This window comes from Bos javanicus, chromosome 29, assembly GCF_032452875.1.
Source record: "Bos javanicus breed banteng chromosome 29, ARS-OSU_banteng_1.0, whole genome shotgun sequence".
NCBI classification, from domain to species: Eukaryota; Metazoa; Chordata; class Mammalia; order Artiodactyla; family Bovidae; genus Bos; species Bos javanicus.
Window position 1 is genome coordinate 23118412 of NC_083896.1, and position 144179 is coordinate 23262590.

The following is a 144179-nucleotide window of genomic DNA, read 5'->3' on the forward strand; positions in this document are numbered from 1 at the left end:
CTTCTTTTCCAATTTGGATTCATTTTATTTCTTTTTGTACTCTGATTGCTGTGGCCAAAACTTCCAAAACTGTGTTTTATAGTAGTGGTGAAAGTGGGCACCCTTGTCTTGTTCCTGACTTTAGGGGAAATGCTTTCAATTTTTCACCATTGAGGATGTTTGCTGTGGGTTTGTCATATATAGCTTTTACTATGTTGAGGTATGTTCCTTCTATTCCTGCTTTCTGGAGAGTTTTTATCATAAATGGATGTTGAGTTTTGTCAAAGGCTTTCTCTGCATCTATTGAGATAATCATATGGTTTTTATTTTTCAATTTTTTAATGTGGTGTATTACATTGATTGATTTGTGGATATTGAAGAATCCATGCATCCCTGGGATAAAGCCCTCTTGGTCATGGTGTATGATCTTTTTAATGTGTTGTTGGATTCTGATTGCTAGAATTTTGTTAAGGATTTTTACATCTATATTCATCAGTGATATTGGCCTGTAGATTCTTTTTTCGTGGCATCTTTGTCAGGTTTTGGTATTAGGGTGATGGTGGCCTCATAGAATGAGTTTGGAAGTTTACCTTCCTCTGCAATTTTCTGAAAAAGTTTGAGCAGGATAGGTGTTAGCTCTTCTCTAAATTTTTGGTGTGAAGCTGTGAAGCCGTCTGGACCTGGGCTTTTGTTTGCTGGAAGATTTTTGATTACAGTTTCAATTTCCGTGCTTGTGATGGGTCTGTTAAGATTTTCTATTTCTTCCTGGTCCAGTTTTGGAAAGTTGTACTTTTCTAAGAATTTGTCCATCTCTTCCACGTTGTCCATTTTATTGGCATATAATTGCTGATAGTAGTCTCTTATGATCCTTTGTATTTCTGTGTTGTCTGTTGTGATCTCTCCATTTTCATTTCTAATTTTATTGATTTGATTTTTCTCCCTTTGTGTCTTGATGAGTCTGGCTAATGGTTTGTCAATTTTATTTATATTTTCAAGAACCAGCTTTTGGCTTTGTTGATTTTTGCTATGGTCTCTTTTGTTTCTTTTGAATTTATTTCTGCCATAATTTTTAAGATTTCTTTCCTTCTACTAACCCTGGGGTTCTTCATTTCTTCCTTTTCTAGTTGCTTTAGGTGTAGAGTTAGGCTATTTATTTGACTTTTTTCTTGTTTCTTGAGGTATGCCTGTATTGCTATGAACTTTCCCCCTAGCATTGCTTTTATAGTATCTCACAGGTTTTGGGTTGTTGTGTTTTCATTTTCATTAGTTTCTGTACATATTTTGATTTCTTTTTTGATTTCTTCTGTGATTTGTTGGTTATTCAGCAGCATGTTGTTCAGCCTCCATATGTTGGAATTTTTAATAGTTTTTCTCCTGTAATTGAGATTTAATCTTAATTGTGGTCAGAAAAGATGCTTGGAATGATTTCAATTTTTTTTTTTTTTTTAATTTACCAAGGCTAGATTTATGCCGAGGATGTGATCTACCCTGGGGAAGGTTATGAGTGCACTTGAGAAAAAGGTGAAATTCATTGTTTTGGGGTTAAATGTCCTATAGATATCAATTAGGTCTAACTGGTCTATTGTATCATTTAAAGTTTGTGTTTCCTTGTTAATTTTCCATTTAGTTGATCAATCAATAGGTGTGAGTGGGACATTAAAGTCTCCTACTATTATTGTGTTATTGTTAATTTCCCCTTGCATACTTGTTAGCATTTGTCTTACATATTGTGGTGCTCCTATGTTGGGTGCATATATATTTATAATTGTTATATCTTCTTGGATTGATCCTTTGATCATTATGTAGTGTCCTTCTTTGTCTCTTTTCACAGCCTTTGTTTTGAAGTCTATTTTATCTGATATGATTATTGCTACTCCTGCTTTCTTTTGGTCTCTATTTGTCTGGAATATCTTTTTCCAGCCCTTCACTTTCAGTCTGTATGTGTCCCCTGTTTTGAGGTGGGTCTCTTGTAGACAACATATATAGGGGTCATGTTTTTGTATCCATTCAGCCTGTCTTTGTCTTTTGGTTGGGAAATTCAACGCATTTACGTTTAAGGTAATTATTGATAAGTATGATCCCATTGCCATTTACTTTATTGTTTTGGGTTTGAGTTTATACACCCTTTTTGTGTTTCCTGTCTTGGGTGGTACTTGGTTTCAGTGTAGGTCTGGAGGCGTTTGATGAGCTCCTGTTGATTAATGTTCCCTGGAGTCAGGAGTTCTCTGGTGTCCTCAGGATTTGGACTTAAGCCTCCTGCTTCTGGTTTTCAGTCTTATTTTTACCATAGTCTCAAGACTTTTCCATCTACACAGCACCATTGATAAAACATCTAGGTTAAAGATGAAAAGTTTCTCCACAGTGAGGGATACCCAGAGAGGTTCACAGAGTTACATGAAGAAAAGAAGACGGAGGAGGGAATTAGAGGTGACCCGAATGAGATGAGGTGGAATCAAAAGAGGAGAGAGCAGGCTAGCCAGTAATCACTTCCTTATGTGCACTCCACATTCTGGACCGCTCATAGATGTTCACAGAGTTATACAGAGAAGAGAAGAAGGAGGAAGGAGACAGAGGTGGCCACGAGGAAAAGGGGGGAATCAAAAGGAACGAGACAGATCCAGCCAGTAATCAGTTCCCTAAGTGTTCTCCACTATCTGGAACACACAAAGAGATTCAGAGTTGGGTAGAGAAGAGAAGGGGGAGGGAGGAGATAGAGGCGACCTGGTGGAGAAAAAAGAGAGTCCAAAGGGGGAGAGAGTAGTCAAGCCAGTAATCTCGCTCCCAAGTAAAAATGGGTACTGAAGATTGGGTTCTTAAAGGTACAAAATTGATAGCAAATACCAAAAAGCAAAGATTAAAAATCTAGAGTAGAGGTTGGATTTTCAAAAATACAATATTAAAGAAAAGAAAAAAAAAAGAAAAACAAAGTCACAAAAATTATAAATATATATATGAAGTTTGCTTTAAAAAATGGGGTCTCTTTTTTTTTTTTTTTTGCAAAGTAATAGTAGGTTATAAAAATGAAAAAGGAGTAATAGAGGACTGAAAAATTTTTAAAAATTAAAAAAAAGAATGATAGTAAAAAGAGTAAAACTATATCTAGGGCTTTCTCTGGTGGTGTTGTGGGCAGTGTGGGGTCAGTTCATTTTCGGCTAGTTCCTTGGTCTGGCTTATATTTCTCAAGATCTATAGGCCCCTTCCTATGTAGTCGGTACTAACTACAGGGTTTTAATCTATTGCATCTCTCACATCCAAGCCGGTTCCCTCTGTTTTAGCTTCTTCTGTTTGCTGGTCTCTTCAGTGTCTGATTTCCAACCTGACACAAGGGGGCGGTGGTGGATACGTTTTTAGGCTCACTTGTTCAGTCGTGCTGTGGGGAGGGAGGGAAGCTGCAAACAAATAACACTGGCGTGTGCTTGCAGTGTCTCAGCCACACTGGGCCTGCCCCCCGCTCATGGTGCGTGTGCCCTCCCTGCCCACACTGCTCAGGCTCTAGGTTGCTCCGCCAGGAACCCTCTGAGGCCAGCCCTGGGCTGCATGCACCTCCCAGGTCTAAGGCGCTCAGGTTCAGGCACTCAGGTAGTCCTCAGAGGCGCAGACTCGGTTGGGGCTGCATTTTGTCCCCTTCCCAGGTCCGAGCAGCTCACGTGATCAGGTGTTTGGCGAGCATGGTCGCTGCGACTTATCGCCTCCCGCGTCCCTACCTCTGGGTTTTCTGGCTATATAACCGGCGCACCTTCTCAGGCGGATGTTGACTGTCCAGACCCCCAAGAAGTCTTGGTTAGCAAAGAAGCCTGCTTGCAGTTTGGTAGATAATGTCTCTCTGGGGCTGCAATTGCCCCCTTCTGGCTCTGGCTGCCTGTCACCGGAGGGGGATGTTCTACAGCAGGCTAGCTCTGTTTAGTCCTTTGTTCTGTGAGCGGGCCTGGTGGTGTCTTAGGTTAGGGCTTCTCGTGGGGTAGCTATCCTGCAGTCTGGTTTTCTAGCCCAAGTTAGTTCCCTCAGATTTCCCTCGGGGCACTCAGGCCCGGTCCTTACTCTAAGCAATGCAGCCCATGCCTCCCTGCTCAGCCCCCGTTTGCTAATGGGGGATGCAGGCATCTGCGCTGCTTCTCTGCTGGGGGAATTACTGTTGGGCACGTAATCTGTGTGTTTTAATTATTTATTTATTTTTCCTCCCAGTTATGTTGCCCTCTGTGGTTCCAAGGCTTGCCACAGACTCGGCATTGAGAGTGTTTCCTGGTATTTGGAAACTTCTCTCATTTTAAGACTCCCTTCTCTCATTTTAAGAGAAGGCAATGGCAACCCACTCCAGTACTCTTGCCTGGAAAATCCCATGGATGGAGGAGCCTGGTAGGCTGCAGTCCATGGGGTCAGTAGGAGTCGGACATGATTGAGCGACTTCACTTTCACTTTTCACTTTCATGCATTGGAGAAGGAAATGGCAACCCACTCCAGTGTTCTTGCCTGGAGAATCCCAGGGATGGGTGAGCCTGGTGGGCTGCCATCTATGGGGTCACACAGAGTCGGACACGACTGAAGCAACTTAGCAGTCTCATTTTACGACTCCCTTCCTGGGATGGAGCTCTGTCCCTACTTCTTTTGTCTCTATTTTTGTCTTTTATATTTTTCCTACCTCCTTTCAAGGACACTGGGCTGCTTTTCTGGGTGCCTGATGTCCTCTGCCGGCATTCAGAAGTTGTTTTGTGGAATTTACTCAGCGTTTAAATGTTCTTTTGATGAATTTGTGGGGGAGAAAGTGGTTTTCCCGTCCTATTGCTCTGCCATCTTAGGACCGCCACCCCCCCCATACACAAATTTAGTTTTTACTATGGGTTAGATTGGAGAAGGCAACGGCACCCCACTCCAGTACTCTTGCCTGGAAAATCCCATGGATGGAGGAGCCTGGTAGGCTGCAGTCCATGGGGTCGCTAAGGGCACGGCTGAGCGACTTTACTTTCACTTTTCACTTTCATGCATTGGAGAAGGAAATGGCAACCCACTCCAATATTCTTGCCTGCAGAATCCCAGGGACAGAGGAGCCTAGTGGGCTGCCGTCTATGGGGTTGCACAGAGTCGGGCACGACTGATGTGACTTAGCAGTAGCAGTATGGGTTAGATGCTGAGGATTCAATGGTAAGCAGGAATACCATGGACCCTGCCCTTGATCATGATACATAGCTAACTAGTGGAGAAATAGTCTATGATGGATCAGTCATGTGTGTAAGTGTTAGTCACTCAGTCATATCCAACTCTTTGCAATGCCATGGATTGTAGCTTGGCAGGCTCCCCTGTCCATGGAATTCTCCAGGCAAGAATACTGGAGTGGGTTGCCATTTTCTTCTCCAGGAGATCTTCCAGGCGCAGGGACTGAATCCAGGTCTCCTGCATTGTGGGCAGATTCTTTACCATCTGAGCCACCAGGAAAGCCATCAGTCATGATATATAGTCAACTAGTGGGCAAATCTAGGGGAGTAAATTGCCCCAGATCACAAAGTCGGTTTGTATTCAAGTGAATGCTAGAATCTGGGGCTTTTGAATTCCTGAAGTAGTTGGCAGTAGCTATGATACAAGAGCTCTTATGTATCTATGCAAACCACAAAATCTTTTTGTCTTTTCATCTGAATAAATGTGTGGCCTTGGCCATCCTTCCCCAAAGCTCACTCAGCTACCTACAGAACTTCAGGTTCATGGAGTACAGTCATTAAAGTCTTGGCTAAAGAAGATTCAGCAACTAACCATGCAAGCATAGCTTTCTGAAAACTGTCCCAGAATTTAGCTTGATTGCCCCCTACTCCAATTATCTACCATCAGTTATTCCAACTGCTGATTCTTTTTAATATTCATTTCTTCCAAAGGGCCTGTTCCCTGAAAGGTGCTCTCAGTCTGCTGAAATGCAGTTGATTCTAATAAAAGCTTAAGGTCACTGAATCCCCATCTATAAAACTTGCCAGATCAAGTGTTGGCAGATGTTTGGAAATGAGGTGTCAGGCAGCTGACTTTTATTTTCTTGAGTGTGAATGTGTGTCTGTGTATATTCTTGTAGGGAAAACAGGGTGGGTAAGAACATACTCTTCGTAGATTATTAGAATTAGAACATTTGCTGAATTTCTCTGTTTTACTTATATGAAGAGTATTTCTTTGCATGAAGAATATCATATAGAGTTTAAGGAACATCTGGTTAGTTGCAGAAACAGGACAATAGGTAGATATTCTCATTCTGATCCCAGTGTTTATCCCGTGTTTCCTACTGGTTATCAAAGTAAAATTTCACATTGCCTCAGATAGATAAGCCAATGGTGAGAGCCAAACTGAGCACAAGAGACTGAAATGTCATCAAAGAGATGCTTTGGTGTTAAGTGCCCCTCAGATGCTCTTGGTGAGTAGCAGCTGTCTTTGCTTAAACACAGGTCTAGTTCTTTACTGGAAGATTTGTTAAGTTAAAATGTAAATGAATGACTGCCTTTTAATTTTTATTCAAGCAGAAAAGCTCTCAATGAGAATAGTCCATGCATATAACTCAGTTACAGTTCCCAGTCCTTACTAGGTGATCTATGAATATTAGATGCATGAGTAAGCCAATAAATAGTGCTTTCCAGGTAGCACAATGGTAAAAAACCCACCTGCCAATGCAGGAGGCACAGGTTCAATTTCTGGGTCAGAAAGATCTGCTGGAGAAGGAAATAGCAACCCACTCAAGTATTCTTGCCTGGAAAATTCCATGGGCAGAGAATCCTGCCAGTCCATGGGATGCAGAGTCAGATACAGCTGAGTGACTGAGCACGCAGCTAGGCCGAGTAGATAGGTAGTAATGAGGAGGCACAATGATATGTAAAGAGCAAAGGACTAATTTGGGATATCAGGCCATTTACTTAACCTCTTTGAGGCTCAGTTCCTTTATTAAGAAAATTCAGATAGCAATACCCATCACCCAGGACCATTCTGGGAAATAAAATAAAATAATATTTTGAAGTCTTCACTCTCACATTAAATGCTATAAAATATGCTTTAAAGCTACTCATCTCTTGCTGTAATGCCTTTGGCTTTCAGGAGAAGTAGAATGTTATTTTACATAACGGTTCTAGAAAGTGGATATGTGGACTGACTGCATGTAAGTCACCAAAAAAACTTAGAAAATACAGATTCTCAGATTTTACTCTAAACCTAGAGTTAGAAGCTCTGAAAAGGGGCCTGAAAATATCACTTTCTGTTTATAGCATACTAGAGCACTCTAATATGCAGCTCCATTTAGGAACTGTGATGTGTGTGTGTGACTGTGTGTGTGTGTGAAGCTTCTTTAACTAATAATACCCAGGTTTTTCTTCTGGAGACTCTGTAATTATTATTATTATTGCTTTTTTTTCCCCCTGCATACACTTTGTCCTATGAATAATCCAGTGTCATTGTACATATTATAGGTTTTTGATAAATATTCTCAGCCAAGTAATAAGCATGATTAGGTAAATAATATATTTGGCCAAAAACAAATTGATATTTGCTCTTCTATTTCTAAGAAAATTTAGGAGGTGCATATACACATCTCTCTGGGAGACTCTTATATGTACATAATTTAAGGTGACTGTGCTACAGGCAGATATAAGTAGATTTATGGTTTGTCTTTGGAAGTGAAAAATTTAGCTATTTTCCCACCTTATAAATGACTTCTGTAATTGCTCAAAAAACAACAGTGCCTACCATTTGTTGGTCAATTACCAGAAAATTACATATGCCTACTTGATTAGAAAATAGATTGTTCTTTTCTTCTCATCAGATCAGATCTGTCACTCAGTCATGTCCGACTCTTTGCGACCCCATGAATCACAGCACGCCAGGCCTCCCTGTCCATCACCAACTCCCAGAGTTCACCCAGACTCACATCCATCGAGTCAGTGATGCCATCCAGCCATCTCATCCTCTGTCGTCCCCTTCTCCTCTTGCCCCCAATCCCTCCCAGCATCAGAGTCTTTTCCAATGAGTCAACTCTTTGCATGAGATGGCCAAAATACTGGAGTTTCAGCCTCATCATCATTCCTTCCAAAGAAATCCCAGGGCTGATCTCCTTCAGAATGGACTGGTTGGATCTCCTTGCACTCCAAGGGACTCTCAAGAGTCTTCTCCAACACCACAGTTCAAAAGCATCAATTCTTTGGTTCTCAGCCTTCTTCACAGTCCAATTCTCACATGCATACATGACCACAGGAAAAACCATAGCCTTGACTAGATGAACCTTTGTTGGCAAAGTAATGTCTCTGCTTTTGAATGTGCTATCTAGGTTGGTCATAACTTTTCTTCCAAGGAGTAAGCGTCTTTTAATTTCATGGCTGCAGTCACCATCTGCAGTGATTTTGGAACCCAGAAAAATAAAGTCTGACACTGTTTCCACTGTTTCCCCGTCTATTTCTCATGAAGTGGTGGGACTGGATGCCATGATCTTCGTTTTCTGAATGTTGAGCTTTAAGCCAACTTTTTCACTCTCCACTTTCACTTTCATCAAGAGGCTTTTGAGTTCCTCTTCACTTTCTGCCATAAGGGTGGTGTCATCTGCATATCTGAGGTTATTGATATTTCTCCTGGCAATCTTGATTCCAGCTTGTGTTTCTTCCAGTCCAGCGTTTCTCATGATGTACTCTGCATATAAGTTAAATAAACAGGGTGACAATATACAGCCTTGACATACTCCTTTTCCTATTTGGAACCAGTCTGTTGTTCCATGTCCAGTTCTAACTGTTGCTTCCTGACCTGCATACAGATTTCTCAAGAGGCAGGTCAGGTGGTCTGGTATTCCCATCTCTTTCAGAATTTTCCACAGTTTATTGTGATCCACACAGTCAAAGGCTTTGGCATAGTCAGTAAAGCAGAAATAGATGTTTTTCTGGAACTCTCTTGCTTTTTCCATGATCCAGCGGATGTTGGCAATTTGATCTCTGGTTCCTCTGCCTTTTCTAAAACCAGCTTGAACATCAGGAAGTTCATGGTTCACATATTGCTGAAGCCTGGCTTGGAGAATTTTGAGCATTACTTTACTAGCGTGTGAGATGAATGCAGTTGTGTGGTAGTTTGAGCATTCTTTGGCATTGCCTTTCTTTGGGATTGGAATGAAAACTGACTTTTTCCAGTCCTGTGGCCACTGCTGAGTTTTCCAAATTTGCTGGCATATTGAGTGCAGCACTTTCACAGAATCATCTTTCAGGATTTGAAATGGCTCAACTGGAATTATATCACCTCCACTAGCTTTGCTCATAGTGATGCTTTCTAAGGCCCACTTGACTTCACATTCCAGGATGTCTGGCTCTAGGTGAGTGATCACACCATCGTGATTATCTGGGTTGTGAAGATCTTTTTTGTACAGTTCTTCTGTGTATTCTTGCCATCTCTTCTTAATATCTTCTGCTTCTATTAGGTCCATACCATTTCTGTCCTTAATCGAGCCCATCTTTGCATGAAATGTTCCTTTGGTATCTCTGATTTTTTTGAAGAGATCTCTAGTCTTTCCTATTCTCTTTCTTCTCATAGGGCTTGATATTCATGTTTTTGTTTTAATTATGTCATAATTTCCAATACATACATGCCAGATTGACACCAGATGAAATTCCTAGCCATAATAAACACATATTTTTTGCCAGTTAACTTAAAACATCATTTTTCATTCGGGCATAGTTAGACCTTTTAATTAAAGGGATTATAAGGTTACCAAAGGTCTAGTTCATGACGTGACACTGTTTCTGTAGCTTTGACCTAAGCATTTGGCATCTTTGAAGATGAAGTTTCTCATGAAATGAAATGAGAGATAATAGTAGATGATTTTTAGGTTTCTTCCAGTTTTGACCTGATAGGATTGTATTGGTATGAGTTCCTTTAACACTGAAGGTGAAAGGAATCTAGAATAAAAGGAGCCTATAAAATGAAGCCATACATGTCTCTACAATAGAGTAAATGTTTTTTAAAAAGAGATTAAGCCTTACAGGTTTATTAAATTGAGAAAGAAAAAAAAAACAACTATAAATCTCGCTGAAAAGATGTCTGTGATTTATTGCCATCCAGAGGCTCAATTATAGGCTACTCTTGGAGAGTTATTAACTACAAAGCATCCCAACAATAATGGGTAATTGCCATAGAAAACCCAGCCTGGCATAGCTTGAATGTGTCTGGTTCCCATTCATAAGCCATAATTTTAAAAAGATACATCATTGAAAGGATAAACATAAAATATGAACTCTATAGTCCAATGAAATGACTCTCTCATCAAAATTGTAATTGTGTCTTAAATCTACACAAAATGTCACAGAGGGAGCCAGAAGTGTATCCAGCCAAGAGAAGATTCTGCTTTGACTTTCATTTTTCTTCAATTTCCCACCTGATTCTTTCTTCCCTCCAGGGAAATATGGACTGTGATAAGGAGCATAATGACCAGCATAATGTGGTGGCCTAGTCATATCCCTTTAATCCAATTAGAAATCCATTCAGAGCCCCTGCTCGAGCTATCTATGGCAACCACTTTTCCTCAGTCAATTTATGCTCAAATCCATCAACACCATTTAATGTGCCCTGCTGTTCAGGGTCATTCAGCATCTTCTCTGTTAGTCTCCTAAGCACTGTGCACTCAACACATCAGCATAGCCTCCATCACCTCTTGATAAGCTTTCCCCATCGCATTTTCTATCTCTTCTTATTCTTTGTCCGTTTTCCTTCCCTTCTTTCCCTCTTTTAATTATAGAAAAAGGAAGTGCTTATTAGTTTTGAAATAAAAAGAAGGAAATAGGTGATCTCTACATACACAGGCTAATATTATTTTTAAAAATTGGACAGAAAATGCATGAATATATGTTCTTTATTTTCCAAAATGTTACCTTTTATTCCTTTATCTTTCCATCTGATTTCAAGGCTTTGCAGAGAGCTTGTGAATCCCTGCAGCCCAGTTAACTTGGCAGGAAATACAGCTTTCTCAGCATTAGGAAGCACTGATATGGTGTGTACAAGAGATTATCTTTGATGGAGAATTGAAAGATAAGAAGGGTACTGACTACTAATTGGCTCTTTGACTCTGGGCAAGGTACTTCTCTCTGAGTCTCACATGAATAATGAGAAAATTAGTCTAGATGAGTTATTTTTGAGTGGGCATCTCAAGGCAGGAATTAAAGGTCAAAGAAGGGACAGGTGGTTTGGGCTTTGCAAGGCTTATTATGGTTTCGTTTGAAAAAAAATTAAGACAGAAATTTTAAAGGTTCTTTCTAATTCTGTAATCTAAAATTTGAGAAGGGAGAACCAAAATAATAATAACCACAAATAACATTTGTTAATATTGCTTCTTAGTTTATAAAGCATTTGAATTTATGATTTAGAAATAAGTAAAGACCACCTAAATGAGACAACGTAAAGTTATTTATTCAGAGCTCCCTGCAGCCAGGAAGTCAGCCTCCATCATCTATGTTTGGCAGAGATTCCAATTCAGGTAGAAGAGTACGAAAGCTTTATAATAGGAAAAAGAAAAGGCTTTAAGTCAGCCCTGAAGGAGGCTGCTGCTCTGGGAAGCTGTAGGTAGACTATTAGAAGTAGGGCATCCTATGTGGTTGGTTAGGACTCATGAAAAGTGAAAGTTGCTCAGTCGTGTCCGACTCTTTGTGACCCCATGGCCTATACAGTCCATGGAATTCTCCAGGCCAGAATACTGGAGTGGGTAGCCTTTCCCTTCTCTAGGGGATCTTCCAAACCCAGGGATTGAACCCAGGTCTCCTGCATTGCAGGAGGATCCTTTACCAGCTGAGCCACAAGGGAAGCCCAAGAATATTGGAGTGGGTAGCCTATCCCTTCTCCAGGAGATCCTCCCAACCCAGGAATCGAACTGGGGTCTCCTGCATTGCAGGCGGATTCTTTACCAACTGAGCAATGAGGAAGCTCATATTTGTCTTAAATTGATCCTAAGTTGGAAGGGGGGGCAAAATTTTAGGAAACAATCATTTCCCAGTTATGTGGGCCTGATTTCTACAAAGATTGCTGTCTGGCTTCTTAAACTAGTTGTTAGCGATTGTGGTTTGACTTCTTGAACTAGTTACTGTGAATAGTATGCTGGCTTCCTGGGTTGATTGCTGCAGGTTTTGGGTCAGAGTTCTTTTTTTAATGTAGTCTGGTTATTTATATGTTTAGTCTGTCAGTGATTGCACTTGAGCTCTAAAACAGCAGTGTAAAGGGAGATGACTGGCTTTTATTTTTCTTTCCTCTCTTAATACTCTCCATTTGAGAGCTAGTTTTCAATTCAATGTCTGTCTGTGTCAAGCCACTATCTACCTGAAAAATCCTCTACCTCTGCTGGAATTTATAAAATTGTTTTCCTAATAAATAAAATATTAGGATGATTAAAAATATCTCCGTCTCACACTTCCAACTTAGGTTGGAGGGAGACTTCTAACCAATGTTATCTGGTAGGCTGGCTTCTGCCACCAATAGCAGCTCTCACAGGATCTGTACAGCTCTGCTTTTGGCTACTAGGATGCTCCAAACTATGCTGCCTCAGTGATACTCAGTGAGTCTTTTGAAGCCAGCTGCTATGGTCGCCTATGGTGCCGACTCTTTACCGGGCAGGTGCCAAATCTGCTAGAGCTGCTCTAGGAGAGTCACCCTGCCTTTCCCTCCAGCACCAGGCTCTGGCTCTCCCCTTAACTTTTATTTGTCAGGCCATACAATGACCCATGTTTTCTGTGTCTTCTTCTGGTTTAAGTGGAACAACCCAAAGGGCACCATACCATCAAGCAAGCAAGCAAACAAACCCCCAAACCTAATTTTGATATCTCATTTTTCTTCAAGGCAGGTATGCAAACAAACCCTATCAGTGACCCCAGGTTGCATGATTTCTTGTCCAGTTGCACATGAAGATATTTAAAGACAAAGTCTCAAGAAAAGTAAAGTGATTTTTAGAATTTGGGGCTCCAGGCTTTGGCTTGAATAGGTGCACACCATTACACCTCATTTCATTTTGAAATACGGTACCTTGATTGAAAGTATCAGTTACATTTATTAGGTAGATGGCAGGTCCAATTTATCTTCAGGCAAAAGAGAAAATCTCAGTTTGTACTTCTTTCTCGGGATTATCTAGGCCATCTTGTTTTGGGTTGAGCTAACTGAGCTTGCAAAATTTCTTGGATTAAATTTATGTTGAGTAGTACCATTAGAGATTTTTTTAAAAGACTGGTGACTTTTATCCTTTCATTATCTTTGAATTTGACTTGCAGACCTTCCTCTCCTGAGGGAACATCAGGGAAAGCCAGAGTCTTTCAGAATTTGTGAAAGAACCTCAAAAATGTTGGCAAACTTCTTCTCTGAATCTAATCTGTCAGGCAAACCTGTTTTTTACTGATAAATCGAGTCGTAAGGCAGGTTGTGTGCTCTAGTCTGACAGTATAGCTTTTTGGCAATGTATTTCCTGTGAATGCATATCATGAACCTCCAGCAAGTGTTTAATGATGTGAGCCTACTTCTTTGATGAAATACCTTGTATTCTTGCCCCTTGGTGTTTAGGGTTGCTCAGTGTAATGTCTACTTCCATGACTCCAAGCACATCTAACAAATATTTTCAAGTACCTTCTTGTACCAGCCTGTTCATTAAGGGCACTAACTCTATCTTTGAAGAGAAAATAATTCATGCCTCTTTTTTTCCTGCCAGGAAAAATGTTCTTTACCTAACATTCTCCTTTTATCCTTCAAAACTGGCTCAGATTAGCTGGGCCTCATTCATGTCCCAAGATAAATTTTGACATGACTCTTGACTTGGAGCTTGCACCAAGGTCTTTTCACTATGTGAGTTAACTGTGTATGTTAAATTTCTTCCCTATGTAACATAGCATAATCACCATCATTTTCAATTTCCACAGCTCTAATTGAGGGACTGGCTTCTTTTGGGACAAAACATGGGGGAGTTCATGCCTAAAGATCCTGTTGAAAATAATGGAGATTGTTTTTGCCAAGCAATTAAGAAACATATAGTTAGTTCCATGATCCTAATACGACATGCAAAAATGGAAGACCAGCCAAAAATTTAACTGAGTGAAAGACACAGCCAAGGAGAGCCCTCCTAGGATTACACTCACCCCTGGGGATCTGAAATAGCATGCACATACACTTGGCTGTATCACTCAGGACAATCAGAGCAGGATGAAGGCAGATTTGAAGGGATGCCCTGAGCAACACACAGAACCATCAGCAAAGAGAGAAAACATTTCTAGCTCAAGGGACTTAAACACAATATATGAACAAAACATGGCTGAACAGTGTGATACTCTGAACCTGGGGCAATGCTTAGAAACACAGTTTTTTAAAAAAGTCACCCTCAGGAATTCCCTGGTGGTCCATTGGTTAGGACTTCATGCTTTCACTGCTAAAGGCCTGGGTTCAGTCCCTAGTCTGGGACCTAAAACCCCACAAGCCATGTAGTGTGGCCAAAAAAAAAAAAAAAAAAAAAGCAACACAGGAGATGATAGAATTAGAATATTCCTTACAAATAGTCACCTTCAGCACTGGTGGTTGGAAGACTGTATATGTCCAAGGCTGAGCCCTCTGAGAAGTGACTAGAGAGGAAACTTCTAAGCTTTTAGTTGCTGGTTGAATGTGATGTAAATTTGTAAACTTTCTGAATTATAAAATGATCTCCAAGATACACACATATCCAGAGGTCATAAGTAAGAATTTAACTGACCGATTGGACTTTAGCACAACTTTATACCAATAGGTGCTTATGCAAAGCCAGTGGTGAACCTCAGGAATTTAGGCTAACAGACATAAAGAAGAAAAACAGTTCTGGGCAGAAATATCACAGGTCTCATACTGCAGGTGAAATGGGCTTCACAAAATTCATTCAACCAAATTGCTAAATAAATGAACAAATAAAGAACAACAAGTGCAGAGGAAAGTGAAAATGGCTCAGTCATGCCTGGCTCTTTGTGACCCCACGGACTATCCAGTCCATGGAATTCTCAGGCCAGAATACTGGAGTGGGTAGCCTTTTCCTTTTCCAGGGGATCTTCCCAACCCAGGGATAGAACCCAGGTTTCCCGCATTGTAGGCAGATTCTTTTTTTTATTTTGTTTTGCTTTTTTAAATTTAATTTTATTTTTTAACTTTACAATATTGTATTGGTTTTGCCATATACCAAAATGAATCCGCCACAGGTATACATGTGTTCCCCATCCTGAACCCCCCTCCCTCCTCCCTCCCCATACCATCCCTCTGGGTCGTCCCAGTGCACCAGCCCCTGAGCTATCAGGGGAGCCCTTGCAGAGGCTAGGGGAGTCTGAATATAACACAAGTGCCTCGCACGTTGCCTGGCATATGTTGGCCACTGATTTTGAGTCAGATTGTCTGAGACCTAACATTGCTCTTTCACTGACTTGCTGTGTGTTCTGTGCAAGTTGCTTCACTTCTCTGTGCCTCAGTCTCCTGTATTTCAGTGATAATAATAGCACCTATTTCAGATGATTTTTGTGAAGATTAAAGGAATCGTGCATGTAAAGAGCTGGCACAGAGTCTGTACTCAGTCAGTATTAACCCTGGCCTTGATTGCCTTGTTTGCCCCTGTTCCTCTTGTAATATGTCATCGTTGCTGAGATTTCCCTAATAGATTGCTAACCCTTTTGGATTGAGTGTTGGTGGTTTAAAAGTGTCAATAGTCCTGGGAAGGTTTGTCTACTAAGTCATGGGCTCACTGTAGAAAATATATCCATCATTTTATCAATGTCATAGATCAAAAAGGAAGAAAGCAATGCCAAGGTAGAAAGATGGGAGCCAAGGAGGTTGGTGGACACCAAAAATAATTACACTGACTTGTAATTTCACTTAAGGGAAAGTCCTCTATGGTCATCCTAGCAGGATATAACAAAATTATACAGGTCACTGGCATTCAGTTCCAAAGGTCAAGTCTCTTATTTCTTTGACACTCTATGTCCTTTTGTTTGTTGTTAGGTAAGCTAATCCTGTGGTTATTTTTGATTGTGAAGAGAAATATATACTATACTAACAGACATCTCTAGTAGGCTGCAAGATTACTTAGTTCAGCATTTCTTGAGAGCCAAACATTAGATCAGCTTCACCATGCATGATTCCATTGGCTGGTATTAAATTCCCAAATCTCCCAAGAGCTTTCCTGACCACAGAACAGGCCTTGCTAACAAATAAACTTAAACACTCTATTACAAAAGGAAAAATGCAGAGAAAAAGGAAGGTTACTTATTTCCCTTAAGCTCAGCTTAGGTAAGAAGAAATACAATTTTTCTTCACTAGAATTTGGTTTCCTTGGTTTTAACCAGAAACATGATAATAAACATAAATCACCTCAGAGCAAATTAAAAAACATCCCATTCACAAAGGTTAACAGTTGCATTACAATTTTAATAAGGTTCATAAAAATGGCTTGATGTGCTTATATGTGTATTCTTTTTGAAAACAAATTAGCCACTATTTTAGTCTCCTAATTGGAGCTTTATATTTCCATAGAAGCCTTATTTCTTTTCTTATTCTCACATTTTATTAAAGAAACAGGAATTTTTCCTTTTTTAATTCTTTTCGTTTAGTAAGAACTATTCTAAAATTTTAAACACTTGCAAAACAAAATTAACAGAATGAGAGGCCTACAAATACATCTCCAAAGCATAACAACTTTTCTGGATTTTGTCACACCTGCTTCACCTGTCTCCCTCTATTCTTCTTTTATTTTTTCTTGAAGCATTTAAAAACAAATCTCAGATATTGTGTTATTTCAACCTACAGACTTCAGCATGTATCTCTAAAACCTATGAACATTTTCTTACATAACCATAGTATTGTTATCGCACATAACAAAATTCTTGCTCATTTCTTGTGCTATCTAATACCAGGCCTATAATCAAAATTGTCCTTTTTTTTTCTTTTCTTTCACTGGTGGGTGGTTTAAATTAGGATCCAGCTCAGGTCCACCATTGCATGCTTCTTGTGAATCTGAGCCTGTTTAATGCTAGAATAGTATGTCTGGGTTTCATTTTCATACTACTGATTTGTTTTATAAACAAACAAAGCCTTTGTCGGTTGATCTGAAGAAATTTCCACCTTATAGATGTGACTCTTTTTCTTCTGTCTGTACCATTCCCTGCAAACTGGAAGTAACCTCTGGAGACTGACATTCCATTAGAATCAGGTCAAGCATTTTGCTACAAATACTGCATAGATGGCACTGTATGTCTTATATCCATCACATCAAGCAACACAAAATACTTGGTTATCTCCCTTCTTATGATACTGATTTTCCAGGGCTTTCAAGTTGTGACAGCCTCATCCTTCCATCATTCTTTTCCTCATCAGTATTTCATGTAATGGTCCCTGACCCTAATAATCATTGACAGAATCAATAATTGCACAGGAGGTTGCAAACAATTTTTATACAGACTTTTTTAAATATAAAATAGGGTGACTTATATAACCTGAAATACAATTCCTAGAGGAAAAACATTTCATTGTTAAATTTTTAGAGAAAGGATTTTGGTATCTGTTACTTCTACTGTGACCAGTTAATTGGGAAAGGCGTGGTACTCTTTCTCTCCCCACATCTCTATTTCCTTCTCTCATATATCATCATGAATTTACAAATTTTATATAAGAAATGAGTTTGAGTCAATTTCAGCTATTCTTTCCACTGCTTAAATTGAATCTCTTTGCATCTTTGACCAGAAGAAGTCCCTTTATGTTGGGTGCTGTATCCTTTGACATGCCCAGTAAGTCTGATAATCTCCTTTCTTTCTGAAGCAAAAGATATCCCAGATTTAGCAAGTACCTATTATTTCTCAAATCTGCAGCTAGCCCTTACCTCTGGAAGTTTCCACTCTACAACTTTGGCACTAGACTATCTCAGTGTTCCTAAACTTTATTTACTTTTAAACCTTTCCTACTACAAGAGCTAGTAAATATTTATTTGGGAGGAAACAATAACGAATTTATTCTAATGAGTCTATTTCAAATTTACTGCTATTTCTATAGCACATAATTAACTGTTTTCTAGAGCATAAACCCAGCATTCTGACCTGGAGAATTCCATGGACTGTATAGTCCATAGGGTTGCAAAGAGTCAGACACAATATTAGTGACTTTCACTTTCACTTTAGAGCCTAAACCATGCTTTCAACCTTCCTTAGCATGTTAATTTCCCTCCATCATCAAAGCTGACTTCAACTTTGTTTCATTTATACAGGGTAGTACTCTCATCCAAACCACTGTACTAATTCATAGATAGATAATAATACTTCATTTCTTATGCTAAATCTATGCCTGAAAATTGTTCAGTCACTAAGTTATGACTCTTTGCCATCCCATGGACTGTAGCCCACCAGACTCCTCTGTCCATGGAATTTTCCAGGCAAGAATACTGGAGAGGGTTGCCATTTCCTTCTCCAGGGAATCCTCCTGACCCAAGGAGTGAACCCAGGAGACATGGAAATCCTCATATTTGCTATTTCTCACTAATTCATGATGATGCTATGCTATTTTACATAACCTTGCCCACTGATATTGCAAACTTTTAATATTATAGTGAAAGTGTTAGTTGTTCAGTTATGTCTGACTCTTTGCAACCTGAAGGAGTGTATCCTTCCAGGCTCCTCTGTCCATGGAATTCTCCAGGCAAGAATCCTGGAGTGGGTAGCCCTTACCTTCTTCAGGGTATCTTCCCAACCCAGGGATCAAACCTGGGTCTCCTGCATTTCAGGCAGATTCTTTATTATCCGAGCTACCAGGGAAGGCCTCTTTTAAGATTGGGGCCCATTAAGTATCTGAATTTTTAATCATAGAGCAACAAGAAAATCAAGGAGGATTTCAATATAGACCTTCCCATTTGGTGAAGATGTTTAGGGAATAAACATTTTTAGTTGAATAATAAACATGGCCATCATCAGGGTACCATAGATATTATTTATTCACTTAATGGCACTAATTAAATGTCTTGAGCTGGGTTCTGGGTATTCAGAGATAAAAAGCATATTTATTTTATAGCTTAATTTAAATGATGGAAACTAACAAGTTAATAAGCAAATTCAATATAATATAATTATTTTGTAGGAGATTTGCAGTTTCCTTGGGAGCACTGAGGGGCTCTAGTTTAGAAAAGAGGATCATAGACATCTTCCTAGAAGGAACAATACTTGAGCCAAATCTTAAAGAGTAAATAGGAATTAGCAAAACACAGGGTGTTGCTGAGGGAAAATTTTTGCAAGAACAGGAAACACATGTGGTAACAACACTGAGTGGGGGAACACGATGGACTTGCAGAATGAGTTGTTCTCTGCAGTGTGGATATAGGAGGCAAGCAGGTATGTAGCGCCTGAGACTAGAGAGGTAAGCAGAGACAAGACCAGAGAGGTGGGCAGAGACAAGGCCAGAGAGGTAGGCAGAGACGAGCACTTGTGCCAACTTTAGGATTTTTTTTTGTTTTTTTTAACCTTTTTAAGTAGACTACAGTTCAGTTCAGTTCAGTTCAGTCACTCAGTCGTGTCCGACTCTTTGCAACCCCATGAATTGCAGCACGCCAGGCCTCCCTGTCCATCACCAACTCCCAGAGTTCACTCAGACTCATGTCCATCGGGTCAGTGATGCCATCCAGCCATCTCATCCTCTGTCGTCCCCTTCTCCTCCTGCCCCCAATCCCTCCCAGCATCAGAGTCTTTTCCAGTGAGTCAACTCTTTGCATGAGGTGGCCAAAGTACTGGAGTTTCAGCTTTAGTATCATTCCTTCCAAAGAAATCCTAGGGCCGATCTCCTTCAGAATGGACTGGTTGGATCTCCTTGCAGTCCAAAGGACTCTCAAGAGTCTTCTCCAGCACCACAGTTCAAAAGCATCAATTCTTCAGTGCTCAGCCTTCTTCACAGTCCAATTCTCACATCCATACATGACTGCAGGAAAAACCATAGCCTTGACTAGACGGACCTTTGTTGGCAAAGTAATGTCTCTGCTTTTGAATATGCTATTTAGGTTGGTTATAACTTTCCTTCCAAGGAGTAAGCATCTTTTAATTTCACTCCCAAAATAGGAAACATAATGACCTTATTAAAGATCGTTTTTTGTAGTGAAATATTCTGACTATTGAATCTAATATTCATTCATTCTTTTACTTAAATAATTGTTCAGCATCCACTGTGTCTTGAGTGCTATCGGAGGCACTGAGGGTTCAGTGCTTACAATAACAGACATGATCCCTCATGGATCTCAGGCCATGAGATGTGTACTTCGATCTTTTACTCTAACACCTCTAGTCTTGCCTTCCCCTGCATCATTGGACTGTATTACTCCAGTTGACTTACAGACCTTATATCTATCTTAAAAAATACAAAAAACAAAAGGCAATTCTCCCTTTATAATGCATCTATTTCTACCCTGAATTACCCTGCTCCTCTTCACCTTTTCACTTCAAGGTTTTTTAGTTCCTACCATTTCACTGGAACAGCTTTTACTTCGTCCTTCTAAGCGCATGATGAATTCCTCTTTTTTCCTCCTATTCCACGTGAGCAATATCTGACACTCTCTTGTGCAAGCACTTCCTTGCCTAGCTCTTAAATTCAAGCCCTTCTGGTTTCCTTTCTATACGTCATAGATTTCTCCTTGTCAGGCTTCTTAGCTGGCTTCCCACGCTTGACCCAGACTCTAAAAGTTGAAGTTTCATATAGTCTGTAATCCCCTGCCTTTCTTGATTTATACCTTTTTAAAAATTGATTTCATCTAGGCTCATAGCCTAAATACTTTGTTGTTCAGTTGCTAGATCCTGTCCAACTCTTTGCAACGCCATGGACTGCAGCACGCCAGGCCTCCCTGTCTTTACCAATCTCTAAGAGTTTGCCCAAGTTCCTGTCCATTGAATCAGTGATGCTGTCCAACTATCTCATCCTCTGCCACCCTCTTCTCCTTTTGCCTTCTGAATAACTCCTTGATTTATATCTCCAGTTCCATTTTCTCCATCTGGAGACTGTAGGTCTCCAGATTCCCATCTTCAAATGCTTTCTCAATATCCTCATTTGAATATCTAATAGACATGCTGGGTTTAATCAATTCAGTTCAGTCACTCGGTCATGTCCACCTCTTTGTGACCCCATGGACTGCAGCATGCCAGGCTTCCTTGTGCATCACCAACTCCTGAAGCTTGTTCAGACTCATGTCCATTGAGTTGATGTTGCCATCCAACCATCTCATCCTCTGTCATTCCCTTTTCCTCCTATCTTCAATCTTTCCCAGCATCAGGGTATTTTCTAATGAGTCAGTTCTTTGCATCAGGTGACCAAAGTATTGGAGTTTCAGCTTCAGCATCATTCCTTCCAAAGAACACCCAGGGCTGATCTCCTTTAGAATGGACAGGTTGGATCTCCTTGCAGTCCAAGGGACTCTCAAGAGTCTTCTCCAACACCACAGTTCAAAAACATCAATTCTTCGGTGCTCAGCTTTCTTTATGGTCCAGCTCTCACATTCATACATGACTACTGGAAAAACCATAGCTTTGACTAGGTGGACCTTTGTCAGCAAAAAAATGTCTCTGCTTTTTAATATGCTGTCTAGGTTGGTCATAGCTTTTCTTCCAAGGAGCAAGTGTCTTTTAATTTCATGGATGCAGTCACCATCTGCAGTAATTTTGGAGCCCCCCAAAATAAAGTCTCTCACTATTTCCATTGTTTCCCCATCTATTTGCCATTAACTGATGGGACTGGATGCCATGATCTTAGTTTTCTGAATGCTGAGTTTTAAGCCAACTTTTCCCACTCTCCTCTTTCACTTTCATCAAGAGGCTCTTTAGTTCTTCACTTTCTGCCATAAGAGTGGTGTCATCTGCATATCTGAGGTTATTGGTACTTCTCCCAGCAATCTTGATTCTAGCTTGTGCTTCATCCAGCCGGGCATTTCTCATGATGTACTCTGCATAGAAGTTAAATAAGCAGGATGACAATATACAATGTTGATGTACTCCTTTTCCTATTTGGAACCAGTCTGTTGTTCCATGTCCAGTTCTAACTATTGCTTTTTGACCTGCATACATGTTTCTCAGGAGGCAGGTCAGGTGGTCTGTTATTCCCATCTCTTGAATAATTTTTCACAGTTTGCTGTGATCAACATAGTCAAAAGCTTTGGCATAGACAGTAAAGCAGAAGTAGATGTTTTTTCTGGAGCTCTCTTGCTTTTTATCATTATCCAATGGATGTTGGCAATTTGATCTCTGGTTCCTCTGCCTTTTCTGCTGGGCTTAATATTTACATCTAAAATAGAACTGTGGTCTTTCACATCTCGCTTTCCCTCAGACCTACTTCTTCCTCAGTTTATCACTTCAATAAATAGTACCACAGTTTACCCAACTGGTCTGGCCAATAGTTTAGAACTTATCCTTGATGTGCCTTTTTCTATTTGCCACTCTCCACATTCAGCTAATAGCAAGTCCTACTGTCTTCTCTTCCAAAATATATTTAAAGTATATGTACTTTAAATATTTAAAGTGTACAAAGTATATACACTTTATCTGAAGCTGTCCTAATGATCATTATTAATTATAGAGTGATTACAATAGCCTTCTATCCAGTTCCCTACTTCCAACTTTCTCCCCATAGCCCATTCTCTGGGAGACCAACCATTGTTCTTAAATGCAGATCTTGAAAAATTCCACAGATTTTCCCCCTGCCCTACTAGCATCACTTCTTTGTAATTATAATGAAATCTAGGCAGTATGATGAGGAAGCAGAAAAGAAGGGTTCATCCCCTCGTTTTTAAGTAAACCTTTCTATAGTGGCACCTGGCACTCCTCAGATCTTGCTGGTTGCAGCTTGGTCATCTAGTGACACCTAGCTGTGAGAGAGTACAAAAAAAAATGCTACTTTTTCTTGGTGGCCTTGTATCCACTAAAAACTGGAGCTCTTTTGCTCAGTGGGGAGTAGTGATAACTAGGGTGAGGAACCAGTACTCTGCCTCACTGCTCAGGTGATTCCTCCTCAGGGGTTTTACTGCACACTGTATTTATTTGCCCTTGTTACTATCTTATTGGGGCTCCCTGGTGGCGCAGAGGTTAAAGCATCTGCTGCAATGTGGGAGACCTGGGTTTGATCCCTGGGTCAGGTAGATCCGCTGGAGAAGGAAATGGCAACCCACTCCAGTATTCTTGCCTGGAGACTCCCATGGACGGAGGAGCTTGGTGGGCTACAGTCCACGGGTCGCACAGTCGGACACGACTGAGAGACTTCACTTTCACTTTCACTATCATATTACCTTGTTGTGTTGTCATCATAACACATCACTACCTGAATTTGTCATACAAATCAATCTATGTCTGTGTATATATTTCATAATCCAACCATCCATATATTTATCTCTTTGAAATACGTTTGTATGTTTATTGCCTTTTTTCCCCCATTAGATTGAAAGAGTTGGAATCCAGGGATATTATGTCTATCATGTCACCATATTCCCAGCACCTAGAAAAATGCATTGATAGGCATTCAGTGCACTTATGCTAAAAAAAAAAAAAAAGCTTCCTCTGGGAAGTAAAAGATGAAAATAAAAGGAAAAGTATCTGTTGGGAACAAGCATACATGTGTACACGGCTGGATGATTTCAGCAGGGATATTAGAGCTTTTAGGGCTTCCCTGGTGACTCAGATGGTAAAAAATATGCCTGAAATGCAAGAGACCTGGGTTCGATCCCTGGCTCAGGAAAATCCCATAGATAAGGGGATGGCTACCCACTCCAGTATTCTTGCCTGGAGGATTCCATGGTTAGAGGATCCTGGTGGGATGCAGTCCATGGCATTGCAGAGTCAGAAACGACTGAAAGACTAACACACTATTAGATTTTTGGAGAACGGTAATGTTTAAAATGGCTGGGAAGAATGTGAGAAAGATAATTTGGGAGGCTGACGTTAACGATACGTTTGAGAGTAGTGATTATGCATTTTATAACTCAAAATCTATTTTCTTACATGATTTTACCAGCAATGCTTGATTACTGGGATTCTGGAATGAGAAATGATCAGTAGAGTTTATCTAGTGTTCAGACTTTACAATATTGGTAAAAGTATTATTAAAATAATGGGTAATTTTAACTTTTTGGTCATTGTATAAAAGAGAATGAAAGTGGTCATGATGAGTGTTGTGGATGAAATCATATAAGGGAAAAAATGAATTAGAATCATAACAATACTGAGCATTTATAGTTTTTTTGATATAAAGTGGTAGTAGTTGTGTTTATTTTAGTTTAAGGAATCTCATTTTATTTTTATAAGTATATAAGTAAAAATGACTCTTTGACTCTTATAAAGCAGATGTTACTGTCCTAGCTTACAAATGAAGATATGACAGCTAAAAGTTTAATGGATTTCCCAAATATGTTAAGGAAACTAGAGGAAAAAGGAAAATGGGATTGATTCCAAATCTCCTTATTTATTTATTGCTTCCTTTTAGAGGACGAGAAGACATTATGATATACTGCACTTCATTAATTAACATGGTTTTAATTAATCTGATATGTAAAATACTTATCAATTAATCTAATTTAAAACAAAATTAAAACTCATGTATTAACATAAATGTTTTAATAAAAATTGTTGTCTCCAAAAGAAAAAGTGAAAATAGGGACATTTTAAATATTTAAAATGTTTTAAGTATTTGTAAATCTCTAGATTCATAGAAGATAACTGGATTCTAGTAACCTCTTCTGTATTCATTGTGTTGTGCTCGAACCCATGAAGTAAGCTTTCGGAGCATTTCACTGTACACATAAGAAGAACATAGTTTGGATTTTGTATCCCCCTGACGGGGTCTCATGCGAAGAGTTGACTCATTGGAAAAGACTCTGATGCTGGGAGGGATTGGGGGCAGAAGGAGAAGGGGACGACAGAGGATGTGACGGCTGGATGGCATCACTGACTCGATGGACGTGAGTCTCAGTGAACTCCGGGAGTTGGTAATGGACAGGGAGGCCTGGTGTGCTGCGATTCATGGGGTTGCAAAGAGTTGGACACGACTGAGCGACTGATCTGATCTGATCTGATCTGACGGGGTCTCAGGAACCTCTAAGTGGTCTCCAGACTCTACTGTGGCTTCCTTTCCTTCAGGAAGTTTTCTTTCCCGCAGAAAGAATTCGATTATCTTCAATGTTGTTCCCACTTCCTGAACCTCAAATTAGTCCTCATTTTATTAATTGTATAATAAGTTGTTGACAAATCCATGTCCTCTACTTAGCTGTAAACTTATTTGTGTTCTACTCCCACCAGGTCCTAATACAATGATTTATACCAATTAAAATACCCAGTTTTTAAAAAGTAGCATGTTTTGAGCTATGTTGTTAATATTGGGAAAATATTAGTTTCATGATATTTGGGGCTTTCTGGTAGCTCAGCCGGTAAAGAATCTGCCTGCAGTGTAGAAGACCTGGGTTCGATCCCTGGGTCAGGAAGATCCCCTGGAGAAAGAAATAGCAACCCACTCCAGTATCCTTGTCTGGAGAATCCCATGAACAGAGAACCCAGGTGGGCTGCACTCTATGTGGTCTCAAAAAGTTAGGCACAACTGAGCAATTAGCCTTCATATTTATATTAACTCAAAGGAGGAAATGCATAGATACTTATTTTTGTCAGGAAATATGTTACTATGGCTTTAACTCAAGCCATTACTAATGAAAATCTAACTTTGGGTGAAGTAGTGTTCTGAATTTCACATGAATGCAAAAATAAATTTATGAAAGGAATAACATTTCATTTGGAAGATGAGAGGTGCATTTTAGTGTGATATGAATATCAACTTTAGGCAGCAAGATGTGGCAGAAAAGGCATGAGATTTAAAGTACACAGATTAGAATCCTGTTTCATCCTTCTCTGAAAATTATTCTATTATCCATAATATAGGAATGATAATGACTTCTTCAGAGCATTGTTGGGGTTGGGAACACTCTGGAATTAAAGGCTTCTCCCCAAAAATATCTGATAATATTTTACTGATGTTAGCAGTCATATGCCTACCTTTAAGGGGAAGGAGAGATAAAGTCATAAAAGGAGAAGAATGAGAAGTATTAATGAGCAACCCTTATGTATACCATAGTGTCTTAAAAGTTAGAGACAGATTAAAAAGATAATAATTAATAACAGACAATCTAACAACACTTTTCAAAACATATTGTCCAGAATTCTAGATTGAGAAGGACAGTGGTAGGTATTCTTGAAATAAGAGATCCCTTAGTGAAATGAATTTTGCAAGTATTGGGGCATTTAAGGTTCAAGGTTTTTCTGTAGGATTTTATGTAACTCCAGCATGCTAAAATGCATCAGGGATTTACAAAGTGGAAGATAGGAACTGTAGTATGTAGCATTTTTAAATCTTACTGATCCTAATATCCTTTTTTATTTGTTTGTTGACTTTCTAAGGATCATTGTTTGAGATCCTTATGTTTGTGCACGTAATCTCACATTTTGAGAAGTGATGACTAAGATTAACTGAAGTCTGATGATAAAGGGAATGTTTTGAGCCTGGATGAAAGCACAAGGATTCTAATTTCTTATGGTGATTGACTATAAAGGCAGAATAAGTAGAAGCCTCAATTTTGGGATGTTCAATCCTTGAGAACAGAGTCCTGGTGAGTAGAAGTCCTGGTGAGTTAGAAGTAAAGTCACTTATTAGAAAGATGACCAATGAGATACTTGCTAAGAAGCAACTACATTGATTGTAGATTGCCATGTAGAATGTAGTAATATTTCAGCTGGACTCGAGCTCATGGGTTAATCCAGAGCCATGGTATGATTGTGGCCGGTAGGGTGGTCTATTTTTCTCTTGATGCAATGATGGTTTTCTTTTTTATTACACTGTTAGTGGCCTTGGTAAAGATTTTACTCTTAAGTTCTGTGTCTCAAGACTGATACCATAACTGTGTGAACGAAAATAAGAAAGTCATGACTCAGGAGTGGTGTCTCTCTATGGACCTGGACTTGGTAGGAAGGGGATCAGTGTGGTACCCCCCCCCCCACAAGTTGTTAGCTTTCTGATTAGCATGGAGAGGATTGCAGACATCTTCTATTCAGGATTTCTAAACAAAGAACCCTAATTAGTTTAAAGCCTGAGCCTACTTGGGTCAATGGATGAATGACAAACCAAAGTCTTGGCCCATAGTATAGATATGTCTGAATCTGAAAATAAGAAGCCATATGGAATCAGATCAAATTTTATTTATACTTGAATTATATCTATAATTTTTAAACATAGTGTTGGAAAGTATATACTTTAAATATATGTTACAAGTAAAGATCATAGTGAAAAGTGAAAGTGAAGTCGTTCAGTCGTGTCCGTCTCTTTGCGACCCCATGGACTGTAGCCTACCAGGCTCCTCTGTCCATGGGATTTTCCAGGCAATAGTACTGGAGTGGATTGCCATTTCCTTCTCCAGGCGATCTTCCTGACCCAGGGATCGAACCCAGGTCTCCCACATTGTGGACAGATACTTTACCGTCTGAGCCACCAGGGACTGTTTGCATTTTATTAGTGTTAGTCAGGCAGTCGTGTCCGACTCTTTGTGACCCCATGGACTGTAGCCGCCAGGCTCCTCTGTCCATGAGATTCTCCAGGCAGGAATACTGGGGTGGGCTGCCATTTCCTCCTCCAGGGGACATTTTAATAACTTATTCCCAAATTATTTGGATTCACTGCTTATAAAGTCTATGTTTTTAAAATCAGAAGTTCCATATTTATTTAAATAACTTAGAAAAATAACGTCTGATTAATATGTTGTGTGAGTATATTCTGAATGATTCTTCCCCCAGAATTGATTAATATTTATTTTGACCATCTAGTTTGATATTATTCAGAGCAACATGGTCTATTTCTTTTTTTTTCTATTTCTTTTAATATTAGTTTTCTCATTCAAAATCCTGGGCACATAGTATCTTAAAATCAATTCCTGAAATTGTGATAAGCTTTTCTCTGATCAACTTTCAGTCAGATTAAAAGCACTTGCTGTAGAACTCAAAACATGATTTCATATGCTATTTTGTTAGAAATTAGATAAGTTTTTCAACTTTACATTTCAGAGTCACTTATTAGATTTTATTTTGTTGTTGTACTATGATCAAATCATATTTATCAACATTGCTTTATTTATACCAAATTTTAAAATTAGGAATGCTCAGTATTTCTGAGTGTTCAGTATTCTCTTTTGGGAACCCGACAGAGATATTTGTTTACTCTTTTATAAGACTTCTCTTAACTAGGAATTTGAGTTACATATTTTATTTGAGTCCACAGATGTGAAAAATAAGTAAATCTAAGCGACATCCACAAATTTATGAGGCATGGATATTTAAAACCATTTAGGGTTTTCAGACTTCAAAATTTGAATTTCCGTAACTGATTACCACAATAATTTCTGAATGTTTGTATCTCACAATACATCACAATATGTATATCATGAAATTTCAATATGATATTAAGTCTGCAACACTGACCAATTTATATAAGCTGCAAATATTATCTGGGCATGATCTTCCATAGTAGTTTTACTGATATGTCTCTGTTTTCATAGTTTATTTCAGGCTTTCTATTAATAGCTACAGAGACACTTTTAATTCTTAACTAGTGCAAGGCTCAGCTCCTCTTCATTTTCTCATGTCCTCAGCTTTTAATAACTTCAGATAAGCCCACTCCCTGGTTTCTAATTAAGTTTACTCAGCCTACCCATTTTTCCATAAAGATAGCTATGCCCAATATACAATCTAAAAAATATCTTATGCTATCATTGGGTATTCTGATATTCTTAACAAAGACAGGAAAATCACTTGAATATACAAACTCCTCTAGACTAAATCAAGATGAAAGCTATGTTTCCATAGTAAGTTCATTTCAAGAATTAATATAACTATTTAGATTATTTGGCACCAGTTCCTTCCAAAATAAGATTTAAGCTTGAAGTAACTTCATTGAAATTTGTTTTATAGCTGTTCTTTTTCCATAATTAGTAGAATAAATGCATTCATATTATTTTTCATATTATATATATGATCACAAATCTAAAAGCATATGAAGTTTTGGCCAACCCTATGCAGGGATAAAAATAATTGGATTTTCTAGATATCTCATAGTACTCTACTTTTTGTTCTTAACTCATATCATTCAGACAAAAGTATTTAATTAGTTGAAATTACATAGCTTTGAGCTAAGATGACAAATGGATCTCATTAGACATAATTTAGGAAATATTTTTTGCACTGTGTAAAAAGGTAGTTAAAACAAGGAGTAAGGTGGTAGTTTTGCACTAAAAAGGTTGAGAATCTAGTGAAGATCACTGATAAGGTCTGACCCTGACTAAAATAAAATGTTCTCAAAGACAATTTCCCTTCCTTTGCTTACGATCATTGGTGGCATTAGTGGTAAAGAATCCACCTGCCAATGCAGGAGACACAAGAGACTTGGGTTTGATCCTTGGGTTGGGAAGATCCCATGCAGGAGGCAATGGCAACCCACTCCAGTATTGTTGCCTAGAAAACTCCATGGAGAGGGGAGCCTGATGTCCATGGGGTACCAAATAATCAGACATGACTGAGTGCACACACACACGTTGATCAAATTTGTCTTCTATTTATCTTCATGTCAAAAAAGAAGGTGCCATGAATGGGCTCATGAGCTTCTCCACCTGTACAGTAAATCCCTCCCTCTCAGTGTCTTATTATCTATAAGTACTGTTTTGGCTTGGTTTTTAATAAAATCACATTTAGTTATTTTTAAAATTTACATATAGTAAAAGTCACTTTTTGGATGTACAGTTCTATGAGATTTGGCAAATGCATAGTTGTATAATCACCATCACAATGAAGAAAGAGAACAATTTCATCACCTCTAAACCCTGCCCTCCACAAACCAAATAAAATCCATTATAGTAGACAAAACTTTACCTCTCCCTTAACTCCTGGCAACCATTGATCTGTTCTATATTCCTACATGACTGCCTTTTCCAGAATGTCATATGCATGTAATTATATACTATGCAGCCTTTTGAGCCTGGCTTCTTTCACTTAGCATGTGGTATTTGGGGTTTATCTGTATTGTTGCATTAGTCAGCAGTTTATTCTATTTTATTTCTGAATAGTGTGTCATGAATGGATAAGCAGTATCTTTATCCATTCCCCAGTAGAAAGACATTTGGGTTGTTTTTTGTTTTTGATGGTTAAAAATAGAGCTGCTAAAAATATTTGTGTACAGGTTTTGTATGAACATAGGTTTTCATTTCACTTAAGTAAAAACCCAGAAATGTCCTTATATTTTTAAAAGTTTTAGCTTACCTGCCATGTATTCAGGGAAAAAAAAAAACCTTTTTCTATTATCCTTTCTGAGAAAGGCAACATGTTAATTTTCCCTTTTTTGTTTCCTTAATAATGTTTATCACAATTTATTGATATAATGCTGTAGATTTAGTTGTTTTATGATTAAGTTTTTTCTATGTCTCTCAGTAGAATATAAATAATAATAAGCACCATGAGGGTAAGGGCAATGCTTGTCTCAGACATTAACCTGTTAGCACCTAGCTGGAATAGTGAGTTTGTATCAGCGAATGAATATAATAAAGGAGAGAACAAAGGAAGGAAGGAAGGGAGGAAGGGAGGAAAAACAGAAAAGGAAGATAAAGAAGCAAATTTGTCTGCATAACGCTGCCACTTGGGAGGTTTGTGAGCTGTCAGTCAACAGGCTGGTTGCATATCTCCTTGTTTACCTAACAGGTCTCCATTTAAAAACTCCAGCCTCTTTGTCATCTCTATTTCATGTTATCTATTAATCAATTTTTCAGCATATTCCTACAAGTTACGTCAAGTATTCCATCTTAGCTTTTTTTAGCTTCTGTACTTTTATTAACGATGAACCAAATAATCATTTTCAATAAAATGTTCTGTTCAAATGCCATGTTTTCTATGAACCTAATCAATCTTGACCTAACCTATCATAATATTTTATTTGAACCTTTGTTATAAGAAAGCACTTTCTGGTCAATGACCAGAAACCTTTCTGGTCAATGTTTTAGAGTCCTTCAGGTATATATCTTAAATTTGCTGTACTCTAGGCTTCCACAGATATATAGCTAGTTCTTTTTTATTTAATCCTTTAAAGTATATGATGTCATGCCTTAAACGTAACATGGATTCAATAACTGTGTTTTAATTATCCATCCATGTACTAACAAATCAATAAACATTAAATAGTGTTCTTGCCTAGAGAATCCCAGGGACGGCGGAGCCTGGTGGGCTGCCATCTATGGGGTCGCACAGAGTCAGACACGACCGAAGCGACTTAACAGCAGCAGCAGCAGCTCTAATTTTCACTAATATTTTTAGAACTTGGGTTTTAACAAGGTCTTTTATTTTTTAAGGTAGGAAACTAATCATATGATGATTTTATAAGTGCTACTTCATACCTGATAACATATAATGTTACAGCAGGCAATTCCAATCCTTATTTGCAGAGCATTGTATATACAGGTATTTAGCATCTACTCCACACAGACATTAAACATTAGGAAAATAAATTGCTTTGTTACTCTTTACTTTTTTTTTTCTCCTTCTGAGTACCAGTACTATAACAATTCTGTCAAAACAAGATGTTGAATTATGGCACCTTTGCATTGGGAGGTTATTAACGTAGACAAAACTGTTGACACATTGTAGCTAAAATACAGCAGAACGAAAAGTTTAATCAGCTATAAAATGCCAATGAATTAAATTTAAATATGATGAGCCATCACAGGAAAATGACTATTGATGTAATTCTGAAAATAAGGTCTTGGGTAGGTAATTTTGCTGAATAAGGAAACGTGGGCTTATAGCACTCTGTCCTAAAGGATAGAGACTGGCTATAAAACGAAGAGTTTGATGTTCATCTCTGTAATAGAAATAATTTGGTACCATGCCATGAATGGTGAGCTTGCAAAATGCACAGCGTGAACTAACATAATGTTCCCTTGCCAGGAGTAAGTTCATAGCCAGAACTCAAGGCTTGATAAAAAATATGAGACGTTCATATATCCATGGAGTGCAATCATTATAATTTTTTACTTTCTTTGTCAATTTATCATTATACCAATAATGTGAGCTCAACACTTTTTCTTGCCTATGGTTTTTGCACTGTTTTTTTCCTCCTTCTGAATCATTATTTCCTTTGACTGTTGCAATATGTATCCTTCTCATCATTCAGGTCTCAGTTCAAATGTCACCTTCCCAGGAAGGGATTTCATGGATGCTATATCTTATTTATTCCACATGCTTTAGTTTTACTAGGACACATTACGTTAGTTGTCTTATTCATTACTTTTGTCAATTTCTGGAATTGTTATTCTTCTGATTATGTGGTTGCTCTGTTTCTCTCCTACTAAAATGTAAACTCAATACTTATAGGATGCTTGTTTGTCTTATTCTCTGCTATGATTACAGTACTGAAATGATGCCTGGTGTAGAATATTTATCACATCAATATTGTAGAATAAATGGATGATCCTTATTTGGTACACCATTTTTTTCCTAGAATCAGAGTCAGTCTTCTGCTTATTAAGAGAGATCGATAATGCATCAGCCATTTTCCTACTGAGAAAATGATGTGAAAATATTCACTATTAAGTTCACTCCCAGTGTTAACTGTAAACACCTGCTATAGTTCTCAATTTTAGAAGGAAAGGGAACACATAAAGAGAAAAGCAAAAGGAAATGAATTAACATTTGTTTATTACTGACGGTCTTGTTGTTCAGTTGCTAAGTGATGCCCGGCTCTCTGCATCATACACTGCAGCAAGCCAGGCTTCCCTGTCCTTCCTGTCACCCAGAGTTGCTCAAACTCACGTCCATTGAGTCGGTGAGGCCATCCAACCATCTCCTCCTCCGTTGCCCCCTTTTCCTCCGCCTTCAATCTCTCTTAACATCAGGATCTTTTCCAATGGATCGACTCTTTGCATCAGGTGGCCTAAGTATTGGAACTTTAGCTTCAGCATCAGTCCTTCCAATGAATATTCAGGGCTGATTTCCTTTAGGATTGATTGTTTTGATCTCTTACACTCCAAGGGAATTTCAAGAGTCTTCTTCAACATTACAGTTTGAAAAGATCAATTCTTCAGCGCTCAACCTTCTTTACAGTCCAACTCTCACATCTTACCTAGAGGGTATGCTACTGCTGCTGCTAAGTCTCTTCAGTCATGTGCGACCCCATAGACGGCAGACCACCAGGCTCCTCTGTCCCTGGGATTCTCCAGGCAAGAATACTGGAGTGGGTTGCCATTTCCTTCTCCAATGCATGCATGCATGCTAAGTCTCTTCAGTCATGTCCGACTCTCTGCGACACCACAGATGGCAGCCCACCAGGCTCCTCTGTCCACAGGATTCTCTAGGCAAGAACACTGGAGTTGGTTGCCATTTCCTTCTCCACCTAGAGGGTCTATCATGCGCTAGATAAAATATTAGATGCTTTAGACATATTATACTCTACACATCATCATCGTAACAAAATTATTGAACGTATACTCTGTGCCCACCACAAGTCTAAAATCTTTCATCTTATTCCATTTGTCTAATTAAATCTTCACCATTAAACTTTGATGTTGGTACTATTATTATTTTCATTTTATACTGATGGAAATGGCTTCTTTGCAGGTATTAGTCTCTCATTTAAGATTGAAAAGCCAAGGTTAAAATAAATTTTTCAAGACTACAAATCTAAGCAAACAATAGAATTTGAACTTAGATGTTTTATAGTCTGTGCTTTGCTCTTCTGCTAACAAAGTCATGCACATGTGTATATACATGGACTTCCCTGGTGGCTCAGATGGTAAAAAATCTGCCTGTAATGTGGGAGACCTGGGTTCAATCCCTGGGCCTGGAAGATGTCCTGAAGAAGGGAATGGCAACCCACTGCAGTATTCTTGTCTGGAGAATTCCATGGACAGAGGAGCCTGGTGGACTACAGTCCCTGGGGTTGCAAAGAGTTGGACATGACTGAGTCACTAACATTTTCACTTTTATGTGTGTGTGTAGACATACATTTATTTTTGTGAGGTCTCTTCTAGTCAAGGAGTATTATTCATCCTTCAGAGATGAGTGATGAAAGATTATTTAATCAACAAATTTTTTTTTGTGCCTGTCCATATACTAAAATTGAATTTGTTTTCTAAGAGTATACAAACAGCATAATGGACAAGATAAGCCACAAAGAGTTTACTTTAAGTGGTACAGTGTAATAGAGAAGATTAACTTGATTATGGTATTTATCGTTTGGTATGTATGTCAACTTAGGGAGAAATTGTATGATGCAGACCATAGTCAGTAGGGGAGGCTTCATAGATAGGTGGATCTTGAGTTAGGACTTGAAGGATGGGCAAGAACAAGAAGAACGGAGAGTATTTCAGAGGGAGAACAGTGGTAACAAAGGTTGAGGGAAAAGGAACAAGAAGCCGAGCATGCACTGTGATGGTATAAAGGAGAGGAGAGGTTAACTGGATTGAAATTGATCATGTGAGTCAAGACTGGTAAGTGGCTGTTTACACAGTTAGGTGGGACCAGGTTACACTATTAAATAGGAATTCCCTTTTCTTACTCTCCTTTTCTGTTGACATCTTCTTCGCATGGGTGATGAAGGCAGTGTGTGAAAAGAGACTGATGGGGAATCTGACTCATGCTCTTATTAGCAGAGCAGATTGGCCATGGGTGTCTTGAGGGTATATTTACTAGGAGTAGTTTGACAGAAGTGAGAAGTGCACATTAGAGCTAAGAACAAGCTGTGTATCTGCAGTGGGGACAGGGCAAATTGCCAATTCCATTCATTGTGCTTCTGATTTTTTTTTTTTTTAATGGTTAATTGCTTATATATGGTTTTCAGCTTTACTTATGAACCTAAAGATTTTTATGTGGACAATGCACTTTTATGGACTAAACAGACTTAAAAGTCGTACCCTCTAAAATTAATTCTGGCAAGAAAAGTCAGTGTGTCATGTAAGCTGTTTGGGAGGCATTCTATCAACAAGAAAATTTGCTGTTGCCATAGCTTTAGCAGTACAAAGATAAATTGATGTTTACAAGAAAATTATCTTGATAAACAGAAATTCTGAGTCTTTGCCAAGTGTGCTTTATTTTGTTCAGAATTTTAAAAGGCAATTATTCTATAATTGATTCAACCAGTATTCGATAATTAAATCTTAGAGGAAGTACTACATGTCCCAAGCTTTCTCTGTTATATATTTCATTTAATCTTAATATGCTTGTAATTTTACTAAAAATTTTTTACTAAAAAATCTGAGGTTTAGCCCTTTGCTCAAGGTTACAAAGTGAGTGAAAAAAAACTGGAATTTAAGCTGTGTTCTCCGACTCCATGTCTCATGCTCTTCCTCTCCATAATATTTTTATTTTCCAAAGTTAAATGGAATTCTCCTACCTTGTTAGGTAATGATAGGCTTTCCCTTCATCTCTTCCTTACTCCATTCTTCCCTTCTTCCTACAAGGTAATTAATGAGATATAAATCCCAGGAATTATTTTAGGTACTATAGACACAAAGAAAGTAAAATATTGTTCTATACCAGGAAATTGTTACTAATCTATCAGCATGACTAGATATTTAAATGATAAATGTGATGGAATGTTAACAATGCCATGATTGTGTACATTTGTGGAGCCAAAGCAGTGATTCATTTTGCAGACGGGAGTTATAGCAAAAGTGATAACTAAGCTGAGTCTTAAAAGGTAAGTAGGAATTTTTGATAAAAACTAGAGATAACAGCAAGTGACATCCTCAGCCCAGGGAAAAACATGCATGAAGGTACAGAGGTTTCAGGAAAAGCACAAGCCAAAGTCTCACCTTTGCCAAAGTGTGTGAAGAAGAACAATCTATGCAGACTTTCATAAATCCTTTCTTGGGTAATTAGCTTTTTGGAATATTGCCAAGCAGCAGCAAATTTTCATTTCTCAGCACTCTTGGGAATATCTGAAAAGCAAGATGTATTTTCTTGCCACAAAACAATATTAACATACTTAATTTGCATCAGGCTCCATGTAACAATGCCCATATTAAATGCTAAGTAAGTTGATTGCTTTCAGACAGAACTTTATTCTAAAAATCTTGTTAACCTTATCCATAAACCTAACGCTATCCCCTTTATTGAAGAGTATTCAAGGCTTAGGGGTACATGAGCAATTTTTGCTCTGAAGCATGAACAGCACCAGGAAGTCTCTTTAATTTAGAAGTTCTTCAGTGCATCATAACACTATGTCTCCTTCTGTGTATGGCACACATTTAAAAAATTAATGAGGATAGTTACTTTACAATATTGTGATGGTTCTTGCCATACATCGACATGAATCAGCCACAGGTATACATGTTTCCCCCATGCTGAGCCCCCCTCTCACCTCCCTCCCCACCATATCCCTCTGGGTTGTCCCAAAGCACTGGCTTTGGGTGCCCTGCTTCATGCATCAAACTTGCATTGGCCATCTGTTTTACATATGATAATATACATGTTTCAATGCTATTCTCTCAAATCATCCCACCCTCACCTTCTCCCACAGAGCCCAAAAGTCTGTTCTTTACATCTGTGTCTGTTTTGCTGCCCTGCATGTAGAATCATCATTACCTTCTTCCTAATTTCCGTATATGCGTTAATATACAGTATTTGTATTTCTTTTTCCGATTTACTTCACTCTGTGTAATAGGCTCCAGTTTCATCCACCTTGTTAGAACTGACTCAAATGTGTTCCTTTTTATAGCTGAGTAATATTCCATTGTGTATATGTACCACAACTTCCTGGTCCATTCATCTGCTGATGGACATCTAGGTTGCTTCCATGTCCTAGCTATTGTAAATAGTGCTGTGATGAACACTGAGGTACATGTGTCTCTTTCAGTTCTGGTTTCTTCAGGGTGTATGCCCAGTGGGGTTGCTGGGTTGTATGAAAGTTCTATTTCCAGTTTTTTAAGGAATCTCCACACTGTTCTCTACAGTGGCTGTACCAGTTTGCATTTCCCCCAGAAGTGTAAGAGGGTTCCCTTTTCTCCACACCCTCTCCAGCATTTATTGTTTGCGGATTTTTTGATGATGGCCGTTCTGACTGGTATGAGATGATAACTCATTGTGGTTGTATTTCCATTTCTCTAATAATGAGTGATGCTGAACATCTTTTCATGTGTTTATAAGCCATCTGTATGACTTCTTTGGAGAAATGTCTGTTCAGGTCTTTTGCCCAATTTTTGATTGGATTGTTCATTTTTCTGGTATTGAGGTGCATGAGCTGCTTGTATACTTTGCAGATTAATTCTTTGTCAGTTGTTTCATTTGCTATTGTTTTCTCCCATTCTGAAGGCTGTCTGTTTAATTTGCTTATAGTTTCCTTTGTTGTACAGCACACACTTGTCTCTTCTTTTCCAGCATCTCAAGGAGCCTCAGACCTCCTGGTTTTTATGTTCATTGTCTTGTCAACTGTCTCCTAGGAAAAAGTCCAGATTTAGAAACACAAGAGTCATAATGACCCAACATTATCATGGAAGGAAATCCTTTGCTTCAATCTCTTGATCACCGTTTTCCCCACTGACATTTTCTCCCTAGGCTAGACTGTCACTGGACGGTCCAGGGGTCTTTCTGCTCTTCTTGGTGCTGCACCCTGTGTACAGACACATTACACATGAACCCTGCCAAGCTGGAACAGGTGTGTTCAGCAGGTGTCTTCAGCTGTGTCCTACCTGCTGTCAGAAACAGCCTTTTATAGAACAGCTGCCTGGGCTTCACCACAGTGGGAGGCACAAGCGAAAATGTCTCTGTTGGATTAGTCGCCTCTAACTGCCTCTTTACGTTTGATGCCCATAGTGAACAGATTGATCTAATTGATGCCTTTGAACTGTGGTGTTGGAGAAGACTCTTGAGAGTCCCTTGGACTGCAAGGAGGGCCAACCAGTCCATTCTAAAGGAGATCAGCCCTGGGTGTTCTTTGGAAGGAATGATGCTAAAGCTGAAACTCCAGTACTTTGGCCACCTCATGCGAGGAGTTGACTCATTGGAAAAGACTCTGATGCTGGGAGGCATTGGGGGCAGGAGGAGAAGGGAACGACAGAGGATGAGATGGCTAGATGGCATCACTGACTCGATGGATGTGAGTCTGGGTGAACTCCGGGAGTTTGTGATGGACAGGGAGGCCTGGCGTGCTGTGATTCATGGGGTTGCAAAGAGTTGGACACGACTGTGCGGCTGAACTGACCTGAACTGAAGGTTTTAAAACCATTTCCACTGAACTGCTTTAATTTGGCACCCTATTTGGGGGTGCTTTGTTATGGTGGACTTAGCTCCTTCCTTTTCAAAAATATTTTCACTGACTGAGATGGTTGGGACAAGCTTCTGATGGTCACTGAAACTGCAGGTAACTGCAAGGGTTTTCTACTGAAATGGGCTTATGAGCTATTCTGAGCCTCTCTGCAAGTAACTTGTATGTCTGCTCAACATGCCTGCAAGCAAAGAAGCTATGTCTCCTTGTGCGTGTGTGCTCAGTCATGTCTGACTCTTTGCGATCCCATGGACTGTAGCCCGCTAAGCTCCTCTGTCCATGGGATTCTCTAGGCAAGAATACTGCAGTGGGTTGCCATTCCTCCTCCAGAAGATCTTCCCAACTCAAGGATCAAACCCGTGTCTCCTGCATTGGCAAGCGGATTCTTTACCACTGCATTGGCAGGCAGATTCTTTATCTCTCCTCACTAATTCACAATTCTAACTAAACATCAAAGTGCAGAGAGACAAGAATCTGAAAGAGCAGGGTCTCGGACTATGGAAGTTGAGAGATCTAGATTCAAGTTCTTGTTCCAGTCTCTTACTGTGTGATTTGGGACAGACTGGCATGGGTACATAGCGACAGAAAGACTGGTTTCTGGCTTATTCAACTTGTCATCTTTATTTCATCCCAAGGAAAGATGTTATCTGTCGAAGAGAAGGTGACGATTATCATTTGAGAGCTCTTTCTGTGATCAAGTACTTTAATGGTAATCACTGACATCATATAGCATTTAACTGTGCCCCAGGCTTCGTTCTACTTGGTTAGTAGATGGAACTCATTTGATTCTCATAATGTACACGAGGAAAGCATTATCATTACCCCTATTTTAGAGATGAGAACAGTGAGGCACAGGGAGGTTAAACGATGAAAGATGTATTTGCTGGCATAAGAGACACATGTCTTCATTACCCGGATGTAATATAGCACTGTGCCCTCATCCTGCTCTTCTTCCAGCTCCCCCTCTAGGCAGCTGAAAATGTCTCCTCCCACTGATGGGAGTTGCTCTCAGGGTGGAGAGGCTTATGGACCAGTGGACATTCAAAGGGCAGGAAAGGATACTAAGTCTCACTGGCTTCCCCAAATTCCTCTCTGGACAGAGCCAGGCAGAACCCAATAAGGGTGTATGCTGTATGTAATGAAAATTGCTTAAAATGGGATGTGTTTTTCAAGCCAGGAATCAGTTAATTTCATTTTAAGCCTCAGTATTGTGTGATGAGATACATTTTATGTTCCCATATTAAAGTTCACAGGGATCAAGTATGGAGGATCTTATGTGATGGGACAAGTGTGTATTCTCAGCACACTGTGACGTTTATAAATGAATTTATTAAGGTTCCAATTCTGCTTATTGTACTCTTGAAAGCACCGCCTTCTCTGATCTCTTATGATCTGTTAAAGAAAAATCTTAGCTTTAGACATGAATCCGCAAGTGCTCACTAGTTTTTACAAACGTTTACATACTAAACTAATGATCAGTGAGTGCTACCCATCTATAAAGCCAAATTTTGAGACTATTCAAAGGATTTTTGGTGACTCTGATTTATCAAGGTTAAAAACAAAAGCAAAAACCAAAAACACTAGAGCTTCCCCAAATCTGTCCTGATTTTTTTTTCTAAACCATAAATTAAGTTCTCTAAGCTGAAACATCTCTGTTTCGTGCCAGTCTCAGCCTTTTGATGACAGGTCTCTGTGATTCTTAAAATGATTGCATGGTATTCTCGACAATAGCCATCAGGAAACCTTGAAAAAAGTATTTGTTACTTACAGATCCTGGAAATTACATGGCATGCCTGGGGCCACACAGCAAGGTTGTAAGTGGGAAGGGGGAGAAAGAGAAAGAACCTGGGGTTCTACTCTTATTATGGTCAAGGATGGGGGCCTAGGGTTTCTCAGGCTTAGTCTTTATTGGTGAATTTAAAGCAATGGTACCAAATGGTCAGTTACAGAAACCAATCAAGATCTTTAAAGCAAAGGAGTATGGGGGATGGAAGGGTAGGAACTGCTTCCACAGTGGTGTGGCTGGCAATGTGTTTTTTCGGGATATCAATATTGAAGTGGATCCCTCTTTGAAGCAGATGCCTTGACAATCAAAGCTTAAGTCAGGCACTTGGATTGCAAAAGGAAAAGTCAACTGTCAGGGCTCACACTACATAGCTTTTGATGGATTTGCTGGCTTGTTTTTTACTTGTAATGCCATGTATCACATCTGTGTTGACAGTCTATCACATCACTTTTGTGTTGACAATGGACACATTCCAAAGCATGTAAACATTCAAGGTTATTTCAGAATGGCCTTTGAGTACACTATACTTGGGTTGGAACTATTGATCTATTAAAAAAAAAAAAAAATCCCTTCACCTAGTGGCTGGAGATGATCGTTTTTGTCTAGTGACAACAAAAGACAGTCTATGGCCAATGATAATGTTTACTGGAGTTTCAACTTGGTTTGTAGTATATATAATTTAGCAGGTATTATACAGGAGGGCTCAAGGCAGTAAAATAAAATGTTTACTGTCCATAAATTAAAAGCTGGCATTGGGAGGCCTGGACCACTGATCCATTTGCTTCACAGCCACACTGTCCCCATCTGTGCAGTAGGTTCTGGCTATAGCTAACAGTGGTTGGGTTAAACACTCTCTGAGGTTTGGAGCTTGAGTCAAATTGTTTTCTTATTACTAATACCCTGGCATCTCCCTTTACACTGCCCAGGGGTCACCTCTATCATGTTGTGTGTCTTCCCAGCCACCACAGTGAAAGGGTCTATCTCTGTTTGCCTGATCTTTGTCACTATTTCCAAATTCTTTAGGCTCGTGACATTATATTTCATGTCAGTCTTAACTTGGTTAATCAAAGGGCCATAAATTACATGCCCAAAATCACAGAATTTCATAATAGTTCTACTTCTATAAAACTGCCAGCAGGCCTGAAGACCCTATTGAAATAGTTCTCAGTTACTAATTCCAAGTTATACTGAAAAACTTTGGCCACTATATAAATGTGTGATATATCAGAGCTGATACTTAAAAAAAAATGTTTTCTCTTGGATACTAAAGCAGAAGTGGGTTATTTTCACTGTCAGTAGTTTTATTCGTCTCATTGAGATTATTGAGATAATAATAGATCCTTCAGTTGATACAACTAAATGTTAATTTTATCTGTTTGGCTTGTGTCATAATGTTGTATGGCTACAGGAGAGGGAAAATGAGAAGGCAAGATTGAAAGAGAAGTCAAGATTGTTTTGGATGTTACTACTATGAGGTAATCTTTTGGATTCTTTTCCAGCTTTTATATTTAAGATTTCATCATTCCATATTTCCAGTTTGAGGTAAGGGCCATGAATTAAGTTCAACAGAAGAAACTAACAGTTATTCAATTCAGGTGAACCAAAAGACAAGTTCAGCATGTTCAGACAATGCAAAAAATACATGCAGATACTATGGGTCCAGGAAAGTGCAAGGTGATAAACCCAAAACAAAGTCCTCAAAAGAAACCATAGTAATAAAGAATCAAAGCTATTAAAATAAGGAACAGATTGGAACATAGGCAAACGTTTTTGATCATCAAAATTCAGGAATGAAACAGCTGTGTTTTATGCACAGACTGTCAACAGTCAAACCTTCTTTCTTCCGCTCTTTTTAATTCTATTATAAGATCTCACCTGTCTTGAATCACATTCCCAGAGTCTTGATTCTGTTTTCTAAGCCAGTGGTCCCCAACTATTTTGGCACCAGGGACCAGTTTCATGGAAGACAATTTTTCTGTGGACCAGGGTGGGTTGGTGGTGGTTTCGGGATGATTGAAACACACTACATTTATTGTACACTTTAATTCTGTTATTATTACATCAGTTCCACCTCAGATCATCAGGCATTAGATCCCATTAGATCTGGAGGTTGGGAACTCCTGTTCTAATATGACAGCTGATTGTACTAATTTGGTTCAGATGCCCCTAAGAAGCTCAGCAGTTCTAGGCCATTGCTAATATTATGATAACCTGAGCCTAGAAGAGCCCAGGCTTTGTCACACATGAATGAAATCCAAATAGTCCAGCCCTTGATACACAACGCGTGGTCCCTGAGCAAGCAACATCAGCATTATCTAGTAGTGTGTTAGAAATGTAAACTCCCAGGCCCAACTCCAGACTTGAATAAGAACGCATCTTTAGAGCTCTCCAGATGATTTACATGTGTATTAAAGTTTCAGAAATGCTGCCCTAGGGCCCGAGATCAGCAAATGTTTTTTTTTTTTTTTTTTTTAAACAGAGACACAAACAGGATAAATATGATAAGTTTTGTTTCCCATATGTAATCTGTCACTTTTTTTGTCTTTTTTTTTTTTTTTTAACCAATGCTTTAAAAATGTAAAAGCCGTTTATAGGTTGGGACATTGAAAATCAGATCGTGGCTGTGTTTGAATCTGCATTGCAGGCTGATTCCTTACCGTCTAAGCCACCAAGGAAGCACAGGAATACTGGAGTGGGTGCCTATCCCTTCTCCAGGGGATCGTCCCAACCCAGGAATTAAAACAGGATTTCCTGTATTGAAGGTGGATTCTTTAACAGCTGAGCTACCAGGGAAACCCAGAGTCACTCTAATATGAGACAGATTTACTGATGAAGAATTTAAAGGTCAGGAGTTGAAATTTCTTACCTAGGAAAAAAGAGTAGTAGAGTGAAAACTAGAATCCAGAGTCTGCCTTTATCCTTCCCACTATCATATTCTGCCTCTCTTTAACATTTTACTTTTCTTAGGAATGTTTGCATTATAAATGTGCTGTAAAGAGAACAAACAGCTAATGCTACATTAGCACGTAATGTGCCTGCTAAGTCAATTGCTTCAGTTGTGTCTGACTCTTAGAGACTCTATGGACTGTGACGGCCAGGCTCCTCTGTCCATGGGACTCTCCAGGCAAGAACGCTGGAGTGGGTTGCCATGCCCTTCTCTAGGGGATCTTCCTGACCCAGGGATCAAACTCTCATCTCTTATGTCTTGGGCATTGGCAGGCGGATTCTTTACCACCAGTGCCACTTAAATAGTGCTGCTGTGTGCCAGACCCTGGACTGAGCTTTCAACATATGTGAACTAATTTAATAATCTGCATATCAGTATTATGTGAAGTTACTGTCATTATCCTTCTTTTCATCTGAGGAATCTTGGATTAAAAATGTTGATTAACAGGGACTAATCAAGAAGTTAGAGTAGGAAGACCCTGAGCTTGCCTCCCTCAAAGAACTCATCAAAACTACAACTATGTATATACTGGCCTTCTCTGTAAATAACTTGAAGACTAGCAGAATGGCTCTTCTACAGCCAAGAAAGAGGGAACTTCGTGGAGTTCCAAATAGCCAAAAAAAAATCCTGATTTAAAAAAACTAGCGTTGTCATGCCCCTGGAGTTCAGACTATACTACAAAGCTATTTTAAGCAAAATACTAGGACAAAAACACACATATAGATCAACAGAATAGTATGGAGAGCCCAGAAATTAACACATCCACATATGGTCAATTAATCTATGACAAAGGAGGCAAGAATATACAATGAAGAAAAGTCTGTGTCCTCAAAAAGTGGTGTTGTGAAAGCTGGAAGCTACATATAAAAGAGTAAAACTGGAACATTTCTCATATTATATAAAAAAGTAAACTCAAAATGGATTAAAGACCAAAATGGAAGACCTGAAACAATAAAACTTCTAGAAGAAAACATAGACACCATGCTCATTGTCACTGGTCTTAGCAGTATTTTTGTGGATATGTTTCTTCAGGCAAGGAAAACAAAAACAAAAATAAACACTTGTGACCGAATCAAATTTAAAAGCTTTTGCACAGTTAAGGAAACCACCAACAAAACAAAAAGGCAACCTACTAGATAGAGGAAGATATTTGGGAACAATATGTCTGATAAAGGGTTATATCCAAAATAAAGAACTCATACAACTCAAGAGAAGACTCCAACTAAAATATAAATATACATACACACAGAGGACCTGAGTAGGAATTTTTCCAAAGAAAATACACGTGATACAGACACCTGAAAACATGCTCAACATCAGGCATCATCAGTTCAGTTCAGTCGCTCTTTGCGACCCCATGAATTGCAGCACGCCAGACCTCCATGTCCATCGAGTCAGTGATGCCCTCCAGCCATCTCATCCTCTGTCATCCCCTTCTCCTCCTGCACACAATCCCCCTCCCCCCCCCAGCATCAGAGTCTTTTCCAATGAGCCAACTCTTCGCATGAGGTGGCCAAAGTACTGGAGTTTCAGCTTTAACATCATTCCTTCCAAAGAAATCCCAGGGCTGATCTCCTTCAGAATGGACTGGTTGATCTCCTTGCAGTCCAAAGGACTCTCAAGAGTCTTCTCCAACACCACAGTTCAAAAGCATCAATTCTTCAGCGCTCAGCCTTCTTCACAGTCCAACTCTCACTTTCATACCTGACCACAGGAAAAACCATAGCCTTGACTAGACGGACGTTTGTTGGCAAAGTAATGTCTCTGCTTTTGAATGTGCTATCTAGGTTGGTCATAACTTTCCTTCCAAGGGGTAAACATCTTTTAATTTCATGGCTGCTGTCACCATCTGCAGTGATTTTGGAGCCCCCCCAAAAAAAGTCTGACACTGTTTCCACTGTTTCCCCATCTATTTCCCATGAAGTGATGGGATAGATGCCATGATCTTCGTTTTCTGAATGTTGAGCTTTAAGCCAACTTTTCCACTCTCCACTTTCACCTTCATCAAGAGGCTTTTTAGTTCCTCTTCACTTTCTGCCATAAGGGTGGTGTCATCTGCATATCTGAGGTTATTGATATTTCTCCCGGCAATCTTGATTCCAGCTTTTGCGTCTTCCAGCCCAGCTTTTCTCATGATGTACTCTGCATAGAAGTTAAATAAGCAGGGTGACAATATACAGCCTTGACATACTCCTTTTCCTATTTGGAACCAGTCTGTTGTTCCATGTCCAGTTCTAACTGTTGCTTCCTGACCTGCATACAGGTTTCTCAAGAGACAGGTCAGGTGGTCTGGTATTCCCATCTCTTTCAGAATTGTCCACAGTTTATTGTGATCCACAGAGTCAAAGGCTTTGGCATAGTCAATAAAGCAGCATAGATGTTTTTCTGGAACTCTCTTGCTTTTTCGATGATCCAGCGGATGTTGGCAATTTGGTCTCTGGTTCCTCTGCCTTTTCTAAAACCAGCTTGAACATCTGGAAGTTCACGGTTCACAGGGAAATGAAAATCAGAACCACAATGATATCTACATAGATATTATTATCAAAATGCTTATTATCAACAAAGACAAGAAATAATAAGTACTGGTGAAGATGTGCAGAAAACAGAACCCTCATTCACTATTGATGTGATTGTAAATTGGTGGAGCCACTATAGCAAATCATTTGGGAGCTCTTCTCGCAAAATTAAAAATAGAACTGCTTGCTATACAATCTAGAAATTCCACTTCTTAGATTTGAGGAAAACAAAAACACTAATTTGAAAAGATACATGCACCCCAATGTTCATAGCATTGTTATTTACAATAGCCAAGATATGAAAGCAACCTAAGAGTCTATCAACAGATGAATAGATAAAGAAGTTGTGGTGTGTATATATGCAATGGAATATTACTCAGCCATAAAAAATGAAATCTTGTCATTTTTGACTACATGGGTGGACCTGGAGTGTTTTATGTTTAATGAAGTAAGTCATATAGAGAAAGACAAATACAGTATGATTTCACTGATATGTAGAATCTAAAAGATAAAGCAAAACAACAAATATAACTAAACTGAAAAGACTTACAGACACAGAGAATAAACTAGTGTTTCTCAGAGGGGAGACAGGTGGGTGGAATGGCAGCATAAGATAAAGAGGATTAAGAAGCACAAACTACTGGGTATGAAATAAATAAGTTACAAGGATGCACAGCACAAGGAATATATATAGAGGCAATATTTTGTAATAGTTTGGCAGTATAAACTATACAATTTTTGAATTGCTATGTTTTACATCTGAAACTATTATAATATCATATGTCAACCATACATCAATTTTTAAAAAAGTTAAATAACTTGCCAAGTTTCACAACTAATTAATGTTACAGCAAGGACTGCTGGAATGCATGACTCTCATGTGGATCCAGTACACTGAATTCTCTTTACATTATATACATTCTCTTTGCAGACTATAGCTACCATGCTTCCCAACCTTGGGTCAATATCAAAATCACCTGTGGTACTTCTTAAAAATATGAACACTTGGGCACTACTCTTGTGTATTCTGATTCAGTAAGTCTGTATGGAGACCTAGGCATTGGCATTTTAACTGAATATCATAAGTGCTTCTGAAGCCAAGTGAAGTCTATTTTATCAGCATTTTATTAGCAAGAGACTTTTTGTCATCGAGGGTTGAAAAAGTAGTCAGTGTCTAGATTATAATCTGAAAACACAGAGAAAGCCCCACATGTTTCAGAACATTCAAAGCATCTTTAGATCCAATCCAGCTCTGCTGTGGCTCTGAGACCCTGCATAAATGTACCCCTTTTGGGGTTTGAGAGAAAGGGGCCCTGCTTTCTTGTCATCCACTTATTGAATATAGTCTTGCTATGAACGGTTGTTTGGAATCACAGAGTTACCATCTGCTTCCAGAGGTCTCAGCATGTGCCTTGCTCAGTGTTGGGTCTCACCATTGTCCACCATCTGGATCATGGAGCACTGTATGGAATGACCAGATGCTCCAGTGGTCTCTGAAATGGGTTATTTTCTCCAGATTGGAAACCACAGTGTCCCACATTTTCCATTCCTTTTCCAAAAGCTCACAAGCCTGACTTCGGAAAATAAACAGTTTCATTTTTAGGCAGTGCCTTCATTTTTATGTCTCTAGCAACTTGCCCCATCTGCTGAAATGTTGCAGTCTACTTAGTACTGCCCCAGCACCTTCTGTGGTTCCCTTCTGACCACTGTAAATTGTAAATTGTGTATAAATTGTAAAGCTAAACCTTCTACATCTTACTTTGAAATAATGTTCTTTTTTAAATTTTATTTTTACCTGGAGAATAATTACAATATCATGATGGTGTCAGCCACACATCAGCATGAATCAGCCAGAGGTATATATGTGTCTCCTCCCCCTTACATTTCCCTCCCAGTGTAATCCCCTTCCCACCTTCCCATCTTCCTCTCCTTCCCCAAACCCCCTAGGTTGTCACAGAACAGCAACCCAACCAGGCTCTGGGTTCCCTGTAATAATATTCTTGATTTTGCTTCATTGTCAGTCTTCTCCTAAAGCATCCTTCGCTATCCCAAGGATGTTAAGCTCCATCCTCACTCTCCTCCCTGTGGCTCCTTCATATGGCAGGAACCCAGCAAACCACAGGGCTTTCAACCCCTTCTCACTGTTCCACAGCACAGAGCTGTTGGCTAGAAAATTTGTGGAGCAGTTGGTTAAAAACTCTTAAATCAATCTGGCTTTAAAAAACTGGAGACTGCCTTTGGCAACAACATTCTCAAGCATCCTGCTTGGCTGGTATTTTTAATTAACACAGCTAAATGCTTTGTAGTATTAGTTCAGGCCAGTGGGACAAAATTAACAGAGAGACAAAGGCAGAGATGTTGACAGGGTTGAGAACCAACTTGGGTGAGCTTGGTCTTAATCTTATTGCAAGCTGAAAGTTTCTCTAAACCCTCCAAAACATTGCTCCTTTCAGACCTTGAGACTGAAGTTGCTAGTCTTTAGTAGCCAAGTTCACTGGGTGATCCAACTCTGGGGATTTTGAAAGTGAAAGACTAGAATTAGTTTATGCCAAACACCTCTCAATCAAAAATAGCTATTCAGCATTTAGCACCTACTGGCTTAGTAATTATAAATGATAGTATTTAAAACTGACAAAGTATCATTAACGTATGAACTTTTTTCATTCACCAAACATCCCTGGAGGTAAATAATATTTAGGATAGGGAAACAAACTCAAAAGCTTGAAGCGAACTTTTCAGGGGATAAAGATGTAAGTAAAGAGTAGAGTCAAAATTTAGTTCAGCTTTTCCTATATCAAATTACCTGTAATGACACTATGCATTATATCTGTTTTAGTGAAGATTATAGCTAGTGAGCAAATTGCTAGTTGGGGAGTGCTTGCTAACTTCAAGAAAAGGGACAGCTCAGCATAGCACACATGATCAATCCATCCCATAGAGAATATGCAAGAGACATGTCTTCTGCTGTGGCCTAATTTAAGCTTGCACTATCAGGGACTTTGGAAATTATAGCTCTTTCTGTTCCTTCTTGGTGAGAATTAGCTTGGACTGTCTTGAGAAGGTATATTGGTGTTTTTAAAGCAACAAAATAGAGGGGGGGAAAAAAGGAACAAATAAAGAGTCAGACTTCCAGATTGAGAATAGGGGAGTTCCCTCTTATAGCCAGCAATTGAGTTACAAATGCAATTAAGACTCAGGCTAGCGGACCCATTCCTTACCAGGATGTCTCCTCCTTACAGTTAATATTTATAAAATGTTTTAGTATGAAGATAGGATTAGAAACTAAAATCTTAGCTAGAGTTCAATGACCTAGATCTCTGAGATACTGAGATACTAACACTGATATCAGTGTTTCAGTTTGCTCATCTATAAAATGAGGATATAATCACTGGTTTCAAAGACTTATTTGGAATATTAGTTATGATAATAGCTTCAAAACTTTTGTAGACTGTAAAGTGAAAAGTGAAAGTGAAGTCACTCAGTCGTGTCCGACTCTTTGCGACCCCGTGGACTGTAGCCCACCGGGCTCCTCTGTCCATGGGATTCTCCAGGCAAGAATACTGGAGTAAGTTGCCATTTCCTCGTCCAGGGGACCTTCCTGACCCAGGGAACCAACCCAGGTCTTCCACATTGCAGGCAGATGCTTTAACCTCTGAGCCACCAGGGAAGCCCTGTAAGTAATATGCATTTAATAATGATTGATATTATTTGAGTAATTACTGGGTATCAAGTATATTCTAGGATACTATATATACACACATCCATATATATAAAGTTTTGAATATTAATTCATTTAATCTTCACAAAACCAATGTTGTTAGAGAATATTATTCATCTTAAATATGAAGAAACTAAAGTACAGGAAGTTTATATGCATATAAGAATTATTGTTCATTCAAAAGTATTTAAGTGCATACTTTGAGTTGAGTACTTCTCTCCTTTTATCTTTTTCTCTCTTAAATCCTCCACCCTCTTCCTGTATCTCCTACCTTCTTCCTTTTCCCTCTTCTTAAGATCATAATGAAATAATGCTAAACTCGGTAGCAAAAGGTCTGTGCCCAGTCCTGGGGTTACATGATCTTGAGCAAGTCACTGTGTCTCCTTGTTTCTATTTTCTACCAATCTCATAGGCTGGTTAAAGTGAAGACAAGGATAAAATGAAGAGAAGATACTCTCTAACTTAGCAAGCTTGTATGTAAGTAAGGAAGTGAAAGTGTTATTATTCCTACTACAACTACTAGAACATTTCTGAAATCCTCTCTCTCCTGACACTCTAAGTGTCTATGAATCTTCATCTCATGCAGCATAAAACTGACATAGGACGATGACTCAGGGAACCATCCAGACTCCAAGAAAGCAGGCCAGCAGATAGGAGTGCAACCTCTGTTTAACCAGAAAATGGAAACAGCTAAGCCATGTGGTGAACAGTCTGTTGTATGAATGTTTTTAGTCTGTATCGGGTAAGTGCAGATCTGCCTGAGAGCCTGTTAGGTAGGAGAGAAGACAACCACCAAATATGAAGAGGTGTATAACAGTTATGATAGCAATTTGTCACATTCAAATAACTGAATTAAGTTATGCTCTCTTACCAGGAAAAAAAATTGAGACTGTCTGCTCTGAAAGGGCAGGGAACAAGTCAGTTAAACTTGCCCTGTGAAGCATTCATCTGTGTGGTTGCTGAATAAATGTTTATTGATAATGAGCATGAAACAATTAGGAATTGGGAGCATGGTGATAAGCCTTGAATACATTGGTCAGAGAATTTTTAGTTGAAATTCTAGCCTACTTAACAGATTTGCAGATGACACCACCCTTATGGCAGAAAGTGAAGAAGTAATAAAGAGCCTCTTGATGGAAGTGAAAGAGGAGAGTGAAAAAGTTGGCTTAAAGCTCAACATTCAGAAAATTAAGATCATGGCATCCAGTCCCATCACTTCATGGCAAATAGATGGGGAAACAGTGGAAACAGTGGCTGACTTTATTTTTGGGGGCCCCAAAATCACTGCAGATGGTGACTGCAGCCATGAAATTAAAAGATGCTTACTCCTTGGAAGGAAAGTTATGACCAATCTAGACGGCATATTAAAAAGCAGAGACATTACTTTGTCAACAAAGGTCAGTCTAGTCAATGGTTTTTCCAGTGGTCATGTATGGATGTGAGAATTGGACTATAAAGAAAGCTGAGCACTGAAGAATTGACGCTTTTAAACTGTGGTGTTGGAGAAGACTTCCTGAGAGTCCCTTGGACTGCAAGGAGATCCAACCAGTCCATCCTAAAGGGAATCAGTCCTGGATGTTCATTGGAAGGACTGATGTTGAAGCTGAAACTCCAATACTTTGGCCACCTGATGTGAAGAGCTGACTCATTTGAAAAGACCCTGAGGCTGGAAAAGATTGAGAGCAGGAGAAGAAAGGGACGACAGAGGATGAGATGGTTGGATGGCACCACTGACTCAATGGACATGGGTTTGTGTGGACTCCGGGAGTTGGTGATGGACAGGGAGGCCTGGCATGCAGCGGTTCATGGAGTCGCAGAGTCAGACACGACTAAGTGACTGAACTGAACTGTACTAACAGATTTATGAAAAGCCTTGGTGATTTCCTGGGAGATAGTGAAGGGCAGGGATGCCTGGCATGCTGCAGTCCATGGGGTCGCAAAGAGTTGGACATTACTGAGCAACTGGACAATAACAGCTGGTGGTTTCCTTTTAACTTGGTTGCAGAAACTCTTGACCTTGTGACAGGCGCTGGGCTAGGCTCTGGTGATACAGAATGACTGTTGCTCTCAAGACGTTTGTATTTTGCATAGTAATTGCCCTGGTTGTAATGATACGTAAAGCAGAGAAAACCCCCAACATTGATAGAGTTTGGAAATTCGTTTGTCAATAGAAATTTTCAAGAACAGAATGAGAAGAAAAAACCCAAAGACCCCAATGAGTCCAGCAAATGCTCTAGGCTGGTGATTCAGTGAAAGGATATACAGAGAAGGGTTCTTAGGTAAAGATATTTCTCCAACCTTCTAAGCATCTGAGTCTTATCAGTTGAAAGGATGTAGGAAGTAGCATTATTTCTATTGAATCATGAAGATTCTCCACATGTGTTTGTGTATATGAGGGGGCAGGGGGATTAAGACCTTGTTTCCAAGTTAATATTCATTAAATGCTTTTATACAGAAAGTTAATTAGTAAATCAGAAAGAGTTCAATACATGAATAATTTTGAAAAATGGTATGCCCATGTGTTACAGAGCTCCTTGGAGACTACTATGTCAATGCACCCTGTGAATCTTTAAGAAAGTTGAAAGTCTATTAGAATGCATAGGACCAGGCCTAGCCTGGAGTTGATCAGCGTTAGCATTGGAACCTATGACCAGTGTCCCGATTCCCACTGGAGACATAAAGACTGAAAGAATTCTGCCAGCACTTTAGTGAGTTATTTGTATATGTCCTTACCATCTGGAGGAATGTAATACAATTGTTACTGAGGCCTTAAGCCCTCCAGATTCCCAGACTAGTGCTTCAATCATAATTTTTCCTCTCCTATCATGAATCAGACTTTGACATCCTACACATAACATTCCATTTAGTTGCCATGATGTATTTGGTAGACATCAGCAAGAGACTATTATAGTTTGAATGTGCATATGCACGCATGTGTGCGTGTATATTCTCTTTTCAGAAGACAGATCACCAGCAGAGCCCCCCGCTATTGTGTGAGTGGTAAATGCCACAGCAAATAGTCATTTATTGTATCCCAAATTGTTACTGGCATTAATAACTCTGGAGCTATGGCTGTATTTGTTGTGTCAGCCAGACATATTCCCACTATTAACTTTTGAATAAAAGCAGCAATTTGTCTAATGAAAAATAATGACTTTAAAGACTTTAAAACAAAGAAGTCCAGCTAAATTGATTCCACAGAGAAGCCAACAACAGAAAAGCAGGGCATCCTCTCCAAGTTCCCACATTTCCTGCAGCACTGGTTTTGAATGACTTTATTAGCTCTATCTAAATAGCAGTGTGGGAGACATAAAATTAATATGAATATCTTTTTTTTCCTTCACTCCTCAGTTCTCTGAGGATCTGAACAATGTGTTTGAAATGGTTGCTTGTAGCATTCTACTGGATAAATTAACCTCTTAGTGTGTGATGCACCAACTAACAAATGGATCCCAACTTATGCAAATCCAATGTTAAAGACATTGTGTGTGTGTGTAATAGGAGGGATAGTTCCATTCCTCTGAGTAAATTTTGAGAAATAGAAAACAATTGCATTCTCAGCCCAATAGAAGTGTTTTTTTTTTTTTTTTTTTTGCATATTGCCATTCAAATTCTAAATGTGCAGGCACAAAATGGCATCTCAGCTTAAAAGGCAAACCAGTTTGATTGTATGGATTATAAAGTCATTTATTTACGTACCCATTTGTATACAGTCTTCATCGCTACAACATCTGGGAGGCTGACATTAGTTAAAAAATGCAATTAAATTTGAATACCTCATACTGGAACCTTATTATAAACTTGTTATTTCCCTTTCCTTAATTTCGCCCCATTACTCCTAATTATAGTTTTCTATCACAAACTGTTCTTCAATTATTTCCCCTGCCCCTGGGGAATTTACAACCAAAGATGAAGCCCTTCTTTCTTCCTTCCACCCCTATTTTAGCCTCCTGAACAGTGGCAACGAGGCACAGGCAGCCACACTTTCTATTCTGTGCGTGTAGAACATGTCTATGCAAGGGTCTCCTCAAAGAACAAAAGTCCTGCTCAGATGAATGTAATGTAAGTAAATGCAGGTTCAAAAACAAATGAGGCTGGCAGTTAACTTGGCTTTTAATTTTCACTGGAGGAGTCCAGGTAAAGTTGCTCATTTTCTCTAAGACCCTGTTTCTTTATTTGAAAAACATGCATAAAACTTTGTTCTGTATATTTCACAAAGATTTTGGGGTTTTTGTTAATTTTACACACACACAAAAAATGTTAATTTCACAAAGATTTTGTGTTTTGAGTTAATAAACCTGAAAAAAATGCTTTAAACCATAGTGCATACTGACTCGCTTCAGTCATGGCTGACTCTTTGCAGCCTTATAGACTATAGTCCTCCAGGCTCCTCTGTCCATGGGGATTATTCAGGCAAGAATCCTGGAGTGGGCTCTCATACCTTCCTTCAGGGGATCTCCAGGGATAGAACTTGGGTCTCATATCTCCTGCACTGGCAGGCAGATTCTTTACCACTGGTGCCATCTGTGAAGTCCTAGAATCTTATTCAAATGTTAGAATTAAGTGCTATGTAGGTAGTGTTTACAAAGCTCATTCTCTGTGCTGGGCACCATGTTAATGAATGTATGTATGTTCTTTTATTTTCTCCCCCTCACAACTCTTTAAATCCCCATTTCAGGTGAGCTAAGTGAGGCATAAAGAGGAAAAATAGTCTACCAATAGTAGAAATGCACAAACATACAAGCAAGAAGCAGGGTTGAAATTTAAATATAGGTCTTTATGACTCCATAATTAGACTCACAGTAGCAGAATTGGAAAACAGATTGAAAGAGTCCACTATCTGTATTTAAGAAACAGAGCTATATGGATGCACAAAAGGTGACCAAGTTAAGGATATTATATATAATTGAGCAATGAAAAATGTGGTACTGAACTGAACCTTCAAGAATAGCCTGGGTTTGGAACTATGGAATTGGTATGGTGATGATTAATTTTATGTGTCAACCTGAGCAGCTGTGGTGTCCATATTAATCATTGTTTCTGAGTATGTGTATGAAGGTGTTTTTGGTTGAGCTTAGCATTTGGACTGGTAGACTCAGCAAAGTAAATTGCCCTCCCCAATAGAATAGGCATTATTCAATCCATTGAGGGTCTGATCCTTCAAAAGCACAGGAAAAAAATATTTGACCCCTTTTCCTGTCTCACACTGAGCTGGGATATCTCATTTCATCTCCTCCTGCTGTCCAGCTGAAATTTACATCATACATTCAGCATTCTCAGGCTTTCAGATGGACTCAGACTGAATTCCACCACCAAGTATTCGGGGTCTCCAGCTTGTAAACAGCAAATCATGAGACTTCTCAACGTCCATAATTGCATAAGCCAATTTTTCCTCATGAAAAAAAGACTCTTTCTGTTTATCTCTCTCATGCTCCCCTGTCTCTACAGATATATATATAAATCTATAAGTCTATGAACCTATCTATATATCTATACTAGGTGGGGAATACTTTAGAATACTTTAGATGTGAAGAACTGACTCATTAGAAAAGACCCTGATGCTGGGAAAGATTGAAGGTGAGAGGAGAAGGGGATGGCAGAGGATGAGATGGTTGGATGGCATCACTGACTCAAAGGACATGAGTTTGAGCAAGCTTCAGGAGTTGGCGATGGACAGGGAAGCCTGGCGTGCTGCAGTCCATGGGGTCAGTCGCAAAGAGTTAGACACCACTGAGTGAGTGAACTGATGAACCTATCTAGAAATAGATAGATATAAAAGATCTACCTTCTGTTGTTTCTTTTTCTCTGGAGAAACCTAATATAGGTATAAAGAGAATAAGCCGGTCCTCTACTGTGGGAGAGATCAGAGATCTGGAAATGATTCACTTTTGCTAAAAACCAGGCTGTTCAAAGAAGTTAGTGGGGAGGTAAGGAAGATTGGCCCCTATTACAGAAAGCTTTGAAGACAGGTTAGAAATTCTGGACTTTCTTTAGTAAAATAAAACATGAATCCATTTTAGAACTAATATTCTCAAAATTAGTATAAGTAGAGGAGGTATAAAAGAGGAGTAGAAGGAAGAGGAGGAAGGAAAGGAAGAAGAAAACGGAAAGGAATTAAGGGGGAGGTATGAAGGAAAAGAAGGGGAAGAGGCAGGAGGAGGAGAATAAAAGCAACAGGAAAAAAAAAAACAAAACAAAATAAAACATGGCAAATGTGGGATCTGTTCTGATAGAGAATATAGTTTCTTTATCCTGTCAACTCCCACCCCCTACTCACAACCCCCTCCTCTCTAACACATAGTTGTAGGTAACTTATGCCTAAATACGTAATCCTAAAGCCATGACCTGAATAACTAGCCCTGTGCTCTTATTACTTTGTGCTAAGGATGAAGCCTCAGGGTAGGTTTAGTTTGAGAGAAGTCAAGAGGTGGGCATGTTCATAATGTAATGGCAGCTCCTGAAATTGTGTTTAGAGGAGGTAGATGGTTCTGTATAGTGAAATACTAGGGATTTTAAGTTTTCCTTTTATGAACAAAGAAAACAGAAGTGATGTTTCTGGGCATTGATAGAGGAAAAGACTTGGAGACAGTCTTCCTGAGATAGGATGAGTCAGATCTCAGGAACATGGTGAGAAGCTGTGGCCCACTGAGATAAATGACGGGCAAACTTGAACCTCGCAGAGGTCTGGTGTTCAGCATTAAGCTGTTTTCTGATTGGCTCTGAAATTCTGCTTTGTTTTCCCTCAATCTTCCATTAAACTTTGCATAGACAACTATTTTATAGCTATTGCTGAGAAAATACAGTCCAGGAGAGGGGCAATTTGTTTAGGTTTTGGAGCAACACAGACCAGAGAGAGTTGGAGAAGCTCAGAATCCTGGCAAGGTGGCAGGTCTGTCTGAGTGAGTGTTAGTTGCTCAGTTATGTTCAACTCTTTGGGACACCTCCAGGCTACTCCATCCATGGGATTTTCCAGGCAAGAATACTGGAATGCATTGCCATTTTCTTCTCCAGGGATTTTCATGGTCCAGGGATCGAACCCGGGTCTGCTGCATTGCAGACAGACTCTTTACCATCTGAGCCACCAGGGAAGTCTCTCAGTTTGAGAGAGTGTAAGACCTGAGGTGGAAGCTGGAACAACTCTTGGGGCAGCAAACAAACTGCATCTTCCTTGACTCCAGGAATTCTCAAACATCTGGCAAGGCATTGGACTTCTCACATTTTATGAGATTAGGATCTGGAGTTCTTTCATTTACATGTTAAAGCAAAGGGGTCTCAAAACATTGGAGGATTCAGCAATGCTTGGGCTATGCAAATAACACCTGGGAGCATATAGTCCTCCCTGTTCACTGCTGTATTATTTATTTACTCCTCTAAAAACAGAGGTTTAAATAGCTTCATGTCACGGATGCCCTGACTGTTGACTCTCAGCTATTGATGACAACACTTTTCTTCAAATTATCGCCAGCATCTCACTCTGCCCCAAAGTGTAGGTTAGGCACTGGGTTACTGACTAAAGGCAGGAAGTGTTCTGTTTCTAGTTATTATTGAAAAATGTTTTGACCTAAATCTATTCTAAGTCTTTTTTTCTTTTTCTTATTTTACATGCTATTTGGGAAATTTATATTGGAAATTTATATTTCTCCCTGATGAGGGTAATTCTCTTGCAATAATAATCATGCCATTTTCATGAGCAGGACACCCATTTATAGTCTGGATACATTACAGTGAAATCCTGGCTGAAGTGATTCCTTTCTCTGGTTTGTTTTAGGCAAAAGACCCTGACCAAAAGATGCGACACAGAAGATATTTAGAATAGGTAGAAATGATCTAATTACATAAAAAAATGCAATATCTGCATGTTGATTTACACCTTTTAAATGTCCCATAGCTACTCTTCATCCTTATAAAGGATTTAATTATTTGGTAAGTGCAGGTCTTAAATAGTCACTGAGATTCATAGCAATTAGAAATAATTTATTTTTTGGAGGACCCTTTCATCCTTGCAGTTTTCTGAAGATAAATCATTTGACCTTGTCTTCATAGAGAAGATAAGTCCCAAGAGAAGTATGACCCAGAAGTAGCATGGCCTCAGCAATTGATGGGCCAAGAAGGCTGTTTGAGTTCACCAGTGAGGACCTCAAACCACATACATTCTATACATTCGGGGCTTTCTCAAAGTAGTAACATGTGACTGACACATTTAAAGTAAGAACCTTTATCTCCTAACTTACAAGCGACTAGTGTTTCCACTACAAAATTCTGCCCCTGTAACCAGGCATCTAATGGCTTCAACCAGGATGCTTGAGCAACATGCTTGAGCCTCATTTTTCATAAATTAATGTGCACATCAACCTCCATCCCTCAGACATTTCCTTAAGTGGATGATTTGCCTGTCTTTTGTCTTTGCCATATTAATTTGCCACAGAGTGCTTTTGCGTTTTTAAGTTATCTTCCTCTTCAGTATCTTCAGTCACCCAATGTTGAAGAGGTAAATCTGAATTTCATTCTGCCACTCAGAATTTTCTATAACCTAGCAAACTGCAAATTTAGCTTTGCCTTTCAGTCATAAAAAGGGCAGCTTCCATTATGAAGCACTTAATTAGTACAGGACACTCTACACCTACCACCTCATTTAACCCTGCAAAACAGGCAGTAGTGTTCTTTTTACTCTGATAAAGAACAGCAGTGTTAGAGAAGCTAAGTAGCTGGACCAAAGTTACTCAGTAGGTAGGATTCAAACTCATCCTGTCAGATCAGTCCAAGGGCTTCACTCCTGAGCTGTGTTCCTTCTTGTCAGCAGCCTGTCCCACCCTTTCAGGTTGGTCTGGTTCTATACTTTCCCACCATATACCTGCCTTATCCTCATATTTAAGCATCTGGTTATCATCTACCAGTCACCAAAATGGCCCCTCTTTATTTTCTAACCTGTTCTTTCAAAGCCTATATGAATTCCCTATCCATTATGGTAACCAATTATCATATGTTTAGTGGCTTACCACAGATTTATTATTTTATAGTTCAGGAAGTTAGGAGTTCAAAAATGGGTCTTGCAAGGCTAAAATCAGTGTTGACAAGGCTGCAGCTCTTCTGGAGGATCTGGGGTTAATCAATCCCTTGCCTTTTCTAGCCTCTAGAAGCTGCCTGCTTTCTTGCTTTGTGGCGACTCCAACCCCTGTTTCTATCTTCCTATCTCCTCTGATCGTCACTCTCCTGTCTCCCTCTCTCGTTTATAAGAGCCCTTGTTAATATATTGGGCCCACCCAGATAACCTAGGATAGTCTCCTCATTTTAAGATGTTTTAACATAACTGAAAATTTTATTTTGGCATGTTGTTTTTCAGTCACTAAGTCATGTTCAACTCTTACAATCACATGGACTATAGCGCAACAGGATACTCTGTCCTCCACTTTTGTCTCCTGGAATTGGCTCAGTTTCCTGTGTACTGAGTTGGTGATGCTATCTAACCGTTGCATTTTACCATGTACAGTGACATATTCACAGTTTCCAGGGGTTAAGACATAGACAACTTTGTGGAATCAGATATCAGCTTACTACAAAGACCAGTTCCAGGCCCATCTCCTCTCTCAGGGTTTCTCAAAAGGCTCCAACAGCAGGCTGTTCTATTCTACATCTTATTACTTGTATCTTCGTAGTTTGAAAAATTTCCCTTCCACTCTGTTGTATGATTTTGGACATTGGGTGCCATTTGTTAGGGGTTCAGATTGTCTCAGCTGCAACCTTAGTATCTACTCCAGGGATAGCAAATAGGTTTCATCTCAAATGTCACATCCATGAAGCTGGTAGAAGCAGCTCAAGTTTCTGTGTTGGGATGGACTTTGAGGCTCCTTCTGATTTCAAAGCCAAGAAGGCTGCAATCAATTAGAATGTTTGCCATGAAGGCAGCCAGGGAAACAGCAGCTTGGGGTCCACATGTTGTCACTTTGGATCTTCTCCCTTCTCTCTCCCATCTCCCATCTCCCATCTTCAAAATGAAGAAAGGAAGCTGGAAAAAGACAACTAGCTTTAGCTTTTACATAAAGGGTCTACTATGTATCTGACACTGTTCTGGTATATTATCTAACTTAGCTTTTTTACCCTGATAGTAAATAGATATTAAAAGTAGAAGCAAAGGTTCCAAGAATTTCAGAAACCTGTTCAAATGCCAGGTAGAATAAATAGGGACACAAATAGAGATCTATCTCATTGCAAATCCAATTCTATTCACTATAGTAAACTTAGAATTTAAATTATTTACATGGTCAAATGAAGCTAGAGCTTCATTAAAAGCTGGAATTAAAAAGAATACATTTGAATCAGTTCTAATGAGGTGGATGAAACTGGAACCTATTATACAGAGTGAAGTAAGCCAGAAAGAAAAACACCAATACAGTATACTAACGCATATATATGGAATTTAGAAAGATGGTAACAATAACCCTGTGTACAAGACAGCAAAAGAGACACTGATGTATAGAACAGTCTTATGGACTCTGTTGCAGAGGGAGAGGGTGGGGAGATTTGGGAGAATGGCATTGAAACATGTATAATATCATGTATTAAACGAGTCGCCAGTCCAGGTTCGATGCACGATGCTGGATGCTTGGGGCTAGTGCACTGGGACGACCCAGAAGGAGGGTATGGGGAGGGAGGAGGGAGGAGGGTTCAGGATGGGGAACACAGGTATACCTGTGGCGGATTCATTTCGATATTTGGCAAAACTAATACAATATTGTAAAGTTTAAAAATAAAAAACAAACAAACAAACAAAACGATAGTAACCAAATTTCCCCAAAAAAACATAAGTCACAGAAACACGGGACACATAGCTAGAAGGCCAAGTACTTAAAACTGGAATTCTTACAAGAAATGAGGGTGTGTAGTTACTGCAACCAACTATAGACACACAGGCACAATTTATTTTTTGTTGTTTCACTATGTTAAAAATAATAGGACGTCATTTATTTTTCCCAAGTGAAAAGATGACGACATTGTGGCTTTGGAATCTTCCTTTCTTTTTCATACACCAGGGTATTTGACTTTATTTTCTGTTTACCGTTTTCCCATAAATCAGAATTTTCTGTGTCTTCTTTTCCTGTCTTTATTAATCTGAATTGACCATCATACTCTAGAAACTAGATGTCAGGAACCAGCTATTCCGGACTAAGGAAACATATCCCTTAAGCAGAGAACCCTTTGCTAGGGTGCCTCTCATTGATAAAACTGCCTGCTATAAAGTCAAAGTCAATTTCCAAGCAGTGGATCTCGCCACTGTCTTACTTATAATCCTCCAGTGCTCCCCGCTTCTCTTTGTAAAGGGCACGTTCCTTTTCTTGGCCATCTGGCCTTTCTTGGTTTGCATGCCTTCCTTGGCTTGCATGCACCACTAACCTCATCTCCTACTATTCTCCCCTCACCTCCCTATCCCCCTCACCCTCTTCAGCTCTGCTTTCCAGCTCCTTTGCTGCTTTCTCTTTTTTGTCTGGTTCTCCATTATTTGTTCTACCCTGAATTCTATCCCTGGGGTTGGACTCCCTTCCTGCCATGTTCAATGCAGTTGCTTGATTTTTTTTTTAAACGCAAATCTGACCATGTCATTTTTCTGCTCAAAATACTCTAGGGGCTTATTTTCATCCAGATAAGAGGTTCAGAAACCCAATTGACAGCAGCTATACATCCTGTAGCTGTATATCTGTCTCACCACCCACTCCATCCCGCAGCCAAGATTCCAATAGACAACAGATTTCATTTATGCATTAGAAAATAAGCTTCTTATGTCTCAGCCAACCTAGCATTGTGCTAGAGACACAACTCCTTTTTTGTACGTAATTTGCAGTGTAAGAAACAACAATTACTACACGAGATGAATCAAATATCATTCTTACTTTAGTAATGAGAGAAGTGAGATTCACAGAATCTGGCTTTCCCCATATCACACAGAAATGTTATAAGAACTCAACCAATAATGTTATAATGCCAATAATGTACCATATGTAGCAAAGGATAAACCATATAACATCTTATGATATACCATTTAACATATTAAGATACACATTTTATGGTATACCATATAACATCTCAATAGAATAGTCATCATAAATGCAATATGTAGGACATCAAGTGTCTATTAATAAATGTAATAAACTATCACATAAGAAATCATAATTATATTTTTATTAACCATTAATTAGTGCACTTATTTTATATGAATTAAAAAAACACCAAATTGATCTATTATAAATAAAAATAAGGAGGCAGGGTTGTAAGTCTTTCAAATTCCAACTCTTGCCTCTTTTTCATTTGGTCCTAAGGATGATTAGAATGTCCTAATTTCTATTTTGGTAAGTAGGTTTTCAGCAAGGTTCCCCTGAGGCCGAGCAAGTTCAGACAAACAGAAAAGATGCATCTAGGAAAATGTTAGGCACCAAGGAATTCATCTAAATTCCCTTTTTCACAGCCATTCTTCAGTTTATTCAACTCTTTTGGATACCTAATCTATTTATAAAATGTTATGATTCCAGTCTGTTTATTCTTACTGATACTTTCCAAACCAGAAACAAATGAGATCAGGTATAATTCATTAGGGTATGTGATAAAAGTTCCATTTGGTAGGACTTCCTTAATTCAAATCTGAAGATTCAGACCTTTGCTTTCAGAAGAATATAACTATTGCTATCACACACACAAAAAGGCTACCCGGCGTCGGGGGGGGGGGGTGGTCCAGGAACATAAGGAATTTATTTTTTAAGTTGGCAACTCTTTATAAATGGAAGAAAGCAAGGGTTCTCTGCCTACTGATGCTTTCCTATTAAGGCATCATTTAGAAACTCTAGACTTCATCATGAAAGGAATCCTTGGTGGGCAGGGTCATTAATCAACACCGTTAATATTAAGAATCAATTTGGATACTTTTATTCCCATAAGAACAATCTTCTTTCAAAATATGAGAAAACAATAAAGATATGTATCATCTCATATAACTGGAATACCAGAGGGTGGACTCTGAAATGGTGTTACGAGTGAATCAGTAGAATCACTAAAGATCCTAGTTCTTTCTATGTTTTTATTCTTCTGTCTTTGGGATGTTTTTTCTCTATCTGTATAGATAGATGGCTATATCATTTGTACAATTACATTCAGAGAAGACAACATCCAGGTTAAGGAACAGGATGGCCTCTTTCTGTGACTCCCTCTTGGGAGTGAGGAGATATGCCTTAGACTAACTCCCACTTCAGTGATATTCCTTCATTCTGATTTGGTCACAAATGTGTCCCATGAATATCGTCTCTATAGGCCAATTATTAGCAAGGGTTAATGGGGTGTTGAGAGTGAATTGCAGTGTCCATCAAGTGCTGTATTTCCATTTTTCCCTGAACCAGAATAACACTACTCTATACTCACAGCAAGATGGAGCAGATTAAAGAAGGACCAGTCTTAGCCTAGAACTAAACATAGATAAAATAGGGTATCAGGTTATGGGCATAAAAAACCATGTTTAGACTCACACTAATGTAATATCTTCAAAAGGTTGGTAGAGTCTACATGGTGAAACTGACAAATTCACCTGGTCCATGGACACTGGCTTCCTGAAGAATGTCCCTTCATTTGCAGCCTCATGTAAGGCTGTTTTGATATCCTAGAGTATGTGAAGTTTTTAATCTCTTACTTTCTTTCCAGCGAGGGATTAACTTCTGTCAAATCACTGGATCTATGGAGAATGAGAAGCAGTATGAAAAGTTCCTTTACTTTGATTTTATCAACTGTGTGTGTGTGTGTGTGTGTGTGTGTGTGTGTGAGCCCGACTCATTTAGAGGAAACAGAATATCCTTAGTTCAGCTGTAGAACAAGAAGAAATGTCTTTAATCAAGCTAATACGAACATAAGCTCCTTTTGATTCCAACAGGCAGAGAAATTTAATAATTAGTCTCCCAAACTTACCTACCCACAAACACACAGTGATTTTTGTAACTGAAGCCACACGTACTCTCTACTCAAGCATGGACTGAATTGGAAACTGAGGCTAAGAATGATGGTGATTGTTGTGTACAGATGTGGAGGAAAATACCATCAGGAAAAATAACATCCCAGTTAGGAGGGTTGACACTTCATATAACAAACCAAGTATATGATGCATAATGTTGGCCACATAAATAAATTAAATATTTTCACGATCCATCTGGATGCCCACAGCACATCACTGAATCATATGAAACTAATTCATCTAATGACAAGTACTTTTAACTCCTTAACAACTTACTTAATCATAGCCTGGAATTATCATCTCTATTCGGAATTCAACCTTAGGCTCTTAAAGTTGTATTACTTTGGAGTGAACGTATTCTTTTATCTCAATTTAAATGGATCAAGTTTATATGAAGTAGTCCTTATTTTTGAGAATATTTTTATCCTAAATAAAACTCAAGAGAAATGTAAGAAAATTTAAGGGGAGACTATCCAGCAAATTAGCTAATTTCTTCTTCTGCTGCTGCTGCTGCTGCTGCTGCTGCTGCTGCTGCTAAGTTACTTCAGTCGTGTCCGACTCTGTGCAACCCCATAGACGTCAGCCCACCAGGCTCCCCCCTCCCTGGGATTCTCCAGGCAAGAACACTGGAGTGGGTTTCCATTTCCTTCTCCAATGCATGAAAGTGAAAAGTGAAAGTGAAGTCGCTTAGTCGTGTCCGACTCTGCAACCCCATGGACTGCAGCCTACCAGGCTCCTCTGTCCATGGGATTTTCCAGGCAAGAGTACTGGAGTGGGGTGCCATCACCTTCTCCGTAATCTCTTCTAGAAATATAGAATGTGTTGATTGATATGAATGGGATAGAAATGCACAAAATACTACAGAGTAGGATGTAATAATTTTATTGTTATTAATAATATTTGACTCTCAAGTCTGTCATCAGCACTGGGAAATAAATTCTTCCCTCTTTTTAATCTTCAGAATCTTCTTTCACACCCCTTAATTACTAATCGCATATTTTTCAATTTATCAAAAGTACCTGGTACAGTGGAAGAAAGATAATAAGACAGAAATCTACTCTTGAATTGTTCAGTTTTGTCAAGATGAATGAAATTTTACACCATTTCAGAGTTACATGGGAACAAGAGGGAATTAATAACATGAAAGCCTTGTACACAACAGTGAGGAGAAGCTTGTTGTTTCTGTCTATGTTTCTGGTATTCCAAGGGATATCCTTAAGAAAATCAAGTTTTCCTTCTTATAACAAAACCCGATTTCAGACCCTGGGTCTTTGGCGGAGCTACTTATACAGTTTTATTCATCTAAAAAGAATGAAGCTGACTATATAATCCCTTCAAAGTGTTTCTTTTTCAAAGAGGAAATATGGACAAAATGGGACTTCTCTTACAGGCTATAAGGACTGAGGACTACAATATGAGTATCAAAGAGGAATATGGTGGAAGATTATAGTGTGTCCTGTTTCAGAAAACTAAATCTCAGTGTAAACTTCTGATGAGATATGGTTGATAGTGGAGGGAGGAGATAAGAAACAGCTTGATGAATCTAGTGAGTTTTTACTGCTCTACTGTAACATTGATTTGCAGAAGGCTACACTTTGATTCTAAGAGGCTACTTTGATTTCCACATAGATGTCATAGTCATTTCAAATTGAGCATGCCCCAAATTTAACTCTCAACTTATGCTACCTTCAAAGTGGCTTCTCTCCTAAATTTCACTTGAATAAATGGCACAGTTGCTATAGCCAGAACCCCAGAGTTGCTTTGCTTTATCTGCTTTCCTCATACCTGACTTCCAATTCATTAAAAAGTCTTGTAGTTTTTAATCTTTAAAATATGTTTTGGTGCTGGTGCACTGGGACAACCCAGAGGGAGGGTATGGGGAGGGAGGAGGGTTCAGGATGGGGAACACAGGTATACCTGTGGCGGATTCATTTTGATGTTTGGCAAAACTAATACAATATTGTAAAGTTTAAAAATAAAATAAAATTTTAAAAAAATAAATAAAATATGTTTTGGATCTGATTGCTACTCACCGCTTCCATGGCTAATACATGAAATCAAATCTACCATCTTCTCTCATTTGGATTATTATGATCCCCAAATTGCATCCCTATTACTACACTTATTTCCCAGAGTAAATTCCCCAAATAACATTTAAGATAATTTTTTAAATTGAAATATAGTTGTTGTGTAATATTATGTTAGTTTCAGGTATACATCATAGTGATTAAACATTCAAACACATCATGAAATGATCACCATGATAAGTCTAGTAACCATCTGCCCTCATAAAAAGTTACAGTATTACTGAACACATTCCTATGCTGTAATTACATCCTCATGCTTGGTTTATTTTATAACTGGGAATTTGTGTCTCTTTATTCTCTTCACCTATCTGGCTCATCCCTCACTCCTCTCTTCACTCTGGGAACAACAAATTTGCTTTCCGTATCTATGAGTCTGTTTTCATTTTGTTTTTCTTATGTAATTGATTTAGATTCCATGTGTGTTTTCCTCTGTGTGATTTATTTCACTAAGCGGAATACCCTTTAGATCCATGTTGTTACAAATGGATGTTGATATTGATCAGAACCACAATATAATGGAATGATTTGAAAATTATTCAAAGTTCTTAGAGGATCCTGTATCACCTATTTCTTTCTCATCTCTATAAAGCTGTTCACAACTATCTTCCCTCATTTGTTCTCTTTCAGCAACATCAGTTTTCTTGATATACCCTAAATCCAGAAGCTCATTCCTAGCCCAGAGTCTTCTCTTTGTCTGGAAAATTCTCTGCTTCTTTTTATTTATTCATATCTGTATTTTCTCTTGATAAGAAACTATATGTTCAGTTCAGTTCAGTTCAGTTGCTCAGTCATATCCAACTCTTTGCAACCCCATGAATCGCAGCATGCCAGGCCTCCCTGTCCATCACCATCTCCTGGAGTTCACACAAACTCATGTTTATCGAGTCGGTGATGCCATCCAGCCATCTCATCCTCTGTCGTCCCCTTCTCCTCCTGCCCCCAATCCCTCCCAGCATCAGGGTCTTTTCCAATGAGTCAACTCTTCGCATGAGGTGGCCAAAGTATTGGAGCTTCAGCTTCAGCATCAGTCCTTCCAATGAATATTCAGGACTTATTTCCTTTAAGATTAACTGGTGTAATCTCCTTGCAGTCCAAAGGACTCTCAAGAGTCTTCTCCAGCACCACAGTTCAAAAGCATTAATTCTTTGGTGCTCAGCTTTCTTCACAATCCAACTCTCACATCCATACATGACCGCTGGAAAAACCATAGCCTCTATGTTAAGTAGTCATTTAATACAACAATAATCAATAATGTAAAAAACTTGTACTTCTGGCTAAAATAGTGTAACAGGGCCTATATTTACCCTTGTTCTTGAAAAAACCTAAAAAATGGACAGAATATATGAAAATTAGCTCTTGAGTTACTGGACATCAGGTAGCAGAGGACAATAATCATTGAGATGTAGGAAAAATTGAGGAAAACCCTATGATTTCCATAGATCAATTTCTGGAGATAATTTACAGGTTGCAGGGCAGAGAGGGTGAACATAGGCAAAGTCCATTGTATACAGTGAGCTAAGAAGAGTAAGCTAGGAATCTTTCAAAGCCAAAGTGGCAAAAGTTCATAGGACATAGTGTCAGAGAAGGGAGAATTCCCGAGATCTCTATAGAGTCCTGCTCAAGTAATCAGTTAAGCACTGATCAAGACATGTTTAAAGAAATAACTCACAGTCAGAGAATAAGATTAGAAGGAACAAAATGCCCAGATCTTATAATAAGTTGAGTATAGAGTATGTTTACAACAAACAGAGTTGAAAACTTCATAGTTCATAGAACATTGGACTAGTAGAAAGAGTCTTGCTTAGTATTGGAAACAGTAGCCATGAACTAAACGGTGGTCTGATTCCTCTTAACAGATGCTAAAAGTAAAATTCAGAAACATCAAAAAAATTCCAAGTGACTTAATCACATATCAAAAGAAAGCTTAAGATTTTTGAAATATCAAAATACTCAGCATCCAAACAGATAACATCCACAGTACTTTGCATCCAATAAAAGAAAAAATTACTAAGCACATCAAGAAGAAGGAAATTATGGTTCATAAGAAGAAGTATAAGTAGAAATGGATCTAGAAATGATACAGCTAATAGAATTAGTAGACAATAATATTAAAAGTTAGATAAAGTGAAAAAGTAAGTGTTAGTTGCTCAGTCATTTCTGACTCTTTGAAACCCCATGAACTGTAGCTCATCAAGCGCTTCTACCCTTATGGCAGAAAGTGAGGAGGAACTAAAAAGCCTCTTGATGAAGGTAAAAGAGGAGAGTGAAAAAGTTGGCTTAAAACTCAACATTCAGAAAATAAAGATCATGTCATCTGGTCCCATCACTTCATGGGAAATAGATGGGGAAACAGTGGAAACAGTGTCAGATTTTATTTTTTTGGGCTCCAAAATCACTGCAGATGGTGACTGCAGCCATGAAATTAAAAGACGCTTACTCCTTGGAAGAAAAGTTATGACCAACCTAGATAGCATATTGAAAAGCAGAGACATTACTTTGCCAACAAAGGTCTGTATAGTCAAGGCTGTGGTTTTTCCAGTGGTTATGTATGGATGTGAGAGTTGGATGGTGAAGAAAGCTGAGCACCAAAGAATTGATGCTTTTGAACTGTGGTGTTGGAGAAGACTTTTGAGAGTCCCTTGGACTGCAAGGAGATCCAACAAGTCCATTCTGAAGGAGATCAGCCCTGGGATTTCTTTGGAAGGAATGATGCTAAAGCTGAAACTCCAGTACTTTGGCCACCTTATGTGAAGAGTTGACTCATTGGAAAAGACTCTGATGCTGGGAGGGATTGGGGGCAGGAGGAGAAGGGGACGACAGAGGATGAGATGGCTGAATGGCATCACTGACTCAATGGACGTGAGTCTGAGTGAACTCTGGGAGTTGGTGATGGACAGGGAGGCCTGGCGTGCTGTGATTCATGGGGTTGCAAAGCGTTGGACACGACTGAGCGACTGAACTGAACTGAACTGAACTGAAGCGCTTCTATCCATGGAAATCTCCAAGCAAAATTACTGGAGTGGTAGCCATTCCCTTCTCCAGTGGATCTTCCTGACCAAGGGACTGAACCTGCATTTCAGGCAAATTCTTTACCATCTGAACCACCAGCGAACTACATTACATATGTCCTGAAGCTAGAGAAATGGTTGAACATGACATGTTCAGAAACAAAGAAGAGATAATAATAAAACAAATGAAATTTCTCGAGATGAAAAGTACAATATCTGAGATGAAAAATTATACTGAATTGGATTAGTGGTAGGTTAGATATTGCAGAGGTAAAAAAAATCAGTATATTTGAATACTTAGCAAAGAATACTTCCAAAATAAAACTCACAGAGGATGAAAAATGAGATTTAAAAACAAAAAGTGTATCAGTAAGTTGTGGAACAACTTAAAGCAGTTTAATAAACCTTTAACTAGAGTCTCTGAAGGAGAAATATGGGGGTCAGGGATATTTAAAAAAATATATGTGAAGGCATACTGGTTGGAAAATACCAATTTTGAAAAAAGGTATAAAATTGTAGTTCTAAGAGAGTGAATAAACTCTAAACAATAAAAATGAAACTAGCTATACTAAAATGTATCATAATCATATTTCTTAGAACTGTGCTTAGTTGTGTCTGACTTTGTGACTCTTTGGACTATAGCCTGTCAAGCTTCAATGTCCTTGAGTTTTTTGAGGCAAGGATATTGGCGGGGGTTGTCTTCTGCATTGCAGGTGGATTCTTTAAATGCTGGAGCTAAAGGTGAAGATAAAATCCTGAAAGCAACCATGGAACAAAAAAGAAACATTATGTATAAAGGAAAAAAGGTTAGGAACATGGAAGAATTTTTAACTGGAAACAGTGCAAGTGAGGAGCCAGCTGACCAGCTTATTTAAATCAGGAACTAGACAAGGAAATCTGCTTTCAACACTTCTACTTAGCATACAGTGGGGATTCTAGTGTAATCAAGAAAGAAAGAAAAAAAAAAAAGATTTGACTATGAAGGAAGAAGTAAAACTGTCTTTATTTGTAGGTGACATGATTTCTACAGAGAAAATGTGACTTAATCTGCAAAAGAGTTGTGGTGGTGATGTTGCCAAATACTGTCCGACCCTTTTATGATCCCATGGACTATAGCCCACTAGGCTCCTCTGTCCGTGGGATTTCCCAGGCAAGAATACTGGAGTGGGTTGCCATTTCCTTCTCCAGGGGATCTTCCTGACCCTGGGATGGAACGTGTATCTTCTGCATTGGCAGGTGGGTTCTTTAACACTGAGACACCAGGATAGCCTGTAAAAAAGCTACTAGGAAAATAAATGACTTTTAGCAAGGTTGAAGGACACAAGATGGATATGTAAATATAAAAAAATTATATTAGAGGCTTCCCTGGTGGCTCAGACTGTAAAGAATCTACCTGAAATGAAGGAGACCTGGGTTCGATCCCTGGGTCAGGAAGATCCCATGGAGAAGGGAATGGCAACCCACTCCAGTATTCCTTCCTGGGAAATCCCATGGATAGCAGAATCTGTTGGAATACAGTCCATGGGGAGTCATGGAGAATCATGAAGAGTAGGACATGACTAAGTGACTAACACCTACTAGAAAAGAATATTTAAAGGTAAAATTTTAAAATGTCAAATATATATTTATATATTTGTAACAATTTGGTGCTAATAATTTATAAAACACCAGGAATTGGAAATACTTAGGATAAATCTATCAAAGGATGTATAGGACCTATACATTGAAAAGTGAAAGAACTTGGAGAAAGAAATTAAATTACTTAAATAATACTGGCATACCTCAGAAATAGTTCAGTTCCAGACCAGCAAAATAAACTAACCACATGAATTCTTTGGTTCATGACCCCATGGACTATACAGTCAATGGAATTCTCCAGGCCAGAATTCTGGAGTGGGTAGCCTTTCCCTTCTCCAGGCGATCTTCCCAACCGAGGGATTGACCCCAGGTCTCCCACATTGAGGGCAGATTCTTTACCAGCTGAGCCACAAGGGAAGCCCAAGAATACTGGAGTGGGTAGCCTGTCCCTTCCCTAGTGGATCTTCCTGACCAAGGAATGCAACCAGGTCTCCTACATTGCAGGCGGATTCTTTACCAATTGAGCTATCAGGGAAGTCCAATAATATTTTTAGTGCTAATAATTTATAATAACACCAAGAATTGGAAATACTTAGGAAAAATCTATTAAAGGATGTGTAGGACCTATATACTGAAAAGTGAAAAAACTTCGAGAAAGAAATTAAATTACTTAAAGAATATTGGCATACCTCAGAGATAATTCAGTTCCAGACCACTAAAATAAATTAGCCACATGAATTTTTTGGCTTTCCAATGCATATAAAAGTTATGTGTGCACTCTATTACAGTCTATTAAGTATGCAATAGTGCTGTTTTTAAAAAATTGTATACCTTAATTTTTAAAAAAAAATTATTAAAAATGCTAACCATCATCTGACAATGCAGGGTTGCCACAAATCTTGAATTTGTAAAAATATGATGCTTATGAAGCACAAAAAAGTGAAGTAAATAAAACAGGTTATGCCTGTAGATAAACATTGTTCATTTGCAGGAAGACTACATTTTAATATGCCAAATTCCCTTGATTTATCTATTGAATCAAAGCAATCCAAGTAAAAATGAGCAAGTTCTTCTGTAGAAATTGAAAAGATTATTCTAAAGTTCAAATGGAAATGCAAAAGATATAGAATATACTAAACAACTTTGAAAGAGAAGAACAAACTTAAAGAAATTACCAGATGCTGAAATTTTCAGTAAAGTTGCAGTAATCAAGGTAGTATGTTATTGGCATTAAGATACTTTGATCAATGCAACAGAATAGAATTCAGAAAACAGACTTGTATGGTCAGCTGGGATTTGGCAAAGTTGCAGATTTTATTTTGTGGGAAAAGATAATGTTTCAACAGTACTGAAACATTTGGATACCCATATGCAAAATTATGATATTCCATTTGTTACATCACGTGTAAATTTCAAAGGACTAATCACGATCCTAAAACTATTATTTCTAGAAGAATACAAGGGAGAAAAATTTTTGTGATGGTAGGTTAGGCATTTTTTCTTAGATATAACACTGAAAGCATGATATTATAAAATGTTTAAAATAACAAATTCATAAATTTGACTATAAAAATAATAACTTCTGCTTTTCTATAAACAGTCTTAAGAAAATGAAAATATAAGCCACAAAGGGAAAATATTTGCAAGTCATATATCTGAATACATCTTCAGAATATACAAAAAAATTTCTCAAAGCTCAATAATATAAAAACCCATTTAAATGTATAAAATTCTTAACAGATACTTAATCAAAGAATTTATATGGATAAGCACATAGCAAGATAGCAAACATCATTAAGTATTAAGCAAATATAAGTTAAAACCACAATGAGATTATTGCCATATATTTGTTAGAGTGTGTAAAATTAAAGACTGACCTTACTAAGCATGGGCTAGAGTATAGAGCATGTAGAGTTATGTTGGGGTACTAAATTGCATCATTAATTTCACATTCTAATATTTCATTGCTGGAATATGGAAATACTATTGATTTTTTATGTTGATCTTACATCCTACAGGTTTGCTCTATTCACTAAATAATTCTAGAAATTTTTTTTAAATTCCATAAGATTATCTATATTTATCTGCAATTTTTAAACAGATTTTGAGACTTTATCTAGATATCTGTAAAGAGCCACATGCTTGACTAGTGATATCTGATACAAACGTATAAGTAACAGTAGTAGCAAACATATACCTAGTTTTAGTACCAATTTCCCCAAATTTCCCCTTTATATGAATAAGTAAATTAAGCCTCAGAGAAGTGAAGTGAATTGCCCAAGTGCGGTAGGATTAAAACAAAGCCTGTGTGTTCTTATTCCACTCAAATGCAATTTTTACTATGCTTCCCACTGTTGTCTCATCAAAACTTAGCTGAAATCCCATTTCCTCAGAAATAATTCAAGCCTAGTCTTCCCAAATAGTATTCCTTTCTCCTTTCCTTATGGATAAATGGCCCTGGACCATATCTGTAATCGTGACTCTATCTTGTTATCTTTTTCTCTAATTACTACAAGGCAATCCTCTTAGATGAAAAGATATTTTACAAACTACATTGTCATTTATTTCTAAACTTAAAGTGATACTCCTCATAGAGATATCTAAATGGATTTTAAAATGTAGGTTAAGGTTTTACTCACAGTACCTTTTAATATGTTCATTTCCATGTCCTATCTCCATGTTTTCTATAATTTCTACTCCTTTCCACTAATTGAAATGTGTTAACATGGAAGAAGGTCACTGAATATAAAAGTATTCTTAGATATTTAAGCTTCAAATTCTTTATAAACCAAAGGATTGGGTCTCTAATGTTAGAAAACTCATAATGAAACAGGTTTATAAGATATATTTTTAGGCAGATGACTTCCCCGAAAAGCTAAATGCGAGATTGATCAGACAGCTATCTGTTCCACCCATTTACAAATTTTTCTGCCTTAGATACTCTTTGCAAATATGTGCTATGGTCTAGAATTCTCATGACTTAATGGAGATTATGAAATACAAATAATGTCATTATTATTATAAAACAATAATAAAGTATTTATTTAAAGTTGAATTTAAAGTAAGGAAATCATGCACATTATATGTAAGACTAGTTAAAACTACTTATATCATTGGCCTGCATGATAAATTCTGTTGAAGTTTTATGGGAGAACTTTTCAATATAAACCAAAATTTATGCAATCAAATATTTGAAATCAGCTTTGACTTAGCATTTAAAATATACAGGAGTGCACAGAAGAGATTCTGGCTTATCATGTGAATAAAAAGAATTTCCAAAACTAACTAAAAAGCATATTTTGTTTTTCAAGACCACATATACATGAGGAAATAGAATATCCATACAGACAAATGACAAAATTATACTCCCAGGTAATTTCTGAATAACAGTGAATAGTAGTCTAGTTTCTGTTGCAGGGTCTCTGTGCATTTATTCTTACCAAAACCAGGAGCTCACTTTGTCATTGTGTACACAGTATTCTCAGAGGAAATTTAGCTGAAGTGTGCCAGTGAAAGGACTTGTAAGGCATATAGATCATCACTTTATCAGTGTTGGCCACCTTCTTCCCTCTCCACTAAACTCCCCTTCTGTACTTCTCCCACATAAAACACATGAAAATCAATTTTTCTGTAGCTTTTTTCAGTAGAAAGAAAATGGACTTTGTTAATAAAGAATCTGGGGTCAATTCTTGGGGCTCAAATACTTAAAATCTATGACCCAGGTAAATTACTTAACCTCTCTACTCTCCTTATTTGCAGAGTATGGATGATAATATCTGTTTTGCATATATTGTGAGATTAATAATAGTACAGATAAAAATCTTTAAAACTGATTATAAATATTATATTTATAAAAAACTGATTATTAAATATGATTATAAATAATAATAGGAGCATGTTTTTGTGTACCTAGGAACTAACTGAATGTTTTAAAATATTACCTGAAGAATCAATATTTCATTTTGATTGCTATTTTGCTCTCTTTCTCTAGCCCACAGATGCTACAGTATTTGCTTTTATTGGCTTTTGAATGGATGTGCAATATATGGTGTTGACTTATTGCAATGTTTGTGAGTTTTCAGTTATAGAGTAAATTTACTTCTTTATAATTCAGGTGCCAATGTACAAGGTCAATGACCGCATTACAAACTCCCTACATGAAAGCTATTGAACTGTAATATCCATCAGTAAGTATATAGGAAATGATTTGACCTTTCCTTGAATAGTAGTTACTGAATCAAATTATTTTTCAGCTTAAAAATAATTGCAGATCTCAGATGCCTCTTTAAACCACGGCCTTCTGAATTCACGCTAGTTCTTCCTGCTCTCTCTGCTACTCTTGGTAATTCTAAGGAGCAGTACCCAGAATGTGCAAAAGCAGCATGTGGTAATAAAAACATGAAAGACGGTTTGGGGTTCAGATGATCTGAATTTAAACTGTGGTTCCTTTTCTGTCTTACTAATTGGATAATGTCTGTCAAATAACTTCCCTATATCTTAGTACTAATGTACATTTTAAATGAAATAATATATCTTAGAAAAAAAACTTGTTCAGTTTTAGTTCCAATATATAAAGAGTTTGGAATTCATCACCTCAAGTCTTTTCAACAAAACTAAAAGTCAGTTGATTTTTTTGAGTCTGTCAGAGAACTGAGATTGTTAGATAAACCTCTACCCCCAAATCTGGAGAGATAACCAAAGAGACACAGCGGAGATCTGCTTACCTGAAACAGAATCCACTGGGGCCATAAACTGGGAGGAACACTGAAACTGTACTTTCGATCAGTTGCTGTAGGTTGAGTGTGGACTTAGTTTGAGAGTAAGAATCTCCTGGTGGCTACGGCCTTGGAAGCCTCTACAATTTCATGGAGTCTACCTCTATGACCAACATTAGGCTTCTGTCAGGGAGATCTAATAAAGCAAGAAAGATTCCCAACTAAGGATTTCCAAGTGTCAAGGGCAAAAGAAGATATAAAATATAGCTTTTAAAACATTGTGAAATATATCCAGAGCCGTTTCCATAGCAAAGACCTACTCTCAAGCAGAAAGGACTATGTTGAAGCTTTATCTCAGTGAGGGAAAGAAATTCCTATTAAACCAACTCCCCTCCAGCCTTCTTATTTCAGCTAAGAGAAGGAAAAATATTGATATATTTTCAATAATGGTCAAGGTTTCACAAAAATAGATTAGTAATACAGCATCCAGGGAAAAGAGTGGGGAGAAGAGGGGAATAAAAGCTAAATCACTGGAGAAATATTTGTGAAGCTTATGTTGCCAAGATATAGGCCCTTTAAGAGACTGAGTTTTAATTTCAAGGTTATAGAAAGTTCTCTTTCTGCCACACTTTAGTACCATGCCAAAAAGTCTTCAGTAAAATTACAGTGGGTTTCAGCAGAAAAGCATGTCTCTGAAGAGGAATACTTAGGGAAGCCCAAAGTTAGGAGGAAAGAGAGAGAGAGAAAAAAAAAAGGTACTAGAAGACTGAAGCTTCTGGTGTCTATAGATACAGGAAATATTAATCACAGCCCACCATCTATTTAGGCTAACTTTGATGCTAAAGCTGAAACTCTAGTACTTTGGCCACCTCATGCGGGGAGTTGACTCATTGGAAAAGACTCTGATGCTGGGAGGAATTGGGGGCAGGAGGAGAAGGGGACGACAGAGGATGAGATGGCTGGATGGCATCACTGACTCGATGGACGTGAGTCTGGGTGAACTCCGGGAGTTGGTGATGGACAGGGAGGCCTGGCGTGCTGCGATTCATGGGGTTGCAAAGAGTTGGACACGACTGAGTGACTGAACTGAACTGAAATTACACTGAAAATGTATTTAACCTCAATTCCTATTACCGAATACACTATGCCTGCTTTTTCACAAAAAAATCACAAGGCATGCCAAAGAAAAAGAGAAAGAAGGGAGAGAGAAAAGAAGGAGAAAGGGGAGGGAAAAGGAGAGGAGAAACAAGACTGAACAAACAAAGCAGTCAGTGGACCAAACTCAGATATGATACAGATGTTGGAATTAACAGACAGGAACTTTTAAATAACTGTGGTTAATATGGTAAGAGCTCTTATGGAAAAAGTAGGCAATATGTAAGAATAGATGAGTAATATAAGCAGAGAGATACAAAATCAAAGGAAAATCAATAGGAAAGGTAGAAAATGAAAACACTATTACAGAAATAAAGAATATCTTTCATGGACTTTTGGTTGGCTGAGCACAGCCTAAGAAAGAATCATTGAGCTTGAGGTGGAAACATCCCAAATTAAAATATAAAGAGAGGGAAAAAAAAAACAAAACAGAAAATCTAAGAACTGTGGAATAATTATCAAGAGGTGTAGAGTATATATAAATAAAATACCAGAAGAAGAAAAAGAAGCAGGAGAATGTTTGGAGTAATAACAGATGAGAACTGCAAAAAATTAATGACACATACCAAACTACAGATTCAGAAATTCAGATAACACCAAGTAAGATAAATACCAACACCAGTACACACGCATATACACACACATGTATGCATACACACAACCCTATGTATAGCCTATTCACACTTCAGAAAACCAAAGAAAAGAAGGAAATTTAGAAAAAACAGATGAGAAAGCATCTTATCTATAAAGGAACAATGATAAGAATTATAGAGGACTTCTTTTTTTTGTCCAAAGAGTAAAGTAAAAAATTATCGAAAAGAAAACAACAATCAGAAAGGCTCATGGGTGAGCTCCGAGAGAGAGGCATGCTTGTGGGAAGTTTAAATCCTTTATAAGGTGGCAGTTCTCTGGCTCTTTGTCTTCCCTCAGGCCATTCACCTTGCTTTGTTCTCCCCTGCTTAATTTGTTTCAGGACCCTCCCCTGGGGTGCACCCACACACCTTAGCCAAGATTGATCTCAAAGTGAAGGCTTCTGGGAGGAGCAAGATAATTATCCTCAGACTTTTGACTCCAAGGAGCCTTTCTGTGCATGTTTAGTGTCTCCTTTATCTTTTACTCAGATGGGTTTTTTTTTTCTCTTCTTCTCTTTGTCCTTGCCATGATTATAGAGGACTTTTGATTAAAAACCGTGTCAGTGTAAGTAGAGAATAGAGTGAAATATTTAAAATACTGAAAGAAAAAGAAACCATATCCAAACTAGAATTTCATATCCAGTGAACACATCTCTCATGAACATAGATTCAAAAATCCTCAACAAAATATTAGTGAGTCTAACAAACTGAGTCTAATAATATATGAAGTTAATTATACACCACAACTTAGTGAAATTCTCCCAAGTTTATGATGCTGGTGCAATGTTTGAAAGACAATAAATATAATCAATTAAATCAATAGGCTAAATAAGAAAAAATTATTTGATCATATTAACAGATGCAGAAAAAGCATTTAATAAACTTTAATACCCATTTATAATTTAAAAACAGCAAACCAGAGACGGTAACTTCCTCAACTTAATAAAGAACTTCTACAACAAACCTGTAGCTCATAATATAGTTAGTTCACTGTGACAAACTTGAAACTTTCCTGAAGGAAAAGGAAAAGATGTCCTGTCTCATCACTTTTATTCTATTCAGCATCATACTGGAAGTCTTAGCTAACACAATAAGACAAGAAAAGGAAGTAAAGTTTATACCAACTGGGAAGAAAGAAATAAAACTCTTTTTGTTTTGCAGGTGACATGATTATGCCAAATATCCTAAAGAATCAGCAACCTGCAGCTAATAAGCAGTTAGAGCAAGGTTTCAGGATACAAGGTTATATACAGATATCAATTTCTTTCCTATATACCAGTAATGGACAATTGAAATTTAAAATTAAAATTGCATCATTTATACTGTCCCCTCCATGAAATACTTAGGTATAAATCTGGCAAATTATAACCAAGTTGTATATGAAGAAAACTACAAAACTCTGATACAGAAATCAAAGATGTAAATAAATGGAAAGACATTTCATGTACATGGATAAGAAGATTCGATATTGTTATGATGTCAGTTCTTCCGATTTTGTACTATAGACTCAATACGATCTCGATCACAATCCCAGCAAATTACTTTGTAGATACTCACAAAAATTCCTAAGACAGTTTTATACAAAATTGAAAATTTTTGGAAGCAGCCAAGATTCTTTTCAATAGGTGAATGGATAAACTGTGGTACATACGTACAATGGAAAATATGTCAATACAACCCACAAGAAGACATGAAGGAAACTTAAGTGTGTATTGCTAAGCCAGTCTGAAAAGTCTACATACTACATGATTTTTACTGTATGATATTATGGAAAAGGCAAAACTATAAAAGAGAATAAAAGACCAGTGGTTACCAGGGGTTTGGAGGGAGGGAAGGATGGGTGAAAGGTGGAGAACACAGGATTTTTAGGATGCTAAAACTATTCTTATGATAGAATAATGATGACATTATACTTAATGATGATGATATACTTAATAATGATATTATATTTATCAAAACCCATAGAACTGTATAACAGATGAACTCTACTGTAAACCATGGACTTTATATAATAATTATATATTAATATTGGTTTATTAACTGCTATAAATGCACCATGCTAATGAAAGATGGCAAATAGATGGGGAAACAGTGGCTGACTTTGTTTTTCTGGGCTCTAAAATCACTGCAGATGGTGATTGCAGCCTTGAAATTAAAAGATGCTTACTCCTTGGAAGGAAAGTTATGACCAACCTAGTTAGCATGTTAAAAAGCAGAGACATTACTTTGCCAACAAAGGTCCATCTAGTCAAGGCTATGGTTTTTCCAGTGGTCATGTAAGGATGTGAGAGTTGGACAGTGAAGAAACCTGAGCACCAGAGAATTGATGCTTTTGAACTGTGGTGTTGGAGAAGACTTTTGAGACCCCCTTGGACTGCAAGGAGATCCAACCAGTCCATCCTAAAGGAGATCAGTCCTGGGTGTTCATTGGAAGGACTGATGTTGAAGCTGAAACTCCAGTACTTTGGCCACCTGATGCGAAGAGCCGACTCATTGGAAAAGACCCTGATGCTGGGAAGGATTTAGGGCAGGAGGAGAAGGGATGACAGAGGATGAGATGGTTCGGTGGCATCACCGACTCAATGGACATGGGTTTGAGTGGACTCTGGGAGTTGGTGATAGACAGGGAGGCCTGGCATGCTGTAGTTCATGGAGTCGTGAAGAGTTGGACATGACTGAGTGACTGAACTGAACTGAACTGAATGAAAGATGTTAATAATAGAGGAAACTGGATGTGTAATATTTGGGAACTCCCCACAACATCTTAACAACCTTTCTGCAAATTTAAAACTATTCTAAATGACAGTGTTTATTTTAAAAAATTATTTGTGTTTTCAAATATACTAATATTAAATTTTGAAGAAGTATTAGTTCCCCTTGACTATACAGACTGTATCGTACATAGCCAAAATTCAATTCAGTATACTTGCTGTTGTATGAAATGATTATAGACAGGAATTTCATAGTAAATTAAATACAAAATTTAATAAAGTATAATTATATAGTATAAAGAGATAATAGATTAAAAGTTTGATAATGGGTAGTTTGATAGTTTAATTTTTGGATGACTCAGATCGCACTTGAGAATCTTTTGAAAGTCTCTAAGTCATCATTATGGACATCAGTTATTTCTGTGGCAAGCAGAATTTCTCTCATAGAGACCTCTTATTAAGGGAATGCCAATTTTAAGAAATGCCAATTTGTTAAGAAATATGGATTCATTAAGAGCATTACAGATTTTTTAAATTATACACATGAAAACTCAATCAGCATAAAAAATAAAGGTCATCGCTAGAATTCTCTTATTTGGGAAGCTAACTGTGCTAACATTTCCCTATAGCAGTTAGTTGTCTGAACAGAACAGGGCTGAGCAAAAAGAATTAGAGGTAGTCAGATATAGAAAAGCCATTCCTGTCATCTTGGATAAACAAGGACACATGGCTTGCAGATTTTGCCTGAGTCTATTTTGAAACATGCTGACTCATGAAGGTGTTCTTTTCATTGCAAATTACATAGCAGGATCCCTCTGAATTGCTTAATGGGTGGGGTGAGAAAGCTCTTTGAACTCTAGTTCCCCAGGACGTCTTGCTACTGTGTGTGATAACCTAACGAGTGTTTATCTCTGCCATAATATAGGAACTGAAATATTTTTCCAAAGAGGATTTGCTTTTTCTTTTCTTTTTGAATGCTGCAAGAGCACAAAAAGAATCTAGATGTAGGGCATGAAAAAGACTGGATAAGCAAGAGGAATTAAGTCCATATGAGAACTAAGAGGATTACTTCTGCTGCCATTTTGAGACCTTCAAAATCCAGGGATGTTTTCATGTGTTTGGAAGTAGGATTTCAGTTGAGAGGAAAGTTTTCATATAATTCTGAAAGGCTGAGAGTTGTGGGAAACTAGTAATATTTGAGATTACTGACTTAATAGGATTTTTGTCAATTATAAAGAACTTTAATCCAGTTTACTAAACTCAGTGTATTTGACCAAACTGTTGGCCTTTAGTTGCTCAGTCATGTATGACTTTTTGAAACCTCATGGACTATAAACCACCAGGCTCCTATGTCCATGGGATTGTTTAGGCAAGAGTACTGGAGTGGGTTGCCATTTCCTTCTCCAGTTTTGACCAAGCACAATGATTCTACTGTCTATGTAAAATGATGCTAGGGTTTTCTCATTTGTAACCACAAAATCAGAGACTGAATTAAATGGAAACAGATTATCTCATATCTCCAAACCAAAATAGCTTTATTCCTTTAAGATGCTCAGTTAAGTGTGGAGGATTCAGAGGAGGCAGCCATGAATTGAATTTCTTCTAAAAACCCCACATAAGGACAGCTGCATTTCTTTCAATCGAAAACAAATAAGCAAACAGAAAACCGAAGATCATCTCTTCCTTTAGCTAAGCAGAAAATCTGTAATAGTTAATGTTCCTCTTTGCTCTAGATCATGCTCATCCTTATCTTTGGCCATCAGGAGAAAGAAAATAACTTGCAGACATTTTAATGGGAGATCATTTCACCATAACATGTTATTTAGACACACAATTAAAAATATAAAGCTTTTTTAGCTCAAAGGCAGATAAGCTACTAACCATAAAATTAATGCTCTGTGAATGCGCAGACACAAAATATAATTATATCCTAGTCACTAAGCCAATATTTAAAACTATTAATAGATCTTTCTTGGACTCCCTTGCCATTTCAGATAAGGTCTATATCTTCATGTAACTTAATGATGCAAAAGCTAGTTAAATCAATAAATCACTAAGATCTTTTCCTTACTTCTCTAGTTAAGGGATTGACACTGTTTATATTTTAAGCCTATTTGAATTAACACCAGAAAAAAAATCTTGCCATATTTGTCCAATAAGTTTTTGTTTATTTTTCCCAGTTCTCTTGAATTCTAGCGTAAAACTCTATTGATATTCAGCCATTCATATCAGATCAGTCGCTCAGTTGTGTCCGACTGTTTGCGACCCCATGAATTGCAGCACGCCAGGCCTCCCTGTCCATCACCAACTCCCGGAGTTCACTCAGACTCATGTCCATCGACTCAGTGACGCCATCCAGCCATCTCATCCTCTGTCGTCCCCTTCTCCTCATGCCCCCAATCCCTCCCAGCATCAGAGTCTTTTCCAATGAGTCAACTCTTCGCATCAGGTGGCCAAAGTACTGGAGTTTCAGCTTTAGCATCATTCCTTCCAAAGAAATCCCAGGGCTGAACTCCTTCAGAATGGACTGGTTGGATCTCCTTGCAGTCCAAGGGACTCTCAAGAGTCTTCTCCAACACCACAGTTCAAAAGCATCAATTCTTTGGCGCTCAGCCTTCTTCACAGTCCAACTCTCACATCCATACATGACCACAGGAAAAACCATAGCCTTGACTAGATGAACATTAGTTGGCAAAGTAATGTCTCTGCTTTTCAATATGCTATCTAGGTTGGTCATAACTTTCCTTCCAAGGTAAGCGTCTTTTAATTTCATGGCTGCAGTCACCATCTGCAGTGATTTTGGAGCCCAGAAAGATAAAGTCTGACACTGTTTCCACTGTTTCCCCATCTATTTCCCATGAAGTGATGGGACCAGATGCCATGATCTTCATTTTCTGAATGTTGAGCTTTAAGCCAACTTTTTCACTCTCCACTTTAACTTTCATCAAGAGGCTTTTGAGTTCCTCTTCACTTTCTGCCATAAGGTGTCATCTGCATATCTGAGGTTATTGATATTTCTCCCGGCAATCTTGATTCCAGCTTGTGTTTCTTCCAGTCCAGTGTTTCTCATGATGTACTCTGCATATAAGTTAAATAAGCAGGGTGACAATATACAGCCTTGATGTACTCCTTTTCCTATTTGGAACCAGTCTGTTGTTCCATGTCCAGTTCTAACTGTTGCTTCCTGACCTGCATATAAATTTCTCAAGAGGCAGATCAGGTGGTCTGGTATTCCCATCTCTCCCAGAATTCTCCACAGTTTATTGTGATCCACACAAAATGGATATATTTAGCAGACATTTTTTCCTGCATACTATATAATGGGTCACTTTACTTTGTTTTAGGACTTTCTCCTTATGGACTATCTGTGCTAAGACAGAGAGCATGATTTAGTGAAAACATCAAAGAACTTGGAGTATAAGAGACTTGGGTCTCAATTCTAGCACTGTCACTTCTTAGTTTAAGACTTTGAAACTGAAAGTGAAGTTGCTTAGTCATGTCCAACTCTTTGTGACCCCGTGGACTATAGCTCTCCAGGCTCCTCCGTCCATGGCATTTTCCAGGCAAGAGTACTGGAGTGGGTTGTCATTTCCTTCTCCAAGGGATCTTCCCAACCCAGGGGTTGAACCTGGGTCTCCTGTGTTATAGGCAGACGCTTTACCGTCTGAGCCACGAAGGAAGTCTTTAAGACTTTGAGGAAGTATCTAATTAGAGTTTCCTCATTTATAAAATTGTGATTGATAATCTTACTTCCACCAGAGGGTGAAGTTGAGGATAGCATGAGTTCATGTGTATATTGTTTTAATACAATGCCTGACATAACATATGCCCCAGTTTATGGCATTCATTAGTCCAGTGTTGGAGAGAATGAAATTCAAATTATTTAAAATCAGAGACACAGGTACAGCTACATCAGTCTTAAACAACTAGACAGCTCTGCTGGGTTGTACCAGCTGAATATTAACCCCAAGTATTAGGAAGTAGAAAGTAATAAAATTGAGAACAGCCACTGGGAGAAATTTAGTGGAGGCCTCATCTTATGTCAAAGACTCAAGATTGACCTCCCAGACCCTTTACCGCAAGTCCAAGTGCAGAGACCTGCAACCCAGGAGTAGTTTCTTTCCCAAGGTCACAGATATTGAGAACTAGATTTAAAAATGGTGCCTATCAGACTCTCAAATTCTTGCTGCTTCTGCCTCACTAGAGTTGTTGATTTTATGCCATTTGCAGATTCTGAGGTGGCCTTCAGTTTCTGTGTCCATGGATTTCAAACTGTTCCTTGCAGTCCTAGGTTTCTGTGGGAATGATTAAAGTTCTGCTATAAAAGTGGTAGTGGAAGCTGAGAAGACAGAGCTTCTGTGTCTCCCAAACCATGGCTCTCAGTTCAACTGGAACCTTCATCTTTTTCATTTATATAGAAAGACTTTATTGCTTTAAAAAGTCACTCTTCTATTCCAAACTGTATTCCTTGTTCCTACTCATATTCAGATAGAGCCTCAACCTAGGTCCTTGTCCCTACACCCAGGGTTTTTTCTCTTTCCATGGTTATTGCTTTGCTGAGTCAGTCTGGAATTTGCACTCAGCAAATCTCATAGGCTAACATCTTGTGTTTGAGTCCAAGAAAATGTACTCTAATTCTGGTTTTATCCTCAGAATTTCATGTGACATAGGATCTTCTTTTCTCAATTTTTACACCTTTGGCTTAATCTTTAGGTACTTTCCACAATGGCTAAGATCTTGACTGTGTACTTAGCTTTTCATGGCTTACTGATATCAAAGACCATTACACATTTTATCATTTCAAGCCAGATCTGATAGCCATCATCTTTGATACTTTAGAAGTGGCCCCGTTAGACCAAGACATCATCTTCTGGAATTAAGGTGGGTTACAACAGTTTTTTGGTTTTTTTTTTTTTTTTTTTTTCCTTCTAGATCTTTTTTTCAATTCTTTGATTTTACTGGGCCTCTTTTTGGCCCCTAACTATAACTCACTGGCCACTCCACTGAAATGTTGATATTATCCATGCTGAACACAGTCTGGCAATGCACCAGGAGTGCTTGTGGTAACCATTATGGCTGTTGCGGCTGAACATGGACACGTGACAGGCCAAAGACATGCCATCATCATATAAACAGCGTTAACCACAGAGACCATCCAACTTGTGGCCAACTCCTGATGAAGCTGCCACATCAAAGGGTTCTGCGCAGTTCAGGAGAAAATGTGATTAAGGGCTAAATCAGCACCTGACCACTCAAACCTTAGAATCGTGAACTACAGTCTCAGAGATGGGGAAGGAGCCACTCTGGCCAAAGAGGAGAGGCAGCTGCTGATGTACTCAAGTGAGTTTGCCCCTCCCACATCTGTGCCTGCCATCTGTCAGTCCTCAATACTTGAAGGTCACAATAGGCAGTATCTGTAGTAGCTTAACAATATTTTTTTTCCCCAGTATGCCTTGCTTTCTGTGCTACAGTCTGGATTGTTTCTACTGGCACATATATCCGTTCACTGATTTTTATTTTTCAGTGTTCAATCAGCTAAAAGGGGCTTCTCAGATGGCTCATTGCTTAAAGAACCCACCTGCAAATGTAGGAGACATGGGTTGATCCCTGGGTCTGGTCAGGAAGATGCCCTGGAGGTGGATGTGCCAACCCACACCAGTGTTTTGCCTGGGAAATCCCATGGCCAGAGGAGCCTGGCAGGCTACAGTCCACACAATCACAAAGAATAGGACAAGACTTAATGACTGAACAACAACAATAATCTGCTAAAAAGTTCATTTAGTCGATTGTTCATTTTATTATTCTATTTTATAATTCTATAGCTTAATTTGTTTCTTTTTTATGATTTTACTTTTTCTGATTTCTACTTTCATTATAATGGTATCTAAGTACCTAACACAGAAGAACTGTACAAAAAAGATCTTTACGACCAAGATAATCACAATGGTGTGACCACTCACCTAGAGCCAGACATCCTTAGAAAGCATCACTACGAACACAGCTAGTGGACGTGATGGAATTCCAGCTGAGCTGTTTCAAATCCTGAAAGATGATGCTATGAAAGTGCTGCACTCAATATGCCAGCACATTTGGAAAACTCAGCAGTGGCCACAGGACTGGAAAAGGTCAGTTTTCATTCCAATCCCAAAGAAAGGCAATGCCAAAGAATGCTCAAACTACTGCACAATTGCACTCATCTCACACGCTAGTAAAGTAATGCTCAAAATTCTCCAAGCCAGGCTTCAGCAGTAGGTGAACCATGAACTTCCAGATATTCAAGCCGGTTTTAGAAAAGGCAGAGGAACCAGAGATCAAATTGCCAACATCCGCTGGATCATCGAAAAAGGAAGAGAGTTCCATAAAAACATCTATTTCTGCTTCATTAACTACGCTAAAGCCTTTGACTCTGTGGATCACAACAAACTGTGAAACATTCTTCAGGAGATGGGAATACCAGACCACCTTACCTGCCTCCTGAAAAAAACCTGTATGCAGGTCAAGAAGCAGCAGTTAGAATCGGACATGGAATAATGAACTGGTTCCAAATTGGGAAAGGAGTATGTCAAAGCTGTATATTGTCACCCTGCTTATTAACTTACATGCAGAGTACATCATGTGAAATGCTGGGCTAGATGAAGCACAAGCTGGCATCAACATTGCAGGGAGAAATATCAATGACCTCAGATATGCAGATGACATCATCCTTATGGCAGAAAATAAAGAGGAACTAAAGATCCTCTTGATGAAGAAGGAGGAGAGTGAAAAAGCTGGCTAAAAGCTCAACACTCAAGAAATGCAGATCATGGCATCCAGTCCCATTACTTCATGGGAAATAGATGGCGAAATAATGAAAATAATGACAGACTTCATTTTCTTGTGCTCCAAAATCACTGCAGATGGTGACTGCAGCCATGAAACTAAAGACACTTCTTGGAAGAAAAGCTATGGTAAACCTAGTCAGTGTATTAAAAAGCAGAGACATTACTTTACCAATAAAGGTCCATTTAGTCAAAGCTATGGTTTTTCCCTGGTTGCTCAGATGGTAAAGAATCTGCCTTCAATGCAGGAGACCCAGGTTCCATCCCTGGATCAGGAAGATTCCCCTGAAAAAGGAAATAGAAATTGACTCCAGTATTCTTGACTGGAAAATTCCATGGACAGAGGAGCCTGGTGAGCTACAGTCCATGAGGTTAAAAAGAGTCTAACACGACTGAACGACTAACACTTTCATTTTCATGGTTTTTCCAGTAGTCATGTATGGATGTGAGCATTTGACCATAAGGAAGGCTGAGCAAGGAAGAATTGATGCTTTCAAACTGTGGTGTTGGAGAATACTCTTGAAAATCCCTTGGACTTCAAGGAGATGGAACCAGTCAATTCTAAAGGAAATCAAACCTGAAGATTCGCTGGAAGGATTGATGCTTAAGCTGAAGCTCCAAGAATTTTGCCACCTGATGCAAAGAGCCAACTCATTGAAAAAGACCCTGATGCTAGGAAAGATTGAAGGCAGGAGGAGAGGGGATGACAGGGAACGAGATGTTTGGATGGCATCACTGACTCAATGGACCTGAGTTTGAGCAAACTCCAGGAGATGGTGAAGGACAGGAAAGCCTGGCCTGCTGTAGTGCATGCGTTTGCAAAGAGTTGGACATGACTGAGAGACTGAACAGCAAGTGTGACCTTGCTAGGGTATCAGGTAAATAATGCCTGGAATGATAAATTCAAGTTTCTCCAACTCTCTCCACTTTGGTTGATTTCAGCCTAAGAAGAATGGAATACCGCAGTTTTCCATTCAGTTCATAGCCTCCTGGAAGCTGTTCTCTGCCATGTCATGCAGTTTCACTGTTTGAATACTCATTTTAATATTTGGCCAAAGCCTCAAAGTCACAGCCATGCAGGTGTATGGAACTACTTCATGCACAGAATTCTCATCTACATTGCCTAATCTTGCAAATTCTGACTGCCTGATCAGATTGACCCCTACATTATAATCTGGATTTACACAGTTGAATGAGACAATCGTGCTTTCTGTTTGAGCTCCACTGCTAGTGGTTTGGAAAGTAGATCTAACTTTGTGTATTTGCATTCTCTCACATATCACTGTGCTGTTTTCCAGTACTTTAAAACTGTTACTGCATATATATATTTTTTTCTACTTTTTGAAGTTATTTTTGATGGGAGGATACATACATGCTTAGACATTTTCCTTCTGCCTCTCCTATTATCTAGCTAACTGTTTTAGGGAGTTCCAGCTATTTTTTTATAACCTTCTTGCTGCAGATTCTTATGATCTGGATAAGAATTTATATGCCATTAAAATTTTTTATATAACCTATTTTCATTGTAAAATTTCATTAGTCCAAAGAAATTGAGGTCTACAAAAATTAGATATTAGTTTGGGTGCCAGAAAGTCAAGTTGGTGATTTAGTGTTTGAGGGTACTATTATCCAAAAATATAGTAAAGAGTATTATAATATTATTTAAAGAAATCATATTCAGTATATAACATAAATATATAATAAAAATTACTTAGGAAGGTATGCATATTAAAAGCCCTCCCTCTTGCTGGACATTGATGAGATCCAGTTTCTGTGATGTATATTGTGTGTGTGTGTTCATTCACTCAGTTTTAACTCCTTCCAACCTCATGGACTGTAGCCCGCAAAGCTCTAATGTCTATGGAATCAAATGGGAGAGGACATGGGTAAACCTATGGCTGTCATGTTAATGTTTGGTAGAAGCCAATGCAATGCTGTAAATCAATTATCCTTCAGTTAAAAATAAACAAATTAAAAACAAAAACAATACTGGAGTTGGTTGCCATTTCCTACTCCAGGGGATCTTCCCAACCCAGGGATCTAACACAAGTCTTTTGCATCTCCTGCATTGGCAGGTGGATTCTTTATCACTGATCCACCTGGGAAGCATGATCTATATTAAACTTGATCAAAAAGAAGAATTTTGAAAGGAATTTGATTACAGTCTCTGTAATATCTTTTGAATTCAGGTGTATAAAGGCAATTTCCCACTTCAATGATTGAACATTGACTTGGCTTTTGTTGTTATTATTGTTACCCTAGGAGTTTACAACTTTAGGTCCTATATTATTGCATCCATCCCCCTTATTTGCAATTAATTGTTTACAAGATTGTGAATGACCAATAAACATTACTTGAGCAGAACCGAGCTCTTAGAGCCTGAAGGAGTTTAGCGCAATTTAAAAACTGCCGTGTAGCTTTAAAAGCTTTGCCAAGGTACTGACCAGGAAATTCTAGCTTACCACGCCTTCAACCAAAGTGTTCTGGGAATATAGAGATGTCGATAAAATGTAATGCTTTTAAACAAGGTGTTCCTCTTTCATGTACTCTATAAAGTACTTATCAAGGACTAATGTGATTATTAAGAAAGCACAGCACTTCCTTTGGATAACACTATTTTTGTGATGCAGATTCTGGAAAAGTCAGTCCCAGATTTTGAAAGTAATGTGTGTAATTGAAGCAATCAGCAGGGCAGAGATACTTCCTAAAAGTGGTGAATGGTGTTGTTTATTGCTTATTCTAATAGGGATTCTGCTGACCTTCTCCATAGAAAATGACATTTCAATCATTGTGAATCTTGTTCTTCCATGTGTAAACCTGGAGAGAGTTTGATATGACCACAACTCATAAATGGAATACATACTTGACCTTGCCGTTTAAGTGTTTGAGATTAATTCAGAAGATGCAGAAGTCTGGCAGCTGGATAATGCCTGTCTTCCTTCTTTTCTTTCCTCCTGTCTCCTTCCTCTTTTCTTTATAATATAGAACCTTGAGGTATCTATATGTTGCTCCTACTCAGTTTATCTCTTTTCCACCTAGACAAAGTAAAGATATTGGGTGTTTTTTTTTGTTGTTGTTGTTTGTTTTTTATGCTGATGCTTATGAGTGCTTGGAATGATAAGAGTAGAAAGCAGTGCTATGATTTCAAAGCAGTGCTATGAAATTATTGAATGCCAAAGCCAACCTCATGTCAATTTCAGTTTTTGAATAAATGAATAAAAATAATAATGATATAGTAGGCCATCCTAACTTTAAATTATTACTATTTTATTGTTTTATAGTTGTGCATCAGCCAGGGTTCCACCAGGTAAACAGAATCAATAGGAGGTATATATTAAAAAGTCATTGAAAGATTCTGGTTTTAAGGATTGTTCAGTTCAGTTCAGTACAGTTGCTCAGTCATGTCTGACTCTTTGTGACCCCATGAATCGCAGCACACCAGGCCTCCCTGTCCATCACCAACTCCCGGAGTTCACTCAGACTCACGTCCATCGAGTCAGTGATGCCATCCAGCCATCTCATCCTCTGTCGTCCCCTTCTCCTCCTGCCCCTAATCCCTCCCAGCATCAGAGTTTTTTCCAATGAGTCAACTCTTCACATGAGGCGGCCAAAATACTGGAGTTTCAGCTTTTGCATCATTCCTTCCAAAGAAATCCCAGGGCTGATCTCCTTTAGAATGGACTGGTTGAATCTCCTTGCAGTCCAAGGGACTCTCAAGAGTCTTCTCCAACACCACAGTTCAAAAGCATGAATTCTTCCACGCTCAGCTTTCTTCACATTCCAACTCTCACATCCATACATGACCACTGGAAAAACCATAGCCTTGACCAGACGAACCTTTGTTGGCAAAGTAATGTCTCTGTTTTTTTTTTTTTTTAATTTTATTTTATTTTTAAACTTTACATAATTGTATTAGTTTTGCCAAATATCAAAATGAATCCATCACAGGTATACATGTGCTCCCCATCCTGAACCCTCCTCCCTCCTCCCTCCCCATACTATCCCTCTGGGTCGTCCCAGTGCACTAGCCCCAAGCATCCAGTATCGTGCATTGAACCTGGACTGGCATCTCGTTTCATACATGATATTTTACATGTTTCAATGCCATTCTCCCAAATCTTCCCACCCTCTCCCTCTCCCACAGAGTCCATAAGACTGTTCCATACATCAGCATCACTTTTGCTGTCTCGTACACAGGGTTATTGTTATCATCTTTCTAAATTCCATATATATGCGTTAGTATACTGTATTGGTGTTTTTCCTTCTGGCTTACTTCACTCTGTATAATAGGTTCCAGTTTCATCCACCTCATTAGAACTGATTCAAATGTATTCTTTTTAATGGCTGAGTAATACTCCATTGTGTATATGTACCACTGCTTTCTTATCCATTCATCTGCTGATGGACATCTAGGTTGCTTCCATGTCCTGGCTATTATAAACAGTGCTGCGATGAACATTGGGGTACACGTGTCTCTTTCCCTTCTGGTTTCCTCAGTGTGTATGCCCAGCAGTGGGATTGCTGGATCGTAAGGCAGTTCTATTTCCAGTTTTTTAAGGAATCTCCACACTGTTCTCCATAGTGGCTGTACTAGTTTGCATTCCCACCAACAGTGTAAGAGGGTTCCCTTTCCTCCACACCCTCTCCAGCATTTATTACTTGTAGACTTTTGGATCGCAGCCATTCTGACTGGTGTGAAATGGTACCTCATAGTGGTCTTGATTTGCATTTCTCTGATAATGAGTGATGTTGAGCATCTTTTCATGTGTTTGTTAGCCATCTGTATGTCTTCTTTGGAGAAATGTTTATTTAGTTCTTTGGCCCATTTTTTGATTGGGTCATTTATTTTTCTGGAGTTGAGCTGCAGGAGTTGCTTGTATATTTTTGAGATTAGTTGTTTGTCAGTTGCTTCATTTGCTATTATTTTCTCCCATTCTGAAGGCTGTCTTTTCACCTTGCTAATAGTTTCCTTTGATGTGCAGAAGCTTTTAAGGTTAATTAGGTCCCATTTGTTTATTTTTGCTTTTATTTCCAATATTCTGGGAGGTGGGTCATAGAGGATCCTGCTGTGATGTATGTCAGAGAGTGTTTTGCCTATGTTCTCCTCTAGGAGTTTTATAGTTTCTGGTCTTATGTTTAGATCTTTAATCCATTTTGAGTTTATTTTTGTGTATGGTGTTAGAAAGTGTTCTAGTTTCATTCTTTTACAAGTGGTTGACCAGTTTTCCCAGCACCACTTGTTAAAGAGATTGTCTTTAATCCATTGTATATTCTTGCCTCCTTTGTCAAAGATAAGGTGTCCATATGTGCGTGGATTTATCTCTGGGCTTTCTATTTTGTTCCATTGATCTATATTTCTGTTTTTGAATATGCTATCTAGGTTGGTCATAACTTTTCTTCCAAGGAGTAAGTGTCTTTTAATTTCATGGCTGCAGTCACCATCTGCAGTGATTTTGGAGCCCAAAAAAATAAAGTCTGACACTGTTGTGGGGAATGTCAAACCAACTGTGAAATCTACAGGACAGGCTCTCTGGAAGGGTAGGCTAGAACTCTCTGGGATCAGCTGAAGTTTCTATGCACAGGTAGAATTTCTTCTTGCTCAGGGATACCTCAGCTCTGCTCTCAAGCCTTATCCACTGATCAAATTCAGGACCACCCAGATTATCTAGGATAAATTCTATTACTTAAGTTTACTGATTATGGACCTTAATCATATTTTAAAAGTACCTTTAGAGTAATACCTTGATTGTATAACTGGGGACTATTGCCTAGCCAAGCTGGCACATAAAGTTGAGCATCACCATTGCATTACAACATTCTTCATTTTTCATACTAGTTTAATAATAATAACTATATACTTTCTATATCAAAATAAAAAGTTCAAAATTCTGAATTGGTCTCAACAATAATGTAATGAAAATTTTACTGTTCCCTAAAAGCCAAAGTCTAGAAGCTACTACTGAAACATAAGATTCTCCTTCATATTACTATTTCACAGACAGGACAATAAAAGGCCCAAAGATATATTCTATTAATACTTCATAGGTAACATATAGTCATTATTTTTATTAAGTTTAATTTTCTAGTGTATTGGCTTATCTTGTTACCTTTTACCTTAAACCAGATTATATTATTTTTCTATCACTGCCTAACAAATTATGACAAAATTTATTATCTCACCGTTTCTGTGGGTCAGAGGTCTCAAAGCTGAAATCACCAGGCTGAAATCAAGGTCACCAGGCTGAAATCAAGGTGTTGCCTGGAGCTGTGATATAATCTTGATTTGGAGATTTTCTTAGAAATTCAGTGGTTGTTGGCAGAGTTTTAGTTCCTTGTAGTTGAGGAGTAAGGTCTTTGACTTATAGACCTTCCCACTATTCCCTGAAATGTGTCTTTCTTTAAAACATGGAAGAATACTTCTTCATGGCTAGCAAGAGAGTGTTGGAATGTTCTAATCATACTAACTTCCTCTATCTCTGACCATTAGGTCTGCCTTTAATGTCCTCATTTGATTAGGTAAGGCTCACCAGGTATTACCTCTCTTTTGATTTAGTAGGAGTTTCTCTGGTGGCTCAGCAGTAAAGAATCTGCCTGCAATGCAGGAGACATGAGTTCAATCCCTGGATCAGGAAGATCCCTTTGAGAAGGAAACAGCAACCTTCTCCAGTATTCTTGCCTGTGAAATCCCATGGACAGAGGAGCATGGTGGGCTGCCGTCCATGTGATTGCTAGAGTCAGACATGACTCAGTTGGACTCAGTAACCACAACAATAACAGATTAGGGGTCTTCAGTGCATCTACAAAATTTCTTCACCTTTGGCAATTGACATAGCACAATCAGAGGAGTGTTATACCATCAAATTTACAGGACCTTACCTACATTCAAGGAAATGGGGTTACATATTACATGAACACAAGAGGGCAGGAATCTTGGGGGTCATTTAAAAATTGTATTTACCACACAGAGTTGATTACTTTTTTAAATACCATATTATTGTCTATATTAACTTGGGGCAACATGAAAGAAAGAGAAGAAGATTTAATTCACTTCAGTTAGTGCATTTGGGAAGGCACTGAACTGAGTAAAATAGGTTAAAATTGGGCTTATTAAAGCAATAATCACCACACAACATTATGTAATGGATTTTGTTCAACTAAATCAAGGTGTAATGGAATCTAGATAGGATTAAACTAGAAAAAGTACAGAGATTTTTACAAGCTGTAGATATAATCATAAGAAAATGGATTATAGATCATGGAGTGACATTTTTACATCATCTCAGGCTATGAAAGTTGGCAGATGGATTTGCTAAAGAATATGGTCTTTTCTCATTTGGCTACCATTCAAATACACAGTTGCTCATCATGATTTCTTTTTAATACAATGAGCTAATAATACATAGAACTAAATAATACATAATACATAGAGCTAATAATAATATTATTAATATTAATGATGTATTGTTTAAATAATGCATAAATAATACATGAGCTAAATAAGCTTAAGCCTCAGGGCCTGCCAGTTGCCCCTTCCAAGGTCCTAGAGGCCTTCATGATATGTTCACACAGTTCATCAACTTTCATAAAAGATGGACTCAGAAATATAATCAGTGTCTTCTGAGAGAAAAAGGGCTGAAAACAGATATGAAGTGCACTTACAAAGGGCAATAGTCTGAAATTTAAGTCTGCAGTTAGAACATAATCAGAATTAACCTTATGTGGCAATTTGTACTTTCATAATTGTTTTCCCATGTATGGTGCCATGTCATTCATCCAGAAGGATGAAGCAGGGATACAGTACAGAGATTCTGTGATATATTTGCTGATTGTTCAGGATCTCACAGATGGAAACGCATGCCTTCTATCACTAAATGACCATGTTCTTTCCACTCCTGCAATGAGTGGTATCTCATCATCTCCTAGGAAGAAATGAGTTGAAGTGTAAAAGTAAGGAGGGAATTGAGTCGAGAGTAGATTCTAGTGAAGGTCAAGTAGAAAACTGGCATTTCACAATGTCCTACCACTTGTTATAGAATGACTCTTTTTTTTATTCTTAATATATGTATATTTTATTGAAGTATAGTTGACTTACGATGTTTCAGGTTCACAGCAAGGTGATTCAGTTATACACAAACATGTATATTATTTTTCAGATTCTTTTCTGTTACAGGTTATTAAAAGGTACTGACTATAGTTTCCTGAGTTATATGGTAAACCTTTGTTCCTTGTTGTATATCTATTTGATTTGCTGAAATATATATATTATCCATCTATGTATACAAAAACTTTTCTCCTATGCTTGATAAATCCTTGAGAAAGAACATAAAAAAAAAGAGAGAGAGATGGAGAAACTGGAAAACATAAACTAAATGAAATGGGAGCACTGAAAATGAAACGGAAAAAGTGAAATAAACTAGATAAAAGAACATTGTACAGTCCAGTTATTTTTAAACATGGCTGCTCATTAGAAACATATCTGGTACACTGGAGGAAAAAAGTAAAACTTGGTCATTTGTATTTTTCAAAAAATTCAAAGATAATTCTTATATGCATCTGTAGTCATTTAAAAAATGATTACAGGTTTTTCTATTAAATGGTAGTTTTGGTGGTATAGAATTCTATTATTTTTCTGTTGACCAGTCATAGTACCATGGTATTAGTAAGTAATAGTTACATAAACACAGTAGTAAAAGATGTTTATCCGTTTTCAAAATAGCCAGACAAAAAAATAAATTGCAAGCCATAATGGGAACATGATTAATGTAACAATGTAAAATAATTACATACAATTTGAGGGATCAAGCAGAGTGATGTGGTAAATGGAAGTGGATACATAACACATGTTTTCATCCATCCAGCCAGTCTGTTTCCTGTGATTGGTGCATGTAATCCATTTACATTTAAGGTAATTATGTATGATCCTGTTACCATTTTCTTAATTGTTTTAGGTGGACTTTCTGTAGGTCTTTTCCTTATCTTTTGTTTCCTGCCTAGAGAAGTTCCTTTAGCATTTGTTATAAAACTGGTTTGGTGGTACTGAATTCTCTTAACTTTTGCTTGTCTGGAAAGCTTTGGATTTCTCCATCAAATCTGAAGGAGAGTCTTGCTGGGTAGAGTATTTTTTACTGTAGGTTCTCTTTCATCACTTTAAATATATCCCACCATTCCCTTTTGGACTGTAGAGTCTGTTGAGAAATCAGCTGATAGCCTTATGGGAGTTCCCTTGTATGTTATTTGTCGTTTTCCCCCTGTTGCTTTTAATGTTTTATCTGTCTTTAATTTTTGTCAGTTTAATTACTATGTGTCTCAGTGTTTTCCTCCTTGAGTTTATCCTCCCTGGGACTCTCTATGGTTTGTGGACTTGGTTCCCTTTCCCATGTTAGGGAAGTTTTCAGCTATTATCTCTTCAAATATTTTCTCAGCTTCTTTCTTTCTTCTCCTTCTGGGACCCCTATAATGCAAATGTTGGTGCCTTTGATGTTGTCTCAGAGGTGTGTAGAGTGACTCTTTCTGGCCATTTTCATTTATTTATCAGTCGATTTTGGCTTCACTGGGTCTCTGTTGCTGTACATAGGCTTTCTCTAATTGCAAAGAGAGGGGGTTACTCTCTAGTTGCAGTGCACAACTAACTGTGGTGGCTTCTCTTGTTGCAGAGCACAGGCCCTAAGGCACCTGGGCTTCAGCAGCTGTGGCACATGGGCCCAAATACCCCAAGTCATGTGGAATCTTCCTGGACCAGGAATCAATCCCGTATGCATCTCACTGGTGGTGAACTCCCAACCACTGAACCACCAACAAAGTCCCTTTATGGACATTTTCATTGAAGGAATGGGATGGGCTTGGTGCAAGCACTGTCTCTGAGTTATACAAACATTAGAGGGTTGTACCACCAAATCAAAAGAATGGAAATGTTTAGAAGATGTGACCCAAAGCAATATAACTTGGGGGAAAAGCAAAAGAGCTGTGGAGAGAAGTCAAAGGTAATAGCCAGGGAAATGGTGAAGAATGCAAAGTCCAAAGGTCAAGACAAGACAGAAATGAATCATTAAATATTAAGGCTGTACCAAGAAAATCAGTAACAAGTTGGAAACCCATTTTAAGAAACACAAAGGAATGGTTTCAGGAATAATACTTTTGAGATAATTATGTGCTTGCTCTGGCCTATAATAGTTTGCCCAGAAGAATGTAGTAGATGTTAATGTGACTTGAAGAGACATTGGGGTTCAGTCAGTAACTAAATATTTCTAAGAACAACAGTTTTCTAACTTTTTTGAGTCACATACCCCCTTTTGCAAATGATTCTTGTGCAAAAATCTAATATAAATGGATGGATAGATGGATAGATAGATAGAGGGAGGGAGCCCTCATGTGCTGTAACAATAACAGAACTCAACAGGAAGAAGGAAGACTTTTTTTGGCAAGGACTCAGCCAATGAAAAACCATAGACTCTGTGTTTCCTATAACCCTGTCAATTTCCTTTTCCCCTTTACAAAAACTGTGGTGAGGGGTGGCATAAGGGAGCTTGCACATAGCTCACTGTGGTTGCACTCAGAATTGCAGTTCTCCACTCATCTCAAATAAACCAATCTTTGTTGGAGAAATGTCTTGCAATCTATTTGTTTAGGTCAACAAGAATAAGACTCAGGGTCTGGCTAGGCCTTATTTTCCCATTTGTGATGAAAGGTATGATTTTATAGTACCCCATAATTTCTTAAAATTATGTTAAACACCCTGATGGTTGATTAAGATTTATCTTGTTAGCAATATTTATTTTGGAAATTACTTTTGATGAATTCTTATCTTTGTCAGGCTCAGCATGAGGTATACAAAAACAGACATGCATTTAGTCATATTACCATTTTCCCTGTCCCTCACTCTGCTCCAGTCTCATTGGGTTCTTCTTGAGTTCTTCTCACACAGGCCAACCTTATCTCTGTATCAGACCGACTCCTTTTTCCTCTTGCATATTCTCACTGGCTGGCTCCTTCATCCCTCTCCATCATCCATGACTTGGTACACAGTAGACACTCAACAAATTCCCTGACAGCTCAGTTGATAAAGAATCCGCCTTCAGTGCAGGAGACCCTGATTCAATTCCTGGGTTGGGAAGATCCCCTGGAGAAAGGATAGGCTACCCATTACAGTATTCTTGAGCTTCCCTTGTGGCTCAGCTGGTAAAGAATCCGCCTGCAATGTGGGAGACCTGGGTTTGATCTCCCGGTTGAGAAGATCCCCTGTAGAAAGGGAAGGTTACCCACTCCAGTATTCTGGCCTGGAGAATCGGACACAACTGTTTGACTTTCACTTTCACACAAAAACGTAAATAAACTTAAAATGAAGACTTAACTCCTAACACCAAGAGCTAACTATTTTGGGTAGAAACAAACTTATAAAGAATAATGTAGTATTTTAAATCCTGTAGTGATGATATGGCACCAAGTGCTATGGATACACAGAAGTGATGTATATGCTAGATAATTCTGGGCAAAGACAATAACAATTGAGTTGAGTTTCGACAGATGAAGAGAATGTCACCCAAGACGTAAATAAGAGGATGTTATTTCAGGTGAAGGGGAAAATGTGTCCCAAAATACATAATTGGGAAAGGTCAGAGGAGAGTTTCAGTGGGGTTGCAAAAGTTATGGTGAGGTTCAGGATTTTGGAAACAATGTAAAAAGTGTGGACTTTCTTGTGCAATTTGTAGAGTTTTACAGGATTTTAAGTGAAGAAACAACATGATTACATTCTTGGATTTAAAAAAAAATGTTGTGTCACAGCTGAGAGAATAAGAAAAATGGGTCTCTCAGCCTCTTCTCAGGCAAAGGTAGCTGAATTTAATCAAGAGGAAAAATATCCCCTTGAAGCAGGTTGAGAGCCATTTGCACCATTTTTTCCTGTGAACATGTGCATAATAAGCTTAAAAATATGAGCCAAATAACAAGTTCAGCTGACTTCATGATTACCAGATAAAAAGGGTAAGGAAGACGATGCCTTTAATCAAAAAGGATTTCCTGACTTAAAGGCAAATACAAGTCCTGTTTTTTTAGGTTTACCTACACTAGTTCTCAATTCCTATCAATCAGATGTTTTCTTCTATATTCTTCAGCATGTCAAGCTCCAGCTTTAAGTTCAGGATTCCTGATGAAAACACAGACCTGGCCTGATCTGTATGCTTGCTAACAAATGCTGCTCAATCTTCATAGTCTTGTATGGCGATTACACAGTTATAATGGTATATAATATTCCTTCCGTGCCTGCCACTACAGAGGAGAAAGTCTAATCTTCTAATTACTCCCCGATATTTACTCAATGGATAATCATCATCAGATTAACTTATAGTCATGCAATGTGTAATTAAAAATGTAAATCAATAAAATGTAATTGTGGCTGGCTACATTAACACTTTTAAAAACAGTTTAATAACAATTGGATGAAAAGAGCCATTTTTTGGTGTTTATATTTAACACAGTTGTAAGGGTTCTTTTCTATTATAGAAAAGCTATAATAACATACATTGAGTTGAACTGTCTGATTAAAAAAAATGTGCAATAGGTAGTTTCATATAAAAGAAACTGTGCATTAAATAGCTCACAATTTTTAACTTCACAAATCCTAACTTCCCTAGGATTTCTGGTCCCCTTTTTTGTACCTCCTGCCATGAAAATAGGCTAGGATCTTTTAAGACTGTTTCCTGAAAGGTCATCTTTTCTTCTCCTTTTCTGGAATGTAGATTCCAATTCTGGCAAGTCTTTCCGTTTAGTTCAGTTCAGTCGCTCAGTCGTGTCTGACTCTTTGTGACCCCATGGACTGCAGCACTCCAGGCCTCCCTGTCCATCGGCAACTCCCAGAGTTTACTCAAACTCATGTCCATTGAGTCAGTGATGCCATCCAACCATCTCATCGTCTATCATCCCCTTCTCCTCCCACTTTCAATCTTGCCCAGCATCAGAGTCTTTTAAGATGAGACAGTTCTTCGCATCAGGTGGCCAAAATATTGGCATTTCTGCTTCGGCATCAGTCCTTCCAATGAATATTCAGGACTGATTTCCTTTAGGATGGACTGGTTGGATCTCCTTACAGTCCAAGGGACTCTCAAGAGTCTTCACCACCACAGTTCAAAAGCATCAGTTCTTTGGCACTCAGCTTTCTTTATAGTGCAGCTCTCACATCCATACATGACTATGGAAAAACCATAGCTCTGACTAGATGGACCTTTGTTGGCAAAGTAATGTCTCTGCAAGTCTTTAGGATTTAATTAAACCCAACCAGAATGATATATCTTTGAAACATAAATCAGAGCAGATGTTACTGTCTTGCTTGAATATTTGCCATTGACTTCTCATTATATTCAGAATAACATTCAATGTCTATATAATACAATTCCAATAAGATGGGTATTAAAAAATTACAAGTGAGAGTGTGTTTGTGAAAACATAGGAATAATAAAAATTATTAATATTTAATAAAAATAATTTAACTTTAAAAATAACATAGTTTTTCTGCTTAGATCTGTTTGTATAGTATAGTAATATGCATGCATGCATGTACGCATGCTAAGTCACTTCAGTCATGTCCAACTCTTTGTGACCCTATGGACTGTACCTCACCAGGCTCCTCTGTCCATGGGATTTTCCAGGCAGGCGAGAATACCAGAGTGGGTTGTCATGCCCTCCTCAATATAGTAATATAGTCACTACTAATAAACAAATACTGCATTCTTCTAAAAAAATCTTACTTGATCATGACATATAATTTTCTTCTTGTGATCTTGGGTTCTATTAAAGAAATATTTTTTGTAGCTTTATATGTGATATTGGTTCTATAATTTTCTTCCTTTCAGCGATTTATATCAGGTTTAAGTATTAATGTTAAAAAGGAATTTTAAAATGTCCTTTATTCTCTAGGCTCTGGAACAACTTATGTATTATTGGAACTATTCAGTGTAAAGTCCCTCTGTGCCTGTTAATTTGTTATTCCTTAGTAACGCTCTGTATCTTCAGTGAAAATTGGTGTAGTCAAGTTTACATGTCTAGTGTGGTCACAATGATCTGTAAATAATCTCTTAAGAATTTTTAAAGTTTCTTCTGTTTCAATAGTTATTTTCTTCTTGTCATGTCTTATTGTGTATACACACGTCTTTTCTTTTTCTCATGATTAACTACTAGTTTGTCTACTTTATTAACCAAAAAATGGGATTTTGACTTATTAAATTGCACTCACTGATTTTTCTATGCTCTACCTTAACAATTTTTGCTTTTAATTTATGCTGTTATAAATTGCTATGTTTTCTCTTTTTTTTCTAGCATTTTAGTTGGAACTTAATTCACTGGTTTTTTAAATTTATTTTATGGTTATTGAATTTATTTATGTTTATTTTAATTTTTCTTTGATCAATTTTTAAATTGGTCCCAGTGATTCTGATATATGGGTGTTTTATGACTAATTTTTAGACACTTTATAATTGTGATTTTTCATTCTGCTTTCAGCCATGAATTATTTATTACATCATGCCTTTTTAATTTTTCAGTTGAAGGGTTTTAGTTTATATATGGCTTTGTTTCTAGTTTTGTTACATTGTGATCAACATACATTACTTTTATTCTGTTTTACTCTGTTTAAGTTCCTAATGCTTTCTCTTTGCCTTCTATATGACTAACTTTGTAACTGTTCCAAACATTTTGAGATGAAGTTATATTTTCTATTATCAGGACACAGTTCAATATATAGACATAAAACAATTTTTATTGACTATATTATTCAAGTTCTTGATATTTACTTTCTGGCTACTTAATATGTCTTGTACAGGGTAGAGTCAAAAATCATTCTACTGTTGATGTATTTTAATCCACTATACTCCCTATAGTTTTTGCCTTTCTAAGACAGTTGCTGTCACTTTTTCTATATACAAATTCATAGCATATCATTTTCTGAATTGTAGCTTTTATAATTAAAAAATATTCTTTGTTGAATATAATACTTTTTAATGTAAATTCTACTTTGAAATCAAATTACTATTTGTTTGCTTCATATATATTTGTCCATCTGTTTGTTAGTCTTTCTGAATTGTTTTTTAAGTGTTTCTCTTTATAAAGAATATATTTGTGTCTTTCTTAGTCAAACTGAAAATAATTTTCCTTTTTAGAGATGACTTAAGCCCATTCCCATTTTTGGATATGACTGATAACATTGTCATGCTATTTAAAAATCTTCAGGTTAGGAAAGACCTTAATGATCAATCAAATGGCTAAAATACTTAGCAGAAGTTTTAATCTGTTAAATTAATTCAGAGACTGAATCTGACTCTCTTCTAGACTCCCCCAAACCTTAATTATTATAGTGGAACGTCTTACACTTTAGAAAGTAAGCTGTATGTATATGCATGTGTGTATGTTATTTTTATATGAATATTTAGAGCAGCTCTCCACTCCCCCTTCCCCCAACAATATGTGCTGCTTGTAAACAGTCCCTTTGTGCACATACTCCTCCCCACGATTCCTTATTCTGCTGTCATATACATACAAATATCTTTAAGACTTCCAGGTACATGGTAGGTGCTAATTAAATATTTACTGAATTAATTAATGCATGAATAACTCAGAGGAAGGAGCTTCTTCAAAGTTAATTATTTTATTAAATTATGTGAATTCATTGTTCCCTTTGCCTGTAAAGTTATAGATGTAAACAAGTGATGTGTCTGCGTGATTTGGGCATAACATGGTCTAATTGTTTTAATGCATTCCGTTTTCATGTAATGGTTTCTGCCTGTAACAATTTTCAACATTATATGAAGTGTCTAGATATAAACCTTTATTTGTTAAACTCCACTGTCTGTACTTTTAACCTTACCACAAAATCACATCTCATTTGAAAAAAAATTTATGCTATTTCTTTGGATCCTCAATATATTCATTATCATTGCACTTGGCATATGATTCAGATCCTAGCCTCAGCCTTATTATTTTGACTAACATAATTACTCTTTTCAATGAACTCTGAGAATGTGAAATTATGTTGATTTACTGGCTCCTTAGAAAAGCCCAGGTACCTCTGGCTCGATAGTGAGACCTCTCTGGCATGCTTTTCCTTGCATTTCATGCTCTGATTTTGTTTCTAGAAAGGACTTTAGAGGTTTTAACTTTTCCTTTGGATCATTAATTTCACTAAGTCATTTGGACAGCAGGGTACTTAGAGCTTCCTCAGCGATTAGAATGAAAGAAGATTTTGAAAGTGGCTCAGTTGAATGCTTCTTAGACTAAGTTGAAGGCTTTCATTAGAAACAGACTACACTGTCCATGGAAGATTTATGAGTATATGATTGAACTGGGAATGACAGATATGATTACAGATGAGGCTTTCACAAATGCGTGGGTGAAGAGACAATCATTTTCTAAGTGCAATGAATGATATTAGAAATTTAATTAAAATGAAAACAAGCTATTAGAATAGAATAATATATTGTGTCTATAGTATTCAAGTAGAGCACTCCAACCCACCAGGTAAAATAATTCAAACTTATAAAAAAAAATGAATATTACCTTAGTAATTATTTTAAAAATAATTAAGGTTGTTTTACTATTAAAAGGTTTATTTAATTCATTAAAATACTCACAAAAAACTGATGAGTAGAAGAAGAAAAATGAGATTTTTGTTACTACAACATTCTAAATGTTTTAATGAATGTACATATAGTTGTCTGCATGGCTTGTTTTACATGTAAGTGCCCACATTCATATGCGTACCAGGGTGTACATTTTTATCTTTTCAGACTGTACAGTATCTGTACATTCTTACTATATTTGAAGAATTCCTTAGCTTTCAATTCTTGATGAAAAGCAGAACTTGTCTTTAATTGTTAGCCTGGAGATGCTTTATTGTTTTCCCAAATTCTCTGGCAGAAAGTTTGTAGGGATGTAACCTAACTTCATGGGAAATAGATGGGGAAACAATGGAAACAGTGTCAGACTTTATTTTGGGGGGCTCCAAAGTCACTGCAGATGGCGACTGCAGCCATGAAATTAAAAGACGCTTACACCTTGGAAGAAAAGTTTTGACCAACCTAGATGGCATATTGAAAAGCAGAGACATTACTTTGCCAACAAAGGTCCGTCTAGTCAAGGCTATGGTTTTTCCAGTGGTCATGTATGGATGTGAGAGTTGGACTGTGAAGAAAGCTGAGCACCAAAGAATTGATGCTTTTGAACTGTGGTGTTAGAGAAGACTCTTGAGAGTCCCTTGGACTGCAAGGAGATCCAACGGGTCCATTCTGAAGGAGATCAGCCCTGAGTGTTCTTTGGAAGGAATGATGCTAGAGCTGAAACTCCAGTATTTTGGCCACCTCATGTGAAGAGTTGACTCATTGGAAAAGACTCTGATGCTGGGAGGGATTGGGGACAGGAGGAAAAGGGGATGACAGAAGATGAGATGGCTGGATGGCATCACCGACTCGATGGATGTGAGTTTGAGTGAACTCCAGGAGTTGGTGATGGACAGGGAGGCCTGGCATGCTGCAATTCATGGGGTCCCAAAGAGTTGGACATGACTGAGCGACTGAACTGAACTGAACTGAACTGAACTAAACCTAACCTTAGTTAATCAGATGCAATCACTCAGTATAGTTCATCTGGAAATACTGATAAGAGAGATCATTCTTTCTGTCAACAACAGTAGAAGCAGCAGTCCCAGTTTCCACTGATTGTAACACTGACAAAGCAAGTTTCAGTTTCAAATGGTGATGAACTATTTCAGTAAAGGCCATTAGTCACTCTACGTGTATGAATTGTTTTCTCACCATGGGATTATTTTGCAGTTTCCTAATGACTAATGATATTGAGCATAGCTCATGTGCTTTTGGCCGTTTGTATAAGCTCCTTATCAAATACGTGGTTTGTGAATGCTTTCTCTCATTCTGTAGGTATTTGAAGCATAAAACTTTTAACTTTGTTGAAATCCAGTTAGTCTATTTTATTCTCTTATTGCTTGTGCTTTTGGTGTCCTATCTACTAATTCTTTGCCAAATCTGTGGTCATGAAGATTTATCCATGCTTTCTTCTTAGAATTTTCATCTTATACTACAGCTTGTGTATGGTATGAGGTAGGGATCTAAATTCATTATTTTTCATGTGGACATTCACTTGACAACACATCACTTATTGAAAAGCCTGCTTGTTTGTTTTTTTCCTGTTGAATTATATTATACCTTTATAAAAAGTCAACTACCCATAAATGTGAATGTTTATTTTCAGATATACAATTTGTTACACTGATCTTCACTTCTATTCTTATGCCAGGACCCCCTTGACTACTACAGCCTTTTAGCAAGTTTTAAAATCATATGTATGATTTTTCCAAATGTGTTTTTCTTTTTCAAGATTGCCTTAGCTATTCTGAGTCCCTGACATTTCCATATAAATTTTAGAACCAGCTTTTTAATTTCTGCAAAAAAATAAAAATAATCTGGGATTTTAAAAGTGAGTATGTGCAGTCTACAGATCAATTTGAAAAATGTTGTCATCTTAAGTACATTATGTCTTTTGATTCAGGAACATGAATATTTTTCCATTTGTATAGTTACCGTATAATATCTTTCAACAATGTTTTGTAGTTTTCAGCATATAATTTTCCATTCTGTAAAATGTATTCATAAATATTTCTTGCTTTTGTATGCTATTGTATTTGGAATAGTTTCAGATTGTTTGCTGCTAGTGTACACAAACAGTTAATTTTTCTTATCTTCTTATCAATCTTGTATCCTGCAACCTTGTTTAAGTCATTTACGCTAATACTATCTTTAGTTGCTTCCTTTGAAGACCATATCACCTGAAAAAAATGTTGCTTTTACTTTTTATATTTTTAATCTTGTCTTTTATTTCTTTTTCTTGCTTAGTTATCCTCCCTAGAAATTCCATTACAATATTGAAAGGAAGTGACAAGAGTGGAAATTCTTACCTTTTTCATGATCATTTTGTAATTTAACCATTAAATATGGTCTTAGCTATGGGTTTTCTTACCTTTTTCATGATCATTTTGTAATTTAACCATTAAATATGGTCTTAGCTATGGGTCTTTTGTGAAGTTGAGGGAGTTCCTTTTAATTTATAGGTTGTTTATCATTTTTATCATGAAAATATATTGAATTTTATCACATTCTGTTTCTGCATCTTTTGAGACAATCATGCAGTTTTTATCCTATGCTATGGTATATTACATTAATTGACATCCAGATGTTAAAACATTTGCAATTCTGGAGTAAATCCCACATAATTTGGGGTTATAATTCTATTTACATGTTGCTGGATTTTATCCACTATTTCTTTGAGAATTTTTATAAATATGTTTATGAGAGATATTGGTATTTAGATTTCTTGTGACATCTTTTGTCTGGTTCTGGTATCAGAGTAATACCTAGAATGATTCCTAGAATGATTTGGGATATATCCTCTCCTTTTCCACATTTTTGGAAGAATTTTTAAGGATCAGTGTTAGTTTTTCTTTAAATATTTGGTAGAAATCACCAGGTAAGCTATCAGAGCCTGTGATTTTTTTTCTGGGAAGTAATAACTTAATCTACTTCTTCTTTAAAGGTCTATTCACACTTTTCATTTATCCTTGAATAAATTTCAGTCATATTTTTAAGAATTTGTCCATTTTACCTAAGTTATCTAGTTTGTTAGCATAAATAGTTCGTAATATTCCCTCATGCTCCTTTTTAGTTCTAAAAGATGGATAGTGATGAACCCTCTCTGATTCTTTTTTTTTTTTTAACTTTACAATATTGTATTGGTTTTGCCATATATCAACGTGAATCTGCCACAGGTATACACGTGTTCCCCATCCTGAACCCTCCTCCCTCCCCGTACCATCCCTCTGGGTCGTCCTAGTGCACCAGCCCCAAGCATCCAGTGATTCTTAAGTAATCTGAGCCTTTTCTCTTTTTTACTTGGTCAGTACAGCTTCAGTTTTGATATTTTTACCAAAAATAACTTTCAGTTTGTTGAATTTATGGTTTTCTATCTTCTACTTCTTTTCATTTATACTCAAATCTTTATAAATTCTTTCCATCTGCTTGCTCTAATTTTACTTTGCTCTTTTATTCAGTGTCTTAATATGAGAAATTAAGGTTATGGTTTGATATTTAATATTTTATTCAGCTATAGCCTGCTATAGCTATACATTGCCTTTGAAGCATGGTTGCTTTAAATGCACCTTATAAGTTTTGATATGCTGTGTCTTATCTTTATTCATTTTGACTATTTTCTAATTTATGATTTCTTAATTGACCGATTGGTTATTAAAAGAGTATGTTGCTTGATTTCCACATATTTGTGAACTTCTTAGGTTTATTTCTGTAATTTCCAATTTCAAGCTATTGTGGTTGGAGAAAACATTTTGTATCATCTCAACCTGTTTGATTTTACTGAAGTTTGTTTTATGGCCTAACAAGTGATATATCCTAGAGAATATTCCATATGCTATTAGGAATGTGTACTCTGCTCTTATAGTTTTTCAGTTCAGTTCAGTCGCTCAGTCATGTCCGACTCTTTACGACCCCATGGACTGCAGCACGCCGGGCCTCCCTGTCCATCACCATCTCCTGAGGTTTACTCAAGCTCATGTCTGTTGAGTTGGTGATGCCATACAACCATCTCATCCTCTGTCATCCCCCTCTCCTCCCGCCTTCAATCTTTCCCAGCATCAGGGTCTTTTCAAATGAGTCAGTTCTTTGTATCAGGTGGCTAACATATTGGAGTTTCAGCTTCAGCATTAGTCCTTCCAATGAATATTCAGGACTGATTTCCTTTAGGCTGGATTGGTTGGATCTCCTTGCAGTCCAAGAGATTCTCAAGAGTCTTTTCTAACACCACAGTTCAAAAGCATCAGTTCTTTGATGCTCAGCTTTATAGTCCAACTCTCACATCCATACATGACCACTGGAAAAACCATAGCTCTGACTAGATGGACCTTTGTTGGCAAAGTAATGTCTCTGCTTTTTAATATGCTGTCTAGGTTGGTCATAACTTTTCTTCCAAGAAGCAAGTGTCTTTTAATTTCATGGCTGCAGTCATCATCTGTAGTGATTTTGGAGCTCCCCAAAATAAAGTCTGTCAGTTTCCATTGTTTCCCTGTCTATTTGCCATGAAGTGATGGGACTGGTTGCCATGATCTTAGTTTTCTGAATGTTGAGTTTTAAGCCAACTTTTTCACTCTCCTCTTTCACTTTCATCAAGAGGCTCTTTAGTTCTTCTTCACTTTCTGCCATAAGGGTGGTGTCTTCTGCATATCTGAGGTTATTGATATTTCTCCTGGCAATCTTGATTCCAGCTTGTGCTTCATCCAGACCAGTATTTCTCATGGTGTACTCTGCATATAAGTTAAATAAGCAGGGTGACAATATACAGTCTTGACACACTCCTTTCCCAATTTGGAACTAGTATGTTGTTCCATGTCTAGTTCTAACTGTTGCTTCCTGAACCGCATACAGATTTCTTAAGAGGCAGGTCAGGTGGTCTGGTATTCCCATCTCTTTCAGAATTTTCCATAGTTCATTGTGATCCACACAGTCAAAGGCTTTGGCATAGTCAATAAAGCAGAAGTAGATGCTTTTCTGGAACTCTCTTGCTTTTTCAACGACTCAGAGGATGTTGGCTATTTGATCTTTGGCTCCTTTGCCTTTTCTAAATCCAGCTTGAACATCTGGATGTTCACGTACTGTTGAAGCCTGGCTTGGAGAGTTTTGAGCATTATTTTACTAGGGTGTGAGATGAGTGCAATTGTGCGGTAGTTTGAGCATTCTTTGGCATTTCCTTTCTTTGCAGTTGGAATGAAAAGTGACCTTTTCCAGTCCTGTGGCCACTGCTGAGTTTTCCAAATTTGCTGACATTTTGAGTGCAGCACTTTTACAGCATCATCTTTTAGGATTTAAAATAGTTCAACTGGAATTCCGTCACCTCCACTAGCTTTGTTCGTAGTGATCTTCCTAAGACCCACTTGACTTCACATTCCAGGATGTCTGGCTGTAGGTGAGTGATCACACCATTGTGATTATCTGGGTCATGAAGATCTTTTTTGCGTAGTTCTTCTGTGTTTTCTTGCCACCTCTTCTTAATATCTTCTTCTTCTGTTAGGACCATATCATTTCTGTTCTTTCTTGTGCCCATCTTTGCTTATAGTTTTTAATGTTGTTCCAGTCACCGATTTCCTTGCTGATCTTTTGCATACTTGATCTACGTGTGTGCTCAGTTGTGTCTGACTCTTTGTGACCCCGTGGATTGTAGCCCACCAGACTCCTCTGTCAATGAAAATTTCCTGACAAGAATTCTGGAGTGTGTTGCAATTTCCAACTCCAGGGGATCTCCCGTCCAGAGACCAAACCCACATTTCCAGCATTGGCAGGTGGATTCTTACCAATATGCCACCAGGGAAGCCCATACTTGCTTTATCCACTATTAAAGTTAGAGTATTAAATTTCTCAACATTTATTGTTGCATTGTCCATTTTTCCCTTCAATTATGTCAGATTTTGCATCATGTCTTTTGGGGCTCTATTATTAAATTTATGTATGTCATTAATTGCTATATTCTAATAAATTCACCACTGTTATTTCTATAAAATGCCCTTTTTAGTCACTAGTGATAATTGTTGTCATAAAATCCATATGTCTGCTATGAGTATATTGACACCAACTCTCTTATGGTTCCTGCATGCACTGTATATTTTTTTCTGCCATTGTAGATTCAACCTGTTTATATCATTGAATCTAAAATGTGTCTTTTACAGAAAGCATATAGTTAACACATTGTTTATCAAGTCTGCCAACCTCTGCCTTTGAACTGTAGTGTTTCATTAATTTATATTTAATATATTTCTGATAAATTAGAATTTACTCCACCCTTTTAATTTGCTTTTTATTGTTCGGTCTTCTTTTGTCCTGTTGTTCCTTCTTACTGATTTCCAAGTGAATATTTTCTAATGTAATATTTGTATTCCTTTAATGTTTTTTCACTATTTTAAAATTATATTCTTAGAATTTGCTTTAGGGCTTACCATATACATTTTATCTTATCCTAATCTTCAGATTTATACTAATTTGAGAGATATAGAGATATAAAAAATATAGCTACTAGAAAGCTCTGTTCTCTCTTCTTCCGTTCTATTACTGCTGTCCATTACATCTGTATGTGCTACAGACCCTACATTACATTGTTATAATTTATTATTTTATATACTGTTAATTATTTTAAATAAATTGAGAGAGGAAATTGGAGCAAACATATTTACAGAGTTTGTAGCAATATTTTGTTTTATTTTATTTTATTTTTTTACAATTTCTGGTTCTCTTTACTTGTTTCTATGAATTCTAGTTAGTTACCACATGGTGTCATTTCCTTTTTTTCAGTAGGACTTTTTTCTCACCCTTGATCTTTTTCCTCCTTCTCTCTTTTTTCTTATTTTGACATTTCCATTATTTATAATGCATTCAATGATGGCCCATATTCTTTGAGAGTATATTCATTTTTTATTAACTACTTGCACCAAAATCTGTTGTTCCTGAGAGTGCCTTTAGGTTTAAACTTCCTCATTCCCTGTTCTAAATAGAGTTATTGCAAGAACCCTGGAGCCCTGTGTTCTTATCACCTGCCTTTCCAAGGCAATATTTCGATACCATTATTCAATTGACTGCTTCTCTGAGTGACATTCTTGTTTTTCAATCAGGGAACTGGGTAGGGTGGCAGCCTTTAATCTCCTTAACTTGTCTTTCCCTGCATGAAACCTCCGTCCTTCAAGTGAGATGGGGTAAGTTCAACTGAGGACTCAGTATTATAAGCTTCCCAGGTGGCACAGTGGTAAAGAATCTGCCTGCTAATGCAGGAGACACCAGAGATGTGGGTTCGATCCCTGGGTTGGGAAGATCCCCTGGGGTAGGAAATGGCAACCCACTCCAGTATTCTTGCCTGGAAGATTCCTTTTCATGGTGTCGCAAAGAGTCAGACATGACCGAACACAAACACACACATATTCTTAGCCTGTCACACTTGGCATAAAAGCCTCTGCCCTATGAATACGAGCTGTGGAGAAGGGGAGATCCCTGACTTTTCAACTACATAACCCTTCCATTTTTCCTTGGTAACATGGAGCTTGCAGAGATGAGAGATGACGGCAACTGTGTCTCCCATGGAGGTACCATAGTTCTTGAATGAAAGCTGGGGGGAGTGGGGGACCTGTTTTCTTGGTCTCACTTACCTGGAGAGGAACTGCCATAGAGTGAGTCATAGCTCAAGAGCCACAATCTTTTACTATTTTTCAAAATAAGATTTAGATTTCTTTCAATAAATATTTATTCATTTGCATTATATCCTGAGGAGATTTTCCAAAGATTGAATAGTTAATATCGTTATTGTTCTTTTTATAAATTTATAAATATAATTTACCAGTTAAGGTTTTTGTTATTGCTGTTTTATTTTTACTACAGAGTGGTTTCATAGAGTTCTTCCCTATCCCATTTTTTTTTTTTTTTGGCCACACTGAAATCTTAGTTCCCTCATCAAGGATCAAACCCATATGGAAGTGTAGAATCTTAACCACTAGACTGCCAAGGAAGTCCTCTTAAAGTTTTTTACACTGTCATCTTAGAAGCTACTAACTAGCTCATTTCCATTTAATAATTGCCCCTTTGGCTTAAATTAGAGTTGGTTTCTATTGATCACAGCTAACAACTTGCAATCACACACACACACACACAGAAATGCAGAAAACTGACAAACTGAGATTCATCAATAGTTTCTGTATAAGATTTTTTAAAAAATATGTTCCCTTTGATTAAAAGTAATTAAGTCTTGTGTCTGTATGTATACTTGGTAGGTAGTTGAATAGTTCATCTTTGTTTTAACAAACTTATAAAAAGGAAAAAGTATGCAGATCAGGAAGCAACAGTTAGAACTGGACATGGAACAACAGACTGGTTCCAAATAGAAAAAGGAGTAGGTCAAGGCTGTATATTGTCACCCTGCTTATTTAACTTATATGCAGAGTACATCATGAGAAATGCTGGACTGGAAGAAGCACAAGCTGGAATCAATTGCCAGGAGAAATATCAATAACCTCAGATATGCAGATGACACCACCCTTATGGTAGAAAGTGAAGAAGAACTAAAAAGCTTCTTGATGAAAGTGAAAGAGGAGAGTGAAAAAGTTGGCTTAAAACTCAACATTCAGAAAACTAAGATCATGGCATCTGGTCCCATCACTCCATGGGAAACAAATGGGGAAACAGTGGAAACAGTGTCAGACTTTATTTTTGGGGGCTCCAAAATCACTGCAGATGGTGATTGCAGCCATGAAATTAAAAGACACTTACTCCTTGGAAGGAAAGTTATGACCAACCTAGATAGCATGTTCAAAAGCAGAGACATTACTTTGCCAACAAAGGTCCATCTAGTCAAGGCTATGGTTTTTCCAGTGGTCATGTATGGATGTGAGAGTTGGACTATAAAGAAAGCTGAGCACTGATGAATTGATGCTTTTGAACTGTGGTGTTGGAAAAGACTCTTGAGAGTCCCTTGGACTGCAAGGAGATCCAACTGGTCCATTCTAAAGGCCATCAGTCCTGGGTGTTCTTTGGAAAGACTGTTGCTAAAGCTGAAACTCCAGTACTTTGGCCACCTCATGGGAAGAGTTGACTCATTGGAAAAGACTCTGATGCTGGGAGGGATTGGGGGCAGGAGGAGAAGGGGACGACAGAGGATGAGATGGCTGGATGGCATCACCAACTCTATGGACGAGAGTCTGAGTGAACTCCAGGAGTTGGTGATGGACAGGGAGGCCTGGTATGCTGCAGTTCATGGGGTCGCAAAGAGTCGGACACGACTGAGCGACTGAACTGAACTGAAACTTCAGAGAAAACAATTCAAATATTAGATGTAATTTCTGTCTGCTAATGGTAGGCAGAAGACCTATGCCACTGAATAGTTTTTTTAGGGATCATAAAATGTAATATTCATGTATAAATATATATATTTAAATTAAAAGGGCTTCCCTGATAGCTCCATTGGTAAAGAATCCACCTGCAATGCAGGAGACCCAGGGTCGATTCCTGGGTTGGAAAGATCTGCTGGAGAAGGGATAGGCTATCCACTCCGGTATTCTGGCCTGGAGAATTCGATGGACTGTATAGTCCAGGGGGTCGCAAATAGTCAGACACGACTGAGTGACTTTCAGGAAGAGTAAGTCATACCTTAAGAGCCACAGTCTTTTACTATTTTTTTTTTAAATCCCTGGTGAAGGAACTAAGATTCCACATGCCCTACAATATGGCCAAAAAAAAAAAAGGGGGGGATAGGGAAGAACTCTATGAAACCACTCTGTAGCAAAAACAAAACAAAAATAACAAAAACCGTAACTGTAAAATTTATACAAAGAACAATAACAACTATTTAATCTAATGGTAGGCAGAAGACCTATGCTATTGATAGTTTTTTAGAGATCATAAAATGTAATATTCATGTATAAATCTATATATTTAAGTTAAAAGGAATATTACTATGTATATGTTACATATTCTGATTCTAAAATTTAATACTTTGTGAACATTTTATAATTTTGTGATAGTTAATGTTGAATTTGGAAATTCATGGCCTTTTTAGCATTTCGTATCTAACTCCTGGTGTGGATTTAGTTAAGCTCAGGTACATTTTAGAAAAGGAGAGTCTCCATGGCGTTAATCTGATTCTAAGAATGATCTGTAACCCTCAAATGTCTAAGAATCAAAATGTACAGGGATCATCAAAATAGCTGCATGGTATTTCCTTTATCAGGCTTCGCAGGTGACTTAGTGGGTAAATAACTCACCTATTTGCAGGACACATAATAGATGCAGCTTCGATCCCTGGTTTGGGAAGATCTCCTGGAGGAGGGCATGGCAAACCACTCCAGTATTCTTGCCTGAAGAATCCCCATGGACAGAAGAGCCTGGCAGGCTACAGTCCATGAGGTCACAAAGAATTGGACATGACTGAGCCACTGACACCACTTCCTTTATTGACATATGGTAGTTTATTTAACCAATTCTTTATATTGGAACAGGGTTGGTTCAAATTTTTACTCTAATAGTTAAAATTATCATAAATAATCATTTTTCAGGTCAATCTTCTAACAGATTTTCCTTAAAATTAATTATTAGTATGGAAATTGCCTTGAGAAAGCATATAGACATTTTGAGGCTTTTGATGCTTGCTTGCTTAGTTGCTTCAGCCATGTCTGACTCTGTGAAAGTATGGACTTCAGCCTGCCAGATTCCTCTGTCCATGGGATTCTCCAGGCAAGAATACTGGAGTAGGTAGCCATTCCCTTCTCCAGGGGATCTTCCTGACCCACGGATCGAAACCACATCTCCTTTGTCTCCTGCCTTGCAGGCAGATTCTTTACCCACTGAGCCACCTGAGAAGCCCAAGGCTTTTAATCTATTTTGCTAAATTATCCTCCAGAATGGTTGCATCACCTTTGTTGCCAGACAGTCTTACTGCCTAGCTAACTTGATAAATTAAAATCATTTTTACTGCACTAAAATCATTTTTAGTGCAAGCTAGTGAAAGCCAACCATCCCAATTAGACTTTTTGATACATGTTCCTCTCCTGCTACAGATATGATGCAAAAACTCTTCAAGTGTACTTTTTCACCTCAATACTATTAAAAGCTCAGCTTCAAATGCAAAGGATCTCCTACATCCGATGGCAGCCAGCCACATTTATTCCAGTGCTTACCTGCTGTGGATCCACACAGAGTCGAGTCTGGACTCATCATCCTTAGAATTCCCCATGACATACTCCTTGAGGAAGCTGTCTGCAGCTACACAACAGAATATACACATTACAACCTTGGCAGACAACCCCTGGCTTTGGCCTGCTGCTGGGATACAAACACTTTTACACCATCTCAGATTCTCTGCTGTGACAGAAGTGTTGTCAGATAAATGGAAAGCCAGACTGGGTTACGGCTACCTGCCTGTGTGATATGTTGATATCAATGAGAAAGATCTGTAGGCCTCCAAAACTATCTCTGGTAAAGATACAAAATCTTTTCCATTGTAATTCTAATTTTGAAGAAGAATTTTAAAGAACCAAGTTTAAGATCTTTAGTTATTCATATTTCAAACTGACTCATAGGTTTTCTTTCTATGTGTGCCTGGACACACAATAAAGTCTTTTGGTGCCATTACAACTTGCAATTTCTAGGCATGACTATTTTAAATTCACTGGTTTTCCATTTCAAATATGAGTACATTAGTATTATGGATGAAAGAGTTTTGAACAGAAACTTAACGCTCTCTCACTTGCTTAAAAAAAAAATTCTTTCCTTTTCTTTTTAACGCTTCCAACAACTCTGATATTCTCAGGCTCCATCTCATGGAAAGTTGGAATAGAAGAAATGACGTTTTTTTTGGTAACTCTAAATGAGAGACCCATTTTATAATACTTCAGTGGAATAGGCTGGACTGCAAGAAATATGCTACACTACCAGATAATAATTATTTGATTTGAAGAACAAAGAAAATTTTCTGAAAATCTGCTTTCTGACCAACACTTTCAGATGTAAAACAGAGTGTTTAAATTCCTACTTCTCAGGATATAATATAAAATAAAAATTCCTAAACACATTCTTGATAAGAATTTTTAATTGTCTGTTTATCCCATGTTCATTCTCATTGTGGCTCCTAAATTCCTGGAGGAAGCAAGTTCATTTTAAAAATTGGAATGAAATAACTTTCAGTCTGTGTTTATTTTAGAGAATTTTATAGAATTTGCTTAATTAGTTGAATAAGAGTAAAGTCTCCCAAAGACTTCATTGTGTGTCGATAGAGCATTGTGTTTGAATGCACAGTCTTTGGAATGGTGCAGACCTAGATTTGAACCACACTTCTGCCAAAAGCTACCAGTATCTACATTAAATAACTTACTTCATTTCTCTGATTCTCATTTTCCAGGTATATCAAAAGGGTGTGTTAATATTACTCTTATACATTCTTTTAAGGATTAAATGAGATAATGAAAGTTGTTAAGTGTTTAGGATACTCTCTGGCACACAGATGGCTCTCCATAAAGGGCAACTAACATCCTGGAACACAGTAGGTGCTCAATAACAATTTTGTTTCATGATAGAGCACCTTTCCTAAGAAACCAAGATTGAGAGTAAATTTCCAAATTCCTCTTTTCATATCACATAGAATATTTATATATTTCTTGGGAGGCGTTCTTTCTTGCCCACTGCTTTCCATTGCTGAAATCCCATGCACTGAGAACTTGCAAACTTCCAGAAACACTTTCAGTGGCACCATTGCTAATCTTCAGTGAGGTTTATTATGAACCATGGTAGGAAAGACACTCCAAAAGCCTTCTCTGGGACCAGCAGCTAGCCTGACTGCTGCTGCCTCACATTTTATTTGCTTTTAATTTACAGCTCTTTACGAGAGACCTGGGTTTGATCTCTGGGTTGGGAAGATCCCCTAGAGAAAGTGAAAGAAAGAAAGTGAAGTCGCTCAGTCATGTCTGACTCTTTGCGATGCCATGGACTGTAGCCTACCAGGCTCCTCTGTCCATGGGATTTCCCAGGTAACAGTACTGGAGTGGTTTGCCATTTCCTTCTCCAGGGGATCCTTCCAACCCAAGGATCAAAGCCAGGTCTCCCGCATTGTAGGCAGATGCTTTACCATATGAGCCACCAGGGAAGATACCCTGGAGAAGGGAAAGGCAAATGACTCCAGTATTCTGGCCTGGAGAATTCCATGGATTGTATAGTCCCTGGGATTGCAAAGAGTCGGATACGACTGAGTGACTTTCCCTTTAACTTTGAGTATCTAGGGGGAAGTAACATGGAAAAAAAATTGAAATTTACATTCATGTGTCTTTTAAGAATTTTTAAAATACTTCACTCAGCATCATCTTGTGTAATACTCATGAGGGACTTGTCTCCCATTCTACATATGGGAAACATTGAGATTTCAAGAAATTGTGACACATGGTTAAATATGTATAGAGGGTTGCAGAGCCTGTGTCTCCCAACTTTCAGTTCATTGCCCATCCCCTCCACGTTAGCTCCTAAATTCCTCACACCCAGAATGCAGGAGGGCTTCTTCTGCGGTGGTCAAATGTCCAACCACAATCATTCCCTTCCAGATAAAGCACTGATTAAGCAGTCCGTCTCCCTGGGAAAAGTAACCCTGAATTGTGACCTTTCCTTATGATGTTAATGTGAATGAAGAGTCTGAAAGCAGATTTGCAGGTGAAATAAACAAATAAGCATGAAGCTATTGTATCCATCCAAGTTGGTCTAGACTTTTATTTCCCTTGCAAATTTTCATAGAAGCCTACAAAAAAACCCAAAAAACTAACCTTTAGTGTTTTCCAGTTTTATGCCATATTTTGTTAGTTTCACTATTTTTTTCACTCATTTTATTTTTTGCCTCATATTTGTGAGGTGGTATTATCATTCCCCACAATTTGTATTTAATATAAGGTGACTGAAGGACAATGAGCTATTTTCCCAGAGCCATCTTTCTATTAAGTGTCTAGGTCAGGATAAGAATATAGTGAAGCTATATTCTAAATGTGAAGCTGTGATTAGTCTAAGAATATTAGATTGCTATTGTTTTCTTGCTGGGGTTTCTCGGAATATGAAAACAAAATAAGATCTTTCCCAGCATCAAGGTTTTTTCCAATGAGTCAGATGCAAAGAACTGACTCACTGGAAAAGACTCTGATGCTGGGAAAGATTGAAGGCAGGAAAAGAAAGGGACAATAGAGGGTGAGAAGGTTTGATGCCATCACCAACTCAATGGACATGACTTTGGGCAAGCTCTGGGAGATGGTTATGGACAGGGAAGCCTGGTGTGCTGCAATCCAAGGGGTCGCAAAGAGTCCGACATGACTGAGTGACTGAACTGAACAGAGCTTTTTGTCTTAAGTTTTGGCAGTGTTGTTTGACAAAAACATCAAACTTTGGACTGTCCTTTCCTCAGCTCCACAGAATAAATGCCCTTTCTACCGGTCCCATAATATATGCCTCGATGGAAGTCAAGACATTCATAGTCTCACTCACCTGTTATCATTCTTTACAGATAATTTAATTTACATTTTCCAATCAATTCTCAAAGCACAGTGTTTAATATTATTACACCAAAAAAAAAAAAAAAATCAAATACCCAGAAGTTTGAAGTAACAGTTCTTCAGTTGATCATATATTATATTGTGTGATCACTTAAAAACCAAACCTTTCAAGCAAAACAAAACAAAAAATTTCAAATACAAGTATTTCCTAAGAGTGAGGTGTTTTATAATCTTCCAAGGCTCCTCATCAAAAGAGGACAAAGTTCCTGTTTGATTCTTTACTATCTCACCAAAATTCTCTTTCTTTGCTAATTTTTTATTAGTTCCACTATGACTTTATTCTTGATGTTTTATCCATTCTTTATCATCTTTATGTTTTCTTGTCTTTTGTTTAGAATTCCTCTGATACTGCTGACACTTCCTCCCATGAGACAAATCCTACTTATCTTTATGAGAATTAAGACCACCTGTGTGACATTACTTAAGGATCAGGATTGAGAACTGAGAATACGTATGTCAACAAGACAACTATTTATTATAGGAAGATTTTAAACTAATAAATGGTGTCACTGCTTCAGGATATTCCTGCATTATCAGTTTATCTGAAAAAAATAGTTTTCTTGACTGGGCAAATAGCATGATCATCAAATAACAGTTTACTTATAAAGACTTGCTTCAAGATGCTCACCATGCTGACCCACCTGCTGTTGCTGCTGCTAAGTCGCTTCAGTCGTGTCCGACTCTGTGTGACCCCATAGACGGCAGCCCACTAGGCTCCCCCGTCCCTGGGATTCTCCAGGCAAGAACACTGGAGTGGGTTGCCATTTCCTTCTCCAATGCATGAAAGTGAAAAGTGAAAGTGAAGTCGCTCAGTTGTGTCCGACTCTTAGCAACCCCATGGACTGCAGCCTACCAGGCTCCTCTGTCTGTGGGATTTTCCAGGCAAGAGTACTGGAGTGGGGTGCCATTGCCTTCTCGCTGACCCACCAGTCCTAAGCAATTGTGTCATATTTTCATCCCAATCTCAATTAGGTACCTACCTGAGAAGACCTAACTTAAACCAATGAAGCTTGTATCCTAAACTTTTTAAATATCTTTGATCCCTGCTTGTGAGAGGCAACTAAGTCTCAATCAAGGTGCTGTTACTTCCATTGTTTTCATAAAGTTAGCTTTGCTCATCTAAGGATATTATGCTGTTTCTTTTAAGTCTGCAGTCCACCATATCATATTATTCAGAATTCTTTCAAAAGAAAAAAAGTAGGAAAAAACAACTCAAATTAATTTAAAACTAAAAAGGGAATATCTTGGCTCAATAATTGAAGGTGACTATAAAGTCAGGACTTAAAAGAAAGACTTAAACCTGGTCTCCAGAACTCAGCTTTACTTTCTCAGATTTTACCCCCAGATGGCTTCTTCCCAGGTCAGCACTCATATTGTAGAATATATTGTTTGCAGTTTGCTCTACGCTTTCCTTCTAAGTCAGGTTTTCCCAGAAACAGACCTTGAGAAAAAGATTCAAGTCCAGGGATTTTATCTGTGAAGGTTATGTCAGTACGAGAGTGGGGGACAGGACAGGGAAGGTAAAGAAACTGATAAGGAGTACATTATAAGTTAACTGCTACTTTGGGCAAAAAAAGCTTTTAACCCTGAAGGGATACTTCAGGCAATAATGTAAAACATACTGCTCAAATTATACCACCTAAAGGACCAGGGAGACTTATCACTGCATGTCAACTACGATTAGTCATTGTTTGTAAGAAGCATGTCCGGGCTGATGTCATTGAGATTAGAGCAGATGTAAATGGTTTTAGAAGGTTCTGAGGCAGCAACCATATGCAAATATACACAACTGGAAGTTGGCAAGCATGCAGCGAAGCCAGAGGCTCCAGGGATGTGGGCAGTGCACCTAAAATAACTCCTACTCTCAGATCCCAAGCTCTGAGCCCTCAGCATGTTACAAAAGTACAATTGTTTTTCTTAGTACCATATTATATCACATGCTTTGACCAAGATAATCACTACAAAAACTAGAAGTATAGGGATGTCAGCTACAAATGGCAGAGCAAGGGCTCCCCAAATCCTGTCATTTTAAAAGCAATGAGCATACTGGCAGAAAGGATCACAATCATTTCCCGCCACCTTGGGAGTATTTATTCAAGAAAACCATTTCAATACTGGTTAAGAATAGTGAGATGTGTAGTGGTTTAACTTATCCTATTTCCATTTTTTTATTCCGAGCTTCACAGCGACCTAGAAAATTGGCACTCTGTAATCGTTCATAAAAGAAAAGAAAACGCAGTTTGGAATCACTGAAAGGAGAGAATGAAATCAAAGTCCCTTTGAGATTTTCCCAGAGACCTGCTATTATTTTCCATATTAAATGGAAATTTAAGGTTACTGTATGATCCAGTGATTCTTCTCATAGTATGAATATGTACCCAAGATAACTGATATCATTAGTTCAGTTCAGTCACTCAGAAGTGTCTGACTGTGACCCTATGGACTTCATGCAGCCTGCCAGGCTTCCATGTCCATCACCACCCCCGGAGCTTGCTCAAACTCATGTCCATTGAGTCGGTGATGCCATCCAACCATCTCATCCTCTGTCGTCCCCTTCTTCTCCTTCAATCTTTCCCAGCATCAGGGTCTTTTCCATTGAGTCAATTCTTCACATCAGGTGGTCAAAGTACTGGAGCTTCAGCTTCAGCATCAGTCCTTCCAGTGAATAGTCAGGAATGATTTCCTTTAGGATTGACTGGTTTGATCTCCTTAAAGTTCAAGGGACTCTCAAGAGTCTTCTCCAACACCACAGTTCAAAAGCATCAATTCCTTGGTGCTCAGCTTTCTTTATAGTCCAACTCTCACATTCATACATGACTACTGGAAAAACCATAGCTTTGACTAGATGGACCTTTGTCAGCAAAGTAATGTCTCTGCTTTTTAATATGCTGTCTAGGTTGGTCATACCTTATCTTCCAAGGAGCAAGCATCTTTTAATTTCATGCCACAGTCACCATCTGCAGTGGTTTTGGAGTCCAAGAAAATAAAATCTGTCACTGTTTCCATTGTTTCCCCATCTATTTGCCATGAAGTGATGGGACTGGATACTATGATCTTCATTTTTTTTAATGTTAAGCTTTAAGCCAGCTTTTTCACTCTGCACTTCATCAAGAGGGTCTTTAGTTCTTCTTCTGCTATCATCTTCCCACACAAATTTGACATGATTGTTCATTATAGCATCAATCATAATAGCTAAACTCTAGAATGTACTCAGCTGATAGATGGATGAACAAAATGTTTTATAACCATAGAGTGAAAAATTATTCAGCCACAAAAAGAAGGAGATAGTGATACATACATACATGTTCAGTTCAGTTCAGTCGCTCAGTTGTGTCCGACTCTTTGTGACCCCATGAACCGCAGCACGCCAGGTCCCCCTGTCCATCACCAATGCCTGGAGTCCACCCAAACCCATGTCCATTAAGTTGGTGATGCCATCCAACCATCTCAATCTCTGTCGCCCCTTCTCCTCCTGCCCTCAATCTTTCCCAGCCTCAGGGTCTTTTCAATGAGTCAGCTCTTCACATCAGATGGCCAAAGTATTGGAGTTTCAGCTTCAACATCAGTCCTTCCAATGAACACCCAGGACTGATCTCCTTTAGGATGGACTGGTTCGATTTCCTTGAAGTCCAAGGGACTCTCGAGAGTCTTCTCCAACACCACAGTTCAAAAGCATTAATTCTTCTGCACTCAGCTTTCTTTATAGTCCAACTCTCACATCCATACATGACTACTGGAAAAACCATAATCTTGACTAGACGGGCCTTTGTTGGCAAAGTAATGTCTCTGCTTTTTAATAGGCTGTCTAGGTTAATTTTAACTTTCTTTCCAAGGAGTCTTTTAATTTCATGGCTGCAATCACCATCTGCAGTGATTTTGGAGCCAAAAAAAGTAAAGTCAGCCACTGTTTCCATTGTTTCCCCATCTATTTGCTATGAAGTGATGGGACCAGATGCCATGATCTTAGTTTTCTGAATTTGAATTTTAAGCCAGCTTGTTCACTCTCCTCTTTCACTTTCATCAAAACTCTTTAGTGTAAACCTTGAAAACTTTACACTAAGTGATGGAGATAGACAGTTAAAGACTGTGTACTCTATGATTCTATTTACATAAAATGTCCATTCAGGAAAATCCATAGAGACAGAAAATAGATTAGTGCTTGCCAAGGGCTGATTGTGGATGGCATTGAGGAACAACTGCTAATGGGTACAAGGTTTCTTTGGGGAATGATACAGTTGACTTGGAATTAGATATTGGTGATGGTTGCCTATTCCTGTAAATAAGCTGAAGATCAATGAACTGTATACTTGAAAAGAGTGGATTTATGGTATGCATATTATGTCTCCATGTTTTAAAAAGTTGTAAACAATTTTTTATAGTGCTCTATATTGTCAGGCCTGGGTGAAATCCCTACTCCTGAGGGATAAGGGAAGTCCCACAGTGAATTGATGGTAGGGTGGTTACAAATTAAATTCAAGGTGCTGTTATCAGAAGAAGGTGGGAATGGGTGCTGAGCTAGCCAAGACAAGAAACCCTTTTCTACTCTGGCCATCTCTTCAAAGGCTGGTCTTACAAACCCTTTGATCAAGGCTCTTTATCAGTGCTCCCAAGTTTTTGGTGTTTTCATGAAAACAACTACTTTCCTGCTATAAAGGTACTGCATGCTCTAATGTTTCCCTTCAGTCTCTCTTGTGTTAGGACCATACTGATTTCTTATTTCTCCCAGCTTTCTGTACACCAAATCATGCTTTGACTACAGCCAAAGTAATGGCAACAATAATGTAGTACTCTGGGTTCTCATTGCTAAATACCTTTCAGAGAACACAGGTGTCTCCCCAAATTCTAATGCAGTCATTGAGTGTAAATTTGCCCTGAGTGGTGGAAGGGATACCCCCAAGTATACCCCCAAGCCAATTTTCCATTAAAATGCTCAGCTAAGTCCACCTGGGACATGGGGAACGTGGTCAGTCCTCCTGACATGTTCAATCGTGTATTTTCAGTAGTATGTCCTATAACTGAGTGTGTGAATACAAATGTTAAAAGAGAAAAAAATTAGCTAGAAAAAATAAACTTATTTATTCAAAATATAAGCATAAAATTGCTGTCAAAGCACTAAGTTAATGAATTTTGGTTGCCTCTATGTGTTCTCTCTGTCTTTAAATCTTTCAATCTAGCTCTCAATCCCTTTCTCAAAAATCTTTTTGGTGCAAGCCTAGCTGACTTTCTGTCATAAATGCATAAAATATATGTTGATACTGGTCTTCCTCATCATTTTCCACTATAAAATATACAGAAACTTCTTATCACAAGTTAAAATTTATCATAAGTTACACACCAAAATTGTACATGGTGCTGTTCACAGTCAAGAGAAAAGTAAACCAGGGTAAAGATGCAGAATTAATTCATAACTGCATAAAATTAATGGTAATACACACCATAGTCCTGTGATAATGTTGTAGCGAGCTGTTGCCACTGCAGAGAGCTTGAGTGTTGTGAGCATCAGCTTCAAAGGCTCCAGATGCCAATCATCCCCCAGTAAGCTGGCATCTCTTCAGTAAGTCTCTTATCTTGGCAATCTGACATCTCCAGGTTCTCGCAATCTCTTGCCAAACCTGATCTTTCCCATTATCACGATCTCTTGCTGTTCTTGTCTAATTTCCATCATGTTTAATGAGAGACTGTAAACCTTGAATAACACCATGGGACCCATACAAAGAGCCACTAGTGATGCCGGGAGTGCTCCTAAGAAGCAAAGTCATGATATTACAAGAAAAAGCTGAATTGCTTGACATGTATGTGTAGATTGAGTTTTGCAGCTGTGGTTGCCACCATTTCAAGAGATAAGTGAATCCTGTGTAAGGACCATTGTTAAAAGAGCAAATTATGAAGTCATCTCTGCAGCTCTACCAGCAAGTATGAAAACCTTTCCCTTTTTGCAAAATACCTTTTTATCTCATGCTGACAATACTTTTATGTGGGTGCAGGATTGTTATAAGAAAGAATACATGTAGACTCTAATATGATTGGAGAAAAAGTGAAGTCATTATATGTCAACCTAAAGCAAAAGGCAGGTAGAGAATATAAAGTTGGAGAATCTAATTCCAGCAAAGGATTGGGACCATATAAAAAACTTTTAGATAAATTTAAAAGGCAGACAGAAATTACAGTGTATGTCTATAAAATTTGCCCAGTATCCCTGCCCCTCTTGTCTTCCCTTTTACCTTCTCCACCTCTTCTGCCTCTGCCATCCCTAAATCAGCAAAATCAACCCTTCCTTCTCCTCTCCTTATCATACTCAACATGAAGATGAAAAGGATGAAGACATTTATGATGATCTGTTTCTACTTAATGTAGTAAATAATCATGTTATACAGTTAATAAACCTATCTTGTGTGTGTGCATGTCTTTTTATGAAAATCTAGTAACTGTATGGCAAGAACTGTTTGAGATGTTTTTGTGTCATCATCATCACCTAAGTATTCATTACTAGAACATCTTGTGGAAGACAGTCTGGATATTAATCCTATGACAGTCATAAGAATTATAAATATATCATAGTTTTTAGTTTACATTTTCATGATTTGTAGTCTTTTGGTAATATAAGTTCTCATCTCTTATGTAAGATTACTGTCTCCTGTTTAAGTTGATGTTTTGTGTCAAGTTTAAGAATATAATAAAGAATATGTTTGTCTAAAAATATAAAATTACATCTTTTATTTAAGAAATGTCCTGTTTTCTTCATTATGTTGCTCACACAAACATTAAATATTTCAACAACTAGCTTAAAGATCACTTCCAAAGAGATGTTAGTTATTGTTTTTATATTAACTTGAAAAGATGGCTTATTGTAGAGTTATATTCTTTATCACTGACCCACCAAGGAAGCCTAATATAACTTAGTGTCTCCTTATTAGTAATAAGAATTAAGTAATAAGTCATATGTTGATTAAATTTGTGAATCATTTTGCTGACTCCTGACTCCTCTGAAACAACAGGTTTTGGTTCTCAGGTTTTGGTTCTTATCTATCTGACTCAGTTTAGCAAAGCTGATGGACAATCCACCTCTGTGCCTAAAGATTAATTCTAAAAGATCTTTCCCAGCCTGTTCAGTTTTATGGGCTTAGTTTTACCTCAATTCACTTTTTGCCAGAAACACAAGATATAAGTAACACCATAATCTAGTTTTATCAGTCACTCTCTTCTGTAAGTTTGAGATTCTTCTGATTTATCAGGGAAGGAATGAAATTCCTATTCAAGAAAACTTCTCTCTAGTCTCTTTTTTCTTTTAATTTCTTCCAAAACTGAATCATAAAATACATCTATTAAACTGCTTTTCAGATCTCCTCTTTGTAACACCAATTTCCTCCATATTATTTACTTAAAGTTTCAAAGTGAGGTGTTAAATTCTGAAAGAAAATAAAAAAGCTCAAAATTCCATTAACACTTTGGAAAAATGTCTTCATGAAAGCTGAGCGAAATACATTTGGAACTAGAGTAAGAATCAAATTAAGGGTATTTTTAAAAGCAATTTAAGGTTAAATATATGAAAATAGATTTTATTACTGAAAAAAAGATATCAAATAATGTAAAAGACCATTTTTCAAATGTAATGCAATACAGTAAAATACACAATTATCTTTAAATGTCCATTTTGTAGGTGCCTGGTACAGTTAAAAAGGAACACAATCGTGACTGGTAATAGGAACGTAGAAACTATGTAGTTAATTAACTAAAACTATTACCTATTAGGTAGAATTTTCTAAAATTTCTCTGTTAATTGATACTGTCCTTGTTCAGAGAGTGAAGTTTTTATCTCAAGAGAATTAAAAAAAAGTACAAAACCTATTGTCTCTAAATTTAATCTGGTCTTATGCTTAAAATACAAAAGTGAAAAATCAAATCTACACGTTCTAAATGGATCTTCAGGGAAAGTTTTTCTTCTTTGTAGCAAGTATGGCTTAAACTGTAATAATTTAGCAAAGAATGGGACAAATTTGCTTTTAGAGACCAATTTCCCCTGTGCTATTAAAGAGATTTTATGTTTTGAGGAGCTGTTGGGAAATCAGGTTATACATGGAAGAAGGTGAAGGCAAGGGTCCTGGTGTCAGAACATAAATAAAACTTGTGCTTGGATAAACTATTTTCTCCTTGGTTTGCACCCACTTCCAATATCTTGAGAGTACAAGAGGCACTTAGTCCTAATCACAAACCGCCAAAGATTGATTATGGAAAAAAGGGCAGACATAGAGCAAAAACCTGAAGGATGGTGGAGAAGGATGCTGATATAGAATCACTGACAGAATGCTTGTGAGGGTGAATGCTTGCTTCTATTTTTAGTCTGGGACAGTGAATCGGAAAGTGAATTTTTGAGAGCATTAGGGAAGAGGATGAGACTTTGTTCATATTGGGCTGTTGGTTCTTTATTTTACAATAGCTCTGCCACAAGTTGAATGGTAATCAGATATGATTTGATTTCTGCTTCAACCCAATCAAATACATTGTAGGAAAAGCACTGCCTGAAGACCTGCCTGATTTTTAAAGGAAACAACTTGACTGTGACTGCTGTTTTACTTAAAAAGAAATAAATGGCTATTGAAACACAATGTTTGCATATTTTGTGAATATATTCTAGGCTAAAAAATACAATCAGACAAAGTTGCTGTAAATACACACAAATCATCACAGTCTTATCCTGAAATCTACGTGGGTTTGAATTTACAGGCCCTACAGAATGTAGGATTACATTCATTAAATTTAGAGGAGCCAAGTGTAAACATTTCATGTACATTACCTTCTAAAATAAGCTTTTTTCTTTTTCCAGTCAATTTGATTCTTCATGATGCCCTGCCCTTAAATCTTGCCTTCTTGCCCAAGAATCCTGCCTCCTGTGAGTATCCTTCTTATTTCCACTTCTGCAGGTTTGACTCACTCTTCAAGATACAGCTAAAAAGCAATCTTACCCATTAAATATTTTCTGAAATCATATTCATTTATCCTTTTTTATGAATTTCTAGAAGCTTCATTCTCTGTACTACTGATCAAACACATGTATTTTTACTGTATACAATCAGATTTTCTCAGTGTAACTTTGACCCCACAAAACTCAGTTCAGTGATTCTAATTGGTATTGAAATACAGTAAAATATTAATTTTTTGTGAAAGGAATTAAAAGTTTTAGATCATAGGAATTGCTTTGTCAATCTTTAGATGCTACCTCAGTTTTTTGGGGTTGATCAGTCTGCAAGAGAACAAACACGGCCCTGTTTGAAGAAATCAAGTGATGCAGTGACTTCCCTTTGCCCACAAAATATGTCCAGACCCCTCAGCATGTAGCATGGCATTCAAGGACCAGAAAAAAAGTTTATTGTTACTAGAGCTGAGTGAATGAGGGAAAGAGTAGCAGATGATAAGACCAGAGACCACCAAGTCTTGCAAGATTTTGTAGGCTAAATAAGGGATGTTGGCTTTAAGCCAAATGGTTTTCAAAAGTGGAAAAATATTATTTATGTTTGAAATCATCCAAGAATTTATTTGGCAAGATCAAATCGAAGGATTAATTGCTACTTACAAAGTCAGATGTGAAACTTCAGGTAGAGAGGGCTAACGGTAATGTTGTACGTAGATTTTTGACTGTGCAAGGAAGTTGGTGATTTTAATCCCTGCATTCTTCAACTGTGCGCATGCTAAGTAGCTTAGTCCTATACTTTGTGACCCTATGGAATGTATCCCTCTAGGTTCCTTTGTCCATGGGGTTCTTCAGACAAGAATATTAGAGTGAGTTGCCATGCCCTCCTTCAGGGGATCTTCCAGACACAGGGTTCAAACCTGCACCTCTTACGTCTATATGTATGTATATTCTCTTCAGTTCAGTCGTTTAGTCGTGTCCAACTTTTTGCAGCCCTATGAACCGCAGCACGCCAGGCCTCCCTGTCCATCACCAACTCCCGGCGTTCACTCAGACTCACGTCCATCGAGTCAGTGATGCCATCCAACCATCTCATCCTCTGTCATCCCCCTTCTCCTCCTGCCCTCAATCTTTCCCAGCCTCAGGGTCTTTTCAAATGAGTCAGCTCTTCGCATCAGGTGGCCAAAGTACTGGAGTTTCAGCTTCAACATCAGTCCTTCCAATGTATATTCTCTTATGTCTATATATATGTATATATAGCACAATAGAATTTTACTCAGCTATGAAAAGACTGAAATCTTGCCATTTGTAACAATGTAGATGAGTTTTGAGGGCATTATGCTAAATTAAGTCAGATAAATACTTGTGATCTCACTTACATGTAGAATTTCAAACTAAAACAACAACAAAAAAATCTTCATTGGTATGAAATAGACTGCTGATTGCCAGAGGAAACAGATAGAGTGTAGGGCAATGGGTGTTGATGGTCAAAAGGCACAAACTAGTTATGAGATAAATAAATTCTGGAAATGTTCTGTCCAGCATGGTAACTACAGTTAATGATACTGTGTTTTATGTTGGAAAGTTGTTAAGAGCATGGGTCTTGTAAGGGCCTACCACAAGAAAATAATGTGAAACTATGAGAGCTGGTAGATGTTAACTAAATTTTTTGCAATAAACATTTTGCAATATATACATGTATCAAATCATTATGGTACACATCTTAAACTAATACAAATTTATATGCCAATTATATTTCAATAAAGCTGGGAAAAGAAAGTAAATCCCATTAGTATTTTTGTATTTTTCTTTTAAAGAAGTCTAATGTCTAGGAACTGACACAGTGTAGATGAGGCACTGAATGATCCAAAGTTACATTTTGCCAAACAACTACATCTGAGGGAAAGGGAAAGGTAGTCAGGTTGGACAGTGAAACTTAAGCTGGTTAAGGAGGGAAGTAAGAACATAAGGAGTCCTGAGAGGGGGTAAAATGGAGGTTCAATGGACTGCATGTACATGGGTTTGAAACATTGTTGTGAGTCTGGAATAGAGGCAGTAGACTAGAAAGAAAGGAGGTGTTGATTATGGATGTGATACTTGGAATTGCCATAATGAAAGCAATGTTAGTGACTGAAGTTGTGGGAATGGATTGTTGAAAGGAGGAGGTGATGAGATCATTAAAACAGCATAGATTATTGAATCCATCAAAAGCCAAGATACTGATCTATATACAAAAATCTTTAAGGAGGTGAGAAGAGAGAGGATATGAGGTTGTAAATGTGAAGCTCTTGAAGGACTCCTGTGTCAAGTCCCAAGAGGGTCAGGGCATTTTTCTTGGGGATGCAGAGTCCCACCAACAGTGAGGTCCTACCTGTGGTGAGGCAGATGAGTTTTATTAGCCTCCCCCCAACCATCATCGTGTAACCTTGGGAAAACCTCTCAACCTCTGTAATCCTCAGTTTCCGTTTGACTATGCATTGGGTAGATTTGTACCTGACTATAGGGTTGATTATAAAAAATAAATTGGCACAACATATAACAAACTCAGTATAATGGTTGACATCTAGTAAGCTTTCAGAATGGGCTTCCCAGGTGGCTCAGTGGTAAAGAATCCACCTGCCAAAGCAGGAGATATGGGTTTGATCTCTGGGTCAGGAAGATCCCCTGCAGGAGGAAATGGCAACTCACGCCAGTATTCTTGCCTGGGAAATCCCATGGACAGAGAAGACTGGCAGGCTACAGTCCATGGGGTTGCAAAAACTGACACACACAAACACACAAGCACTTAGAATATGTTAGCCATTATCATTGCTATTATCTCGTTAACAAAATATATGCCCTTTGAGGAAAGCATCCCGTTTCAATCACTTTGATATCTCCCTATGCAACTAGCAGAGAGCTAGGTGTTACAGAGTTTTGTTCAATTTGTATAACTCACTCATTTTCTACTTAAATTAACCTTGCTTTGTTTTTTTTTTTTTAAGAAAATGTTAATAAATGAGATAGTTAAAAAAAAAAAAAAGAGATAGTTTAAGATATACCTTAACTCCTAGGATGCTCAGTACCCAGCACCTTACCAAGAAATGCTTAGTTAGTTGCCTGAAAACACTAATTTCAGCCTATGCTTTGGAGTCTCTGTGAAACAAGGATAATGATACACTACATGCTTGTGAATGCTTTTGAATCTGTTAGATGAATGCAGCACTAGAATTAAATTGTCACCAAATTGAAACTAGATTCTGTTTAGTGAAAGAAGCTTCATAAAAACTGTTGTTTCTCTATTTAGGCCCAAAGCAAAAACCTATAGTTTTAACCTTGGAATTGATATTTTAGCCAAGGAATTTTATATTTAGGTTCAGAATTGTCTCTTTTACTGTAATATTTTATTATCTTGATGATCCACCCTAATATGCAATTTACAGGCACAAATATGACTGGAAAATGAAAAAAAAATAACTTTGCTTTCAACTACATCAAATGCCCCAATATAATGCCCTATATAATCCCTAATTTTCTTTTTGAAATATCAAGGTTAATTTTGGAAAACGTCTTAGTCTTCACAGAAGACTAAGTGATGAAATATAGACCAGTACAAAGAAGAAAAGAAGTTAATAATTGTCATAGCAGCATATATTCATTGAGTTCTTACTGTGTGCTATTTACATAATTCTAACAGATTTAACTCTCATAGAAGTCCTGATGATGAGAGATATCATTTTTGGTTCTATTTTATCAATAACCAGAAAACTGCAGTAGAAAGTATATCACCTATGCACCCACAGCTAGTCAGTCGGAAGCCAACGTTAATACCCCAGTAGTAGGATTAGTGACCATGTTTTCAACTAAGATCTATGCCTTGACACTATCTACTATTGCTTCTTTAATATAGGAATGGCCTTCACCTTATTTCTAGGTGGCAGTAGACACATCTCTTGGAAATTTTTTTTTGGGGGGGTATAAATGATTTACAATGTTGTGTTAGTTTCAGGTGTGCAGCAAAGTGATCAGATATTGTATCACAAAAAATATTCAGATATTCAGATTTTGTATTGTGCTGTGCTATGCTTAGTTGTATCTAACTCTCTGCCACCCCATGGGCTGTAGCTCACCAGGCTCCTCTGTCCATGGGAATTCTCCAGGCAAGAATACTGGAGTGGGTTGCCATGCCCTCCTTTAAGGGATCTTCCCAACCCAGGGATCAAACCCAGGTCTCCAGCCTTGCAGGCAGATTCTTTACTGTCTGAGCCACCAGGGAAGCCTAAGAATACTGGAGTGGGTAGCCTATCCCATTTCCAGGAGATCTTCCTGACCTAGGAATCTAGGTCTCCTGCATTGCATACAGATTCTTTACCAGCTGAGCCCAATATATGTACATATACAATTTTTTTTCAGATTCTTTTCCATTATAGGTCCTTACAAGATATTGAATACAATTGCCTCTGCTTTACAGTATGTCCTGGTTGTTTAAGTATAGTAGTGTGTATCTGCTAATCCCAAACTCCTAATTTATCCCTCTCCCCTTTCCTCTTTGATAGGCATACATTTGTTTTCTATGTCTGTGAGTCTGTTTCTCTTTTGTAAATAAACTTATTTGTATTATTTTTTAGATTCTACATATAATTAATATCATGTGCGTGTGTGTGTGTTGGTTGCTCAGCCGTGTCCAACTCTTTGTGACACCATAGACTGTAGCCTGCAGGCTGCTCTGTCCATGGGATTCCCTAGGCAAGAATACTGGAGTGGGTTGCCATTTCCTTTCTCCAGAGGATCTTCCTGACCCAGCCATCAAAGCTGGGTCTCCTGCGTTGCAGACAAATTCTTTACCATCTGAGCCACCAGGGAAGTCCAATTGATATCATATGATATTTTTCTCTGTGTGACTTACTTCACTTAGTATGATAATCTCTAGGTGCATCCATGTTGCAAGTGGCATTATTTCAGTTTTTTTGGCTGAGCAGTATTCCATTGTATGTGTGTATGTATATACATATATATGTCTGTATCACATCTTCTTTATCCATTCACTTGTCAATGGATAGTTAGATTGCTACCGGGTCTTGTCCATTATAAATAGCACAGCTATGAATATTGAGGTACATGTATATTTTTGAATTAGATTTTTCTCCAAGATACATGCCCAGGGATGGGATTGCTAGATGATATGGTAACTGTATTTTTAGTTTTTTAAGGAACCTCCATACTGTTCTCCATAGTGGTTGTGCCAATTAACATTTCCACCAACTGTGCAGGAGAATTCTCTTTTCTCCACACCCTCTCCTGCTTTTATTGCTTACAGACATTTGATGATGGCCATTCTAACTGGTCTGAGGTGGTATCTGATTGGAGTTTTGATTTTCATTTCTCTAATAGTTAGCAAATTTGAGCATCTTTTTGTGTGGCTTTTGGTTATCTGTGTATCTTTTCTGGAGATATGTCTCTTTAGATCTTCTATCAATTTATTGATTAGGATGTACTTTTTTTTTATATTGAGTGTATGAACTGTTTGTATATTTTGGAAATTATGTTAATATTTGCAAATATTTTCCCCCATTTTGTAGTTGTCTTTTCATTTTATTCATGGTTTTCTTTGCTCTGCAAAAGCTTATAAGTTTGATGAGGTCCCATTTTTTAAATGTTTGCTTGTATATCTTTTGCCCTGGGAGACTGATTTAAGAAAGTATTGCTGCAATTTATGTCAGAAGATGTTTTGTGTATGTTTTCTTCTAGGAGTTTTATGGTGTCACATCTTATGTTTAAGTCTTTAAGCCATTTTGAGTTTATTTTTGTGTGAAGTGTGAGGGAGTGTTCTAACTTTATAATTTACATGAAACTGTCCAGCTTCCTCAGTGCAGCTTATTGAAGAGACTGTCTTTTCTCAGTTGTACATTATTGCCTCCTTTGTCAAAGATTAATTGACTGTAGTTGCTTTGGTTTATTTCTGGGCTCTCAGTTCTATTCCATTGACCCATGTGTATGTTTTTTTTCCCAATACCATGCTGTTTTGAGTACTGTAACTTTATAGTATTGTCTAAAGTCTGGGAGAATGATGTCTTCAGCTTTATTCATTTTTACTCAGGATTGTTTTGGCAATTCTGAATATTCTGTGATTTCATATAAATTTTAAGAATATTTGTTCTAGTCCTATTAAAAATGTCATGGATAATTTGATAAGGATCACTTTAAATCTGTATATTGCTTTGAGTAAAATGGCAATTTTTTTGTTGTTGTTGTTTTTATTTTATTTTATTTTTTTAAATTTTATTTTATTTTTAAAACTTTACAATATTGTATTAGTTTTGCCAAATATCGAAATGAATCCACCACAGGTATACCCACGTTCCCCATCCTGAACCCTCCTCTCTCCTCCCTCCCCTACCCTCCCTCTGGGTCGTCCTAGTGCACCAGCCCCAAGCAGTACCGTGCATCGAACCTGGACTGGCGACTCATTTCATACATGATATTATACATGTTTCAATGCTATTCTCCCAAATCTCCCCACCCTCTCCCTCTCCCACAGAGTCCATAAGACTGATCTATACATCAGTGTCTCATTTGCTGTCTCATACACAGGGTTATTGTTACCATCTTTCTAAATTCCATATATATGCGTAAGTATACTGTATATTTTAACAATATTAATTCTTTCAGTCCAAGAGCATGAGGTATCTTTCCATGTCTTTGAATCATCTCCAGTTTCCTTGATCAATATTTTATAGTTGTCAGAAAATAAGTTTTTATCTCCTTGATAAAGTTTATCCCAAGGGATTTTTTTTGCCATAATTTTTAAAGAGATTATTTAAAAATTTTTTATTCTGATATTCATCGCTAGTATAAAGAAATGCAACAGATTTTGTATCCTGCTAACATGCTAAATTCATTTATCAATTCTAATAGTTTCGTGTGGAGACTTTAGGGTTTTCTATATATAAAGTATCATGTCATCTACATATCATGAAAATTTTACTTCTTCCTTCCAATTTGGAAATCTTTCTTTTTCTCGTCTGTTTTCTGTGGCTAGGACTTCTGATATTGTGTTGAATAGAAGGGTTAAGAGTGGGAATCCTTGTCTTGCTCCAGATCTTAGCTAGAAAACACTCAGCTTTTTATCTCTGAGTATTATGTTGTCTATGAGCCAGTCATAAATAGCGTTTATTATATACTCTCTATACCTAGTTGATGAGAGTCTTTATCATTTGCTTGATTTTCATCTTGGCAATTGATGTGTCTAATTTTGATTGGTTCCTCTTTGTAGTTTCTAGTTCCTTATTACAGAGATCTGCATTTCCACAAGAAAGACTTTCTTAACTCCTTTAGCATTTTTATTACCTCCTTTTGGAACTCATCTCTAGTAGACTACAGAGATCTCTTTCACTGTCCTTTCAGTGTGCTCAGAGCACACTAGCAAACATGTGTCTCAGGCTGGAAAGTGCAGTGATGTGGCAAAGACTACCTGTTCTTGTCTCTCCCTGTCCTGTCTGCCGCAAGCCAGCTGCTGCACTCTCCTCTGAGTTTTTGAAGCTCCCTTTCTATCCTGACTGACCTCTCAGTCAGTAAAGGGGGTTCCCGGGGTGAAGAAACCTTTCGTTTTTCACGGATCTCTCCCAGGCGTGCAGGTCCCAAACCTATTCCTTTCTGTTCCCCCTTTGTCCTACTTTTTGTTCCCCTTTACCCAGTTACATGGAAATCTTTCCTACAGCTTTGGTTGTATGAGATCTTCAGTCAGCATTCAGTAGGGATTCTGTGAGAACTGTTCCACTATATAGATGAAGTTTTGATGTGTTTGTGGGAGGAGGTGGTTCCATGTCCTACTTTGCAATCTTGATCTCTGCCCTCCCTTGATATTTAGCATCTCTTGTGTCTTTATATTTAAAAGAATTGGACATACAATGCATATAATAAAGTTTACTTTTATGACTGCTTGATTTTCTAAGAAAACATGAGCCTGTTTCCTGTTAAACCATTTAAAAAATATTTATGAGAGTGGATTTCATTCTTTGCAAGGATGGTTAATTATTCCCCTATAGGAACATTGTTGAATGACTAAAGCTGAAAGCTTTCTGGGATAATTCTTTAAGTGTGATTATGATAGAATTTCACTAGTATGGGTAGCATTTTGTCTTTTAGATACACGTTATAATGTTTGTTGTTTATACATAAGCTATCTGAGAGGAGAAATCTACACACTTAAACAATTGCTTCAAAGTGACCCAAAGCTTGAGATAACCTAATTTCAGGTTTAAACACTTTCCTATTTCATTATTTTATTTGTATATGAAGATGTTTAAGTGAAAATAAAAACATTATAGGGTCAGAAAAATATGGTTTCTGGATCCAGTGGGATGAAACACTGAAGAGGAAACCTTAAAACATTCCTTCAAATTTATACTTTAAGTAGCTGATGTTCTTGGGAAAATGTTTCTATCCTCTCTAAAATAAAAGATTTAGATATTCCACTGTCTTCTCTAGCATCTGTTCTAGTATATACTTTTCACAGACACTCAGGATACAATAAACATATCTATTGCTCTCCTTTTCTTTTTCATTTGTGTGTGTGTGTGTGAATCTCATATGCCTGTTGACCTTTCAAGAGTAAATGAGAATTTCAGTGTCTAGATGGTTTCCTCCAATGGCTTTTGAGGAATATACATCTGAAAATTAGGGCTTGGTATTCCTTGGACTGCAAGGAGATCCAACCAGTCCATTCTGAAGGAGATCAGCCCTGGGATTTCTTTGGAAGGAATGATGCTAAAGCTGAAACTCCAGTACTTTGGCCACCTCATGCGAAGAGTTGACTCATTGGAAAAGACTATGATGCTGGGAAGGATTGGGGGCAGGAGGAGAAGGGGATGACAGAGGATGAGATGGCTGGATGGCATCACTGACTCTATGGACGTGAGTCTGAGTGAACTCCGGGAGTTGGTGTTGGACAGGGAGGCCTGGCGTGCTGCGATTCATGGGGTCGAAAAGAGTCAGACACAACTGAGCAACTGATCTGATCTGATTGATAAGAAAGTGAGCCATGCAATAATCTAACTGGCATATGGATCCCCTCATTTGCCATAACCATTCACTACATCATCCATGAACTACCATAACTTTTATGTTCATGACTTTATTGAATTAAATGTTAAGTGATTGGTCTACACCTAAATATGCATCTTTTTCTATTTGTTAATAGAATTATGATCTTTCAAAAATAATTTCTGCTTTTGAGACATTTATTATGGTGTATTAAACCCATAATCCATTAGCAAACAGATTTAAACAAAAAAAGCCTTTAAAATTTCAAAAGAATGTTGTCAAAGGTTTTGCTCTTGAACATTATTTTTCCAGATTCTTTTTTAAAACTTCCTCTCATTATCAGTCCAGGTTAGCATAACAGGAGAACAACTAAATACTTAAGGTTTATAACTCTTCTGGTAAATTTTTTTCCGAGGTGTTTTCCAAAATGATCAGCTTCCTCACTCACAACTTACTCCTAGTAAAGTATTAGTGAAACTAAAATAGATACAGGAGTTATTTTTGTGTACTATGGCTGGTTGAACAATGTAAGTGGACAGTTATTGATTACCTGTCTAAACTGATTGACACTAATTTTAATAAGCTGGGACCTTTAGCCCTTATTTCAGCCAGCTGCTCATGAGTTCAAGACTTTATTCCTCCATTAGAACAAATAGAATGATTTGCTGACTTTTTCTAAAGGCTTTCCATGGTCAGAAAAACAAATTATTATAAAAGCCCAGAAGCTGAATTGTGATTTTATAAGAAAAGCTTTTGGTCTTTTAATGTTTAATTTGCTGTTGACTGCATTCCAGATAGTTAAAATGTTCTACTTCCAAGACCCTAAATGTGAACTGAAGGACCTCTGAGTATTTCACCTTAAGTAATGTGGATCATTGTTAATTATGAGATTGTATTTACTGATGCGCTGTAACAATGGCTGGTGAGTGAACAAATTAACTCAAAACAAGTCTAAAAGCTATACTGGAAGAATGCAGCTTAATCTTGTGACACTGACTTGATAAGAAAAATATATATATATAACAAATGCATGTATTTTAAAGCCATACCATTTCCCTCTACACAATGATATTTGAAAATGTCTTTGACAGCTAAAAATAAAATGATAAATGGGATGTCCAAATACAGACAGTAGTTAAATCAGCCAGCTTAACAAATCTCCCTCTTCCTACTACTCCCTCTGCTCCTTGTTTTCATCAGAAGATCCTGGACCAAAACATGAAATGAGCACTTCTATTGCATATAGTAGCATCAAAATTTAATATAGATAAGCTTGATCTTGAGGGGATAAATCTGTGTATTAAAGGAATAAATAATTAGGAATGTGCTGAGTTGGTTTCATCTTTCTCCTTTCTGGGAATCTAGTATTTAAATGAGATGATTACATTCCAATTTGTTCTCCTACAAAAACAGCTAATTTGATTGTGTTTTTTCTTATTTCTTAAAGGAGATCATAATAATTAGTGCCTTTCCCTGTATATGATAAGTAATAAAGATGGCCATTTTCATTTCATCCTTGCAAAGCAACCTGACTTGACAAGTGCTTACACCTGCAACTGTATTTTCTAACTCTCCATTTTCTTCTCTAATTACTCCTTGATTGTGGGGTAAATTCTCCAAGCTATAGTGGGGAGGAAATCATTGTCTTTTAATCATTTCCCTGGGGAATTTATTCCACTTGTTTACTGATGTGTATGGCTGACTGAATAAAGTAATTCCTAATTAGAATATATGAAATAATCATTGGTCTATCTGGAGTCATAATTAATGCATTAGGAAAAATTTACTGTCAAGAAGATAGGTATTAGCATTCATGAGCTCATTTTATCTGCTTTAAAACACAGGATACCTTTTAGAACAGTGTTTGCTAAAACAATAATAAAAATATGGCTATTTACTAAAATCATTAGTGTGCATCATTTGAAATATAGATTATTGCATCTAAACTCCCTTCTACATAATGCACCAAGGTAAAAGTAAGGTGATTTGACAGCTTATTAAATGTAACTGAAAGCTTTAAAAAAAAGGAAAAATTCCTTTCTTTTATCATTATATTTGATATAATGTTTATTTAGTGTTTTCCTTGTCTTGGAGGTAAAAAAAAGAACCCTACTAAGGGAATTTTATCTTTGTTAGGATAACTAAAATCTTTGCTTTAGGCATATGTTTTTGGGTAGGAAATAGTAAGTATTTGAAGCTAAGATCACAGAAAGGTCAAAGCCCTCAAGGGAAACGCTGGCTGGCAAAAAGCACGTGAGATGTCCTTTGCTTGGAGGATTCACCATGGTCCACAGTCTAGCCTTCAGCCTTGCCAACTCAGAGACACAATTTTGTCAACGTATTGAGAATGTATTCGTCTTTTTGGAAAGAATTCCCATAGATCAATCTCAGGTTGAGTGATGTGAAAAGCAAAGGCTATCCTATTGATTTACAATGAGAAATATAACTGTCATAAAGCTGAGCACATTTGCATCAATATGACCAGTTCAATCTTCCACTAAGCAAATCTTCATGGAAGTCAAATTACAATCTGAATTTGTTGGCTGAGCAAGGAAGAGGGCCAGGTTAGTGAATTACCCCTTCCACTCTTCTCTTCTGCTCTTTCTGGCAAATGAGCTGCTTCCTAATTGAAACATCCTCTATAGAGAAGCTAATCCCTTGGGTCAAGCCCTTTGAAGTTTTCCCTCTTTTTAAGATGCTTTCATATATTGTGGATCTCTGGCATTATACATTGCTTCTACATTTTAAATCTCAGAGGTCATAATTTTTCACAATTACTTGTAGGAGACTCTTACTGTTGACCCATGTTAAATATCTTCATATAAAAATCTTAAAAAAAAAAAAAAAAACTAATGGGAAAATTCTCATGAAGAGTCTTAGTTGTATAACTATCTGCGCTGAGAAGTCTAAAATACCTTTACCAGGAAGGCATAATCACAGCACGTACAGGCACACTCTACTGAGGGTAAACGACATTGGCCTTCATTATGAAACCACGTACAAACCCTGTCTCCTCCTCTTTTGAAGTGTATTGCTGACTCATGAGTTAATGATTGGGAAATGTGAAGATGTAGAAACAAAGAATAGCTGTTGAGCTGGGGAACTAGTAACAATTTAGACTGTAAATCTGCCACATAGCAGAATCACCGACCTCATAGCTCCCTGAAAGATATTGATAAAGGCCTGACACACATTCCTAAGTTGTTTTTATAGGCAGACTCCATCCAGATGAAAACTGCTGACGACAAGACTATAAACTCTAGACTGGTCGAAACCAGGAGATTGATAATACTTGAACCTTCACCTTAATGCCAACCAATCCAAGAACTGACCATGAGCTTATCATGATCTGCTCTGTGAACACTATATAACTCCTCATTACACCCTCCAGGGTGGGTCACTCAGACTTGAGGGCATCAGCCCGCTTTGGCCATTTATTCCTAGCAAAGCAATAAAAGCTATTCTTTTTGATTTCATCCAAGCCTCAGTCTCCATGTTTCTATTTGGCACAGGTGAATAGAGACCAATTTTCAGCAGCAACACATCCCCTACTCTGTCATTTCTGTATTCTTCTTCACAGCTCTTCAGTCTCTCTCCTTTATCCCCTTTTTCAAGTATCCTATCTCCACCCCAGCCCTTTTACACATGCCTAAGTCAACTACAAGTCCCTACTTGCCAAGAGCATCTGCCAGTGATTGAAAAACGACAACAAGAGCATTTGCCATCTGCCTGTGCTACTGTAGCTGCTGACCTTCAACACCCCAGAGGGGAATTCAGGGTGGAGAGTGAGGCACTTTGTACTCCAGAGAAACTGGTGGAATATATCTTTATATCAGTTTAGTCACTCAGTCCTGTCCAACTCTTTCCAACCCCATGGACTGCAGCATGCCAGGCTTTCCTGTCCATCACCAACTCCCAGCGCCTACTCAAACTCATATCCATTGAGTCAGTGATGCCATCCAACCATCTCATCCTCTGTCATCCCCTTCTACTCTTGCCTTCAATCTTTCCCAGCATCTGGGTCTTTTTCCAGTGAGTCCGTTCTACACAATAGGTGGCCAAAGTATTGGAGTTTCAGCTTCAACATCAGTCCCTCCAATGACTATTCAGTACTGATCTCCTTTAGGATGGACTGGTTGGACCTCCTTGCAGTCCAAGGGACTCTCAAGAGTCTTCTCCAACACCACAGTTCAAAACCATCAATTCTTTGGTGCTCAGCTTTCTTTATAGTCCAACTCTCACATCCATACATGACTCCTGGAAAAACCATAGCTTTGACTAGATGGACTTTTGTCGGCAAAGGAATGTCTCTGCTTTATAATATGCTGTCCAGGTTGGTCATAACTTTTCTTCCAAGGAACAAATGTCTTTTAATTTCATGGCTGCAGTCACAGTCACCATCTGCAGTGATTTTGGAGCCCCCAAAATAAAGTCTGTCACTGCTTTCATTGTTTCCCTATCTATTTGCCATGAAGTGATGGGACCAGGTGCCATGATCTTAGTTTTCTGAATGTTGAGCTTTAAGCCAACTTTTTCACTCTCCTCTTTCACTTTCATCGAGCCCTTTAGTTCTTCTTCACTTTCTGCCGTAAGGGTGGTGTCATCTGCATGTCTGAGGTTATTGATATTTCTCCCAGCACTCTTGATTCCAACTTGTGCTTCATACAGTCCCGCATTTCTTTAAAGATCTTTAGATAGTTAGATATTTTTAGGAACTGATTTCGTGATGCTAATCCTTTCATTTCCTCATATCTAGAAAAGCACTAAATCCCTTCATGGTGACATCAGTTCCTGATGACTAGCAGAAAACCTTTTGTAAAATGAGTGCTTGATTGCACTGAACTCCCCCTTGCTGACCTTCCCTCAATGCCTCTTTGGAGCAGTTTCTCAGAGCTATCTGAGGTGCTGTCTCCCAGACTGCAGTCCTCATTTTGCCCCAAATAAAACTTATCTTGCAGCTCTCATAATATGCATTTTTTTTTTAACCTCTCATGTCACAGATCTTAGAAGGAGAGGGCTTCTGAGACCTTGGTCTTGTTTTCAGTAAACATCCTGCTCATTGTCCTGGATTCCTGGAATGTGTCTTTAGTCTGATAAATTATTAGCACTCAGATCCAGGAAAGTGCAGTAATTAAATTCTGTTCCATATGCTTAAGGGAAAACAACTGGTGATCATTAATCTTAAGCCCATGGGAAAATGGCCATAGGACATGAAAAAGGGTAGTGACTTAATCCAAGGATCAAGAGAAGCCATGCCAAGTCATTTCAGTCATGTCTGACTCTGTGTGACCCTATGGACTATAACTCACCAGGATCCTCTGTCTATGGGATTCTCCAGGCAAGAATACTGAAGTGGGTTGCCATTTCCTTCTCCAAGTTAAGTATCTTGACCTTTAAATTAATTGGGTAGAAATAATGTGATTTAAGGAAGGAGTTAAAAACTGCTGCAAGTCCAACCTCGGTGTGGGAGCGGTTGGTGGGGGGGTGGGGGGGCGGTGCTCTTTACCGGGTCTCAGTATCTATGCTGAGAGCTTTGTACTTTCCTCCTCTATAATAAATCCTATTTGCTTGCTACCATGAGTGTTTGCTTGTTCATGGATTCCATTCTTCGGCTCTGCGGACAAGAACTTGGATTCCCGTCTCACTACCATTCCAAATGCCAGAATTCAAGTTCTAACTCTGCCACTAAGCAGCAACACATTCTGGGTCCAGGCACCTAACTGTTTCTGAACTTGTCTCCTTATCTTTAAACAAAAGATTGAATCTGGTAAATTTTTATATGTCGTTGACCTTTTGGTGTGAACGATTTGGGAGAATTATTGAAAGTTAAATGATGTGAGATGAATGGTTGATGGAACTGAGGCCCTGATCTGAGTGAGACAGTGATCTGAAAGCTGTGTTCCTCTCTAGAAGACAGCCACCATTGAATGGTGTGGAGATTTTGTCTATTAAAAACTCATTGTACCTATTATATCCATTGCCTTTGTCTTCCCAGAACTTCTTGTTTCTCCCTCCAAGAATATTCTTCCTCTGGAGAACCCAGTGTAGGATGTGTTTCCAAAAACATCTTATTTTTCTTACTGATCTGAAATGACTCATTCAGCTATTGTTTGGCTCCTTGTTACTTGGTTTTTAGAATCAGCCCACTTCCCAGCTTCAATTCCAATTCCTTTGCTACTTCCATCTCAGGGCTTTATCACATGAATGCTCTTGCTGTTTTCAGCAGAATATTCTATGCCTTTCATGACTAAAAGTCTTTGCACCTGCATTTCCCTCTCTATTCCTACTCCGCCTTTATAATTGACTCAGTCTCAATAGTATATGTCTGCATGGCACTCCCTGAATTCCCACACACGTTTTGGGTTGGCCAAAACTCGTTCAGTTTTTTCTATTGGATCTTACGGAAAAACCCAAATGAACTTTTTTGCTAACCCAATAGAATTATTCATGACTTCTCTTTGCTCTTGTACTACTCTATCTGTTTTCCAACAGAGCAAATATCACCCTGCACTAAAATTGTAATTATACTGCTAGTGCAATAAGCAAAGTGCTTATAACACCAAGCAAAAATTCTTCTTGGTTCTTACTGTTCTTCTGTGGGTGTTAATTTGCATTTGTACAAGCCAGTGACAGAGATCTACTTGAAACCCAGAGCCTTTAGGCTAGCTAATTAAGGGCACTATATAGAAAAATGGTACATGTATTATCTCATTCAACTTTTTCCCACTTGAGAGATAAGAAAACAGGCTTAGAAAGCTTAACAATTTTCCAAGGGACTCACAGCAAGTGACTCAGTGGAACTAGGATCTTAACCAAGATGGATTAACTCCAGAGCCACAATACTATCTCATACTCACTACCATACCTCTCTAAACTCCCATACTAATGCTTCTCTGTACTTCCTCTAATCTGACTGATTTCCTTTCCTCCTCTCCTTTCCATCCATTTCTCCTATGCTCTCAGGAATTCTCCGCAGTGAAAACATTCCTGCTTTTGAAGATCTTTTTGTTAAAATTTTGTTTTTATTATACTGCTTGGGTCTGTAGTCATCTTTCCCTTGATGCTAATTAGAAAAACCAAGACTGTTAATATTTCTACCTTTGCTTTCAAAATAAATAAATAAAATTTTTGATAGAATGTCTACTCTCCCTTTTGCTCTAACAAAAATCTGTAAACCCAATCCCCTTTACACTTATTTCAAGAGAAACTGGGCCTCCTCCCTTCTTCCACATAACTTCTACTTCAACATGACTTCTAGAACAGCACTCCTCTCTTTTGTAAAATCCTCTCTTCATTTGAGGTGTATGCTGCCATGTTCTATGACTCTTCACTCTCCTTATTGGTGTCTAACATGGCTGCCGAAAGTATTTGCTTTCCGACTCAGGCATTTTCATCTTCTTAAGGACCTTTAAAACTCTCTGAAAAACCTGTTTAGCATCCAGCTCACAGTTTCTTCTGACTCACTCCACTGATCATTGACACATCCTGTTTCAACTCTATAAATACTAGACTTCATCATCTTTGAACCACCTTGTAGCTACAAAATCTTAATATTTTATTCTTCAAAGTATCACTACAGCCTCCTATCCTTCTAGGTCTCCTAAGAAAAACTGACTTATTCTTCTACTTTATATAGTCGTCAATGTCCTTCATTCCTCTAACAGCTACTCATTCCATCTTTTCTCAGCTTGCCCACTCCCACCTGGGCAGGCCTTTCTTCTACCAGACATGGACATCATAGTTAAACATATAAATCATTTTTTTCACCAAAGCTATCAATTTCCACACTCTTATGTTTATGCTGTACCTTTTCAGTAATTGAAAACAACAAGTCATGCTATATCTGTACTTTCTGTTTCTGGAAATTTCAGAATATCACATCAAAATTATTGCAAATACTCATCCCAGGGAAAATTAGTCTTTTACTGAAATGCTATCCATGTACTAGCAGCATGTCTAAGGGATGTGCAGACTATCTTACTTAAGACAATCCTCCTGTGTCTACATGTATACTGCTACTGCTACTGCTAAGTCGCTTCAGTCGTGTCCGACTCGGTGCGACCTCAAAGACGGGCAGCCCACCAGGCTCCCCCGTCTCTGGGATTCCCCAGGTAAGAACACTGGAGTGGGTGGCCATTTCCTTCTCCAATGCGGGGAAGTGAAAAGTGAAAGTGAAGTCACTCAGTCATGTCTGATTCTTTGCCACCCCATGGGCTGCAACCTACCAGGCTCCTCCATCCATGGGATTTTCCAGGCAAGAGTACTGGAGTGGGTTGCCATTGCCTTCTCCATCTACATGTATATATGTATATTTATCATCAAAAGGGATTAAATTACATACAAAGAGGCAAGATAGAGTGAATCATTGGAAAAAATGCCAACCGTCTGCATTAATTCTTATATAGCTTTAAGAAAAATTTCCACCCTTCTCTGTACTTTTGTTGAAAGGTGAAATTATTGACTTCAAAATGCATATTTCATATGCATTTCCTTTCCACAAGTGTATGGGAACTTTTCTCATGAACTATTAGATGTGAAGCAGAATAGTGTTCCATTAAGTTACTCTGGTAATTGCCTCAATATCTACACAGGTGTACCTGTGAAACACACGTGTACATGTGTTTTAGTATTAATATAACGTGTGCTACTTTGTGCATATGTATATTAAATACAAATACAGAATGTATGTAGAGCAATGTTTCCAAAATTGTAATGTAACCTGAAAAGCGGCAGAGTTCTAATGTTAATAAATTGAAAATCTGGATTCAAATGATAAACAGGGTTCTTTAACTGCAGGATATCTCAATGCTTGGAATAAGTTGGTGTGCATGTGAGAGAGATATAGTTGCAGTTTTCAAACTTTATTTCATAATGGAAACTTCTCTGTAAAATATCAGTTTATAAGACTTTACCTTCCACAGACTACGCATTGCTAAATTGAGTTATAAGTTTATTTTCGATAGTACATTATTAGCCACCATTTTTCATCCAGTTAACAGAGAGACAAGTTGACCTAATGGTCAACCAACCAGTAGACTTAGTTAATAAAAGTAAAGCAAAATTATTCAAAGTAAATAAGAGACTTGATAAACAAATTGTAGTGCACTCAGACAATGGAATGCCCATGTATTAAAAAGGAACGGACTGCTAAAACACAAAGTACTATAGGCCAGTCTTCAAAATATTGTTCTAAGTAAAAGAAGCCAG